The 116,921-nt window shown below is 52.1% G+C and overlaps 2 protein-coding genes and 1 long non-coding RNA gene across 3 annotated transcripts; all 3 read right to left on the bottom strand.

Annotated features, from left to right (window-relative positions):
* Window positions 1-12,151: 12,151 nt before the first annotated feature.
* On the bottom strand, window positions 12,152-56,265 carry LOC149427468 (fermitin family homolog 2-like). Its single transcript, XM_089667997.1, has 4 exons — window positions 55,857-56,265; window positions 47,355-47,521; window positions 12,696-12,929; window positions 12,152-12,381 (listed from the first exon to the last, which is right to left on the bottom strand). The coding sequence occupies exons 2-4, from the start codon at window positions 47,518-47,520 to the stop codon at window positions 12,152-12,154; spliced, it is 630 nt and encodes a 209-aa protein (XP_089524123.1). The 5' UTR covers window position 47,521; window positions 55,857-56,265.
* Window positions 56,266-90,193: 33,928 nt separating this feature from the next.
* On the bottom strand, window positions 90,194-95,099 carry LOC149427469 (uncharacterized). The gene is made up of 2 exons (XR_016311268.1): window positions 90,869-95,099; window positions 90,194-90,826 (listed from the first exon to the last, which is right to left on the bottom strand). It is a non-coding gene; the product is annotated as an uncharacterized LOC149427469 (long non-coding RNA).
* Window positions 95,100-99,497: 4,398 nt separating this feature from the next.
* On the bottom strand, window positions 99,498-113,891 carry LOC149427470 (phospholipase DDHD1-like; the record flags this gene model as incomplete). Its single annotated transcript, XM_089667998.1, has 4 exons — window positions 99,498-100,032; window positions 110,603-110,794; window positions 111,848-112,091; window positions 113,734-113,891. Coding segments are annotated over 4 exons (782 nt in total), but the record flags the coding sequence as incomplete, so codon positions are not given.
* Window positions 113,892-116,921: the final 3,030 nt, after the last annotated feature.

Below are 116,921 nucleotides of genomic sequence, written 5' to 3' on the forward strand. Positions count from 1 at the left end.
TTTACAATCTAAGAGGGAGGGGCTGATCCTGGGAGTTTACAATCTAAGAGGGAGGGGCTGATCCTGGGAGCTTACAATCTAAGAGGGAGGGGCTGATCCTGGGAGTTTACACTCTAAGAGGGAGGGGCTGATCCTGGGAGTTTACAATCTAAGAGGGAGGGGCTGATCCTGGGAGCTTACAATCTAAGAGGGAGGGGCTGATCCTGGGAGCTTACAATCTAAGAGGGAGGGGCTGATCCTGGGAGCTTACAATCTAAGAGGGAGGGCCTGATCCTGGGAGCTTACAATCTAAGAGGGAGGGCCTGATCCTGGGAGCTTACAATCTAAGAGGGAGGGGCTGATCCTGGGAGCTTACAATCTAAGAGGGAGGGCCTGATCCTGGGAGCTTACAGTCTAGGAGGGAGGGGCTGATCCTGGGAGCTTACAATCTAAGAGGGAGGGCCTGATCCTGGGAGCTTACAGTCTAGGAGGGAGGGGCTGATCCTGGGAGCTTACAGTTTAAGAGTCTAAGAGGGAGGGGCTAGTGGTAAATTACAGATACAATGGCTGAGGGATCACCAAACCTTCCGGCCAGAAACCTGAGAATCCTCCCCGGGGGGGTCCGGAACGATGAATGGAGACCCCCCCCCCTTCCTGGTGATGACCAATCTCAAACCGTAGAAATACAGAGAGAGACAGAAACCAGACAAAGAGTCCGCCATCGTTTTATTCCTAGATCGGTCAGATAAAAACAGCCAACGCGTTTTGGGGTAATAATATCCCCCCCCCCTCCATCAGGGCCCCTGTTCATCAGGGACCCCTCCCCCCGGGCCCCTCCCCCTTCATCAGGGCCCCCCGCTCATCAGGGGCCCATCCCCCCCCCGGGCCCTTCCCCCCTTCATCAGGGCTCAACAAAGGATAAACCTCACAGGACTCAGATATTCAACCAGAACGTCACTCAGAAAACTAAACCGATTTACGATCTTCCTCTGATGTCACCGCACACTGCGAGCTTCTCACAATGTGCATTAGAAGCTGCAGCCAGTCACATAGAGCTCCACCCCATTTCCTGGCTGGAGGACGCCCAGCATCATCTAGTTCTTTCCTCCCCAACCTGACTGTGCCTAGCCCTGCCCCTTTCATTCTTTGGAGCCCGCCTCATTTCTTGGCTGGAGGACATCCAGCAACATCTAGCTCTTTCTTCCCCAGCCGGATTGCCCCTGGCCCCACCCCTTTCATTCTTTCGAGCCCGCCTCATTTTTTAGTTGCGAATTTAACAATCAATTTGGGAAAGGATGGATGGATGGATGCATGGATGGACGGATGGATGGATGGATGGACTTCTGTTCTATCAAATGAGGAAAAAATTCCATTCGCCTTCCTTGATTTTCTTTGTTAAAAGAAGAAGATGGTCGAATTTGACCTCATCCACCAAAATTGACAGACGTTTAGAAAAGGCCCATTTTGGAATGGTTCCCCCCAATATGCGGCCGATGAGTTTTTCCTCATCTTTTTTTCCTTTCATGTTGGAGGGGAAGCCTTCCCACCCCCTGACCACACACTTGAGCTGGTTGCGGCTCCTCCATGTTGGGCGTCTTGGTATTCCAGACATCCAGATGAAAGTGTGGTAGAGCTACTGTTGTCCTACCGGGAAAGGTCAGTCAATAGAGCTGCCATTGTTCCCGCACAATCCTCGGTCTGTGAGAGCCACACATTCTTACCGTCCTCACCAAGAGGGGCCCCGTTCCGGCAACACAATGTCACCACTATGCCTCTGACCGGCCCCACCACCGTTCTACACAATTGCCTCCACTGAATCCAGCTCATTAAACACAAACCATTCAGAGGAGATCAATCGGTACAAGAGGGTCCCGAATCCTAATGAGGACGCACACAGACGCTGGATTTCACTTTTTATGATGACATTACGACCCTCGTCTTCTAATCCATACAGACAAAAGGAACGTCAAGAGAAAATCAATTGGCTCCATCCATGACCATCAATGATCTGGTTAGGAAGCACGTGTGTGCACACGCCCATCGGCAATACTCCGGCTGGGATCTGTCGCCTGAAAAAAAAGGGGCAAAGAACGGGCCCCAGAAATAGATCCCAGCAATACGTACGCCAAATACTCAGAATATGGGGGTCTTGGACCCAACCCTGCAAATAGGACACCCCAAAAAGAGGTGAAAATGGACCCCAGAAATAGATCCCAGTAATACGTATGCCAAATACTCAGAATATGGGGGTCTTGGACCCAACCCTGCAAACATGACACCCCGAAAAGAGGTGAAAATGGACCCCAGAAATAGATCCTGGTACTATACTCAGAATATGGGGGTCCTGGACCCAACCCTGCAAATAGGACACCCCGAAAAGAGGCAAAAATGGACCCCAGAAATAGATCCCAGCAATACGTATGCCAAATACTCAGAATATGGGGGTCTTGGACCCAACCCTGCAAATAGGACACCCCGAAAAGAGGTGAAAATGGACCCCAGAAATAGATCCTGGTTTTATACTCAGAATATGGGGGTCTTGGACCCAACCCTGCAAACATGACACCTCGAAAAGAGGCAAAAATGGACCCCAGAAATAGATCCTGGTACTATACTCAGAATATGGGGGTCTTGGACCCAACCCTGCAAATAGGACACCCCGAAAAGAGGCAAAAATGGACCCCAGAAATAGATCCCAGCAATACGTATGCCAAATACTCAGAATATGGGGGTCTTGGACCCAACCCTGCAAATAGGACACCCCGAAAAGAGGTGAAAATGGACCCCAGAAATAGATCCCAGCAATACGTATGCCAAATACTCAGAATATGGGGGTCTTGGACCCAACCCTGCAAACATGACACCCCGAAAAGAGGCAAAAATGGACCCCAGAAATAGATCCTGGTACTATACTCAGAATATGGGGGTCTTTGACCCAAACCTGCAAATAGGACACCCCAAAAAGAGGGAAAAACAGACCCCATAAATAGATCCTGGTACTATACTCAGAATATGGGAGTCTTGGACCCAAACAAGGTGAAAATAGACCCCAGAAGTAGATCCTGGTACTATACTCAGAAAATGGTGGTCTTGGACCCAAACCTGCAAATGGGACACCCCAAAAAGAGGGAAAAACAGACCCCATAAATAGATACTGGTACAATACTCAGATTATGGGGGTCTTGGACCCAACCCTGCAAATAGGACACCCCAAAAAGAGGTGAAAATGGACCCCAGATATAGTTCCTGGTACTAAGAATATGGGAGTCTTGGACCCAACCCTGCAAATAGGCCCCCCCCCAAAAAGAGGCAAAAATGAACCCCAGAAATAGATCCTGGTACCATACTCAGAATATAGGGGTCTTAGACCCAACCAGGAAAATATGATATCCTGAAAAGAGAAAAAAAAAATATGGGGGTCTTAGACCCAAACCTGCACACCCCGAAAAGAGATAAAAATGGACCCCAGAAATAGATCCTGGTACTACATTCATATTTGCAGGGTTGGGTCCAAGACTCCCATATTCTGACATCCCGAAAATAGTGAAAAACAGGCCCCAGAAATAGATCCTGGTACTACACTCAGCATATACGAGCCTTGGACCCAACCCTGCAAATACGACACCCTAAAAAAGAGGGGAAAATGGAACCCAGAAATAGATTCTGCAACTATACTCAGAATGTGGGGGTCTTGGACCCAACGCTGCAAATAAGACACCCCGAAAAGAGGTGGAAATGGAACCCAAAAATAGATCTTGGTACTATACTCATATTTGTAGGGTTGGGTCCAAAACTCCCATATTTTGACATCCCGAAAAGAGGGAAAACCAGGCCCCAGAAATAGATCCCAGCAATACGTACACCAAATATTCAGAGTATGGGGGTCTTGGACCCAGCCCTGCAAATAGGACACCCCGAAAAGAGGTGAAAATGGACCCCAGAAATAGATCCTGGTACTATACTCAGAATATGGGGGTCTTGGACCCAAACCTGCAAAGAGGACACCCCGAAAAGAGGTGAAAATGGACCCCAGAAATAGACCCTGGTACTATACTCAGAATATGGGGGTCTTGGACCCAAACCTGCAAAGAGGACACCCCGAAAAGAGATGAAAATGGACCCCAGAAATAGACCCTGGTACTATACTCATATTTGCAGGGTTGGGTCCAAGACTCCCATATTTTGAGTATAATACCGGGATTTCTGGGGCCTGTTTTTCCCTCTTTTCGGGGTGTCATATTTGCAGGATTGGGTCCAAAACTTCCATATATTGACATCACAAAGAGGGAAAAACAGGCCCCAGAAATAGATCCTGGTACTACACTCAGAATATGGGGGTCTTGGACACAAATCTGCCAGATGTGTTGAAACCTACTGTGTCCAAACCAGAGATGTTCTGGACCGGCTGTGCAGCGCTGGACTTGGACCTTCTGTTGGTCAAACAAGAGCTGCTTGTTGGCATGGAGTCCTCGGCAGTTCTACCACAAAGCAGCAGCCCTGCCAAAGGGTGACGGCCTTCAAAATTGAGAAACCAAACTTGAGTCAACAAAAAGGCACCAGACGGTCATCCTAAAGTGGTTGTAACCCTCAGACAAGAAATATGAGCAAAGCATATCCCTCTATACCAGGGGTGTCAGACTGGCGGCACTCCAGCTGTTGTGAAACTACAAGTCCCATCATGCCTTAGGGAGTCATGCTTGTAACTGTCAATCTTGCAATGCCTCATGGGACTTTTAGTTTGGCAACAGCTGGAGGGACGCCAGTTTGACACCCGTGCTCTATAGTGTCCACTGTCTCAATCTAGAGCACTAAGTGTCAATTCCGTCTGCTGCCTCCTTCTTCTGCCATCTGCAGGAGTCACATCTAACAAGTTTTCCTGACACCAAGAGAAAAATGGTGACGGGGGATGGAGCTCCAGCACACAGCCTGTGATTGACAGCCTCAACACTTTTCCTGTGTGAAGGGGGTGTGCCCCTTTCTTCCAACCAGCTCTCATCGAGCTCTACAGAGTAGCTTGAGCTCCCCGCCCCCTGCTTTCTGGAAGCTCAGGCAGGTTGTATAAATTCTGCAGTTTTAACAGATGTAGAGAAGACAGCAGATAAACAGGTACAACTTATGGAGGAGGATGTGTTTCATCCCTGTGCATCACCTGAGGCCGGGCACTTCACTGGATATATGGAAGGGTTTACCACTTTAGAAGTCCATAATAATTTATAGATTGCATTGGGACAACAGGAGAAAAAGGTTATCCAATGGAAGTATCTAAAGGTCTCCAACACGATTCGGGGGCTGAAAATCCCCCATCAGGGCGAAGATGAAAAGGACAATGCCATGGCACTGAGGAGTGGACTGAATCATGCAAAGAACATGGAAAGTGGCGCTTGTGTTAGACGTGTTCTCATGTTTCGGGGAGTCTCATAGCAAGCACGCTCCTTTTCATCTTCAGCCCTGATGAAGGGGGATTTTCACCCCTGAAAAGCGTCGGCACTTTGTCATCTACAATCTGGAGCCTTTCAAAAAGAGGAGACAGTTCAAGATCTGTACCCGTGCCCACATCTAAAACTCCACTTTTATTTAAGGTTTCCCCATGAAATTGGGTAGGGAGGTTGTCCTTTCCCTACACTCAGGTCTCAGATTACACTCAGCAGCCTGCTCCATGATGCGCAGTGTGTGACATCAGATCTCACCCCGTCTGCCGGAGCTCAGAAGTAGTCTTTGATTTGTGTGTTTTAGAAGACTGTAGAGGAGAGATGCAAGAGGCAGAAGTGCAGAAGTACTGACCACCAAGCCACTGTGCTGTAGTGAAGTATTCTAGAACCAGCACTGATGACAATAATAACACCAACCCCCACCCCGACTCCAACACCACATCCCCCCAACTCCACCACCACATCCACCCAACTCCACCACTCCCTTCCCCCCACCCCAACTCCACCACCCCCCAACTCCACCACCACCACCCCCCAACTCCACCACCACATCCCCACCACCAACCAAACTCCACCACCAACCAAACTCCACCACTCCTTTCCCTCCCACCACCACCCCCCTCCACCACTCCCCACCCAAACTCAACCACCATGCCCACCCCAACTCATCCACCACTCCTTTCCCCCCCCCCCCAACTCCATCACCAACCCAACTCCACCACTCCCTTCCCCCCCCCCCCACCTCCAGCACAACCATCCCCCTCCACTACTCCCCACCCCAACACCACCACTCCCTTCTCCCCCACCCCAACTCCACCACCACCCCCCCCCCAACTCCACCACTCCCCACCCCAACTCCACCACTCCCTTCCCCCCCCCCCACCTCCAGCACAACCATCCCCCTCCACTACTCCCCACCCCAACACCACCACTCCCTTCTCCCCCACCCCAACTCCACCACCACCCCCCCAACTCCACCACCACCCCCCCAACTCCACCACTCCCTTCCCCCCCCCCACCCCAACTCCACCCCCCCCCCAACTCCACCACTCCCTTCCCCCCCCACCCCAACTCCACCACTCCCCACCCCAACTCCACCACTCCCTTCCCCCCCCCACCCCAACTCCACCACCACCCCCCCCAACTCCACCACTCCCCACCCCAACTCCACCACTCCCTTCCCCCCCACCCCAACTCCACCACCACCCCCCCAACTCCACCACCACCCCCCCAACTCCACCACTCCCCACCCCAACTCCACCACTCCCTTCCCCCCCACCCCAACTCCACCACCACCCCCCCAACTCCACCACTCCCCACCCCAACTCCACCACTCCCCACCCCAACTCCACCACTCCCTTCCCCCCCCCCCACCTCCACCACTCCCCACTGCATCTCCCTGGGTCACCACTTTGAGATCCAGCACCAGTTCTCTTCTATGCTGAAGAACACTCAGCTACATTCAACCTATTTCCATTGGATTCGGCTAAAGTGGTTGTAAACCCTCCATATCGCCAGTAACATGACCGACCTCAGGTGATACACAGAGATTAAACAAATCCTCCCACATAAGTTGTACCTGTTTATCTGCAATATCCTCTACAGCCATTCAAAGTGCTGAATTTATAAGTGTCCGGTCATACTGGTGCGATTTGGGAATTTAAATCACACCTAGAATCGCATCTAATGAATGCGAATGTCAGGGTCTTAACGTGCGATTTCTAAAGTAGTCCTTGCGTGACTTTTTCTGCAGTTTTGTTGCGAGGAACTGCAAATTGCAAGAAATCTTTGAAAATCTTCACAAGTCACAATAAAGTCTTCAGAAATCGCAGCGATGTGACTTAAGCTCGTTAGAATTCAGAAAAAAGGGAGCTGAAATTACACTCTGCAGAGCTCAGTGAGGAGAGCTCCGAGATCTGATTGGAGGGAAAAGACACATCCACCCTCCACACAGCAACAGAGCTGAAGCTGTCAATCACAGGCTGTGTGCTGGAGCTCCCTCCCGTCACTTTATCTCAGTGTCAGGAAACTTCTCAGAAGTGATTCATGCTGATAGCAGAGGAAGGAGGCAGCAGACAGAAATGACACTCAGTGCTCTGGACTGAGACAAGTACACACTATAGGGGGGGTGTGCTTTATCCGCCCCCCCGGACCCCGCATTCACTATATCCGCTCTCCCCCGGACCCCGCATTCACTACATCCGCTCTCCCGGGACCCCGCATTCACTACATCCGCCCTCCCGGACCCCGCATTCACTACATCCGCCCTCCCGGGACCCGCATTCACTACATCCCCTCTCCCCGGACCCCGCATTCACTGTATCCCCTCTCCCCGGACCCCGCATTCACTGTATCCGCTCTCCCCGGACCCAGCATTCACTACATCCGCACTCCCCGGACCCCGCATTCACTGTATCCGCTCTCCCCGGACCCAGCATTCACTATATCCGCTCTCCCCGGACCCAGCATTCACTATATCCGCCCTCCCCGGACCCCGCATTCACTGTATCCGCTCTCCCCGGACCCCGCATTCACTATATCCGCTCTCCCCGGACCCCGCATTCACTATATCCGTTCTCCCCGGACCCCGCATTCACTATATCCGCTCTCCCCGGACCCCGCATTCGCTGTATCCGCTCTCCCCGGACCCAGCATTCGCTATATCCGCTCTCCCCGGACCCCGCATTCGCTATATCCGCTCTCCCCGGACCCCGCATTCACTATATCCGCTCTCCATGGACCCCGCATTCACTATATCCGCTCTCCCCGGACCCCGCATTCACTATATCCCCTCTCCCCGGACCCCGCATTCACTGTATCCCCTCTCCCCGGACCCCGCATTCACTGTATCCGCTCTCCCCGGACCCCGCATTCACTATATCCGCTCTCCCCGGACCCAGCATTCACTATATCCGCTCTCCCCGGACCCCGCATTCACTATATCCGCCCTCCCCGGACCCCGCATTCACTATATCCGCTCTCCCCGGACCCCGCATTCACTATATCCGCTCTCCCCGGACCCCGCATTCACTATATCCACTCTCCTCGGACCCCGCATTCACTGTATCCGCTCTCCCCGGACCCCGCATTCACTGTATCCGCTCTCCCCGGACCCCGCATTCACTGTATCCGCTCTCCCCGGACCCCGCATTCACTGTATCCGCTCTCCCCGGACCCCGCATTCACTGTATCCGCTCTCCCCGGACCCCGCATTCACTGTATCCGCTCTCCCCGGACCCCGCATTCACTGTATCCGCTCTCCCCGGACCCCACATTCACTGTATCCGCTCTCCCCGGACCCCACATTCACTGTATCCGCTCTCCCCGGACCCCGCATTCACTGTATCCGCTCTCCCCGGACCCCGCATTCACTGTATCCGCTCTCCCCGGACCCCGCATTCACTATATCCGCTCTCCCCGGACCCCGCATTCACTATATCCGCTCTCCCACAGTACACACAACATGGAAATGCAATTATTTTAGTAAATATAAACTGCTAAATCCCTTTTCCCATGAGAAGTATATAGCAGTCTTGTGACTTCTATCAGTGTCCAACAAAGCACTAGTTAAAGCTTGTAGTAGGAGTTTACATTCTGCTCTAGGAGAATGCAGAACCCCTGACATCTGTCTGATTGGCCCTGTGCTGTTTACATGCACTTTCCAAAGAAAAAAAAACCCTCTAGCATTACACACCAAATGGAGCATGTGCCTCCACACGATAAGTCTTATAAGTCCGCAGGCGACAGCCTCCAGACCCCGCAGGCGACAGCCTCCAGACCCCGCAGGCGACAGCCTCCAGACCCCGCAGGCGACAGCCTCCAGACCCCGCAGGCGACAGCCTCCAGACCCCGCAGGCGACAGCCTCCAGACCCCGCAGGCGACAGCCTCCAGACCCCGCAGGCGACAGCCTCCAGACCCCGCAGGCGACAGCCTCCAGACCCCGCAGGCGACAGCCTCCAGACCCCGCAGGCGACAGCCTCCAGACACCTGAGTGCGCACAACAGTGTCACTTTACAGATCCCCAGAGTTGTAATGTTCCTTCTGTCCTATGGGGCTCTTTCTTGCTATTGCACATCTGCCCGGACATGGAGCATCTTGGGATTACTGGGAGAGGGGGAGGGGACAGAGGTAAGGGACACTTAGGGCCGGTTCACATTATAGAAACGCATTCCGGATGCGTTTCTGCATGCCTGTTTTTGGACGCGTTCCGGTGCATTTTTGACGTGCTCCAGTGCGTTTTTTATGCATTCCAGTTCATTTCCCCCCCCCCTCTCTTTTTCTTCAATTTTAATAGGGACATGTGCATTTTGGAGCGTTCTGGTGCGTTTTACTGCGTTCCAGTGCAGTTCTGTGCAGGAAAAATACAACCTGTTCTTTTTCTGCCACCGGAACGCACCGGAACTGCAAGCGCTGATGTGAACTATGACACTGACAACCCTATCACCGACTTCCTGTGCGTTTTGGATGCAGAAAAGAAAGCAGCAGAAACGCATGGAGTGTGAACTCGCCCTTCAAGCCCCGGTTATCGGTCACAGGACCTCAGAGTACAGAATGTAAACCAAGGCGTTCAGATACAACCGATCGGGGATAGCCCAAGTCTCCAACAATTCACAATATAGACAGAAGTGGGTGTCACCTGCTACCCCCTAATTTCCTGCACCGCAGGCACTGGAAGGAGCTGCCAACGACCCTGGCCTTGTGACAACAGTTGCTCAAAGTACAATGGCTTATTTTTGGATCCACCCCAGGCCATGCAGAGTACCAGCAGATTTCTGCCCTAATATGGGAGACGGGGAATATAGACATGGCACCTGCAGAGCGTTACCTCCCTGTATATAAATGGTACGGACAGAATTTATTTTCATCACTGGAATGCTTTCTGAATCTGCTCCCCCCCAGGCTATGCCATGCTTCAGTTTCCGGCCAGCACACATTCTTCACCTGGATTTGGGTTGATGTTCCATATTTTATTTATCATATTTCATATAAAGATTTGCGCATGCTCCCTCTAGTGGCTGTCTGCCGATCACAGGCACCATTCCTGCGGTCAGAAGTTACATTTCTGTTCCGTAGTTTTGCGTCCAACTAGACCTGATGAAGGGAGATTTTTGACCCTCGAGACGCGTTGATGTCTTTTGTTCTCGTTAGTCGTGATATTATAAGGAATTTGGATTCGTGAGACAATGCTTTGGCACCCTTTAGGTTGGCCATAAATGCTTCGGATTTCTCTCGGTTTGCTTCCACACTGAGCAACGTGAACAGAGGAATGTCAGCTGCCAGCGGCTGATGAAGATCTGAACAGTGCTTACATCCAGGGCTGCCGTTAGAAACCGTGGGGCCTCATACAGCCAACCTGACTCCCCCCCCCAAAAAAAACCAAAACAAAACACATTTTACTATGCTTCAGGTATGAATGAACACAGTAAACGATCTGTACCGATCACTCGTTGTGTTCATTCGGGAAAGAAAAGGGGCTGGTAAATGTGACATTTACCAGATCCCTCCCCCAATCTCCATCCTAATGGATCCTATTGTGGGCTTGCAGCTGCCGGTGGGAAGGAGAGGAGGGAAGCTGGCATTGTGGGGGAACGCGGGGGGCCTGGGCAGCAGGGGGATATGTATGAAGATGGGTGCGGTGGGGGGGCAATTACTGGAACCAATATCCTGTATGGCTCCCTCTGCAGCAGCTGAAAGCCAGCGGGAGGGAGAGGAGAAGAAGCCGGCTTTCAGCTGCTGCAGAGAGAGCCATACAGGGGATCAGTTCCAGTAATTGCCCCCCGCCATGCCAATCACCCTCCCTGCCCACATCTGATTCATCTGGGGCCCCCTGCTGTCCTGGGCCCCATACAGGAGGACTGGTGGTGCCCCCTTATCCACGGCCCTGCTCACATCTGATTGGATACAAGCTTTGTTCAGCTGAGAATTTTCAGAGCGGCTTCTTCAACAAAAGTCAACTTTCGTTGAGCAGAGAGTTGCCAGCAGAGCCACCCATAGCTAGCATTGGAGCAGTGCATGGTCGGCTTAATGCTTGGGTTCTTCAGTTGCGTGGCACCATTTTGTGGAGAGCTGCTGAACCCAAGCCAATAGTCTCAACCAGTGACTCCTCCTTACGGGTTAGAGATCTGTACCCAGCACTTCCTCCTCCTCTAAACCTTTGTTTTGCCGAGACAGAAAGTGGGAGGATGGTTTACATTTTTCATTTGTCACCAAGCAGGAGGACATCTTACATGGGGATACCTGTTTGAGGGCCAAGATGACATTTCCTCCCACTTCCTTGTGTTTTTTGGAGGACAGGAAACAGACAGCAACTAATAATAACAACCCAACAGGGGCTCTAACCATTGCCTATTGTTTACAAGAGAAGAAAAAGATAGATAAGTGTTTATTACAAGTCCTATGATTGGACAAGGATCCAATCTATGTGGCACTCACGGATGGACACCACTGACTGGTCACTACCTGTCTTCATCAGACATGTCAGAAAGCCAATTACCTCTATGGCCAATTTTAAGATTGTGTGGTTATCAGCCAACCACACCCTTCTCTTCTCTATACTCCCTCTCGGTCAGACCCAACGGTTGATCACAGTCAGGAAAACTCATGATCCAACAAAACCAATTCCCTTCAAAGTTCTTGGCCAAGACTGCTCGTTTCGTTCACACCAATCACATTCTCACTTTCTCTCTCCCTGCTCCCAGGACAACCCAATGCCGGATCACTGCCAAGAACAACTCACGATCAATCAAAAGTCAAGTTCCCTCCAACGCCTGCGGACATATTTAGACTTTCCATGTTGCTCATGCTCGCTGATCACATACTTCCTGGCTACCAGGCAAACCCGCTGGATGGCCATTACTTGGAACAACTCATGACCTGACAGGTCAAAAACCAAACTACCTTCACAGTCTACAACCACCTTTGAACTGTCTGTGGTGTTCATGCTGGCCAATGATATCCCTTTTTTTTCTTCCACTGCAACATTGAAAAAGGAAAAAACAAGCCGATTTACTTCTATAATGCCATATGAACAGCCAAAGAAGACTCTTTCCTGAGGCCTTTGGATAAAGAGGACCCAATATAGTTCAGTTATAAACAGGAAACCGGTTTGGCCCACACCAATGTGAGATATTTGCCAACTCAGCGTTATTTGGTCTCCTCGCTCTTGTTGACACAGAACAGCCTATAAACATCACTTTGTTAACCGAATACATCAAAATGTAAGAGTGGCCCATCGTGGCATCGTGCCTCAGAGGAGATGCCCATTTCCCCCTTCCGGTTCTACTTACTGAAAGTCTTGCAGATGTCAGAGACGGCTTTGAAGACTCGGTCAGAGAAATTCACTTTCACCTTCACGTATTTCATGTTGGGCAGCTGTAGCCGAAGCAGTTTGTGCTGTGGGGTGAACTGGAGCTTTGCGTCGGCCTGGATACCATACTTGTCTAGGGTCCAGTGCGTCTTCAGGAGCCACGTCTTCTTCTTCTCCCACCATAACGCGTGGTCAGACCAGTCTTTCTTTACATCTGAAAAGAAATAAAGAAAAAACAAATGAGCACATTCTCAATTTTGTCAGGTTTCATTATATTGCCCATATTACAGTTTAATTAGCCCGGTTCTAAGAGAACACTAAAGACAGATTTCTGGTGTTTACCATATTACAAGTATAGGTCTACAGAACGTCCCATCTCAGACTGAAGCATTGGGGCACATGTGCCCAGCTTTCTGGAGAATTTCCAGCATATCTAAACAGAAGAAATACATTGGCTGTGTATTAACCCCAGGTGAACGCCACAACAAACGTACTGGAACTTGCAGCCCCAACTGACTTTCTTAACATGGAGGTTGTCCATACGAGTGGTCAGTGGAGAAATGTTCCCTTACAATGATGGCCTGTGAAGAAGGCCCCTTACGTTGGCGGCGGTCAGAGGGAGGAAGGCCCCTTACGTTGGCGGCGGTCAGAGGGAAGAAGGCCCCTTACGTTGGCGGCGGTCAGAGGGAGGAAGGCCCCTTACGTTGGCGGCGGTCAGAGGGAGGAAGGCCCCTTACGTTGGCGGCGGTCAGAGGGAGGAAGGCCCCTTACGTTGGCGGCGGTCAGAGGGAGGAAGGCCCCTTACGTTGGCGGCGGTCAGAGGGAGGAAGGCCCCTTACGTTGGCGGCGGGAAGAAGGCCCCTTATGTTGGTGGTGGTCAGTGGGAAGAATGCTCCTTACATTGCTGGTCGATGGGAAGAACTCCCCCTTACAAAAGATCATTGGTATCTGTGGTTTCCAGTTTCTCATTGTAAAAGGAACCCCTAGCAACCTCTGGAAGAAGCCTAGCGTTCCTCAGAACCCTGGTTGAGAAAGGATGGTCTGAGTGAAGGGAAAAGCATAGTAAGGCTCAGAAACCTAAAAGTCATCATTCATTGAAGTGAAAAACAAGCCGAATGGAATCTATTACATCTCTTAGAACATGTTAAATACTTGTCACTGCCTAGAAGTGAAATTGAACAGAATACAGATATAGAGAGTGCTCAGCTGTAGCCTGGAAGGGGAAACCACCGACAAAAGGAGAAGGCAAACAAGTATCAATCCCAGAATCTTTGACTGCATGTTAAATCAAGTTACCCTTTTTCAAGCATCAGAATATTCCCCAACTGAAGGATATTTAATTCATGTCTACATGTGTGGTAGTAATGGCTGCATGGTATTTATCAGGGTGGGTTTCCTGGTGGTGACAACACTGGACCAGGTTTCCATAATGTGCGTTGAAATGGTCACTTTCAATCTCCGAGGCCTGTGGGTCAAGGTGACAATGTGGCGACAGGGACAATAATGTCACCCTATGACAAAAATACTTGAACAAAGAACTTCATGGCCGGATCTGCAGGGATTTTAATAAAAATTGCAAATGTAAGAATACAACAAATTACTTTCTGAACATATTAAAGCTTCCACGAGGCGACTTCAGTCAATGCGTTTACATAAAGGCCAACAAATCCTATCATTTCTCAAATTCCCCCATTTACACGGCCAATTCCCTCGAGGACGGAGGACGCCACACGTATGCCTCTGTGCAAGGAGAGAGACGTTAATTTCATTTACTGGGCCGCTTACCCGCTGTGCATTTCAATCATTCCTTGTCCCTCGATATCGACCCCAACAAGTGGAATCATCTACTTCTTATGCATCGGGCGATGCCGCCAAGAACATGCCAGCTGGAATTTATCAGCTAATGACATAGATGTAATTCATGGCGGAGACTCCTGATGTCAAGAACGACTCAAGGACGCCAACCTGGTTACCGAGAAATATGGAAGAAAACATTTCTGTTCTCTGAGCTGCACCATGTTCATTCAGAGTGTATCCCTTCCCACCGCCATCACCATATTTAATCAGAGCACATCCCGTCCCATCACCACGTTCAGAGCGTATCCTCTCCCACCACCTCCACCACGTCCAGAGCGTATCCTCTCCCACCAACTCCACGTTCAGAGCGTATCCTCTCCCACCAACTCCACGTTCAGAGCGTATCCTCTCCCACCAACTCCACGTTCAGAGCGTATCCTCTCCCACCAACTCCACGTTCAGAGCGTATCCTCTCCCACCAACTCCACGTTCAGAGCGTATCCTCTCCCACCAACTCCACGTTCAGAGCGTATCCTCTCCCACCAACTCCACGTTCAGAGCGTATCCTGTCCCACCACCACCACGTTCAGAGCGTATCCTCTCCCACCAACTCCACGTTCAGAGCGTATCCTCTCCCACCAACTCCACGTTCAGAGCGTATCCTGTCCCACCACCACCACGTTCAGAGCGTATCCTCTCCCACCAACTCCACGTTCAGAGCGTATCCTCTCCCACCAACTCCACGTTCAGAGCGTATCCTCTCCCACCACCACCACGTTCAGAGCGTATCCTCTCCCACCACCACCACGTTCAGAGCGTATCCTCTCCCACCACCACCACGTTCAGAGCGTATCCTCTCCCACCACCACCACGTTCAGAGCGTATCCTCTCCCACCAACTCCACGTTCAGAGCGTATCCTCTCCCACCAACTCCACGTTCAGAGCGTATCCTCTCCCACCACCACCACGTTCAGAGCGTATCCTGTCCCACCACCACCACGTTCAGAGCGTATCCTCTCCCACCACCTCCACGTTCAGAGCGTATCCTCTCCCACCACCTCCACGTTCACAGCGTATCCTCTCCCACCACCTCCACGTTCAGAGCGTATCCTCTCCCACCACCTCCACGTTCAGAGCGTATCCTCTCCCACCACCTCCACGTTCAGAGCGTATCCTCTCCCACCATCTCCACGTCCAGAGCGTATCCTCTCCCACCACCACCACGTTCAGAGCGTATCCTCTCCCACCACCACCACGTTCAGAGCGTATCCTCTCCCACCACCTCCACGTTCACAGCGTATCCTCTCCCACCACCTCCACGTTCAGAGCGTATCCTCTCCCACCACCTCCACGTTCAGAGCGTATCCTCTCCCACCATCTCCACGTTCAGAGCGTATCCTCTCCCACCACCACCACGTTCAGAGCGTATCCTCTCCCACCACCACCACGTTCAGAGCGTATCCTGTCCCACCACCACCACGTTCAGAGCGTATCCTCTCCCACCACCACCACGTTCAGAGCGTATCCTGTCCCACCACCAACAAGTTCGGAGCTTATCATGTCCCAACCACCACCATGTTCAGAGCATATCCTGTCCCACCACAACCACCACCACATTCAATCAGACCTTATCCCGTCCAAGCACCATCACAACATTGAATCAGAGCATATTCTGTACCACCACCACATTCAATCAGAGCATACCCTGTCCCACAACCGTCCCCACATACAATCAGAGCGTATTCTGTCCCACCATCATCTCCATGTTAAATCAGAGCGTGTTCTGTACCACCACCACGTTCAGAGAGTATCCCTGTCCCACCACCACCACAATGTTCACAGCATATTCTGTCCCACCACCATCACCCTGTTCAATCAGAGCGCATCCCATCCCATTGCCAGGACCATGTTCAATCAGAGCGCATCCCATCCCACCACCACCATGATGTTCAATAAGAGCATATCCTGTGTGACTACCACCACGTTCAGAGCGTATCCCGTCCCACCACCATCACCATATTCAATCAGAACATATCCCGTCCCACCACCATCACCACATTCAATCAGAACATATCCCGTCCCACCACCATCACCACATTCAATCAGAACATATCCCGTCCCACCACCATCACCACATTCAATCAGAACATATCCCGTCCCACCACCATTACCACATTCAATCAGAGCGTATCCCGTCCCACCACCACCACCATTGTCCACTTACATGAGAACCAAATTTCTCATTGCTCAAAGGAACCCCTAACAAGCTCTGGAGGATCCCCAGATGAGAAAAGCTGGTTTAGACCTTCAGGAGCCTTTAGTTTTCACCAAACTCTGAATCACAAGTTAGGAATATTGGTTTTCCATTGTGTAATGGAAGCATCTTGAGAAGAGGTATGACATCACGTCTATGTAGCTTCTTGAGTGATTGGGTCCACAGGAGGAGTCCTGGCCAGGGGTCACAGCTGCAGAATCAGAAACCTTTCCTTAGCCAATTTCATATTTTACTAGTCTGAGCTGCCGATCAGCCTGACCTGAGCAGAAGACTTCAGAATGTACTTGTCCTGAGGTCAGGGCCTTGTAGTAATAAAGCCAAGGGACCGGCGTAAGGGCTCCTTTACACTAGCATCATCCACGATGGATTGCTTTTTACATGGCGTTCAACAGGCGGCGAGGAGGTGTTAGGTCTCCTCCTCACCTCCTGTTTTCCCTTAAAAAAAAAAAACCCACACATCATGCCGTAGCCCTATACAGTTGAATGGGGAGTGTTCCCTCGGTGGTACTGCCCGCTGAATGCAACAGGGAATTTATTTCTTGCTGCAGCTGTGAAGGGAAGCATTACCGTAGCGGCATTTGCACTTCCCTGCCTTTTCAGCTTAAGGAGTTGGGAGGCGGTAAAACGTAGTTCAATAGCGTGTTTTTACCACCCCCTCCAACTGCAAGTGTAAATGAGGCATAGCACCAAGGCAATTTGCATTTTCAGAGGTAGGTTGGCAAGTGCAGGTTCCACATTTCGCTTTAAAAAAGGTACATTTTGGCGGCCAAATATCATTAAGACCTGAACTATGATCGTCTGCACCCCCAAGCTATCCTATTCTTAATACTCCCCCTAGCCCACCCCTCCACCTATCTTTCTATCACTTTCTGTCCCCTTCGAAGAGATTTCTCATCACATCCTGTGCCTGTTGAAGGCTTTAAAATCTACTCTTGCAAGAGTCCTCTGTCAGGATCAAGACCAAAATTTAATCACTGCAAACTCAATTTTCCATGCACCCCCTCCTGCGATATTGACTTTTTTTTTGTAAGATTTGGAAAATAAAAGTTCAGAAAGGGAATGCTGAGCAAACATTCCGACTACTCCACATTCCGACTACTCCACATTCTTCATACGATGGAACTGTGGGGCTCAGTATGGCCATGTGCCCGGCAGAGGGTTGAACTACTGGGTTCAGTATGGCCATGTGCCCGGCAGAGGGTTGAACTACGGTGTCCAGTATGGCCATGTGCCCGGCAGAGGGTTGAACTACGGTGTCCAGTATGGACATGTGCCCGGCAGAGGGTTGAACTACGGGGTCCAGTATGGACATGTGCCCGGCAGAGGGTTGAACTACGGGGTCCAGTATGGACATGTGCCCGGCAGAGGGTTGAACTACGGGGTCCAGTATGGACATGTGCCCGGCAGAGGGTTGAACTACGGGGTCCAGTATGGACATGTGCCCGGCAGAGGGTTGAACTACGGGGTCCAGTATGGACATGTGCCCGGCAGAGGGTTGAACTACGGGGTCCAGTATGGACATGTGCCCGGCAGAGGGTTGAACTACGGGGTCCAGTATGGACATGTGCCCGGCAGAGGGTTGAACTACGGGGTCCAGTATGGACATGTGCCCGGCAGAGGGTTGAACTACGGGGTCCAGTATGGACATGTGCCCGGCAGAGGGTTGAACTACGGGGTCCAGTATGGACATGTGCCCGGCAGAGGGTTGAACTACGGGGTCCAGTATGGACATGTGCCCGGCAGAGGGTTGAACTACGGGGTCCAGTATGGACATGTGCCCGGCAGAGGGTTGAACTACGGGGTCCAGTATGGACATGTGCCCGGCAGAGGGTTGAACTACGGGGTCCAGTATGGACATGTGCCCGGCAGAGGGTTGAACTACGGGGTCCAGTATGGACATGTGCCCGGCAGAGGGTTGAACTACGGGGTCCAGTATGGACATGTGCCCGGCAGAGGGTTGAACTACGGGGTCCAGTATGGACATGTGCCCGGCAGAGGGTTGAACTACGGGGTCCAGTATGGACATGTGCCCGGCAGAGGGTTGAACTACGGGGTCCAGTATGGACATGTGCCCGGCAGAGGGTTGAACTACGGGGTCCAGTATGGACATGTGCCCGGCAGAGGGTTGAACTACGGGGTCCAGTATGGACATGTGCCCGGCAGAGGGTTGAACTACGGGGTCCAGTATGGACATGTGCCCGGCAGAGGGTTGAACTACGGGGTCCAGTATGGACATGTGCCCGGCAGAGGGTTGAACTACGGGGTCCAGTATGGACATGTGCCCGGCAGAGGGTTGAACTACGGGGTTCAGTATGGACATGTGCCCGGCAGAGGGTTGAACTACGGGGTTCAGTATGGACATGTGCCCGGCAGAGGGTTGAACTATGGGGTTCAGTATGGACATGTGCCCGACAGAGGGTTGAACTATGGGGTTCAGTATGGACATGTGCCCGGCAGAGGGTTGAACTATGGGGCTCAGTATGGACATGTGCCTGGCAGAGGGTTGAACTATGGGGTTCAGTATGGACATAAAACACAGGCCATGGCTATACAAAATAGACATCCATATAAACCTACCAACATATCCATATGGACAACTCTGTATGATCACCCCACGCCTAGGTGAGCTGCCATCCAGACACATACGGATATGATCCCCAGTTTCCTTAGAAGCGGAGCTGTCCAAAACCATGAGGGGACCATTTGACCGATGACAGCAGTTACGGCTACAATCTATTCATGTGAAATGTAGGGATGAGAGCACCAAGCCATTGGGATCAGTCCAGATAGCATTTTTGATTAGGAGTAGACAGTCCACTTTTTAGGGAGCTCTATACTAGTCCCTTTCATCGGGGCTTAGGTTCACTGGACCAAGTGGATAATCCTTGGGTTTCATTCTTAAAAGGTTCAGTCAGGCCGACTCTTCCGCTGCATTCACAGTTGAGCGTTTTGTAGCTTGAAGCTCAAACCTAAAATATCAATTGTTCTCTATAGAATCTGTTCACACCTGATCATGCGAACGGGAACCATAGAGAACTGATTTTTTTTTTTTAAGTTTGAGCGTTTTTGGAGCTTCAAGCTACATAACACTGAAGTGTGAATAGAGGCGTATACTGCGACATCCGATCCAGTCAATACAGATTGGTGCTTCCATCTCCTTTGTTATCATAGACAGACTCTCCCGGGGCTCCTGTAAAGAGTTCCACAGGTTAGCAATCATCTTATTCATTTGGAACCTCCACTAAGCTTGGAGTCCAGCACTCCACCACCAGAACACTTATTGTGACATATAAAAATACAACCAGGCCATTCAATATGGCTTGGCACTCATCGGTTTCTATCATATATGCCGATTCTCCTAGGAACCATGAAAGGAGTCCCACGTGATTCATCCAAAACCTCTACCAAGCTTGGAGTCCAGCACCCCACCACCCTGACTCTGGAAAGTTCTTGCAATATAGGACATCAGCCAGTTCAACTGCTTACCACTTGGATAGTCTCTCCATCTTGGCCTGTGTGTGTTAGTGATGTACAGACGGTAAAATTATAGATCCTTTTTCTCAACAAGAAAACGATTCAATTGGCTGCATCACTCAGTAAGTCGGGACATCGATGTGATAGGCAGGACTTCCCACCCCATACAGAAGTCCCTTGGACAATCTCCTGCTAGTGTCACCCAAGTGTTCATGGAAGCTTCACCAAAGTCCTCATGTCAATGTGTGTTAGTGACAACATATGGTGGAATCTTGAATTATTTTTCTCCACAGGAAAGGAATAATTGGCTCCCTCACTCAACAAGCTGGGACATCAATGTGAATATTCCCACCGCAGAGGAGTTCCTTAGACAATTGTCCACTAGCCATATGTACATCACTAATACACGAGCACAAAACACCGGGGCCGAGCTCCCGCCAAACACCGGGGCCAAGCTCCCGCCAAACACCGGGGCCAAGCTCCCGCCAAACACCGGGGCCAAGCTCCCGCCAAACACCGGGGCCAAGCTCCCGCCAAACACCGGGGCCAAGCTCCCGTCAAACACCGGGGCCAAGCTCCCGCCAAACACCGGGGCCAAGCTCCCGCCAAACACCGGGGCCGAGCTCCCGCCAAACACCGGGGCCGAGCTCCCGCCAAACACCGGGGCCGAGCTCCCGCCAAACACCGGGGCCGAGCTCCCGCCAAACACCGGGGCCGAGCTCCCGCCAAACACCGGGGCCGAGCTCCCGCCAAACACCGGGGCCGAGCTCCCGCCAAACACCGAGGCCGAGCTCCCGCCAAACACCGGGGCCAAGCTCCCGCCAAACACCGGGGCCAAGCTCCCGCCAAACACCGGGGCCAAGCTCCCGTCAAACACCGGGGCCAAGCTCTTGTTTAAAGTAGAACTATAGGCAAAACCCCCCCCCCCCCCAATTTTGGATAGAGTAAAGGAGGGTTATAGTACATTCACATCAGTCCCCGCCCCCGAGGAGCGTACAATCTAAGGTCTCTAACTCACATTCATATATAAGGGCCAATTTAGACATGATCCAATTAACCTACCAGCATGTCTTTGGAGGGTGGGAGGAAACCGGAGTACCCAGAGGAAACCCACGCAGGCACAGGGAGAACATGCAAACTCCAGGCAGGAGGTGCCGTGGCTGGGATTCGAACCAACGCCCCGAGGACTGCCAGGCGGAAGCGCTAACCATTTAGCCACTATACCCACACTTCTGGTCCCATAGACAAAACAGCAAGTGAGAAAATCTCTGCAAATGAAGGGAATTCTTTGGGAACCCCCAGGTCACCAGAACTAGTGTCCCCATTGGAAGATTTTCCCACCACTACTTTTCTGAGGACAGCCAAACATTTGGGGGTCTCTTTTACTTTCAAATATATTGGTAAACAGGACAGAGTGTGAATCTCCCTAAAAGGGACACAGACAGAATAAAAACCAAACAGGGGGTCCAATGCCTCTCCGCTGTACCCAAAAGTTTCATCTTTAGTTATACTTTAACATGAAGGAAACGGAGGATGGAAGATCCATAAAAGAAAAAGGATTTTGTTTTAAACCGATCAGATTAAATATTCACTCTTCCAGCATCCATCCCGGAGACATCACTTTGACCCGAAGATTGAGAGCTGTGGTGGATTCTAACTGAAAAAGGCGGGTTTTGGAGACTATTGTGATGTTTGTGGTCAGTTTAACGGAAATGATTTGGATAGAACATCTCTGGTCACCATCACAACGCTTATCAGATGCCAAAAAAGCACTTCCCCCTCCCCACCATAAAACCAGATAATTCACTATCTCCAGGACGCCATCCAAGCTACAAATCTCAGTACAAAGAGGGTATTGAAGTATTGATCTCCTGTCCTCAACTTCACAGCTGATAGGGAAAGCTCCAGGATCAGAGACTCTTCAGAAGATGTAGCCACAAATAAACAAAAAGGAGATAAGGAGAAGCAAAGAACCAGCAAAGAACCAGCAAAGAACCAGCAAAGAACCAGCAAAGAACCAGCAAAGAACCAGCACTCATCAACCGGCCAACAAGGAAGAGCAGAAAGTGGACTCCACCACTTAGATAACCCAGGCCTGCAGAAGGCTGAACTCCATCCAAAGCAGATGCTTTAGTTCTCCCCCCCCCCCCCACCGGAGTCACAAATTGATGCAAACCCATATGAGGTGCAGCCGTCAGCTGGATGTAATTCCTGGACGATGCATTAGATTTGATCTTCTCGTACAATCCATCATGGAGATGGAAAAAGCAGAAAGCTTGGCAGGGCAGCCATCAATAATCTGGGGGCTTTCGGCAAGAAATATGTGCATGGATCCAGGCGCAAGGCCCCTCGTAGGATTGCTTGGCAGGCAAAGCTTGGACAGTCAATAAACCAGCATGTTACTGAAGTCCGTCTGTAGAAATTCTTTCCAGCGCTCTAGAGATAATATAACATGTGAGTTTTATCACGCTGAACAAAGTCACGGCAACATTCCCTCATCGAGGATCTGCAGAGCTTGCTGGCCCATGATGGAGGCCGGAGGCCTTTCCAGCCAATAACGGAAAATAAGACTTCGCTGCCTTTTCCATAGGGGATGAGTGACACCTTGAAGCTCCAAAATTTCTTCTGTAGAGGACACACCCTGCCACACCCCCCCATCAATCCAGTGAACCCCTTTATTAGCCCGCTTAACTGAGCACCATATTTATCCTGGTGCACTGGGGATCTGTAGGAAACATCTGCTCATTCGATTCTGGTCCATTCTGCTCATTGCTCTTTCAGTCTGTAAACCCTTTTAATGGTCTTCTCTTTATGGCTGGATTGATGGGGGGGTGTGGCAGGGTGTGTCCTTTACAGAAGAAATTTTGGAGCTACAAGGTGTCACACATCCCCTATGGATAAGGTAGAGAAGTCTTCTCAGTTGAGTGACACCTTGTAGCTCCAAAATTTCTTCTGGAGGACACACCCTGCCACACCCCCCCCCCCATCAATCCAGCCATACAGAGAAGACCATTAAAAAGGTTTACAGACTGAAAGAGCAATGAGCAGAACGGACCAGAATCCAATGAGCAGATGTTTCCTACAGATCCCCAATGCACCAGGATAAATATGGTGCTCAGTTAAGCGGGCTAATAAAGGGGTTCACTGGATTGATGGGGGGGTGTGGCAGGGTGTGTCCTCTATGGAAGAGATTTTGGAGCTACAAGGTGTCACTCATCCCCTATGGAGAACATAGAGAAGTCTTATTTTCAGTTATTGGCTGGAAAGGCCTCCATCATGGGCCAGCAAGCTTTGCAGATCCTTGATGAGGAAATGCTGCTGAGACTTTGTTCAGTGTGATAAAACTGGACCCCTAAAATGCATCCAGAACACAAATGTTAGCAGGACATGGACAACACTGGACCACAATGCCAAGTCCCTTGTAATATGAACACAGCTGGGACACCAAGCAGGGAGGAACCCCCAAGACTCTCAGGAGGGCAGGAGCAGAGTCAGGAGCTATATCAGGGAGATGTCAGTACTGAACCAGTCATGACAGAAGAAGTCAGGAGGTGGGCACAGCCCACCCCCACTACTAAAATATCACTTTTGGGTGGGCTGATCCTTCAAATAGCAAAATGTACTTTGACAGAAACTGGGGAGGAAAGAGGAACAGTTTATCTGTAATAGATGGAGGAGTTCGGTTTTATCCGAGAGTGAACCCTTCGATGATAAAATCTATAGACCTTTGCCAAACCAATGAGAGAAGTTCTATGTGGGTCGGCGCTGCCCAATCTGAGATCAGTTTTGTTTGGTTGCTATCATGCTGTGTTAGGCTTCTGTCTCTGAACTCCAACGAGAAGATCTCCACTCCACCCAAAGGGTGCAGCCATTACAAAGCCAACTTTGCCGTAATTCTCCCCCAAGTGGGTTCTCCATAGTAGGAATTAGACAAAAACCTGTGGACTCTGCGCCCTTGTTAAAGCCTGGGGGGGGGGGAGGGGGATAGATTCACCAACCACTAAAGAAAAGAAAAATCTTATCAGAGATGTTGGAGAACTCCGTCCACCACGGTCTGTCCAACAGTGAGATCAGTTTTCAGTAGAGTTGACCTTCAACAGCGTAGGTGGAAAAACCTTAACACCATATGCCCCATATCACCCCCACCATTCTTGCCAGTAACATACACTATATTGCCCCCCTTCAAATCATGTGATTCAGGCGTTCCAATCCCCTCCATATCATGTGATTCAGGTGTTCCAATCCCCTCCATATCATGTGATTCAGGTGTTCCAATCCCCTCCATATCATGTGATTCAGGTGCTCCAATCCCCCCCATATCATGTGATTCAGGTGCTCCAATCCCCTCCATGGACATAGGTGTATACAATCAAGCCCCTAGGCATGCAGACGGCTTCTACAAACATTGGTGAAAGAATGGGTCGCTCTCAGGAGCTCAGTGACTCCAAGCGTGGTCCCGTGATAGGTGGCCACCTGGGCAATAAGTCCATCCGTGACATTTCCTGGCTACTAAATATTCCACGCTCAACTGTTAGTGGGATTATAACAAAGTGGAAGCCACTGGGAACAACAGCCACTCAGCCACCAAGTGGTAGGCCACGTCACATGACAGGGCGGGGTCAGCGCATGCTGAAGCGCACAGTGCGCAGAAGTCACCAACTGTCTGCAGAGTCAATAGCTAAAGACCTCCAAACTTGGTGTGGCCTTCAGATGAGCCCAACAACAGTGTGTAGAGAGCTTCATGGAATGGGTTTCCATGGCCGAGCAGCTGCATCCAAGCCTTCCATCACCAAGTGCAATGCAAAGCGTCGGATGCCGTGGTGTAAAGCACGCTGCCACTGGACTCTAGAGCAGGGGAGACGTGTTCTCTGGAGTGACCAATCACGCTTCTCTGTTTGGCAATCCCATGGACGTGTCTGGGTTTGGCGGTGGCCAGGAGAACGGTACTTGCCTGACTGCATTGTGCCAAGTGTAAAGTTTGGTGGAGGGGGGATTATGGTGTGGGGGTGTTTTGCAGGGGTTGGGCTTGGCCCCCTAGTTCCAGTGAAGGGAACTCTTAAGGCGACATTTTGGACAATTTCATGCTCCCAACTTTGTGGGAAGAGTTTGGGGATGGCCCCTTCCTGTTCCAACATGACTGCGCACCAGTGCACAAAGCAAGGTCCATAAAGACAAAGAGAAGCCAGTTTGGGGTGGAGGAACTTGACTGTCCTGCACAGAGTCCTGACCTCAACCCCATAGAACACCTTTGGGATGAATTAGAGCGGAGACTGTGAGCCAGGCCTCCTCCCCCGACATCAGTGCCTGACCTGACAAATGTGCTTCTGGAAGAATGGTCCAACCTTCCCATAGACACCCTCCTAAACCTTGTGGACGGCCTTCCCAGAAGAGTTGGAGCTGTTATAGCTGCAAAGGGCGGGGCCAACTCAATATTGAACCCTACGGACTAAGACTGGGGGGCCATTAAAATTCATGTGTGTGGAAAGGGTGGTGCCAACTCAATATTGAACCCTACGGACTAAGGCTGGGAGGCCATTAAAGGTCATGTGCGTGGAAAGGTCGGCCGCCCGATACTTGGGGCAATATAGTGTGTATACAGGGGGGGCAGGGACAATACTTGGGGCAATATAGTGTGCATTCAATATCACCCTCACCATCCTTACCAATAACGAAGGATTCCCCCATATGGCCTCCATCATACTTTCCAGTAACAAGAGACCCTACACTATAGTTGCGGCTTTTATCACACTTCCATGGGTTGTCTCCAGTGGAGTCCAGCCGCGGTCACATTATTATTAGAATGCAGGATTTCTATAGCAATAACAGCTTGCGAAGTGCTTCACGTACAAGGAAGATTTCACAGAATCATGTGACAAGAGGCTGCAGTCCCACCTAAAACCCCCAGTAAGACCTGTGACCAATCTGGCTGCGTTGGACGGCGTTGGATTTGCCAAAACTCACAAATGAATCCGTTACACAAACGGAAGTTTCTAATTTTAGAACACAAACCGTCTTGGCTGTTTACCGGGCGGGGGCCGGGGGGCCCGGGCCGCGCCCCTAATTCTCTCCGCATGCCTCCCTCACTTTCCCTTATTTGACTGGAACACGGAGATCCGGCTGGAACAAAACGTTTCGGGAATTTGCAGGACTAAATCCGTGCAGCGCGCTGCGAGTGCCAAGCGAGACAATCCGAGATCGCCCGCCACGGACAGAACTTCGATTAGATGGAGACGCCGGGAGAGGTAACCCTTTATAGTCAGGACATCTCTATACAGGAGGCCCCATAATGTGATCGCACACAATGCACAGCACCTCGGTGAGAAGCCTCTGATGGGAGCGGACATTCTATGACTTCCTGCTGCCACGCTTCGTTCTGGGGAAGTTCCTGGTCACTGCAGGTGGACCAATCCGCTCACAGCACCCTGAAGAGTGAATGAAGGGGATCACCTTGCACCAGGACCAGAGAATAGGTGCGGCTACTCCTCCTTTCAAGTCACCCCTTGTCTCCGCCCCCTACCTACCTCTGAGCACCGTCCCTTGGTTCCACCCCCCTATCCACCTCCCAATACCGCCCCTGCTGAGTCACCCCTTGTCTCTGCCCCCTACCCACCTCTGAGCACCGTCCCTTGGTTCCACCCCCCTATCCACCTCCCAGTACCGCCCCTGCTGAGTCACCCCTTGTCTCCGCCCCCTACCCACCTCTGAGCACCGTCCCTTGGTTCCACCCCCCTATCCACCTTCCAGTACCACCCATGCCGAGTCACCCCTTGTGTCTGCCCCCAACCCACCTCTAAATACCGTCCCTTGGTTCCACCCCCCTATCCACCTCCCAGTACCGCCCCTGCTGAGTCACCCCTTGTCTCCACCCCCTACCCACCTCTAAGCATCGTCCCTTGATTCCACCCCCCTATCCACCTTCCAGTACCACCCATGCTGAGTCACCCCTTGTGTCTGCCCCCCACCCACCTCTAAATACTGTCCCTTGGTTCCATCCCCGACTCCACCTCCCAGTACCGCCCATGCGGAGTCACCCCTTGTGTCCGCCCCCTACCCACCTCTGAGCACCGTCCCTTGGTTCCATCCCCCTTCCAACTCCCAGTACCGCCCCTGCTGAGTCACCCCTTGTGTCTGCCCCCTACCCACCTCTGAGCACCGTCCCTTGGTTCCACCCCCCTATCCACCTCCCAGTACCGCCCCTGCTGAGTCACCCCTTGTCTCCACCCCCTACCCACCTCTAAGCACCGTCCCTTGGTTCCACCCCCCTATCCACCTCCCAGTACCGCCCCTGCTGAGTCACCCCTTGTCTCCGCCCCCTACCCACCTCTGAGCACCGTCCCTTGGTTTCACCCCCCTATCCACCTTCCAGTACCACCCATGCTGAGTCACCCCTTGTGTCTGCCCCCAACCCACCTCTAAATACCGTCCCTTGGTTCCACCCCCCTATCCACCTCCCAGTACCGCCCCTGCTGAGTCACCCCTTGTCTCCACCCCCTACCCACCTCTAAGCATCGTCCCTTGATTCCACCCCCCTATCCACCTTCCAGTACCACCCATGCTGAGTCACCCCTTGTGTCTGCCCCCCACCCACCTCTAAATACTGTCCCTTGGTTCCATCCCCGACTCCACCTCCCAGTACCGCCCATGCGGAGTCACCCCTTGTGTCCGCCCCCTACCCACCTCTGAGCACCGTCCCTTGGTTCCATCCCCCTTCCAACTCCCAGTACCGCCCCTGCTGAGTCACCCCTTGTGTCCGCCCCCTACCCACCTCTGAGCACCGTCCCTTGGTTCCATCCCCATCTCCACCTCCCAGTACCTCTCCTTTTAGAGAGCACAGAACCAAGTATCATTTTGTGGTGTAATTTGTGGGAAATTTTTAAATGATAAAAAGAAAAGCAGCAAAATGGATTCCCCCCAGGAACAATAGACCCCCCAGGAACAATAAACTCCCCAACGACAATCAATCCTCGCAGCAACAACAGACCCCCCACAACAAAATAAGCCACCAGCAACAACAGACCCCCTGGCAACAACAGACCCCGCAAGCAACAATAGATCTCCCTGGCAACAATAAATCCACCACAGTAACAGTAGATCCTTCCAGAAACAATAGATCTCACAATAGACACTTCCTGTGACAATAGCGCACCCACCACTCCTAGTCATTACATACATTCAGGTTCCTGTGTCCCTACTTGAAAAAAAGCTTCTCCTTGCCTGTCATAGGCCCCTTATCCTCTGCGAGTGTCTAATTACTGTCCGTGCTGGCCCAGCTCCTCCCTCCTTGCACGTCATAGCTCTCTCCTCCTCTGGGAGTGTCTAATTACTGTCCGTGCTGGCCCAGCTCCTCCACCCATTCCCTAACCCCTCTACACAATGGTTTATGTTGCTGGTGGGGGAGGAGTGAAGAGGAATACTATGAGGGTCATTTGAGTGATGGCTCTGAGCCTGCTGACATCACATCCAAGATGGCGGAACCCAGCAGAAGTCTCAGGGCTTTGGGAAGTCTATGGGGGAGGGGGGGGGGGGTAATACCACGACTAAAATACTATAATGCACATACAGTCCTATGGGGAGTGTCATGGATACAGTCGCATGGAGTATGCACATCGCGGATCATACAGAAAGAAAAGAATCAGATTCCTGACCACCCCCTTTATAAAGTTTGGGCTGTACAACTACACCCCCCCCCCCAGTCAGTGGCATGAGACATTTTCTGACAGAGGCATTCTGAAAGCTCTGCTTAACCTTGCAGAAGGATGATTCTATAAAAACACAAAAGCAGTTTCAAGCCTTGGAGAAATAAAACAAAAAACCTCTTCAAACAGCCCCCCCCCCCCCCACTCCGGAGACCCGTGTGAAGAGCGTACCCCCCCATTCTCCGGAGACCCGTGTGAAGAGCATTACCCCCCCCCTTCTCCGGAGACCCGTGTGATGAGCGTACCCCCCCCCCACTCCGGAGACTCATGTAAGGAGCGTACCCCCCCCCCCAAAAAAAAAACCCCCCTCAGAGATGGGTCAGGACAGGTTCCAGCTCTCGCGGGCAAGTGGCCCTAAGTGACCTGTCAGAAGGGGGTCCCAGGATGTGAGCAGCTGTCCCGGGCCGAGGACACAAAAGCCACAATACAGACAAACACGGGGAGGGGGAATGCAGAGGGGTGAGGGGTCCCAACAGGTGCCGGGGCCCATCACCAGGAGAGGACCAGCCACAATACAGACAAACACGGGGAGGGGGAATGCAGAGGGTTGAGGGGTCCCAACAGGTGCCGGGGCCCATCACCAGGAGAGGCACTCCACTTTTAAAGGGGCACTCCACTTTTAAAGGGGCACTCCACTTTTAAAGGGGCACTCCACTTTTAAAGGGGCACTCCACTTTTAAAGGGGCACTCCACTTTACAGACGTGGCTTTGGGAATGTGCTGCCAGGACAACAGGGGGGGGGGGGGGTGTCAGTATAGACACTGCAGACCCTGAAACTCCTATGGGGCCCCGGAGATTTCCATATGGAACGATCCAGGATAATCAGAATTTCCAGTGTGCGGGATCCCACACAGGACTGCGATGGAGGACATTCAGATCGCTAGTCAGATGGAAACCAGAGAAGGAGGAGGGGGCCCCATAATGGTGTGATATGGGGCCCCATTACCCATAGGTATGGAATCCGTAATGATGAGCGCAGGGCTGACCTGATTACCTCAAAATAAAAAAAATTAAAAAAAGGTTTTGGAAATGTGAATTGCGCTCCGTCCCCTCTAGAGATTCACAAGGCTCAGTCACCAGTCTTCCCAAATACCATCAACAAGCCGATTCAAGGAGTGGACCCCGCATCAGAAATATTTATGCCGGGTCAATGCATGCCAAGTATTCCAAATGTGACACTTCCAGGTATATAAAACCTCCCACAGAGTTCACAGAATTCCCCCAAAGGACGGCGCCATCTCTATTCGGCCATCATCCAGGTTCACCATCTACTTCCTAGACCAAGATGCCGGCTCAGTGTTCACAGATGTCTGACACAGATCCTCCTACAGAAGGCTGCCGGGGGGGGGGGGGGGGGGGGGGGGGGGATCATGTTGCTAGTGACAGATTTGCATTGCAGTGGAGTTGGACTTTAGCGCGGCTGCAGGGTTTCCTGGACTGACTCGGTTCATTGGTGGACGTGCCACTTTACATTCTGATGGAAATATCTTCGGATGGAGTCATTGAGGAACTCATCGCTGCGTCCAGCAACACTCAGCACTAATATTAGAGATTGTTTCATTCTCAGGCATTTCCCCTCCGATACGCAACTGCCCCCCCCCACCCCCAACCCTTCCCTCAGTCGCTGCGGCCAACGTGATGAAAAATTCATGGAAATTCACCGCACAGCACTTCCTCCTCGTCTCCTGGGAGGGAGGGGATCAGCGCGCTGGAAAGTGAAAGCTGTGGGGAGGTCAGTGCAGGAAATCAGATATAGTGCGGAGGATTTCCTAAAGGTGTCCGGAGTCCTTACTCCGAAAATCGGGGGATTGTCACTTCCATCATCCAATCACGGTAAAAGCAATGATCTTACTCGTTACATCTGCACCTGATTGGTTCCCAACGTGAACAGGGATCTCATTGGATGATGGAAGTGAATATTCATACAATATATTGAGTAAAGATTCTCAACTCCTTTAGTAAATTCGTCTCAATGTGTCCAACAGGATCGTATGAGGGGAATTGATCAGAACTGAAGCAGCTGTGCATGTCCAACCGGACAGAGGGGCCGCCGATGCAACGCGTCCAACCGGACAGAGGGGCCGCCGATGCAACGCGTCCAAGCGGACAGAGGGGCCGCCGATGCAACGCGTCCAAGCGGACAGAGGGGCCGCCGATGCAACGCGTCCAAGCGGACAGAGGGGCCGCCGATGCAACGCGTCCAAGCGGACAGAGGGGCCGCCGATGCAACGCGTCCAACCGGACAGAGGGGCCGCCGATGCAACGCGTCCAACCGGACAGAGGGGCCGCCGATGCAACGCGTCCAACCGGACAGAGGGGCCGCCGATGCAACGCGTCCAACCGGACAGAGGGGACGCCGATGCAACGCGTCCAACGGGAGAGGGGTGCAGATGCAACGCATCCAACGGGAGAGGGGCGCAGATGCAACGCATCCAACGGGAGAGGGGCGCAGATGCAACGCATCCAACGGGAGAGGGGCGCAGATACAACGCATCCAACGGGAGAGGGGCGCAGATACAACGCATCCAACGGGAGAGGGGCGCAGATGCAACGCATCCAACGGGAGAGGGGCGCAGATACAACGCATCCAACAGGAGAGGGGCGCAGATACAACGCATCCAACGGGAGAGGGGCGCAGATACAACGCATCCAACGGGAGAGGGGCGCAGATACAACGCATCCAACGGGAGAGGGGCGCAGATGCAACGCATCCAACGAGAGAGGGGCGCAGATGCAACGCATCCAACGGGAGAGGGGCGCAGATACAACGCATCCAACGGGAGAGGGGCGCAGATACAACGCATCCAACGGGAGAGGGGCGCAGATACAACGCATCCAATAGGTGAGAAGCACAGATACGTATCCAAAAAAAAAAAAATATCACAAGGAACCTTTGGAGAAATGCACAAAGGGCCAAGTTTAGTCAAAACAGCCAACCAGCCATGAAACCTTAGAGGACACGCCCACACAAATGCAAACAGCCTATCCCTCCAAAAACTAATAAAATATATCTACAGCCAAGGATGACCTGGGCTCAGCGGAAGTGGATGGAATGATGTTGGCCATTAGACTGAGGACATCTAGTGGCAGAAAAGAAATACTGCAGGATAAATCTCTGGAATTAATGAAAATTCACAAAAACAGTTTTAGTAAAAGAGAAGTATGGCTTTTAAAAGAAAAAAAGAAAAAAAAAAATCATCATACTCACCTAGATGGCTGCATCCCCAATCCCAGACGCGTCTGTCCCCCTGCCCCCTCTAACACGGAGAACTGAGCGATCAAACACCACTGATAAGGCTTGCCTGGGGTGCGCCATTTCCCGCATGTCGCCCATTCATTTCATTGGGTCGCCCTACGCTTGAATACCGCAGGAAACGAGTCCCTGATCTGTTTCCAAGAACGCACCGTTGGCCCGCAGAAGCTCACATTTAGCGACGCATGGCGGCAGCATTAACAATTCATGGCACCCCTGAACATTAGCTAAAGTGCAGCGCATTTCTCTGCGTCAGAAATCCGCATGATTTCACGTGTTCCCAACATGCATCGGGTGTGAGCCTAAAGAAAATCTTCGTCATTTCCCAAAGGAATTCCCGACTTGCAGCTCAGTGATTGGATGCGTCAGCGACCGACGTCCGCCGCTACGGGGTGACCTATAAACTGCTGAAGGAGAGCGCAGCAACCCGGAAATGGAGCACTACGGTCAAAACGCACAAAAAAAAAAAAAAAATGTTCGCTACAATCTAAAAATTCTAATGTTATAAAAGCACAAAATCTAAAAATATGGCGCTTCAGCGATCTGTAGCCGCGATCTTCGCTGACAAAACCTCGCGTGACAAATGACCGCCACCCCTCACCGCGCTGTATGTGGCAGGAGGAGCGTCTGCCAATGTTTGCTTCTCCCGTTGCTCCTCATCGGTCATCGAAAGAAAATAAATTTCAATTCTAAATTTTGATTCAAACTTTTCGCTGCGCCAATTTTTTTTTTTTTTTTTATGGTATTCTGAAAAAGTCCCGTCCAGAGCAGGCAGATCCCGACACAGATGTTTGCATCGTTTTCCTGCACTTCCTCAGGAAGCAACTTCCACGGCTCGGCCTGTTCCTGCGGCTGAACTCCGGAGGTTTCCCATGTCGTGGGGGGGGGGGGGGGCACTCTAAGAACCAGTTAAAGGCGCAGTCCAGCCCCACACATGATCTTCAGTATTTCCGGACACAGAGATCTCTTCACCTGACGTGTTCTATGTCATATTCTGATTGGTTGACGGTGAGCTTTGTATCTCATCGCTCCTCAATCTGCCCATCATTACCCAGCCAGGCTGAAACAAGACAAGTCCATGTAGATCCACCAACAGAAAACCTCCATACACTATACAATCGTGTACCTACAGAAGACGGCCAAATCTCAGCCTTCACAAGAACGAAATCTTCGAGACCTGCCTCTCTCATCCAGAATTCCTTTCAGGAAGTCAACTCCCCAATGTAAGGGACATTCTTCCCCCCCCACTGACCCCCCAACGTAAGGGACATTCTTCCCCCCCACTGACCCCCCAATGTAAGGGACATTCTTCCCCCCCACTGACCCCCAATGTAAGGGACATTCTTCCCCCCACTGACCCCCAATGTAAGGGACATTCTTCCCCCCCACTGACCCCCCAATGTAAGGGACATTCTTCCCCCCCACTGACCCCCCAATGCAAGGGACATTCTTCCCACTGACCCCCAATGCAAGGGACATTCTTCCCCCCACTGACCCCCCAATGCAAGGGACATTCTTCCCACTGACCCCCAATGCAAGGGACATTCTTCCCACTGACCCCCAATGCAAGGGACATTCTTCCCCCCCACTGACCCCCAATGTAAGGGACATTCTTCCCACCGACCCCCAATGTAAGGGGCATTCTTCCCACTGACCCCCCAATGTAAGGGGCATTCTTCCCACTGACCCCCCAATGTAAGGGACATTCTTCCCACTGACCACCAATGTAAGGGACATTCTTCCCACTGACCCCCAATGTAAGGGACATTCTTCCCACTGACCCCCAATGTAAGGGACATTCTTCCCACTGACCCCCCAATGTAAGGGACATTCTTCCCACTGACCCCCCAATGTAAGGGACATTCTTCCACCTGACCCCCCAATGTAAGGGACATTCTTCCCACTGACCCCCCAATGTAAGGGACATTCTTCCCACTGACCCCCCAATGTAAGGGACATTCTTCCCACTGACCTCAATGTAAGGGACATTCTTCCCACTGACCCCCCAATGTAAGGGACATTCTTCCCACTGACCCCCCAATGTAAGGGACATTCTTCCCACTGACCCCCCAATGTAAGGGACATTCTTCCACTGACCCTCAATGTAAGGGACATTCTTCCCACTGACCCCCAATGTAAGGGACATTCTTCCCAGAGACCCCCCAATGTAAGGGACATTCTTCCCACTGACCTCCAATGTAAGGGACGTTCTTCCCACTGACCCCCCAATGTAAGGGACGTTCTTCCCACTGACCACCAATGTTAGGGACGTTCTTCCCACTGACCCCCCAATGTAAGGGACATTCTTCCCACTGACCCCCAATGTAAGGGACATTCTTCCCAGAGACCCCCCAATGTAAGGGACATTCTTCCCACTGACCTCCAATGTAAGGGACGTTCTTCCCACTGACCCCCCAATGTAAGGGACGTTCTTCCCACTGACCACCAATGTTAGGGACGTTCTTCCCACTGACCCCCAATGTAAGGGACATTCTTCCCACTGACCCCCAATGTAAGGGACGTTCTTCCCACTGACCACCAATGTTAGGGACGTTCTTCCCACTGACCCCCAATGTAAGGGACATTCTTCCCACTGACCTCCAATGTAAGGGACATTCTTCCCAGAGACCCCCCAATGTAAGGGACGTTCTTCCCACTGACCCCCAATGTAAGGGACATTCTTCCCACTGACCTCCAATGTAAGGGACATTCTTCCCAGAGACCCCCCAATGTAAGGGACGTTCTTCCCACTGACCTCCAATGTAAGGGACATTCTTCCCAGAGACCCCCCAATGTAAGGGACGTTCTTCCCACTGACCACCAATGTTAGGGACGTTCTTCCCACTGACCCCCAATGTAAGGGACATTCTTCCCACTGACCCCCCAATGTAAGGGACATTCTTCCCACTGACCCCCAATGTAAGGGACATTCTTCCCAGAGACCCCCCAATGTAAGGGACATTCTTCCCACTGACCTCCAATGTAAGGGACGTTCTTCCCACTGACCCCCCAATGTAAGGGACGTTCTTCCCACTGACCACCAATGTTAGGGACGTTCTTCCCACTGACCCCCAATGTAAGGGACATTCTTCCCACTGACCTCCAATGTAAGGGACGTTCTTCCCACTGACCCCCCAATGTAAGGGACGTTCTTCCCACTGACCACCAATGTAAGGGACGTTCTTCCCACTGACCACCAATGTTAGGGGCATTCTTCCCACTGACCCCCAATGTAAGGGGCATTCCCTCCACTGATCTCTTTACTCCCTGCAACATCACCAGGCTTGTGAAAATGCAGCAACTGGGAGGTCAGTTCCTATAGAAATAGACACCCCCCCAAAACTACGTCTCCCAAGAGCCCCTTTTCTGCACAGGGTGGGGAGTCATGGTCGGAGCATTGTTTTGCTGGGAGAAAAAAAATCAATAGAAGCATGTAGAAGGGGGTGGGGTGGGGAGGGGATGGAGAGGGGTGGGGATAGGCGGAGCTCTGTAGTCAAGCAGGGCTGACAACACTGGTCGGGAATTCAATGCAGGTGGTCATGGATTTCTGGCAGATCAATCAGCACTTTATCGCAGAGATGTACCAAAACAAGATGTTTTTTCCCCATTTGCCCCAACATTCATTTATTTATTTTTTGGCGGGGGAGGGGTGCTTTAAGATAACAGTAACAATGATCCAACGGGCGCTCATGCTCTTTCCGGATCTGCTGCGCCCGGCTTCAGGGATCAGCTCCGGCTGAATTGACAGGACGCTGGAAGTATTGGACTGACGATGAATAACGATTGTATTGTTGGGAGATGACCCAGATATTGTAGAAAGGACGCGGCGATCTGAGCGCGGAGATCACACGGCGTACCGAGGCGTTCAGCCATCATTTACACAATCAATAAACGGCTCCGTGATATATTCATCCCGCGACCCGGACACTAGAGATATTACTGGAGGATGGAGGGGAGGCGCTCCCCTGAACGCCAATTATTGTCTGCGCCGAGAATCCGCATCCAGGAAACAAGAAATGACACCGACCTCCATAGAACGGGGGAGCCTGCTCAGAACTGCACCGATTGGGGAAAGAAACTGCATTCCAAAAGTGTTACTAAACCCGGACCCCGCGTTCACTGTACCCGCTCCCCCCGGACCCCGCGTTCACTGTACCCGCTCCCCCGGACCCCGCGTTCACTGTACCCGCTCCCCCCGGACCCCGCGTTCACTGTACCCGCTCCCCCCGGACCCCGCGTTCACTGTACCCGCTCCCCCCGGACCCCGCGTTCACTAGATCCGCTCCCCCGGACCCCGCGTTCACTGTACCCGCTCCCCCCGGACCCCGCGTTCACTAGATCCGCTCCCCCCGGACCCCGCGTTCACTAGATCCGCTCCCCCGGACCCCGCGTTCACTAGATCCGGCTCCCCCCGGACCCCGGTTCACTAGATCCGCTCCCCCCGGACCCCGCGTTCACTAGATCCGCTCCCCCCGGACCCCGCGTTCACTAGATCCGCTCCCCCCGGACCCCGCGTTCACTAGATCCGCTCTCCCCCGGACCCCGCGTTCACTATATCCGCTCTCCCCGGACCCCGCGTTCACTATATCCGCTCTCCCCGGACCCCGCGTTCACTATATCCGCTCTCCCAGACCCCGCGTTCACTATATCCGCTCTCCCCGGACCCGCGTTCACTATATCCGCTCTCCCCGGACCCCGCGTTCACTATATCCGCTCTCCCCGGACCCCGCGTTCACTATATCCGCTCTCCCCGGACCCCGCGTTCACTATATCCGCTCTCCCCGGACCCCGCGTTCACTATATCCGCTCTCCCCGGACCCCGCGTTCACTACATCCGCTCTCCCCGGACCCCGCGTTCACTATATCCGCTCTCCCCAGACCCCGCATTCACTATATCCGCTCTCCCCGGACCCCGCATTCACTATATCCGCTCTCCCCGGACCCCGCATTCACTATATCCGCTCTCCCCGGACCCCGCATTCACTATATGCAGTCTCCCCGGACCCCGCATTCACTATATGCAGTCTCCCCGGACCCCGCATTCACTATATCCGCTCATATTCCATGAAAAGCTTCTTGCAATATCTGTTCATTACATGTTAAAAGTACCTGCTGATCCTGCCAGAAATCGTGTGCTGAAAGCAGATGTCAGAGAGTCCGCAGTGTGCACAGAAAGTGCCTTGCAAACCCAGATATTACCTTGTAAAAGTCGCAGTGACATCATCACTGGGCTGTACGTAGCCTGAGAAGAGAGCACAGCTGTGGGAGGAGCCCAGAAGGATCCACCTACTACAGAATGCTACAACGGGGCGGAGACGAGAGCAGTAAATCTGCAAATAACATAGCAGAGCTGTGGGAGGGGCCAAGCAGGCTCCACCTACTACAGAACGCTACAAGGGGGCGGAGACAGGAGCAGTAAATCTGCAAAAAGGACATAGCAGAGCTGTGGGAGGGGCCCAGCAGGCTCCACCTAATATGGGGCGGAGACAAGACCAGTCGCCCTGCACAAGGAGAGATAGCAGCAGTGAGCGGTCTTTATTCCAGGAAGTCTCACCCTGGATGACGGCCCAGATCTGGGAGAAGGTTCCGGAGGTCACATGACCGATGGATTTATTATCTCGGAGTTCAGATTTAATGAGAAGAGGAAATAAAGAATTTGTGTCCCAATTTACACCCCGAGACTCGGCTATGGGGACACCGGCCACCTATAGTCCTGTGTACAATCTTTTCCCTTCACTCTGGGATTGTACACTTTATATCGCCGTGTGTGCCGCCATACCGATTGTACAATGAAATCGCAGAACACGATTGGAGGACAGGATTGGACGTGTGTATGCAATGCAGGAAGATCACACAAAGACGGCTCTCCTTATTCCGGGGAATGTTTATCCGTAAAGAATTCACTCACATCCGCACTTCCTCGTATTCCCGGGAGGTCACATCCGCCACCAGCTGCTCGCTGACATGTGGGATCATCTGACACCGGATACCATTCCACACACTGCGCCACGCCCGGCTTCCCTCCCGGCACCCAACATGGAGAACATGGATCAGATCCATCACCAGGCCTCACATGCCATGGACTAGGTCAGCATCACTGATGGGGTGCTATGGAGCCGCTGAGGCCACAGGAAATGTTCCATGGTCAATGAAAAGAGACTGACCAGCTAAAAGCACAGGAAACATCTGGCCCCTCCCACCAGCCCTGCACAGGTGAGCCGGCTCCGCCCCGCCGGCCCTGCGCAGGTGAGCCGGCTCCGCCCCGCCGGCCCTGCGCAGGTGAGCCGGCTCCGCCCCTTTCATTCATTGGATTACAGCCCTATCAATCATGGAGGCTCAGCATCACATGTGGGCGTTACCTATGTAACTCAGCCTGCCTAGAAACACCCACTCCTCCAGATTGACACCCACCTATCAAGACATTCTGATATTTGCATAACTCCTCCCCCTGCTTGCATCAAGGCTGAGGGCTCTTGAGGAGTACTGAGGCAGGGGGCTGGGATGTTTTCAGGAAGTTAGGTACAACACCCTGCTGGCTCCTCCCACCAGTCATGATCTGCTTGACTTGCATAGAAAAGACAGAGACCCAGTGATAAAGTCAGCAGGTGTAAAACATGGTATATAATGAACACAGAAGGTTTAATTTAACAAATGTTAGAATGTTGATGAGGGAGGAGAGGAAAGGCAAAAGATCAGCAGATGAAACTTCAGCTGATGTAGGAGGTGAATCTCCCCAGCGGGGACACAGCCAGCAACAAAGACCCGACAGAGGCTCCAACTCCCCTCAAAACTTCATTTTTAGGGCGGATTTCTCAGCCCTCGTGTTTCTTGAAAATAAAAAGTCCTCTATGTAGAAAACAGAGACCCATTCATCAGTTTAACAACTTTGCAGAAAAAAAGAAAAAAAATTCAACTGCAAAAAAAAAAAAAAGAAAAAAGAATAAAATCAATAAGTGAGTGTGGAGGTCTGCGGCCGCTTCCCCCAGTTCCAGAGACTAATTGCTTTATTTTGAGCACTTAACAGTCTGCAGGAGTCACCTGAGCGGCTGAGCGCGGCCTCGGTGTAAAATAACTGCTCAGTGTGAGGCCGGGCCCTTCCGAAGATCCTATGGAGGCCCCGAGACTGGCCCGTCTTCTCCCCATTGAGGGCCCGTCTTCTCCCCCTCCAGCCAGGCCCCGAGCCGGGCCCGCCTTCTCCCCCTCCAGCCAGGCCCCGAGCCGGGCCCGCCTTCTCCCTCTCGAGGACACCTAGCCGGGCCCGCATTCTCCCTCTCGAGAGCCCCAACTTCTCCCTCTCGAGGGCCCCCAGCCGGGCCCGCCTTCTCCCCCTCGAGGGCCCCCAGCCGGGCCCGCCTTCTCCCTCTCGGGGGGCCCCCAGCCAGGCCCGCCTTCTCCCTCTCGGGGGCCCCCAGCCGGGCCCATTTTCTCCCTCTTGAGAGCCCCAACTTCTCCCTCTCAAGGGCCCCCCAGCCGGGCCCGCCTTCTCCCTCTCGGGGCCCCCAGCCGGGCCCATTTTCTCCTCTCGGGGCCCCCAGCCGGGCCCATTTTCTCCCTCTCGGGGGCCCGCCTTCTCCCTTTTGAGGGCCCCCAGCCGGGCCCGCTTCTCCCTCTCGGGGCCCCCAGCCGGGCCCATTTTCTCCCTCTCGGGGGCCCGCCTTCTCCCTCTCGAGGGCCCCCAGCCGGGCCCGCCTTCTCCCTCTCGAGGGCCCCCAGCCGGGCCCGCCTTCTCCCTCTCGAGGGCCCCAGCCGGGCCCGCCTTCTCCCTCTCCGAGGGCCCCCAGCCGGGCCCGCCTTCTCCCTCTCGAGGGCCCCCCAGCCGGGCCCGCCTTCTCCCTCTCGAGGGCCCCCAGCCGGGCCCGCCTTCTCCCTCTCGAGGGCCCCCAGCCGGGCCCGCCTTCTCCCTCTCGAGGGCCCCCAGCCGGCCCGCCTTCTCCCTCTCAAGGGCCCCCAGCCGGGCCGCCTTCTCCCTCTCGAGGGCCCCCAGCCGGGCCCGCCTTCTCCCTCTCGAGGGCCCCCAGCCAAGCAGTCTTCTTCTTGAGGCCTCGGAGCGGAGATGGATTACGGCATTTGAAGATGTAAGCTTCCTAGGCCGGCGTTTATCCAATAAAACATGAGTCGCGTCCAATCTGAGGAGCGCCGCCCCGCCAACGGAATGGGAGGCGGTAATAGAACAAAGCTGGAGAGGGCCGAGTGTCCCTGGGCTGCGGGAAACGATGGCCAACTTCATTTTAATGGATCAACTTCTGTATTCCCTCTTCAGGTCTGAGAAACGGAGATAAGGAATCGGCACAAAGCAAGAGAAACGCCGAGCGATAGAAGGAACCGCCAAACTTCCAAAAATTGGGGATTTACCTAAATTCTGTGCATTGCATTTCCATCCATATGAAAGAAACCCAACAAACCTCACAATGTGTGACGTCCTGATACTCCTAATACACAGATGGAGATCTCCGAATCATCAGCCTGTCTACAGGGGTACAAAAATATCCAACAAATGTCCTGAGAATGGGTGAGCAGCTGTCAGTCAATACAGACCGGTGACATCACCGAGAACGCAGCCTATCCAATCACTAGAGAGCGATGACATCACTGAGAATGCAGCCTATCCAATCACTAGAGAGCGATGACATCACTGAGAATGCAGCCTATCCATTCACTAGAGAGCGATGACATCACCGAGAATGCAGCCTATCCAATCACTAGAGAGCGATGACATCACAGAGAATGCAGCCTATCCATTCACTAGAGAGCGATGACATCACTGAGAATGCAGCCTATCCAATCACTAGAGAGCGATGACATCACTGAGAATGCAGCCTATCCAATCACTAGAGAGCGATGACATCACTGAGAATGCAGCCTATCCAATCACTAGAGAGCGATGACATCACTGAGAATGCAGCCTATCCATTCACTAGAGAGCGGTGACATCACTGAGAATTCAGCCTATCCATTCACTAGAGAGTGGTGACATCACTGAGAATGCAGCCTATCCAATCACTAGAGAGCGATGACATCACTGAGAATGCAGCCTATCCAATCACTAGAGAGCGATGACATCACTGAGAATGCAGCCTATCCATTCACTAGAGAGCGATGACATCACTGAGAATGCAGCCTATCCAATCACTAGAGAGCGGTGACCTCACTGAGAATGCAGCCTATCCATTCACTAGAGAGTGGTGACATCACTGAGAATGCAGCCTATCCAATCACTAGAGAGCGATGACATCACTGAGAATGCAGCCTATCCAATCACTAGAGAGCGATGACATCACTGAGAATGCAGCCTATCCAATCACTAGAGAGCGATGACATCACTGAGAATGCAGCCTATCCAATCACTAGAGAGCGATGACATCACTGAGAATGCAGCCTATCCATTCACTAGAGAGCGGTGACATCACTGAGAATTCAGCCTATCCATTCACTAGAGAGTGGTGACATCACTGAGAATGCAGCCTATCCAATCACTAGAGAGCGATGACATCACTGAGAATGCAGCCTATCCAATCACTAGAGAGCGATGACATCACTGAGAATGCAGCCTATCCAATCACTAGAGAGCGATGACATCACTGAGAATGCAGCCTATCCATTCACTAGAGAGCGATGACATCACTGAGAATGCAGCCTATCCATTCACTAGAGAGCGGTGACCTCACTGAGAATGCAGCCTATCCATTCACTAGAGAGTGGTGACATCACTGAGAATGCAGCCTATCCAATCACTAGAGAGCGATGACATCACTGAGAATGCAGCCTATCCAATCACTAGAGAGCGATGACATCACTGAGAATGCAGCCTATCCAATCACTAGAGAGCGATGACATCACTGAGAATGCAGCCTATCCAATCACTAGAGAGCGATGACATCACTGAGAATGCAGCCTATCCATTCACTAGAGAGCGGTGACATCACTGAGAATTCAGCCTATCCATTCACTAGAGAGTGGTGACATCACTGAGAATGCAGCCTATCCAATCACTAGAGAGCGATGACATCACTGAGAATGCAGCCTATCCAATCACTAGAGAGCGATGACATCACTGAGAATGCAGCCTATCCATTCACTAGAGAGCGATGACATCACTGAGAATGCAGGCCTATCCAATCACTAGAGAGCGGTGACCTCACTGAGAATGCAGCCTATCCATTCACTAGAGAGTGGTGACATCACTGAGAATGCAGCCTATCCAATCACTAGAGAGCGATGACATCACTGAGAATGCAGCCTATCCATTCACTAGAGAGCGATGACCTCACTGAGAATGCAGCCTATCCATTCACTAGAGAGTGGTGACATCACTGAGAATTCAGCCTATCCAATCACTAGAGAGCGATGACATCACTGAGATAAGTGCAAAATACCTGTTGATCCCACCAGAAATCCAGTAAGTTTGAAATCATAAGCAGTGGTTTCAGCCTTGTCCAGTTCACCTCTGAACTACGGAACACCTCCCCTCTGTAATAAAGGAAAATGATGGGGGGGGGGGGTCTTAGTCACTTCCTGTCCCAGGGTGACAACAGACAACACAATGAGATAACACAGTGAAGAAGCGTTGTCACCCTAGGACAGGAGTGTGTCCTGCAGAGTTAAATTCTAATTTTTGAGGTGCCAAGAAAAAAAAAATTGTTTTACTTCCAGTATCTTGCCCCCCCCTCCCCCAGGCTCCTCCTCTCCATGCGTCCAGCCCCCTGTCCGTCGGTTACATCACTACGTACAATGCAGGACCAGGATCCCTGCATTGTAAGTCAGGACGCTGAGGACCCACCTATACCCCGGAGCATGACAGGGAAGAGGATGATGCAGCTGTCGGGGGAAGCGAGGATACGGCAAGTGAGGGTAAGTTCACACTATTTTTTCTTTTTTAGGAACTAGAATGTCGCAAACATGAGCCAATCATGTGCTCTGCTGTTGCAGCATGGCCCCCACTGTGATGAATGAGGGGTCTGACAGGTGGCATAGCCGGTCAACCAGAGGGAGAGAGAGAGGGAGGGGGGGGGGGAGAGAGAGAGGGGAGGGGGGGAGAGAGAGAGAGAGGGGAGGGGGGGAGAGAGAGAGAGAGGGGAGGGGGGGAGAGAGAGAGAGAGGGGAGGGGGGGAGAGAGAGAGAGGGGAGGGGGGAGAGAGAGAGGGGGGAGGGGGGGAGAGAGAGAGAGGGGAGGGGGGGAGAGAGAGAGAGAGAGGGGGGAAGAGAGGGGGGAAGAGAGGGGGGGAGAGAGAGGGGGGGGGAGAGAGAGAGGGGAGGGGGGGAGAGAGAGAGAGGGGAGGGGGGGAGAGAGAGAGGGGAGGGGGGGAGAGAGAGAGAGGGGAGGGGGGGAGAGAGAGAGAGGGGAGGGGGGGGAGAGAGAGAGAGGGGGGGGAGGGGGAGAAGAGAGAGAGGGGGGGGGAGGGGGGAAGAGAGAGAGAGGGGGGGAGGGGGGAGAGAGAGAGGGGGAGAGAGAGAGGGGGGAGAGAGAGAGGGGGGAGAGAGAGAGGGGGGAGAGAGAGAGGGGGAGAGAGAGAGGGGGGAGAGAGAGAGGGGGGAGAGAGAGGGGGGAGAGAGAGAGGGGGAGAGAGAGAGGGGAGAGAGAGAGGGGGGGAGAGAGAGGGGGGGGGAGAGAGGGGGGAGAGAGAGGGGGGGAGAGAGAGGGGGGAGAGAGAGAGGGGGGAGAGAGAGAGGGGGGGGGAGAGAGGGGGGGGGAGACTTCCAGCTAAAGATCATAACTCAAACATAAAATGGTTTTCTCTGAAGATTCAGCCTTGTTTCTTTTTAATGTAAACAAAGATAACGGCGCTCAGAAATCATTAACCGCCTTGTTTGGAAGTAGCGGACGCGCGGGGGGGGGGGGGGGGGGGGGGATGGTTGTGGAGGGAACACATGGGGTAGGGAGTAGAGGGGAGCGGTAAATCGTGCGGCTCTGACACCCAGTACAGGTAAACAGCCGGGGACGATCCGACTATAAAACAAATGCTCCCCACATGCGGCAGTCAGGGGTTCCCCCAGCTCACCGGGATGTTCCTGTCACCTCTACAACACACCAGTCGGTGGAGGGATCTTGTTGTCACCCTTCACTGCACACCAACCAGATATCACAGATGAGGTTTTCCTCTCCCGGCCGACAACTTACAATACAGATAAAGGACCAATTTTTGCTGCATTTTATTTCCTTCCACAAATTATTTTAAATGTGCTTTTCAATTGACTGGAAATGTGACTTTTTTTTGCAAAGGGTCAATTTCCCAGCATGGCCCCTCCCTTCTTACATCTCATAGACCTCTCCTCTTCTGGGAGTGTCTAATGACTGCCAATGCTGGCCCAGCTCCTCCCTCCCTGTACAACAAAGCCTTCTTCTCTTCTGGGAGTGTCTAATTACTGTCTGTGTTGACAACTCCTGCCACTTTGCACTTCATAACTCCCTCCTCTCCTGGGAGTAGCTAATTACTGTCTGTGCTGGCCCAGCTCCTCCACCATTTTGTGTAGGTGCCAAGGGTGGAGTGAAGGAGAATACTAGAGAACTGCAGTCTTCCTTCCCCCCTGGTTACAGAATGCTTAACCCCCCACAGTGCCTCCCAGCTTCCATAGTGCCCCCCCAACCTCCCATAGTGGCCCACAGTGCTCCCAAGCCCCCTGCAAGCCCTCAACCTCCACAGTGCCCCCCATCCTTCTTCAAAGCCTCAAGCTCTCCATAGTGCCCCCAACAGTGTCCTACAGTGCCCCCATGTCCCCCGAGAGCCCTCACCCTCCACAGTGCAGCACGGCCTCCCATAGTGCCCCCCAGCCTTCAGCTCTCAATAGTACCTCCAACAGTGTTCCATAGTGCCCCCATGGCCCCTGAGAGCCCTCACCCTCCACAGGGCAGCCCAGCCTCCAGCTCTCTATAGTGCCCCCAACAACCAACAGTGTTCCACAGTGCCCCCATGTCCCCCGAGAGCCCTCATCCTCTACAGTGCCGCCCAACCTCCCATTTTACCTCCCAGCTCACCATAGTGCCCCCAACCTCCAAAAGTGTCCCCACGTCCCCCGAGAGCCCTCACCCTCCACAGTGCAGAATGGTCTCCCATAGTGCCCCCCAGCCTTCAGCTCTCAATAGTACCCCCAACCTCCAACAGTTTTCCATAGTGCCCCCACTTCCCTCGAGAGCCCTCAACCTTTACAGTGCCGGCCAGCCTCCCATGGAACCTCCCAGCCACCAGCTCTCCATAGTACCCCCAACCTCCAACAGTGTGCCATAGTGCCCCCACTTCCCTCGAGCGCCCTCAACCTTTACAGTGCCGGCCAGCCTCCCATGGAACCTCCCAGCCACCAGCTCTCCATAGTACCCCCAACCTCCAACAGTGTGCCATAGTGCCCCACGTCCCCCGAGAGCCCTCAACCTCCACAGTGCCGCCCAGCCTCCAATAGTGTCACACATTGCACCTTACACAGAGACTCACTCCCAGCCCTCTTTAGAAACCTCATTCCCCATAGGGCCACCAAGTCTTTTACCGAGTCCCTCGACCCACTTCACCTCCCCCCATAGTGACACCCAGCCCCATCCGTAGCCTTCCAACATACTTTTGTTGTACAAGTACAAACTTTTTTGAGGGGGGGGGGGGGGGGAGGTTTTGGAAGATTTTGGGAGAAGTTATGAGGCTCCGGTGTCAAGAAGGTTGAGAACCTTGCTGGTTTTGGAGCTGCTGATGTCACATCCAAGATGGCGGCACCCAGCAGCATTCTCAGGGCTTTTGAAGGCCTACACAAGGGAGGATTCTATAGGTACAGAACATGAATAAAATACACCTAGAAACCTATGAGAAGATTGCTCCTGAAAAGGTCTGGTGGCAAGGACTCAAAGGCAACCCATTGACAGACCATGGCTTGAAGGAAGGCAACCCATTGACAGACCATGGCTTGAAGGAAGGCAACCCATTGACAGACCATGGCTTGAAGGAAGGCAACCCATTGACAGACCATGGCTTGAAGGAAGGCAACCCATTGACAGACCATGGCTTGAAGGAAGGCAACCCATTGACAGACCATGGCTTGAAGGAAGGCAACCCATTGACAGACCATGGCTTGAAGGAAGGCAACCCATTGACAGACCATGGCTTGAAGGAAGGCAACCCATTGACAGACCATGGCTTGAAGGAAGGCAACCCATTGACAGACCATGGCTTGAAGGAAGGCAACCCATTGACAGACCATGGCTTGAAGGAAGGCAACCCATTGACAGACCATGGCTTGAAGGAAGGCAACCCATTGACAGACCATGGCTTGAAGGAAGGCAACCCATTGACAGACCATGGCTTGAAGGAAGGCAACCCATTGACAGACCATGGCTTGAAGGAAGGCAACCCATTGACAGACCATGGCTTGAAGGAAGGCAACCCATTGACAGACCATGGCTTGAAGGAAGGCAACCCATTGACAGACCATGGCTTGAAGGAAGGCAATCCTGTTGAACCAATTGGTCTGGTGACAAGGTCTCTTTAAAGAGAATCCACAAATGACTGAAATACGACAGCTGTTCCTGACTGGTCAGTCTTCTCCGTCTACCCGGTGAGTCACCTACCTGGCACCAGTATGTGCACACCAACAGTTCCAACACGCTGACTGGAGGACATCCTTCTGATTCCAGGAGGTCCAGAAGAAGTGGACGTGTTTTTCAAGGTTTAGATCTGGTAAAGGAAGGTCCAACATTCCCATCCAGAGCGCCTCCCTTCAAGAAGGGCACACAAAGAGGCCAAAATCTAAACTCTTGCACATGCACCTGGCAGTTGGAGGCACGCAGACCCAGGAAGGTGTATATGGAGACAAAGGGCCGCGGTGTATCTACGGTGAACAGAAGGCCAACTTCTGTGTCTTCTATACACAGCGCCACCCAGAGTTCTTCTTTAAGGGAAACACCAAGTCGGAGTGGAAACTTGGCGCCTTTCAAAGCCAAAACATGAATGACTCCGAGGCAGAAAATTTCATAGAAGTGGAACGCTGAACAAAGAACAAGGTGTTAGGTGAACCCAGAACAAAAACTCATTCACGGTGAACAAAAAACTCCCCCCCAAAACGAGGGCGAGGAAGCAGTAAAATGGGGCCATTCTTCTGCAATTGGCCACAGGGGATGGGAAGCAGCCAATGGCTGTAAAGCGGCCGCGCCTTCTGCGCACACACGCAACTTACCGAGCTTCTCCACCAGCTTCAGCATCACCCCTCCGATGTGCACTTCACCGGTGACCCTCAGCGTCACGTCCCGGTTCAGGTCCGTCACCAGGATATTTAACTCCCAGGTGCCATCGGCGTAGCAGCCGTCCGGCATACGTATTCCGTCCAGAGCCATCATGGTCATCCTGCGGAGAAAGGTAAAGACGGTCCCGTTAGCCACTGGCTCCTAACATCACATACACAGGTTTATAGAGAGAAGTGAGATATGGGGGCTCCGGTATTTCAACCCATTATGTACACTTAGAGGCCGGGAGAATGCGCGTCAGATCAGTCAGTTATGGGAATCAATGGGACAAGGGGCAGCGTTCACATGGTGCGTCGTTATTCTGGAGTAAAAAAAAAAAAGTGATTTAAAGACCCTTACACTAGATCACATGACCTCTGGCAAGCTTGAGCATTGTGGGTGTTTCACATCATTAGAGACTGCATAGAATCAAGGTTTAGGTCTTGTATAAAAAAAAGACAGGACTATATCTGTTCCAGGTTCTCTAGTTCTTTTTTTGTTGTTGCGAGGAGGCACCCAGCGGGGCTCCCTATACCCAGTTGCTGGGGGGGCTTCTCCAAATTTGCACATGGGGTTCTAGAAAGTCAGGCTGGGGGGTGTCAAGCAGCCGAATTCTACACTCCCAGCCCTGAGGTCACCTTTCCCATTGCAGGACATCGCCGGCTTCCAAGCCTATACCCTGCACATGAGGCTGCTGCACAGTCCAGTTGGCTAGAACTGGGAACACCTCCTGGGGGGTGGGGACACCTGGATGTCTGGCGACTTAACAACCCGCATTTGTATTGGCTGTCACCAGTCAGAAAGTTATGACCCTGAACAGAATTCTGGGTAATGCCAGGTGAATCAAGAGCAAAGTTAAAGGCCATTAAAAGAGAGAGAAAAAAAAAAAAAAATTATATATATATATATATATATATATATATATATATATATATAAATTTTTTTTTTTTTTTTATTAAATATCACACATATATACATATTACATACATATACACACACACATATATATATATATATATATATATACACACACACACACACACACATACACACATACATCTCTCCAAAGCTTTTTTGTCTACACTTCTCTTCTGGGTGACTGGAGTAGAATTACTTTTGTCCTCCTGTGACCATGAGTCAGCCTATAGTAGGCTCCCGCCCTCTATCATCTGATGAAGAAGAGCTACTTCGGGCTCTGGAAGGATCCTGACAATATTGTCAGGATCCACCCAGCTGCCTGACTGACAGCTGGCTCTGCCTATTGGCATTTGGCTGAGTGCCAGAGCAAGCCGCTCCTGCCCCTTCCCCAGCCCGGCGCTCCAGTGAGTGCAGAAGGGGCAGAGTAGAGAGTGGTGACTGACCATCACTGCTCTCCATTTAGAGCAGACTGAGAACTGAGTGATCAGGAGTCATGTGACCACTCTGGTCCTAGAGGTGACATGGGACATGAAGAGGAATATGGATGTTGATTATTTTTTCTTAACCCTTTAAAGGTTATTTCTTGCTTTTCCCCATTGGGGAGAACTTCCTTCACTTCCCGTCCTGGAGAAGCAACAGGAAGCAGGAGGAAATCCATGCAAAAATGAAGACAATTCCCCTCAACGTTGATGGATTAGGTGTCCCCACTGGAAGATTTCCTCTCGCCTGTTCGGGTGACAGCTAAAATCTTGGATTTCCCATCACTTTCTATGGCCACCATGACAGAGGAAATCTCCCCAATGGTGACGACAAAACCCTGACGGGGGTTCTAGGGGCCCATCCACACCAGCATGGCCCGCTGCTACATGTGTTAGAGCATTCAAAGGGTCTGGGACCCCAGTGGGAGAAAGGGCACTAAGCCACAACACCTCATTTGTAATGCACGTGGCCTCATGGGCTGGGCTTTTTGGCAATTTATTTTTTACCTGGCCGCAATACCTAGACATGGCACATGCAGTGACCCCTTTTTAATTTCCTCTGGGGTGTGCAGTCCTTCCCTCGTGGAGGGTGTGGGCTCGGCGGCCCTTCCCCTGCGGAGTGGACGGTGTGGGCCCGGCGGCCCTTCCCCTGCGGAGTGGAGGGTGTGGGCCCGGCGGCCCTTCCCCTGCGGAGTGGAGGGTGTGGGCCCGGCGGCCCTTCCCCTGCGGAGTGGAGGGTGTGGGCCCGGCGGCCCTTCCCCTGCGGAGTGGAGGGTGTGGGCCCGGCGGCCCTTCCCCTGCGGAGTGGAGGGTGTGGGCTCGGCGGCCCTTAGGTTGCTTCCTCCCCTTCCTCAGCACTTGATGGATCAGCTTCTGCTGATCATGAAGATCGGGATCTGCTTGGCCATTTGGCTGGGTGGACCTGTGTGAGCCTTACCCGACAGAAGTCTTGCACCCAAAAGGGGTCAGGGAAGGGTCCATCCTCTTTGGTAGGGGACCATATGACACACCCCAAGTGCAATGTTTTCTGTGTGGTCACATACATTTTTTTGGTTCACTTTTGGCATTTTGTTTTTGCCACACTAAAGGCTCATAAAAATCCTTCGTTGTGTTGGGAAGTCGTTCTCCGCCAGGGTTCCTCTAGTGGTTGCTGAGGGTTCCGCGAGCTCTGACTCATGGACCTTCCATCGGGCGGTGCCTGCATAGTTCCAGGTCCAGCGCCACTCGGCAGAGCCAGCTGAATGACACCAATTATCTTTTTAGTGGTCTGTAAGGGTGGGATTCTGACCACCGCTGTGGGCGGGGCATCTTTCTCACTGGCCAACAACATAACGGCATGCTTCTCACTGAACCCCCCCATGTAGTGACTTTACAGGGGTTCCCCAAGATCTGAGAATTTTTTCCAGGAGTTCATCCGTGGCAAGAAGGGTTGTGATAGGACATTCGGTTATACGGGCAGCACAACGCACCAAAAATCACGCATACAACATGTAACATGCTTGGCACATTTCACCGCAAACCAATAGCATGACTGGTCCCCAATCCCCCCCCCCAAAAACAAAACAAAAAAAAAAAAAAACCAAGAAATCAGTTTCAGGTAGAAATACATTGTAAATAATAATCTCATCTTTACTCAGCTGCACAAATATTGATCAATATTGATACATTGGAGCAAAAACAGATACAGATTGATAAACAGTAACATGGACCTCTATCTGCTGAAGAGACAAAAACTCCATTAACCCTTCACTGACCTCAACGTCACAAATGTGAGGATGGCAGAAAAAAGGGATTCCCATGACTGTTCAGACCCGGCCCATTGCCCACCCCCAGCCCATGGCCCACACCCAGCACCGCAGACCCGGCCCATGGCCCCCACACCCAGCACCGCAGACCCGGCCCATGGCCCCCACACCCAGCACCGCAGACCCGGCCCATGGCCCCCACACCCAGCACCGCAGACCCGGCCCATTGCCCACCCCCGGCCCATGGCCCCCACACCCAGCACCGCAGACCCGGCCCATGGCCCCCACACCCAGCACCGCAGACCCGGCCCATGGCCCCCACACCCAGCACCGCAGACCCGGCCCATGGCCCCCACACCCAGCACCGCAGACCCGGCCCATGGCCCCCACACCCAGCACCGCAGACCCGGCCCATGGCCCCCACACCCAGCACCGCAGACCCGGCCCATGGCCCCCACACCCAGCACCGCAGACCCGGCCCATGGCCCCCACACCCAGCACCGCAGACCCGGCCCATGGCCCCCACACCCAGCACCGCAGACCCGGCCCATGGCCCCCACACCCAGCACCGCAGACCCGGCCCATGGCCCCCACACCCAGCACCGCAGACCCGGCCCATGGCCCCCACACCCAGCACCGCAGACCCGGCCCATGGCCCACCCCCGGCCATTGCCCACCCCCGGCCCATGGCCCACACCCAGCCCCGCAGACCCGGCCCATGGCCCACACCCAGCCCCGCAGACCCGGCCCATGGCCCACCCCCGGCCCCGCAGACCCGGCCCATTGCCCACCCCCGGCCCATGGCCCACACCCAGCACCGCAGACCCGGCCCATGGCCCCCACACCCAGCACCGCAGACCCGGCCCATGGCCCCCACACCCAGCACCGCAGACCCGGCCCATGGCCCCCACACCCAGCACCGCAGACCCGGCCCATGGCCCCCACACCCAGCACCGCAGACCCGGCCCATGGCCCCCACACCCAGCACCGCAGACCCGGCCCATGGCCCCCACACCCAGCACCGCAGACCCGGCCCATGGCCCCCACACCCAGCACCGCAGACCCGGCCCATGGCCCCCACACCCAGCCCCGCAGACCCGGCCCATCGCCCATCCCGGCATCAGCTGCTAACAAACCCATTCAGCATTTAAAGTTGTGAACAACAAAAACCGCAAATCAGGAAATTTATCGTTTCCCCAGAAAAGGGGAAGAAAACAAATCCAATGAATCATACGACTCCATAGAAATACACACAAACACTCACAAGTCGCATGGCCTGTCACCGGTCACCGAGACCAGGCAGTACCCAGAGTGACAGCAGCCAATCCGCTCGCAGCTTCTGTCAATTCCTGGGAGGCAGAACCCAGAAAAATGAACGCTGATTGGCTGCGGTGGGGTACACCACCTTGGCCTTAAAGAGACCCTGTTACCAATTTTAAACAATTGCAGGTAGAAGCACAGAAAAAAAAATAAAATAAAATAAATCGCGTCAATGTATTTTTGCACCATTTTTTTTCCATCCTATAAATTTTTTTTTAATTATTGATTTGCAATGAGATTCTGAACTTGCCGGAGAACTCACACCCTAAAAAGTATAGATCCCCTAGCTCAGCCCCCTCCCTCCTTGCATGTCGCAGCCCTCCCTTCTTCTGCAAATGTCTAATTACTGTCTGTGCTGAGCCAGCTCCCTTGCCCCTCCCCCAATCCAGCAAAGGAGAATGTATAGAATGTCATTTGAGTGACAGCTCCGAGACTGCTGTCTTCACATGCAAAATGGCGGCACCCAGCAGCAGTCTCAGAGGTTTTGGATGGGTACGTGAGGGAGGATGAAAGGGAAATAAGATGCATTAGATGCTCATATAATCTATTGGGAAGAGGGGGCAGCACAGCGGCTAAATGGTTAGCACTTCTGCCTCGCAATACGCGGGTTCAAATCCCAACCATGGCACCACCTGCCTGGAGCTTGCATGTTCTCCCTGTGCCTGCGTGGGTTCCCTCTGGGTACTCCAGTCTCCTCCCACACGCCAAAGACATGCTGGGAGGATAACTGGCTCCTGTCTAAATTGTCCCTAGTATATGAATGTGCATTAGGGACCTCAGATTGTACGCTCCTTGGGGGCGGGGACTGTCAATGTACAATAAATATGTAAAGCGCTGCGAAAATTGATGGCGCTAAGTACCTGAAATAAATAAAATGAAGGCTCTGGTGATGGCCTCTTTACGTGCCTCATTTTGGTAACGTGGGCCGATGGGAAGCAAAAACCAGTCCATCAAAAAACAAAAACACGCTACGGTATTATATCTAAAGGTACGTGACCAATGGTGGCCAGAGCAGTCAGTCCAAGTCATTGTATCGCGGTATATGGGCGCCGGCGAACCAAAGTCATTGTATGGCGGTACACGGGCGCCGGCGAACCAAAGTCATTGTATGGCGGTACACGGGCGCCGGCGAACCAAAGTTATTGTATGGCGGTACACGGGCGCCGGCGAACCAAAGTCATTGTATCGCGGTACACGGGCGCCGGCGAACCAAAGTCATTGTATCGCGGTACACGGGCGCCGGCGAACCAAAGTCATTGTATCGCGGTACACGGGCGCCGGCGAACCAAAGTCATTGTATCGCGGTATACGGGCGCCGGCGAACCAAAGTCATTGTAACGCGGTATATGGGCGCTGGCGAACCATAGTCATTGTATCGCGGTATACGGGCGCTGGCGAACCAAAGTCATTGTATCGCGGTATACGGGCGCCGGCGAACCAAAGTCATTGTATCGCGGTATACGGGTGCTGGTGAACCAAAGTCATTGTATCGCGGTATACGGGTGCTGGTGAACCAAAGTCATTGTATCGCGGTATACGGGCGCTGGTGAACCAAAGTCATTGTATCGCGGTATACGGGCGCTGGTGAACCAAAGTCATTGTATCGCGGTATACGGGCGCCGGTGAAACAAAGTCATAGTATCGCGGTATACGGGCTCTGGTGAACCAAAGTCATTGCATCGCGGTATACGGGCGCCGGCGAACCAAAGTCATTGTATCGCGGTATACGGGCGCTGGTGAACCAAAGTCATTGTATCGCGGTATACGGGCGCCGGCGAACCAAAGTCATTGTATCGAGGTATACGGGCGCCGGTGAACCAAAGTCATTGTATCGAGGTATACGGGCGCCGGCGAACCAAAGTCATTGCGTCGCGGTATACGGGCGCCGGCGAACCAATGTCATTGCATCGCGGTATACGGGCGCCGGCGAACCAAAGTCATTGTATCGAGGTATACGGGCGCCGGCGAACCAAAGTCATTGTATCGAGGTATACGGGCGCCGGTGAACCATAGTCATTGTATCGCGGTATACGGGCGCCGGTGAACCAAAGTCATTGCGTCGCGGTATACGGGCGCCGGCGAACCAAAGTCATTGCATCGCGGTATACGGGCGCTGGTGAACCAAAGTCATTGCATCGCGGTATACGGGCGCTGGTGAACAATGAACTCTTATGAAATGACAGTAAAAGGTCAGCAGAGAAAAGGGCATTTTGGGGCGTGCGTCTGGGGCGTGCGTCTTCAGCCAAAACTTTATTGATCGGTTCCCTTTAATATTTGCTGAACGGAGCCCGGCACAGCTGACTGGTGATTTGGTTCTTCTACACCGGCATTAGAGACCCCCCCATACAAGTCAATGTGAACGCATGACAACCCCCCCTTTCCCCACCACCACCCATGTGCACTGCAGCCAGGTCCATGGTCACTATTAAAGGACAGGTCCACGGTAACCCCAATGAAGCCCGGGCAGCACTAAACCTGAAGGCCTCAAGGTCCATTTGTAGCAAGCGACTGCAGAATGACTGTCGCCTAAATTCAAATTATTAAAAACATTTAAAATGAAAATAAATAAAATAAAAATGTTTAAAAAATAAAATGTTTTCTGTAAATCAGATTTAGCGACTTAAGCTGCCCATACACGTATAGATTTTCGTTCAAGAATATTCGTTGGATTTTCTAATCGTTCCTTGGGGGGGGGGGGGGGTCAAATTGATGTTCATGTTTGCTGGCAGTGATGGTAAAAATTTGAAGGGGCAGGAAGGAAAACATTTCTTCAAACGAATTTTCAGCCAGTGTATGTGGTGATCGTTCAGAAATGACATTCATTTTAAAGTCGAATGTTAAAAGCAAAAGACAGTTTTCGGACGACATTCATCCATTCATTGAATATGCAAAGAATTTTTCGTACGACTTTTCTTAGGAATATTCTCATTTGAAAATGTACACGTGTATGGCCGGCTTTACGCCCCGGTCCCCGACTCACACCGGGCCCCGACTCACACCGGCCCCCGACTCACACCGGCCCCCGACTCACACCGGCCCCCGACTCACACCGGCCCCCGACTTTGAAACTGTGCGGATTGCAGTGAAGTCGCACGATTTCAAAGTCGAATGATGTGCCGATTTGAGGTGCGATTTGTAAGATATCCGACGCAGATGTCTATGCAAAATCGCACCAAAAGCAGCGCATGTACTACTGTAGAAATCGGTGCGGCTCCGACCGACGCACCGATAGGACCGCGTAATTGCGGACAACAGGGTGCGACTTGCCAATGCGATTTGAAAGTCGTATGGGATGCAAATCGCACCAAAAGCAGCGCATGTACTACTGTAGTAATCGGTGCGGCTCCGACCGACCGCACCGATAGGACGGCGTAATTGCGGACAACAGGGTGCGACTTGCCAATGCGATTCAGAAGCCGTAGGGGACACAAATTGCATGGCAAGTCGCACCCGGTGTGACCGGGGACTCAGTGCTCTGTCCTGGGGTTCGGCTCCCCTTTCAAACAACTCGACTTCACCAAACGAGGCTGAACATACATACAGATGAGCGACGGGAAGTTTAGAGCGCAAGCTCCTCTTCCCACTTGCTCAGACTGCGCCCTATAAAACGCCTACAAATGAGTCTGTGAGCAGCTGGAGGGGTGCTGTGGGACTACAACTCCCATCCGGCGGAGCATGCCGAGCTCCCTGGATGAAGTTGGCGCTGGCTGGACTGTGCAGCCCCTCCTAGCTCAGGGCAGCTTCCTCCCCCTCCAAGCCCAGGATGGCTCCCTCTCCTCTCCGCAGCCAGGTCATCCATTGTGCTGCTCACACATCCTCCTCTGTGCGGGGAATCCGCTCTTCACCTGTTTGTAATCCCAACCTAACAAAACCGGTCTGGCTGCTCGCTGGCTGCAATTGAAGTTTTCATAGAGAGGGATGGGGGGGCATGAGGCTGGCATGGGGAAAGGGGGGGGTGGTAATAAATGCATGCAGGGGCCACACACACACTTACCTCTCTGCTTGCACACTGCTCACCCAGGCTGGTCAGAGAGGGACTGGAGGGTCCACAATGAAGAGGACAGGGCAGGCTGAGAATGGAGTCCCCCAGGCTGAGCTCTCCAGGCTGGGATCACGTCACTGCTGCTCAATCTGCTGCAGTCACTCCCCCCTCCTCTCTCTCCTCTCTCCTCCTCTCTCTCCTCTCTCTCTCTTTTCCTTTATCTCTGCCCAGAACTCACAACTGTTAACTGAGCAGCAGCCTGGAGGAGGGGGAGGGGGCAGCAAGGCTCAGGGGGGAGCACAGGAGGGGGAAAAAAGAAAAAAAAGTTTTCAGGGTCCAGCAAAGTGAGGAAAGTTCGGAGGAGTCTTCAGGCTCTGCCCTTTTATGGAAGTGAATAAAAAGCCAGGATTGGAGCCAACATCCGGGCCTCTCAGTGCAGGGATGGGGGGAGGCTCTCTGCTCTCCCCTTCTCCCTCTAGGAAGGAAGCAATGCTCTCTCTCTCCAGACTGCTAAACCAGCCACACTCCTTCCTGCCCCCGTCCAATCACAGGACGCGGAGGATGCAAGTCGCCGACTTTGGCAGCGCAGCTCAGCTGTCAATCATCGGCGGTGACGTCAGCCGCTCCGCTCCGCGGGGATTCTTCGCATATATTATGACCCGCGTCATATAATGTATGGCTCATATAAATATGTATCAATAATGTATCCTATGATGTAAAATATGTATAAATAATGTATCCTATAATGTAAAATATGTATAAATAATGTATCCTATGATGTAAAATATGTATTATATAAATAATAGATCATGTAATAGATGTGTCATATATGTATCATATGTAGAATGGATGTATGATATAAATAATGTATCATATGATGTAAAATATGTATAAATAATGTATCCTATGATGTAAAATATGTATAAATAATGTATCCTATGATATAAAATATGTATCAATAATGTATCCTATGATATAAAATAAGTATAAATAATGTTCCTATAATGTAAAATATGTATTATATAAATAATGGATCATATAAATAATAGATCATGTAATAGATGTGTCATATATGTATCATATGTAGAATGGATGTATGATATAAATAATGTATCATATGATGTAAAATATGTATAAATAATGTATCCTATGATGTAAAATATGTATAAATAATGTATCCTATAATGTAAAATATGTATTATATAAATAATGGATCATATAAATAATAGATCATGTAATAGATGTGTCATATATGTATCATATGATGTAAAATATGTATAAATAATGTATCATATGATGTAAAATATGTATAAATAATGTATCATATGATGTAAAATATTTATTATATAACTAATGGATCATATAATAGATGTGTAATATAATAAATGTATAATATAAATAATAGATCGTGTAACAGATGTGTCATATATGTATCATATGTAGAATGGATGTATGATATAAATAATGTATCATGTAATAGACGTATCATATGTATAATAAATGTATCATATAAATAATAGCTGGATCATATAACTGGTGTCATATATTATTATTATACAGGATTTATGGCGCCAACAGTTTGCTCAGCGCTGTACAATATAACGGGAGACAATACAGATCAATACAGATCAACACAAGAGGAATAGGAGGCCCTGATCCTGGGAGCTTACAATCTAAGAGGGAGGGGCTGATCCTGGGAGCTTACAATCTAAGAGGGAGGGGCTGATCCTGGGAGTTTACAATCTAGGAGGGAGGGGCTGATCCTGGGAGTTTACAATCTAGGAGGGAGGGGCTGATCCTGGGAGTTTACAATCTAAGAGGGAGGGGCTGATCCTGGGAGTTTACAATCTAAGAGGGAGGGGCTGATCCTGGGAGTTTACAATCTAGGAGGGAGGGGCTGATCCTGGGAGTTTACAATCTAAGAGGGAGGGGCTGATCCTGGGAGTTTACAATCTTGGAGGGAGGGGCTGATCCTGGGAGTTTACAATCTAGGAGGGAAGGGCTGATCCTGGGAGCTTACAATCTAAGAGGGAGGGGCTGATCCTTGGAGCTTACAATCTAGGAGGGAGGGGATGATCCTGGGAGTTTACAATCTAAGAGGGGGAGGGGCTGATCCTGGGAGTTTACAATCTAGGAGGGAGGGGCTGATCCTGGGAGTTTACAATCTAGGAGGGAGGGGCTGATCCTGGGACCTTACAATCTAAGAGGGAGGGGCTGATTCTGCGAGTTTACAATCTAAGAGGGAGGGGATGATCCCGGGAGCTTACAATCTAGGAGGGAGGGGCTGATCATGGGAGTTTACAATCTAAGAGATATGTATCATATGTAGAAAGGATGTATCATATAAATAATGTATCCTGTAATAGATGTATCATATACAAGATGTATAATATGTATATAAATGTATCCTATATTAGATGTATAAAAGATGGATCATATAATGGATGTGTCATATATATATCATATGTAGAATCAGGGCAGACTGACAACTCATGGGGCCCCCGTGCAATAGGGGTTCATGGGGCCCCTGTGTCCTCGCCCACACTCAAAAAAAGCTTATAAAAAGGTACCAGGGCCATTTCATGGGGCCCCCTACTGACCCCGGGCCCTCGGGCAGTGCCCGAGTGCTCGAATGGTCAGTCCGCCCCTGTGTAGAATGCATATATCATATAAATAATGTATCATGTAATATATGTATCATATGAAAGATGTATAATATGTATAAATAATGTATCCTGTAATAGATGGATCATATAATAGATGTGCAATACAATAGAGGTATAATATGTATACGGTAATAGATGTATTATATATGTATAATATGTAGAAATGATGTATCCCATAATAGATGTATAATAAAAGTATCATATAATAAATAAAGATGTATATTATACATAATAGATGTGTGTTATGTATTATAGATGCATCATATGTGTAATAAATGTGTCATAAAAATAATAGATGTATCATAAATTAGCTGTATCCTATGATTATTATTATACAGTATTTATAAAGCGCCGATAGTTGGCTCAGCGCTGTACATTACAAAGGGGGACAGAACATGTGACAGAACAATACAATGCAAAACATGAGGGGATTGAGGGCCCTGCTCTTTCGAGTTTACAATCTAGGAGGATGTATTCTTTAGATAAATGTATGATATAAATAATAGATGTATCATATCACAGATGTCTAATAGAATTATTATATACAAATGTATCCTATAATAGAAGTATAATATTATAGATGTATATTATGTATAATAGAAGTATCATACTATATGTATATTAGATGTATCCATCCTATAACAAATGTATTATATGATAGATGTATTCATTACATAAATGTATCCTATAAATAATAGATGTATAATAAATGTGTCCTATAATGGATGTCTCATATCACTGATGTATCCTATAATACAAGTATCATATTATGATTGTATAATATATATATAAAATAGATGTATATTATGTATAATAGATGAATCCTATAATAACTGTATCATATGAGATGTATAATATGTATATAGAGGAGGACTGGAAATACAAGCTGTATAGGAGAGAGGTGTTCATTCTTTCCTCACCCTAAACTAGGTGCCAAATTGCCCCGCCCCCTCCATGAAATTATTTTTTTTCTTAATTTAAGTTTTTTTTTTTGCGCTGCTAATCAGCACTTCTACATTTAGAAAGATTTATGTGTTGCCCCCCCCCCCCCGGATTCTGCACATGTGCAGATGTATCCGAAGCCTTCCGGTCCCAAGTGATCCCTGCGGCACATATGAGCATGCGTAAAAACAACTATTACAAAAGTCCCCAACTTTCGCATGTTTTGCACATGCGTGGGAAATCTTGTACATGTGCACAGATGTGCCAATGGGGTCTGCTAGGACCGAAAGGTAGGGCAGAACTCTTTGGCACGTCTGCACATGCTCCATAATGGTGGCGCTGGAGTGGGCGGAGCCACAAAAGTGGGATAATGAAGTCAAACTAAAGGAGAAACTATTTTTCCTCGTTTTGGATGGAGTAAGGGAGGGTTACACCCCCCTATCGGATTGTTTTTTGCAATCTGTGTCAAATAGGGAAGATTCCCCTTCACTTCTAGTCCCATTCCTCAACAGGAAGTGAGGGAATCCCTGGATGTCACTAGAACTAGTGTTCCCATTGGAGGATATCCCCGCTATCCTGTTCTGGTGACAACCTAAAATGTGGGATCTTCTTTGACTTTTTCAGTGATAATGTTCAACAGGACAAACAGAGAGGGGGAATCTCCCTAACGGGGACACAGACAACAATAAACACCTTACAGGGGGTCTGATCCCTCCCCACTCCATTCAACAGTAAAAAAAAAAAAAGTTTTGCCTTTAGTTATACTTGAAAGTGCATCTCTAAGCAAAACTTCTTTTTTTTTTTTTTTATGTTAGAGTGGGAAAGGGGTTAGACTCTCTGTCAGATGCTACTCACTGTCTGTGTCCCCCATTTGTGACCATGATTGGTACCCAGAGCAGGAATACAGAGGGAATCTTCCAATAGGGGACACCTCTTCCGGTGACAACTGGCAAAGAGCAGAATTCCTCTCACTTCCTGTTGTGTCTCCAGACAGGAAGTGAAAGGAAATTTCCCCAATGTGACATGAACAGCAAAGGAACAGCCGGCGGGGGTTCTAACCCTTCCCTACTCTGTATAAAATGAAATAGACAGTTTTGGTTGGAGTGAAGCTTGGATATAGTATTGGATTTATATCAAAGATGTTTTGATGATATCATTTATGTCGGGAAAGGATCGGGAAGATATTATCCAATCACAGACGACTTCCTGCCCTATGATCACAACGTCATCAGCAGCTGAATTCAGAGCACAAAGCGTAGAAATTGTCTTTAGGTCGGAGTATAGCCACAGCCTGGCTCCCATTGACTTTAAAGCACCACCTCTGGGCTCAGGCCCCACCCCCTCAGCATTTTTTTTCTTACATTTACCTTTTCCAAAGTCCTTATGCCGGTCACGTGATGCTCAGGGTCCTCTCTGGTTCTTCTCCAGCAATGGGTGATCCTCAGTGATGCAAAAGCATCAAGCTCCGCTCTCTACCTTATAATAACATGAGTTCAGGACGCCATAGTGACGCAGTGGGTGGGCCCATGACACCCTGCACTCACAATACATCCTTGGCCTTATGGGTGAAGGATGACTGGTGTCATTCAGTCTGGAAAAACTGAGGACATCTAGTGGCAGAATGGGATTACAGCAGGAGAGAAGACAAGGATTACAGCCCGGGTTGTTCGTATTATTTTTCTATACAGAAAATAATGATTTGAACCCCCTGCAGATTTAGTACCTTTGCCCCCCTACAGAGCAACGAAGGGTCTGTAATTTTTATCATTGGTGTATTTTAAATGACAGAATATCAACCAAAACAAAAAACACGATACAAATGTTATAAATGGAGTTGCAGTTCAGTGAGTAAAATAAGTATTTGATCCCCCACCAACCAACAATGATTCTGGCTCCCACAGACTGGCCATGTGCTCATGTGGTACACAGATCAGTCCTGTCAATGGAAGAAGGCGCTCCTAATGACAACTCGTTATGTGTATAATAGACCCGTCCACAGAATCTCTTTCTTCCATCCAAACCTCACCACCACCATGGGCAAGACCAAAGAGCTGTCAGAGGACATCAAGGACAATATGGTAGACCTGCACAAGGCTGGAATGGGCTACAAGACCATCTGCAAGAAGCTTGGTGAGAAGGAGACAACTGTTGGAGCGATTATTCGCCAAAGGAAGAAATACAAAATACACATCAATCGCCCTCCTCGTTCTGGAGCTCCATGAAGGATTTCATCTCATGGGGTCAGGATGATCATGACAAAAGTGAGGGATCAGCCCAGAACTACACGGGAGGAGCTTGTGAATGATCTCAAGGCAGTTGGGACCACAGTCACCAAACCAACCATTGGTAACAGAATACACCACCATGGATTGAAATCCTGCAGTGCCTGCAAGGTCCCCCTCCTCAGGAAGGCACATGTACAGCCCATCTGAAGTTTGACAATGAACATCTAAATGATTCGGAGAAGGACTTGGAGAAAGTGCTGTGGTCAGAGGAGATCAAAATTGAGCTCTTTGTCATTAACTCGACTCGCTGTGTTTGGAGGAAGAGAAATGCTGACTATGACCTTAAGAACACCATCCCTACAGTCCAGCACGGAGGTGGAAACATTCTGCTTTGGGCCTGTTTCTCTGCTAAAGGTACAGGCCGACTTTGCCGCATTGAGGGGCCAATGGAAGGGGCCATGTATTGTAAAATCTTGGATGGGAACCTTCTTCCCTCAGCCAGAACACTGAAGAACGGTCGTGGATGGGTCTTCCAACATGACAATGACCCAAAACATACCGCCAAGGCAACAAAGGAGAGGCTCAAGAAGAAGCACATGAGGGTCTTGGAGTGGCCTAGCCGGTCTGCAGACCTTAATCCTATAGAAAATGTATGGATGGAGCTGAAACTTCGAGTTGCCAAGCAACGGCCAAGAAACACTAAGGATTTAGAGAAGATCTATAAAGAAGAGTGGACCAAAATCCCTCTTGAGATGTCTGCAAACCTGGGAACCAACTACAAGAAACGTCGCACCTCTGTGCTCGCCAACAAGGGTTCCTCCACAAGCTACAAGGAACGTCTCACCTCTGTGCTCGCAACAAGGGTTTCTCCACCAACTACAATGAACGTCTCACCTCTGTGCTCGCCAACAAGGGTTCCTCCACCAACTACAAGGAACGTCTCACCTCTGTGCTCGCCAACAAGGGTTCCTCCACCATCTACAGGAAACGTCTCACCTCTGTGCTCGCCAACAAGGGTTCCTCCACCAACTACAAGGAACGTCTCACCTCTGTGCTCACCAACAAGGGTTCCTCCACCAACTACAAGGAACGTCTCACCTCTGTGCTCGCCAACAAGGGTTCCCCCACCAACTACAAGAAACGTCTCACCTCTGTGCTCACCAACAAGGGTTCCTCCACCAAGTACAGAAAAAAGTCTCACGTCTGTGCTCGCCAACAAGGGTTCCTCCACCAACTGCAAGGAACATCTCACCTCTGTGCTCGCCAACAAGGGTTTCTCTACCAACTACAAGACACATCTCACCTCTGTGCTCGCCAACAAGGGTTCCTCCACCAACTACAAGAGACGTCTCACCTCTGTGCTCACCAACAAGGGTCCCTCCACCAATTACAAGGAATGTCTCACCTCTGTGCTCGCCAACAAGTGTTCCTCCACCAACTGCAAGGAACGTCTCACCTCTGTGCTCGCCAACAAGGGTTCCTCCACCATCTACAGGAAACGTCTCACCTCTGTGCTCGCCAACAAGTGTTCCTCCACCAACTACAAGGAAAGTCTCACCTCTGTGCTCGCCAACAAGGGTTCCTCCACCATCTACAGGAAACGTCTCACCTCTGTGCTCACCAACAAGAGTCCCTCCACCAACTACAAGGAACGTCTCACCTCTGTGCTTGCCAACAAGGGTTCCTCCACCAACTACAAGAAATGTCTTACCTCTGTGCTCACCAACAAGGGTCCCTCCACCAACTACAAGAAACGTCTCACCTCTGTGTTCACCAACAAGGGTTCCTCCACTAACTACAAGGAACGTCTCACCTCTGTGCTCGCCAACAAGGGTTCCTCCCCCAACTACAAGGAACGTCTCACCTCTGCGCTCGCCAACAAGGGTTCCTCCACCAACTACAAGGAACGTCTCACCTCTGTGCTCGCCAACAAGGGTTCCTCCACCAACTACAAGGAACGTCTCACCTCTGTGCTCACCAACAAGGGTTCCTCCACCAACTTCAAGGAACGTCTCACCTCTGTGCTCACCAACAAGGGTTCCTCCACCAACTACAAGGAACGTCTCACCATGATTATAATGGGACTTCTTCGCTGTTCTGTTTTTTTAATGATTGTATTCCATACATAGATTTTCAGATTCTCCCTCTAGTGGACAGTTGTAGGTTAGGCAGTACAGTCAGCACTCCTGCTGAACAATTGCTGAGATAGCATTGATAAGCTGTATGGAGAGTCTGTTGTATATTAGTTTTTGGAGAAAATGAAGAGACTTGGGCCGCTGTCATGCGGGTGATTCTGCTGCAGGTGACACATCCCCAGGAGGGGCTCCCCTGCTTGGCTGGAATGGTGTGGAATCTCCTTCTCTAAGGGGGTGACATCACTCCTGTGACACGGCACCAATTCTGAGGCTCCCTTCAAACCTTGCAGAGTACGCCCCTTTTTGCAGGTATTGACGTGTTCCCGCACCTCATGTTTAGGCAGCCCGTCCATTTCAAAGGGCCGCCCTACGTGTGAGAAACGTGCCAGTGAAGGGCCCGGCCCATTGTAAAACACTGAGCTGCACCAAAACGCATGACAGAGCGGTGCCTTGCTTCCTGGCACATGCAAATGCCATGTGTTAGCAGGATACATAGGGGGCGCCATTAGGAATGAGACATGAATGGCACCGCAACATGGCAGCGCGTTCAGTGCATTGCAGAAAAGCGCATTATTTTGCATGCGTTCCCACAACTCACACATGTGACCGAATCTTGAGAGCAGGAAGCAGAGACTGCACATGGAATTGGGGGGGGCACTGCATGGGGGAGGGGGAGGGCACTGCATGGGGGAGGGGGGCACTGCATGGAGAGTTCCTACCTACAAGCTGGAAGGTGTAGTGACAGCAGCTTCAGAGCAACAAACATTTGTGCCGGGGATGAGAGGATTTGTACTGGGAGGGGGATGGGAGAGAGGATTTGTACTGGGAGGGGGATTGGGGGAGAGAGGATTTTTACTGGGAGGGGGATTGGGGAGAGAGAAGATTTGTACTGGGAGGGGGGTGGGGGGGAGAGGATTTGTACTAGGATTGGGATTGGGGGGAGAGAGGATTTGTACTGGGAGGGGGGTGGGGGGAGAGGATTTGTACTGGCAGTGGGATTGGGGGAGAGAGGATTTGTACTGGAAGGGGGATTGGGGGGGAGAGAGGATTTGTACTGGGAGGGGGGTGGGGGGAGAGGATTTGTACTGGCAGTGGGATTGGGGGAGAGAGGATTTGTACTGGAAGGGGGATTGGGGGGGAGAGAGGATTTGTACTGGGAGGGTGGTAGGGGGGGTCCTGACAAATGCCATACAGCCATCGCTGGGGTGTATGGAGACAGGAAGCGGCTGCAAAGAGGCCCAATTCCAGAAAACTGAATGACACCCATCTGGGGTCCAGATCTCAGCCGTGTCCCTAAAGACGACTTTTTTGTGTTCTTTTTATTTATTAATTTTCATGTGTGTCTCATTTGGGAGATTTTTCCTCCACCTCCTGTCCCAGAGACACAACAGGAAGTAAGGAGAAATCTTCACCAAGTGAAGGAAATCCCCTCTTATACAAGTGTCCCCCATTGGAAGATTTCCCCTCTACTGCTGTTCTGGTGACACCAGAAGGAGTGGCAAGGGTGAATCCCCTCAGTGGGGACACCGAGAGCAATAAAAACCTGACAGAGGTTCTAGAGTCCTATTGCAGTATGATGGGTCAGGGGGGATTCCCCCTTTAAGTCATATTGCAGTATGATAGGTTGGAAGGGGAGTCTGCCTTTAAGTCATATTGCAGTATGATAGGTTTGGGGGAGTTCCCCTTTAAGTCATAGTCATATTGCAGTATGACAGGTCTGGGGGTGTCCCCCTTTAAGTTATATTGCTGTATGATAGGTTGGGGGGAGTCCCCCTTTAAGTCATATTGCAGTATGATAGGTTGGGGGAAGTCCCCCTTTAAGTCATATTGCAGTATGATAGGTTGGGGGGAGTCCCCCTTTAAGTCATATTGCACTATGATAGGTTTGGGGGAGTTCCCCTTTAAGTCAGTCATACTGCAGTATGACAGGTTGGGGGGTGTCCCCCTTTAAGTTATATTGCTGTATGATAGGTCGGGGGGTCCCCCTTTAAGTCATATTGCAGTATGATAGGTTGGGGGGAGTCCCCCTTTAAGTCATATTGTAGTATGATAGGTCGGGGGGTCCCCCTTTAAGTCATATTGCAGTATGATAGGTTGGGGGGAGTCCCCCTTTAAGTCATATTGCAGTATGATAGGTTGGGGGGGTCCCCCTTTAAGTCATATTGCAGTACGATAGGTTGGGGGGGTCCCCCTTTAAGTCATATTGTAGTATGATAGGTCGGGGGGAGTCCCCCTTTAAGTCATATTGCAGTACGATAGGTTGGGGGGAGTCCCCCTTTAAGTCATATTGCAGTACGATAGGTTGGGGGGGTCTCCCTTTAAGTCATATTGTAGTATGATAGGTCGGGGGAAGTCCCCCTTTAAGTCATATTACAGTATGATAGGTTGGGGGGTGTCCCCCTTTAAGTCATATTGCAGTACGATAGGTTGGGGGGGGTCCCCCTTTAAGTCATATTGCAGTACGATAGGTTGGGGGGGGGTCCCTGCCGTGGTCCTGCAATGCTCTGCTTGTTGTTGTCACGGATGGGAGGAGGAGGACAATGGTGCTGGTTGGAGGATGAGCCGAGTATACTATATAAAGTCTTCTCGTGGTACGGGGGGGGGGTGTTGGGCGTGGCCCTGACATCGGCCCCCTCCAGCAGTAATGGATGAGGTTGGGCTGTAGGTGACACGGCGTGCGGATCCAAACCCTGTCGCTTGGGATCCTTATTAGGATATTAGTGCGGTGCAGGCCAGGCCGCTCTCCAACACTCACACCACAGATCCTTCCAGCTGCTGAACGTGATGCAATATGTCCCCCCCCCAATTCCCTGAAAGTCCCAAACTCCATCTTTTATTGTCCGATAAATCTCCCCCCCCCAGAGAAGGGAAGGAATCCCAGTCCTGGGAGAGGAACTTATGAAGCTTCTTCTTTGTAGGATCTGGTGAGGGTCCACCAAGACCACCAAGTCCATGGCAGCCCCACCAGCACAACATTCTCGGGGGCTCCTTTACTCCCCCCCGGCTCAGAAACGTCACGCCCTGCTTCTGTGATTGGCTGATTTTCCCAGCAGTCCAGAGATACAAGTCAGATATTGGGCATCCCCTGCAACACAAATGTCATGTGTGGCTGAGATACTTCCAGGGAGAGATCACGTCCAAGGCTCGGGTCACACCTCTGCGCTTTGCGTTTGATCCGCTTCTGCGGTGCTTTTTGAGATGCGTTTTCCATTTTTGCACATTTGTTTTTGATGCGTTTTATGTTTTTTTTTCAACTTGTTGCTGAGCAGATTAAAACGCAAAACGCATCACAAACACTCCACATGCTTTTCTGCGGCGTCTCCATTGAAGTCTATAGAACCAAAAACGCAACATTTTACGTTTAAAAAAGTCCCCGTCCCTTTCCAAAAACCGCACCGGGGTGAAAATGCGGAGATGAGAACGTGTCCCATAGGACATCATGTTACATGGACTGCTGTGCGTTTCTGCAAAACGCAACAGAAAACGCTTAGATGTGAGTGAAGGGATGCAGACCCCGCCGCTTCCCTCATTACAGCCCAGCTGATGGATGATGATGAAGTCGCTCCCAGTCCCTCTGCACAGGACACAGAGACACAAACAGAGACTTCTTCAGGATACAACCGGAATCTCCTCCGTTTATTACGATCCCTGCGATGCGCAGAGATCCCCCGGAGGGGGCGGGGCTTATTTTCAGTAAAAGTGGAGTTGCACTTTAATTTCACTTTCCCCCAAGGGTGACAATTCACTGACACCGTCCAATGGGAAGTCACGGGGGTTCATCTCTTCTGGGGAGGATATTTCCCATTGTGGAGTCCCGGAATGCTCCGCCCACTTGGTTGGATCCATGCGTCCCTGCTGGGATGGATGTGTTGCGTGTTGTACAGAACACGTCCCGTTGCTGGCTGTTGTATGTTTGCATTTCATTACCCCCCCCCCCCCCTCTCCTGCTCACTCGGCTCTGCAGAGTCATTCATTTACAGGCCGCTTGGCAGCGAGTCCCAGTAACCTTTTAGGAGGGGAGGAGGCGGCGGCGGCATGCAAAGCACACATCAGGTCGCAATGAGCGCCCAACGGCTTCACTTCCATAAAATACACGCAAGACATGCGAGGAAAATAGAGCCCAAAGCAAAACCAGTGCAGGAAAAAAGGAGAAAATTAAAAGGAAAAGTAGCAAATGTTATTGCAATTCTCTTCTTCAGTCTGGAGCTCCCCTCCCCCCCCTCCCCCCGCAGTGTTACCTTCCTGCCACTAGATGTCCTTAGTTCTGGGTTGAGTGACAGCCAGCATCATACAACTCACTTCCTCTGAGCCCAGGTTGTCATGGATCCGCCCCCAATCTGTGACTGGACAGTGAAAAGAGAAGCAGCACAGTGATGTCACTCTGCCCTCCCCTTCTATCAGCATGCTCCTTGTCAGCACTGCATGGAGAGTTCCTACCTAAAAGCTGGAGGGTGTAGTGACAGCAGCTTCAGAGCAATAAACATTTGTGCCGGGGATGAGAGGATTTGTACTGGGAGGGGGATGGGATATGTATTGGGAGGGGGACGGGGGAGTGGGATTTGTACTGGGAGGGGGATGGGGGAGTGGGATTTGTACTGGGAAGAGGATTGGGGGGGAGAGGATTTGCAGTGGGAGGGGGATTGAGGGGATTTGTACTGGGGGGGATTGGGGAGAGAGGATTTGTACTGGGAAGGGGATTGGGGGGGGATTTGTACTGGGAGGGGGATTGGGGGGGATTTGTACTGGGAGGGGGATGGGGGGGAGAGGATTTGTACTGGGAGGGTGATTTGTACTGGGAGGGGGATGGGGGGGGAGAGGATTTGTACTGGGAGGGGGATTGGGGGGGGAGAGGATTTGTACTGGGAGGGGGATTGGGGGGGGATTTGTACTGGGAGGGGGATGGGGGGGAGAGGATTTGTACTGGGGGGGGGGATGGGGGGGATTTGTACTGGGAGGGGGATGGGGGGGAGAGGATTTGTACTGGGAGGGGGATGGGGGGGGATTTGTACTGGGAGGGGGATGGGGGGGAGAGGATTTGTACTGGGAGGGGGATGGGGGGGAGAGGATTTGTACTGGGAGGGGGATTGGGGAGGAATTGTACTGGGAGGGGGATGGGGGGGGAGGATTTGTACTGGGAGGGGGATTGGGGAGGAATTGTACTGGGAGGGGGATTGGGGAGGAATTGTACTGGGAGGGGGATTGGGGGAGAGGATTTGTACTGGGAGGGGGATTGGGGGGGGGATTTGTACTGGGAGGGGGATTGGGGGGGGATTTATACTGGGAGGGGGATTGGGGGGGGATTTGTACTGGGAGGGGGATTGGGGAGGAGAGGATAGTTTCAAATCACATGACAAGTCGCGCCCCTTGTCCGCCAGTGAAGCGGTCATATCGGTGCGATTCGATGAAGTCACATGACGTCTTGCATGTTCACACACATGAAGTCGAACGATTTCAAAGTCTAACTGCCACTGACATCGCTGGTGACACTAATACAGGAATAACACGTCACACTGACACTGGACTGACACCGGCTGGGGAGGGGTAACATCACGCAGCAATCATGGGGTTCACTGTGTGCCGACCAATGTATGATGTCTGTACGAGGCGTTGCTTTTCTTTCTGATCCGCCGGTTTCTTTTCACTGCTTTTCAGGAAGAAGAAACAGACGACCGACGTTCCCTGCGCAGTGTTTGTAAACACAGAACTTTGTGATTGGACACAGCTGGTCAGCAGGACTTACCATTGGCTGAAATCTGCTGCCAAACTCATGCCGTGTCCAATCACAGCACGGGTCAGCAGGGGCCACCCCAAACCTGGAAGAAGGCCGATTCCATACATGTATGTGATTGTTCACGGTGGTGGCAGGTACAGGCACAGCCAGCGAGTGCAAATCACACGTGATGTACCGCACTGCATGTATGTGAACACGGGCTCAAAGCAACCACGGACCGCGCAGAGCCCCCCAAAACCTCCAATGTGTCTGGGGGTCTGTACAGCTGCAGGGGCTCTCCGTGTTTCTGGACGATGTATGGTGGATGAAGCCATGGTGGGGTAGATCGGTGGAGCAGATCGGTGGAGCACGTCGGTGGGGCAGGTCGGTGGGGCAGATCGGTGGGGCAGATCAGTGGGGCAGATCAGTGGGGCCTCCATCTCTGGACGATGTATGGTGGATGAAGCCATGGTGGGGCAGATCGGTGGATGAAGCCATGGTGGAGCAGATCAGTGGAGCAGGTCGGTAGGGCAGATCGGTGGAGCACATCGGTGGATGAAGCCATGGTGGGGTAGATCGGTGGGGAAGATCAGTGGAGCACATCGGTGGGGCAGGTCGGTGGGGAAGATCGGTGGGGCAGATCAGTGGGGCCTCCATCTCTGGACGATGTATGGTGGATGAAGCCATGGTGGGGCAGATCGGTGGATGAAGCCATGGTGGAGCAGATCAGTGGAGCAGGTCGGTGGGGCAGATCGGTGGAGCACATCGGTGGATGAAGCCATGGTGGAGCAGATCAGTGGAGCAGGTTGGTGGGGCAGGTCGGTGGAGCAGGTCGGGGGAGCAGGTCGGTGGGGCTTGTCGGTGGGGCAGATCGGTGGGGCAGATCGGTGGGGCCTCAATCTCTGGACGATGTATGGTGGATGAAGCCATGGTGGGGCAGATCGGTGGGGCAGGTCGGTGGGGCCTCAATCTCTGGACGATGTATGGTGGATGAAGCCATGGTGGGGCAGATCGGTGGATGAAGCCATGGTGGAGCAGATCAGTGGAGCAGGTTGGTGGGGCAGGTCGGGGGAGCAGGTCGGTGGGGCCTCAATCTCTGGACGATGTATGGTGGATGAAGCCATGGTGGGGCAGATCGGTGGGGCAGGTCGGTGGGGCAGGTCGGTGGGGCCTCCATCTCTGGACCTACGAGAGGGCGATGGAGCCTACGGCACAAAGCCTCAAGGCTTGGAGGGGAGAGGTATTTGATGCCGGGCGGTCGGTGTTGATGACACGTCTCTCTGTACGGCTCAGATAGAAACCAGCTGTGTAAATGGCTGTGCATTCCTCACTACTGGTATGTGTGTGGGGGGGTGGGGGGTGGTAAATGTAAAGCTTTCTCTGTATGTATCCATCTACTAGGATCTGCAGCCTCATGAGTGAGGAGTGAAGCCAAACCTACTAAAATGTTTATAAAAGAGCCGAGAAATGTGACATCCAGAAGTCTCCCACTAATTGCAGAAATGTGTACACAGTGCGCCCTCCACGCCATCCTAGGATCGCCGCCGCGTTATTACCGCTCTTTCAGGCTGCCATCTCATGCGATACGAACGTCCAGCGGAATATAGAATTATCCAATCAAACCCTCTGCTTACATGAAATAAATACATTCCGTGTGCATCAAGATGGGTTCCATGTCTTACCGCCCATTTCCGTTCTGAAGAAGCCCCTGCCAGCAGCTGCAGAGATGGAGCCGTGTGGCCTGTGTGGAAGCAGTGGTCTCAATGCAGAGATCTGACACCCGTCCATCCGTCTCTCCATCCATCCCTCCCTCCATCCATCCATCCATCCCTCCCTCCATCCATCCATCCATGTCTCCATCCATCCCTCCCTCCATCCATCCATCCATGTCTCCATCCATCCCTCCCTCCATCTATCCGTTTCTCCAACCATCTCTCCCTCCCTCCCTCCAACCATGTCTCCATCCATCCCTCCAACCATGTTTCCATCCATCCATGTCTCCATCCATCCCTCCAACCATGTCTCCATCCATCCATGTCTCCATCCATCCCTCCAACCATGTCTCTATCCATCTCTCCCTCCATCCATGTCTCCATCCAACCATCCATATCTCCATCCATCCCTCCAACCATGTCTCCATCCATATCTCCATCCAACCATGTCTCTATCCAACCATCCATGTCTCCATTCATCCATGTCTCCATCCAACCATGTCTCCATCCATCCCTCCAACCATGTCTCCATCCAACCATCTCTCCCTCCCTCCAACCATGTCTCCATCCTACCATGTCTCCATCCATCCATGTCTCCATCCATCCCTCCAACCATGTCTCCATCCATCCCTCCAACCATGTCTCCATCCATATCTCCATCCAACCATGTCTCTATCCAACCATCCATGTCTCCATTCATCCATGTCTCCATCCAACCATGTCTCCATCCATCCCTCCAACCATGTCTCCATCCAACCATCTCTCCCTCCCTCCAACCATGTCTCCATCCATCCCTCCAACCATGTCTCCATCCTACCATGTCTCCATCCATCCATGTCTCCATCCATCCCTCCAACCATGTCTCCATCCATCTCTCCCTCCAACCATGTCTCCATCCAACCATCCATGTCTCCATCCAACCATCCATGTCTCCATCCATCCATGTCTCCATCCATCCCTCCAACCATGTCTCCATCCATCACTCCCTCCAACCATGTCTCCATCCAACCATCCATGTCTCCATCCATCCATGTCTCCATCCAACCATCCATGTCTCCATCCATCCATGTCTCCATCCAACCATGTTTCCATCCAACCATGTCTCCATCCATCCCTCCAACCATGTCTCCATCCATGTCTCCATCCATCCCTCCAACCATGTCTCCATCCATCCCTCCAACCATGTCTTCATCCATCTCTCCATCCAACCATGTCTCCATCCAACCATCCATGTCTCCATCCAAACATCCATGTCTCCATCCAACCATGTCTCCATCCATCCCTCCAACCATGTCTTCATCCATCTCTCCATCCAACCATGTCTCCATCCAACCATCCATGTCTCCATCCAACCATCCATGTCTCCATCCATCCATGTCTCCATCCATCCCTCCAACCATGTCTCCATCCATCACTCCCTCCAACCATGTCTCCATCCAACCATCCATGTCTCCATCCATCCATGTCTCCATCCAACCATCCATGTCTCCATCCATCCATGTCTCCATCCAACCATGTTTCCATCCAACCATGTCTCCATCCATCCCTCCAACCATGTCTCCATCCATGTCTCCATCCATCCCTCCAACCATGTCTCCATCCATCCCTCCAACCATGTCTTCATCCATCTCTCCATCCAACCATGTCTCCATCCAACCATCCATGTCTCCATCCAAACATCCATGTCTCCATCCAACCATGTCTCCATCCATCCCTCCAACCATGTCTTCATCCATCTCTCCATCCAACCATGTCTCCATCCAACCATCCATGTCTCCATCCAACCATCCATGTCTCCATTCATCCATGTCTCCATCCATCCCTCCAACCATGTCTCCATCCATCACTCCCTCCAACCATGTCTCCATCCAACCATCCATGTCTCCATCCATCCATGTCTCCATCCAACCATCCATGTCTCCATCCATCCATGTCTCCATCCAACCATGTCTCCATCCAACCATGTCTCCATCCAACCATGTCTCCATCCATCCCTCCAACCATGTCTCCATCTATGTCTCCATCCATCCCTCCAACCATGTCTCCATCCATCCCTCCAACCATGTCTTCATCCATCTCTCCATCCAACCATGTCTCCATCCAACCATCCATGTCTCCATCCAAACATCCATGTCTCCATCCAACCATGTCTCCATCCATCCCTCCAACCATGTCTCCATCTCTCCCTCCAACCATGTCTCCATCTCTCCCTCCAACCATGTCTCCATCTCTCCCTCCAACCATGTCTCCATCCATCCCTCCAACCATGTCTCCATCCATCCCTCCAACCATGTCTCCATCCATCCATTCATCTCTCCATCCATCCCTCCCTCCAACCAACCATGTCTCCATCAATCCCTCCATCCATCCATGCCTCCATCCATCCATCCCTCCATCCATCAATCCCTCCAACCATCCATGTCTCCATCCATCCATCCATCCATCCATGTCTCCATGCTTTATTTTGCTGAGAAATCACTTTGAAAAACACTCTCCTAACATTTCTGGCAGTAGCCATCTTGAGTAAGGGCAGACGATTCTTGCAGCATTTACTTCCTGGAATCCATCTGCCCTTAGCTTAGGCATGCAGGCAGGAGGTTGTGCTAAGCTAAAAAAATCCCTCCTCAAGACTCCTGGGATGTGTGACATCATTTGCCTAGGCCAGAAACCAGGAAGTAACTGAAAAAAATATATATATAAAGTTGAAAACAAGTAAATCTGATCTCCTTTCTATGTATTTACTAAGAGCAGCAGAAAGATTTCTCATCGTCCGTGTTATAGAGAGAAGTTCTACCAAATACAGAACGGCCTTCATTTCAATATCTCTGTTACCTGCCCAGAGTTCAGCTTCAATCGTTCACCTGTGTGCAAGGTTCAGCTTCAATCGTTCACCTGTGTGCAAAGTTCAGCTTCAATCGTTCACCTGTGTGCAAAGTTCAGCTTCAATCGTTCACCTGTGTGCAAAGTTCAGCTTCAATCGTTCACCTGTGTGCAAAGTTCAGCTTCAGTCGTTCACCTGTGTGCAAAGTTCAGCTTCAATCGTTCACCTGTGTGCAAAGTTCAGCTTCAATCGTTCACCTGTGTGCAAAGTTCATCTTCAATCGTTCACCTGTGTGCAAGGTTCAGCTTCTATCGTTCACCTGTGTGCAAGGTTCAGCTTCAATCGTTCACCTGTGTGCAAAGTTCAGCTTCAATCGTTCACCTGTGTGCAAAGTTCAGCTTCAATCGTTCACCTGTGTGCAAGGTTCAGCTTCAGTCGTTCACCTGTGTGCAAGGTTCAGCTTCAATCGTTCACCTGTGTGCAAAGTTCAGCTTCAATCGTTCACCTGTGTGCAAGGTTCAGCTTCAGTCGTTCACCTGTGTGCAAAGTTCAGCTTCTATCGTTCACCTGTGTGCAAGGTTCAGCTTCAATCGTTCACCTGTGTGCAAAGTTCAGCTTCTATCGTTCACCTGTGTGCAAGGTTCAGCTTCAATCGTTCACCTGTGTGCAAAGTTCAGCTTCAGTCGTTCACCTGTGTGCAAAGTTCAGCTTCAATCGTTCACCTGTGTGCAAAGTTCAGCTTCTATTGTTCACCTGTGTGCAAAGTTCAGCTTCAATCGTTCACCTGTGTGCAAGGTTCAGCTTCAATCGTTCACCTGTGTGCAAGGTTCAGCTTCAATCGCTCACCTGTGTGCAAAGTTCAGCTTCTATCGTTCACCTGTGTGCAAAGTTCAGCTTCAATCGTTCACCTGTGTGCAAGGTTCAGCTTCAATCGTTCACCTGTGTGCAAGGTTCAGCTTCAATCGCTCACCTGTGTGCAAAGTTCAGCTTCAATCGTTCACCTGTGTGCAAAGTTCAGCTTCTATTGTTCACCTGTGTGCAAAGTTCAGCTTCAATCGTTCACCTGTGTGCAAGGTTCAGCTTCAATCGTTCACCTGTGTGCAAGGTTCAGCTTCAATCGTTCACCTGTGTGCAAGGTTCAGCTTCAATCGTTCACCTGTGTGCAAAGTTCAGCTTCTATCGTTCACCTGTGTGCAAAGTTCAGCTTCAATCGTTCACCTGTGTGCAAAGTTCAGCTTCTATCGTTCACCTGTGTGCAAAGTTCAGCTTCTATCGTTCACCTGTGTGCAAGGTTCAGCTTCAATCGTTCACCTGTGTGCAAGGTTCAGCTTCAATCGTTCACCTGTGTGCAAAGTTCAGCTTCAATCCTTCACCTGTGTGCAAAGTTCAGCTGACACTCTGCATAGGACAAGCATGACAAAAAGGAGGTGACAGCTCCACCTGCTGGGCGGATATGGAAATACAAAATAATAATTATATATATATTTACCTGATTTGTTTCTTTTTCCCCGACCACATTAGATAATGAGAACACAGTCCTGGCCCAAAATCTCCCCCCCAACCCCCCCCCCCCCCCGCATTTCTGTCAGATACGCCCTCTGCACCCAGAAAATTGCTGCCATGACAAATGTTTATTTCTTTGGTTTGTATCGGTGACACAAAAAAGTGGAAAAACAAAAAGCCAAATCTGACCCATTCCACGCAGAACCCCAAAATGGACAAAATTATTGGCACCCTCCATGTAATATTTGGTAGCACACCCCTTGGAGAAATACCTGAAATCAGTGGCTTTCTGTCACCATCAATGAGTTTCCTCCACCTCTCTACTGGAATTTTGGATCGCTCTTCTTCCCCAACTGCTCCGGGTCCCTCAGATTGGAAGGTTCCTTTCCCCAACTGCTCCAGGTCTCTCAGATTGGAAGGTTCCTTTCCCCAACTGCTCCGGGTCCCTCAGATTGGAAGGTTCCTTTCCCCAACTGCTCCAGGTCTCTCAGATTGGAAGGTTCCTTTCCCCAACTGCTCCGGGTCCCTCAGATTGGAAGGTTCCTTTCCCCAACTGCTGGTCTGAGATCTGTCCACAGGAGCTCTATGGGATGGAGATCTGGAATCATTGCTGGCCAGTTCAGTCCTCTCCAGCGCTTTGTCTGACACCATCTCTGGGGGCTTTGTGACGTGTGTTTGGGTCATTGTCCTGCTGGAAGACCCATGACCTCTGATGGAGACCCAACTTTCTGACACCGGGCTCTACATTGCACCCCAGAATTCTTTGGTGGTCTTCAGATTTCATAATGCCATGCACACGGCCAAGACATCCAGTGCCTGAAGCAGCAAAGCAACCCCCAAACCATCAGTGACCCCCCACCATGTGTGACTGGAGGGACTGTGACCCCCCCCACCATGTGTGACTGGAGGGACTGTGACCCCCCTACCATGTGTGACTGGAGGGACTGGATTCTCCTCTTTAGGCCTCATTGCTGTTTCTGATAACGGTAGAATGATGGAATTACCAAAAAGCTGCCATTTTGTTCCGTCTGCCCCCAGAACATCTCCCAGAAGGATTTTGTCAAACTCCAATCTGGCTTCCAATATGCTTTTATGTCAGCAGTGGGGTCCTCCTGGGTCTCCTCCCATATTTCTGTGTCAGCGGTGGGGTCCTCCTGGGTCTCCTCCCATAGTTCTGTGTCAGCAGTGGGGTCCTCCTGGGTCTCCACCCATATTTCTGTGTCAGCGGTGGGGTCCTCCTGGGTCTCCTCCCATATTTCTGTGCCAGCGGTGGGGTCCTCCTGGGTCTCCTCCCATATTTCTGTGTCAGCAGTGGGGTCCTCCTGGGTCTCCTCCCATATTTCTGTGCCAGCGGTGGGGTCCTCCTGGGTCTCCTCCCATATTTCTGTGTCAGCGGTGGGGTCCTCCTGGGTCTCCTCCCATATTTCTGTGTCAGCAGTGGGGTCCTCCTGGGTCTCCTCCCATATTTCTGTGTCAGCGGTGGGGTCCTCCTGGGTCTCCCCTCCCATATTTCTGTGTCAGCAGTGGGGTCCTCCTGGGTCTCCTCCCATATTTCTGTGTCAGCGGTGGGGTCCTCCTGGGTCTCCTCCATATTTCTGTGTCAGCGGTGGGGTCCTCCTGGGTCTCCTCCCATATTTCTGTGCCAGCGGTGGGGTCCTCCTGGGTCTCCTCCCATATTTCTGTGTCAGCGGTGGGGTCCTCCTGGGTCTCCCCTCCCATATTTCTGTGTCAGCGGTGGGGTCCTCCTGGGTCTCCTCCCATATTTCTGTGTCAGCGGTGGGGTCCTCCTGGGTCTCCTCCCATATTTCTGTGTCAGCGGTGGGGTCCTCCTGGGTCTCCTCCCATATTTCTGTGTCAGCGGTGGGGTCCTCCTGGGTCTCCTCCCATATTTCTGTGTCAGCGGTGGGGTCCTCCTGGGTCTCCTCCCATATTTCTGTGTCAGCGGTGGGGTCCTCCTGGGTCTCCCCTCCCATATTTCTGTGTCAGCGGTGGGGTCCTCCTGGGTCTCCTCCCATATTTCTGTGTCAGCGGTGGGGTCCTCCTGGGTCTCCTCCCATATTTCTGTGTCAGCGGTGGGGTCCTCCTGGGTCTCCTCCCATATTTCTGTGTCAGCGGTGGGGTCCTCCTGGGTCTCCTCCCATATTTCTGTGTCAGCGGTGGGGTCCTCCTGGGTCTCCTCCCATATTTCTGTGTCAGCGGTGGGGTCCTCCTGGGTCTCCTCCCATATTTCTGTGTCAGCGGTGGGGTCCTCCTGGGTCTCCTCCCATATTTCTGTGTCAGATTTTTGGCCACGTCTGTGTGTATATATACACGGCTACAAAAAGTGAAAGTAAGACTCTGAGAACCCATCAGATCCCAATGGGGAGGAATCTCCTGCTGGATCTCTATCCTGACATGGACGGGGGATGGGTGAGGAATGTAAGGACGCCCCATCATTGGATGGAAATGATCGACCTACAGAGGACTGAATTCACAGACACCCCGAAAATCAAAGTGAAGAAATGATGCAGCAGGCGAGTCCATGTTGGTGAAATGTCATTGCAGGAACTCAGAATGGTCCTCAGTAGTCTGTGTGGCCCCCACATGCTTGTATGCATGCCTGACAATGTCGGGGGAGGGGCCTAATGAGACCACAGATGGTGTCCGTTCCAACATAACTACGCTCCAGTGCACAAAGCAAGGTCTATAAAGACATGGAGGAGCCAGTTTGGGGTGGAGGAACTTGACTGTCCTGCACAGAGTCCTGACCTCAACCCCATAGAACACCTTTGGGATGAATTAGAGCGGAGACTGCGAGCCAGGCCTCCTCCCCCGACATCAGTGCCTGACCTGACAAATGTGCTTCTGGAAGAATGGTCCAACCTTCCCATAGACACCCTCCTAAACCTTGTGGGGGGCCTTCCCAGAAGAGTTGAAGCTGTTATAGCTGCAAAGGGCGGGGCCAACTCAATATTGAACCCTACGCACTAAGACTGGGAGGCCATTAAAGGTCACGTGTGTGGAAAGGGCGGGGCCAACTCAATATTGAACCCTACAGACTAAGACTGGGGGGCCATTAAAGGTCATGTGTGTGGAAAGGGCGGGGCCAACTCAATATTGAACCCTACGGACTAAGACTGGGAGGCCATTAAAGGTTGTGTGTGTGGAAAGGGCGGGGCCAACTCAATATTGAACCCTACGCACTAAGACTGGGAGGCCATTAAAGGTCACGTGTGTGGAAAGGGCGGGGTCAACTCAATATTGAACCCTACGGACGAAGACTGGGAGGGCCATTAAAGGTCATGTGCGTGGAAAGGGCGGGGCCAACTCAATATTGAACCCTACGGACTAAGACTGGGAGGCCATTAAAGGTCACGTGCCTGGAAAGGGCGGAGCCAACTCAATATTGAACCCTACGGACTAAGACTGGGGGGCCATGAAAGGTCATGTGTCTGGAAAGGGCGGGGCCAACTCAATATTGAACCCTACGGACTAAGACTGGGAGGCCATTAAAGGTCACGTGCCTGGAAAGGCCAGCGGCCCAATAATTGGGGCAATATAGTGTATATATGGGGGGGCGGGGACAATACTCGGGGCAATATAGTGTATATACGGGGGGCGGGGACAATACTCGGGGCAATATAGTGTATATACGGGGGGGTGGGGACAATATAGTGTATATATACGGGGGGGGTGGGGACAATATAGTGTATATACGGGGGGGCGGGGACAATACTCGGGGCAATATAGTGTATATACGGGGGGGGGGGGGGTGGGGACAATATAGTGTATATACGGGGGGGGGTGGGGACAATATAGTGTATATACGGGGGGGCGGGGACAATACTTGGGGCAATATAGTGTATATACGGGGGGGCGGGTACAATACTTGGGGCAATATAGTGTATATACGGGGGGAGGGGACAATACTTGGGGCAATATAGTGTATATACGGGGGGGCGGGGACAATACTTGGGGCAATATAGTGTATATACGGGGGGGCGGGGACAATACTTGGGGCAATATAGTGTATATACGGGGGGGCGGGTACAATACTTGGGGCAATATAGTGTATATACGGGGGGGGTGGGGACAATATAGTGTATATACGGGGGGGGCGGGGACAATATAGTGTATATACGGGGGGGGCGGGGACAATATAGTGTATATACGGGGGGGGGGGTGGGGACAATATAGTGTATATACGGGGGGGCGGGGACAATACTTGGGGCAATATAGTGTATATACGGGGGGGGTGGGGACAATATAGTGTATATACGGGGGGGCGGGGACAATACTTGGGACAATATAGTGTATATACGGGGGGGGGGGGGGGTGGGGACAATATAGTGTATATACGGGGGGCGGGGACAATACTCGGGGCAATATAGTGTATATACGGGGGGGCGGGGACAATATAGTGTATATACGGGGGGGTGGGGACAATATAGTGTATATACGGGGGGGCGGGGACAATACTTGGGACAATATAGTGTATATACGGGGGGGCGGGGACAATACTTGGGACAATATAGTGTATATACGGGGGGGCGGGGACAATACTTGGGACAATATAGTGTATATACGGGGGGGCGGGGACAATACTTGGGGCAATATAGTGTATATACGGGGGGGCGGGGACAATACTTGGGGCAATATAGTGTATATACGGGGGGGCGGGGACAATACTCGGGGCAATATAGTGTATATACGGGGGGGCGGGGACAATACTCGGGGCAATATAGTGTATATACGGGGGGGCGGGGACAATACTTGGGGCAATATAGTGTATATACGGGGGGGCGGGGACAATACTCGGGGCAATATAGTGTATATATACGGGGGGGGGGGGTGGGGACAATATAGTGTATATACGGGGGGGATGGGGACAATATAGTGTATATACGGGGGGGGGGTGGGGACAATATAGTGTATATACGGGGGGGTGGGGACAATATAGTGTATATACGGGGGGGGGGGGGGGGGACAATATAGTGTATATACGGGGGGCGGGGACAATACTTGGGGCAATATAGTGTATATAGGGGGGGCGGGGACAATATAGTGTATATACGGGGGGGGTGGGGACAATATAGTGTATATACGGGGGGGCGGGGACAATATAGTGTATATACGGGGGGGCGGGGACAATACTTGGGGCAATATAGTGTATATACGGGGGGGGTGGGGACAATATAGTGTATATACGGGGGGGCGGGGACAATACTTGGGGCAATATAGTGTATATACGGGGGGGTGGGGACAATATAGTGTATATACGGGGGGGCGGGGACAATACTCGGGGCAATATAGTGTATATACGGGGGGGGTGGGGACAATATAGTGTATATACGGGGGGGCGGGGACAATACTTGGGGCAATATAGTGTATATACGGGGGGGGGGGTGGGGACAATATAGTGTATATACGGGGGGGCGGGGACAATATAGTGTATATACGGGGGGGCGGGGACAATACTTGGGGCAATATAGTGTATATACGGGGGGGGTGGGGACAATATAGTGTATATACGGGGGGGGTGGGGACAATATAGTGTATATACGGGGGGGGTGGGGACAATATAGTGTATATACGGGGGGGCGGGGGACAATACTTGGGGCAATATAGTGTATATACGGGGGGGGTGGGGACAATATAGTGTATATACGGGGGGGCGGGGACAATATAGTGTATATACGGGGGGGCGGGGACAATACTTGGGGCAATATAGTGTATATACGGGGGGGGTGGGGACAATATAGTGTATATACGGGGGGGGTGGGGACAATATAGTGTATATACGGGGGGGCGGGGACAATACTCGGGGCAATATAGTGTATATACGGGGGGGGTGGGGACAATATAGTGTATATACGGGGGGGCGGGGACAATACTTGGGGCAATATAGTGTATATACGGGGGGGGGGGGGGTGGGGACAATATAGTGTATATACGGGGGGGCGGGGACAATACTTGGGGCAATATAGTGTATATACGGGGGGGGTGGGGACAATATAGTGTATATACGGGGGGGGTGGGGACAATATAGTGTATATACGGGGGGGGTGGGGACAATATAGTGTATATACGGGGGGGCGGGGACAATACTTGGGGCAATATAGTGTATATACGGGGGGGGTGGGGACAATATAGTGTATATACGGGGGGGCGGGGACAATATAGTGTATATACGGGGGGGCGGGGACAATACTTGGGGCAATATAGTGTATATACGGGGGGGGTGGGGACAATATAGTGTATATACGGGGGGGGTGGGGACAATATAGTGTATATACGGGGGGGGGTGGGGACAATATAGTGTATATACGGGGGGGCGGGGACAATACTTGGGGCAATATAGTGTATATACGGGGGGCGGGGACAATACTTGGGGCAATATAGTGTATATACGGGGGGGGCGGGGACAATATAGTGTATATACGGGGGGGCGGGGACAATACTTGGGGCAATATAGTGTGTATATATATATATAAAACCATTATAAAGCCTTCTCTGTGTCTCTGCTCAGATCTGCCGGAAGCGATCTCATGTGGGAGGAGTCAACCCAAAACTGTTTAAACATTTATAGCGAGCTGAGAAATGCGAGAGATTTGCGCTAATTGTAAGAAATGTGGAAACAGAGCGATGAATTCCAATGGAATCTGAAGCACACTCCATGCAATACGCTTTAATGGTGGATTATGCGATCGCTCCGATTATTGGCACATCATACTCATCCTCGGTGGATCCGATGCGGATTGACATATTGATACAAAATATGACATAATAAAATACAGAATGTGATGCAGAAGGTCGTCTATATAGTTCACGGATCCGCATCGATTCCTGGGGCCGCTCTTCTGATCGATGTAAAGTGTAAATCTGAATGTTTTATACACATAATTATACAATGTATCTCTTTGTGTTTATCTGGCAAACAGTAGTTCTAGAAAAACATCGACTTACTAATAGGAGCCAAGAAATCGTCCATCAGAGTTCAGAGACGTCAGGAATGTCCTCGGCTATAATGACTACATCTGCCTTTAATTTGTCCCATATGGAAGGATGAGAGCAACCACCAATGCCGGCCATTCGGCGAGATCTCGATGTACACCCCGAAATGCACAGCCACTGAAATCGCTCCCAGAGGGAGAGGCGGGAACACGATTGTGTGAGAAATGCAAAGTTTACCCTACAGGCCATCACCGGGGAAAACCAGACGTCACTGTTCATAATACAATGTGGGGGTCTTAGGACTAAATGGCATTAAATTTGGGTTTACCTGATAATTATGTAAAAAGAAAGTCTATAGCACTATCCCTCCCACTGACACCAATGATGGGGCACTATTCCCCCCACTGACACCAATGATGGGGCACTATTCCTCCCACTGACACCAATGATGGGGCACTATTCCTCCCACTGACACCAATGATGGGGCACTATTCCTCCCACTGATACCAATGATGGGGCGCTATTCCTCCCACTGACACCAATGATGGGGCGCTATTCCTCCCACTGACACCAATGATGGGGCACTATTCCTCCCACTGACACCAATGATGGGGCACTATTCCTCCCACTGACACCAATGATGGGGCGCTATTCCCCCCTCTGACAACAATGATGGGGCGCTATTCCTCCCACTGACATCAATGATGGGGCGCTATTCCCCCCACTGACACCAATGATGGGGCGCTATTCCTCCCACTGACACCAATGATGGGGCGCTATTCCTCCCACTGACACCAATGATGGGGCGCTATTCCTCCCACTGACACCAATGATGGGGCGCTATTCCTCCCAATGACACCAATGATGGGACGCTATTCCTCCCAATGACACCAATGATGGGGCACTAGTCCTCCCACTGACACCAATGATGGGACACTATTCCTCCCAATGACACCAATGATGGGGCACTAGTCCTCCCACTGACACCAATGATGGGGCACTATTCCTCCCACTGACACCAATGATGGGACACTATTCCTCCCACTGACACCAATGATGGGGCACTATTCCTCCAACTGACACCAATGATGAGGCACTATTCCTCCCACTGACACCAATGATGGGGCACTATTCCTTCCACTGACACCAATGATGGGGCACTATTCCTTCCACTGACACCAATGATGGGGCACTATTCCTCCCACTGACACCAATGATGGGGCACTATTCCTCCCACTGACACCAATGATGGGGGCACTATTCCTCCCACTGATACCAATGATGGGGCACTATTCCTCCCACTGACACCAATCATGGGGCACTATTCCTCCCACTGACACCAATGATGAGGCACTATTCCTCCCACTGACACCAATGATGGGGCACTATTACTCCCACTGACACCAATGATGGGGCACTATTACTCCCACTGACCACAATGATGGGGCACTATTCCTCCCACTGACACCAACGATGGGGGCACTATTCCTCCCACTGACACCAATGATGGGGCACTATTCCTCCCACTGACACCAAGGATGGGGCACTATTCCTCCCACTGACACCAATGATGGGGCTCTATTCCTCCCACTGACACCAATGATGGGGAACTATTCCTTCCACTGACACCAATGATGGGGCTCTATTCCTCCCACTGACACCAATGATGGGGCACTATTCCTACCACTGACACCAATGATGGGGCACTATTCCTCTCACTGACACCAATGATGGGGCTCTATTCCTCCCACTGACACCAATGATGGGGCACTATTCCTACCACTGACACCAATGATGGGGCACTATTCCTCTCACTGACACCAATGATGGGGCACTATTCCTCCCACTGACACCAATGATGGGGCAATATTCCTCCCACTGACACCAATGATGGGGCACTATTCCTCCACTGACACCAATGATGGGACACTATTCCTCCACTGACACCAATGATGGGGCACTATTCCTCCCACTGACACCAATGATGGGGCACTATTCCTCCCACTGACACCAATGATGGGGCAATATTCCTCCCACTGATACCAATGATGGGGCACTATTCCTCCCACTGACACCAATGATGGGGCACTATTCTTCCCACTGACATCCTGCTCACGGGGACTCAGCGGGGTTTTGGCTGTGGGGTCTAAACTCAGCACAGCCCCCACACAGCTCTCTAGGGACAACAGCAGGCCCATGGACAGTCCAGGCAGGACAAAGTAGGGGGGGGGGGGAAGTCCACAAACAGTCCAGGCAGGGGTGATATGGGCACACAATAGGGACAGTTCCACACTGCGCTGCATGCGGCTTGTAGGGGCACTCACGGCAGGTAATTTCCTGGGGCATTCAGCAGACAATGTGCAGGAACACAGGAACACTCAAGGTTTCAGGGACGGCAGCAGTCAGTAGACAGGGACCCTCACAGCGGTCAGCTTTCCAGGGACAACCAGCAGGCCTACAGGGACTCAGCAGGGGTCCTGGCTGTGGGGTCTGGCATCAGCTCAGACCCCACACAGTGCTTCTCTCAAGAGCAGGGGACCAACAGGGAGGTCAGCTTGCCAGGTACACAGTAGGCTCGCAGGGACTCGGCAGGATCTCGGCTGTGGGGTCTGACCTCAGCTCAGACCCCACACAGCACCCTGACCCGAGCGGGGAACGAGCACACACACCCACCTGGGTCCCGCGGTGGCCTTCTTAAGCCGGTGCAGGACTCTTCCCGGTTGCTCCGGCAACAGCCGGCCCAGTGTCAGGTTGCCGATGCAACAAGGCACACCCCCTGACTCTGGCCGCGCTTTCGGGAGCGCGACCTTTGTCTCCAGGCCGGCGCAAAGCTAACTTCAAAGGCTGCAACAGGATGAGAAGAGGGTGAGGGGACACAGGGGAGAGACAGGCACCAGGGGGGGTGGGAGGTGTCAGAAGAGGAGCAGCCACTCCATGACAGATATATTCTCTTTATAGATGGAATTCACTTTAACAATCTTCTCATAAGATTGTATGCAAATGTAATTCATGTTATTTATCAGTAAAATCATTTATCCACCAATCCTTCGTTGCAATCTTTGATCGATTATTCTCTTTTGTCCAGGGAGATTAGCTCCAGTGTCATGGGTTGGAAACTTCCTGACAATGTTGTGCACAGTGGACACAGGAACATGAAGATCTCTGGAGATGGACTTGTCACCTTGAGGTTGTCCATCATTTTTGTTCTCCAATCCTCAGACGATTCTTTGTTGCTCTTCCTCTCCTCCATGTGGCCCACAGAGACACCCACCAGGAAGGTGGAGGCCATTTGTCACCATTGTCCCCTGTTTTCGATGTGATTTCTATGTTGTCAGCGCCTGGTCATGGATACGGGGAGATTAATGACAAATTACAGGAACATCACAGACGTGGAATGTAATTATTTCTTACAATTTGGAGAAGGTGCCAATAATTTTGTCCATTTTGGGGATTCTGCGTGGAAAATGGCAGATTTGGCTTTTTGTTTCTCTACTTTTTTGAGTCACCGAAACAAACACAAGAAATAAACACGAGAATGCCGAGACATTTGTCATTGGGTGAAGTGATGCATTATATGACAGAAATGCGGAGGGGGGGGGGGGGGTAAGATTTTTGGCCATGCCTGTATTTGTTGCTGTTGCAGGCCTTGTCTTGTTGCACATTACCTGTTGAGGGATTAGGAACTCCGATGTACGCTGTATGGACTGTGGTTGGGCCCTTTTTATGATGTGTTTTGTATATTATATATACAGTTGTGTTGAAAATACTAGCCGTCAGACATCACTAACCGGATCAATCGCTGTTTTTGGTGGAAATGATATTTCTACATGGCAAATCATTTCCTAGCAGGTGTAGTAGAGTCATAGAAATCCAACAGACCCAACAGTCATGACATGCATGCTGCTGATTCTGTGTCATTGAATCACTCATTGAAAGGGGCGTGTTCACAATAATAGCCGTGTGGAATTCTATTAGTGACGTCATTCATTCTTTGATAAACAGGTGGCAATTATTGCCCTTATTTAAGGAAGGAAGGCAGCAAATGTTGGACATGCTGGTTACAGTGCATTTCTCTCTGAAATTCTGAGGAAAATGGGTGGTTCCAGACATTGTTCAGAAGAACAGCGTACCTTGATTAAAAAGTTGATTGGAGAGGGGAAAACATAGAAAGAAGTGCAGAAAATGATCGGCTGCTCAGCTAAAATGATCCCAAATGCTTTAAAATGGCAACCAAAACCTGAAAGACGAGGAAGAAAGCGAAAAACTACCATTGGAATGGATAGAAGAATAGCCAAAATGGGGCGGACTCATCCAACAATCAGCTCCAGGAAGATGAAAGAAGGTGTGACGTTCCCTGTGAGGACTCAGCCAACAATCAGCTCCAGGAAGATGAAAGAAGGTGTGACGTTCCCTGTGAGGACTGTTACAATTAGAAGACGCCTATGTGAAGCCAAGCTATCTGCAAGAAGCCCCCGCAAAGTCCCACTGTTGGGAAAAAGACGTGTGCTGAAGAGGTTACAATCTGCCAAAGAGCACATTGACCGGCCTAAAGAGAAATGGCGCAACATTTTGTGGACTGATGGAAGTAAGATTGTTCTTTTTGGGTCTAGTGGGCGGAGACAGTTTGTCAGACGACTCCCAAACACTGAATTCAAGCCACAGTACACTGTGAAGACCGTGAAGCATGGTGGTGCAAGCATCATGATATGGGGATGTTTCTCATACTACGGTGTTGGGCCTATTTATCGCATACCAGGGATCATGGATCAGTCTGAATCCATCAGAATACTTGAAGAGGTCATGCTGCCTTATGCTGAAGAGGAAATGCCCTTGAAATGGGTGTTCCAACGAGACAACAACCCCAAACACACCAGTAAACGGGCGACATCTTGGTTCCAGACCAACAAGATGGACGTTATGGAGTGGCCAGCCCAATCCCCGGATCTTCATCCAATAGAAAACTTGTGGGGTGACATCAAAAATGCCGTTTCTGAGGCCAAACCAAGAAATAGAGAAGAAGTGTGGAATGTGGTCCAATCATCCTGGGCTGGAATACCTGATCACAGGGGCCAGAAGTTGGGGGACTCCATGCAACACAGATGTACAGCAGTTCTCAGAAACAGTGCGACTACAACCAAATATTCATGAAGTCATTCAAAGGAAAGCAAAATCTTCAAACATTTCTCAGTTTATATAGTGAATGTTGGAGTTTGTAAAGAAGAATACAAACACGGCCATTTTTTTTGAACCGTCTAATATTCACTTTTCTTCCATTTTTTTAGAGGAACAACACAAATTTGATGTATTTTTCTTCCTGTTGTGATTTGGAATAGAATGTGTCGTGTTCCCAATGCATTTGTGTGGATGGAAATAAAAGGATTAGAAGGATTTGCAGCTTTAGTCACTTTTTTCATCACACGGATATTATTCTGAACACAACTGTATGAAAGTGTAAATCCTTACCTACACAGGGGTGTCAAACTGGCGGCCCTTCAGCTGTTGCAAAACTACAAGTCCCATCATGCCTTTTGGAGTCATGCTTGTAACTGTTAATCTTTCAATGTCTCATGGGACTTGTAGTTTGGCCATCAGTTTGACACCCGTGCGCTATGGCAAATGAGTGACAGCTACACTGCTGGTTCCTGTGCCCTTGCTCATCCTTTCACATGTATACCGATTTCCGTGTGCACCATTATGAATTCAGTATAATGGAGTTCTTGGACAGAGGGTTTGGGAGTTCATGGTTAGAGGGTTTGGGAGTTCATGGTTAGAGGGTTGGGAGTTCATGGACAGGGTTGGGGAGTTCATGGACAGAGGGTTGGGAGTTCATGGTTAGAGGGTTGGGAGTTCATGGACAGGGTTGGGAGTTCATGGTTAGAGGGTTGGGGAGTTCATGGACAGGGTTGGGAGTTCATGGTTAGAGGGTTTGGGAGTTCATGGACAGGGTTGGGGAGTTCATGGTTAGAGGGTTGGGGAGTTCATGGACAGGGTTGGGAGTTCATGGTTAGAGGGTTGGGGAGTTCATGGACAGGGTTGGGAGTTCATGGTTAGAGGGTTTGGGAGTTCATGGACAGGGTTGGGAGTTCATGGTTAGAGGGTTTGGGAGTTCATGGACAGGGTTGGGGAGTTCATGGACAGAGGGTTGGGAGTTCATGGTTAGAGGGTTGGGGAGTTCATGGACAGGGTTGGGAGTTCATGGTTAGAGGGTTTGGGAGTTCATGGACAGGGTTGGGAGTTCATGGTTAGAGGGTTTGGGAGTTCATGGACAGGGTTGGGAGTTCATGGTTAGAGGGTTTGGGAGTTCATGGACAGAGGGTTGGGAGTTCATGGTTAGAGGGTTGGGAGTTCATGGACAGAGGGTTGGGAGTTCATGGACAGAAGGTCGGGAGTTCACGGACCGGGGGTCGGGAGTTCACGGACCGGGGGTCGGGAGTTCACGGACAGAGGGTCGGGAGTTCACGGACAGAGGGTCGGGTGTTCACGGACAGAGGGTCGGGTGTTCACGGACCGAGGGTCGGGAGTTCACGGACCGAGGGTCGGGTGTTCACGGACAGAGGGTCGGGAGTTCACGGACCGAGGGTCGGGTGTTCACGAACAGAGGGTCGGGAGTTCACGGACCGAGGGTCGGGTGTTCACGGACAGAGGGTCGGGTGTTCACGGACAGAGGGTCGGGAGTTCACGGACAGAGGGTCGGGAGTTCACGGACAGAGGGTCGGGAGTTCACGGACAGAGGGTCGGGTGTTCACGGACAGAGGGTTGGGAGTTCACCAACAGAGGGTCGGGAGTTCATCTGGATGTTGACGTTTTTGTATTTATGTTTTCATCTTATCCAGAGGCACCTAAAAAGCTCCCGCAGTCCCTAGTCGTGAAATGCGTTGAGCCAAGTCTCTGGGTTGTGGAACCTCCATACTCTTCATACGCATACCGATGACCCCACATACCACGCATTAGGAATTTGAGTTTTAGCGATACTCTAACGCAAGGGTCTGCAAACTATGGTCCTCCAGCTGTTGAGGAACTGCAAGTCCCATGAGGCATTGCAAGACTCTGACAGCCTCAGGCAAGACTCCCAGAGGCATGATGAGACTTGTAGTACTGCAACAGCTGGAGGGCCATAGTTTGCACCCCGAGGGTTAGGGCAAGGGTCTCCAATGTTCTTTTATGTGTTACATTTTTTCCCTCAATAATTTGTTAAAAACTTAAAATGATGTGAAAAAGTTATGGATCTATTTTAAACTTTCAGCAAATGTGCCTAAAGTCCAGAATTCTTCCAAGATTTCCATGTTTATGCTCCAATTCCATGGGCTGCCTTACACACCAGAAACGCAGAGAAGTCCACGGTTCTTTTCCAAAAACACGGTGCACCCACATGTGGAGGTTCCATTAAGGGCAGTGTGATTTGCGGATCAATTTTGTGTGTTCCTAACACACAGTAGTGTGAATCTAACCTCACAGATCTCGATCAGTAAGCCCTTTTGGGCGAAACGCGTTAGTTGTGAGCTCATAGGGGTTGAGCCTGTTGCAGTATTTGTCGGCTTCAAAAAACCGGAACCTGTGTGAAGTCATCGGTAGGCAGAGAGTTCCCTTTTTCAGACTCTTGTACAAAGCTACATTGTTGCTTCCCAACCAACCCAGACATCCAGAAATCAGTTTTTGTTTTTTTTGCCCCAAAATTTATTTTTAGAATAATTGAGCGGAGACATTTTCTGTGAATCCATGAGGATCACTTTATTTTTTTTTTTGTAATGAAAATATCATTGACAGGGACCCAGTGTCCACAGGAATTTAGTACAAAGATATGTTATCTGGGAAATGTAAAAAATGGACGTCTCCTGGACTAAAAAGAAACGCGTAGAAAACAAAAACTTCTCAAATGGATTAATAATGTTGAGAATGAAGATTTTATTAGTTAACTGATGTTAGTTTGCAGCTTCTCATTTCCCTTTGTGATGGATCAACAATGTATAGAAGGTGCCTCTCCCCCCACTGCCCCCCTTTTATACCAATCGGCAACATGGCCGCCTCTTTCTGCCAGATCTAAAAATCACCGAAAAAGAAATGAGTACAAAACAGAAAGTTCTTGGAAATGGATTAGTAACATTGAAGATGAAGATGAAGATTTACTGGAATTAATTGCCGTTAGTCTGCAGCTTCTTCTTTCCCTTTCTGATGGATCTTCAATGAATGTATTTAAGGTGCGTCACTCACACCGCCCCTTCTACCATCACCGATCAGAAACATGGCCGCCCCCCCCTTCTTCTACCACCATCACTGATTGGAAACATGGCTGCCCCTTCAACTACCACCATCATCGATCGGAAACATGGCCGCCCCCCTTCTTCTACCACCATCACCGATCGGAAACATGGCCGGCCACCCTTCTTCCATCATCACGGATCAGGAACATGGCCGCCGCCGCCCCCCCCCCTTCTTCTACCACCATTGTTGATCGGAAACATGGCCGGCCCCCCTTCTTCTACCACCATCACTGATCGGAAACATGGCTGCCCCCCCCTTCTTCTACCATCACCGATCGGAAACATGGCCGCCGCCCCTTCTTCTACCACCATCACTGATCAGAAACATGGCCGCCTCCCCTTCTACCACCATCACTGATCGGAAACATGGCCGCCTCCCCTTCTTCTACCATCACTGATCGGAAACATGGTCGCCCCCCCTTCTTCTACCACCATCACCGATCGGAAACATGGCCGCCCCTTCAGCTACCACCATCACCGATCGGAAACATGGCCGCCCCCCTTCTACCACCATCACCGATAGGAAACATGGCCGCCGCCCCCCCCCCTTCTTCTATCACCGATCAGAAACATGGCCGGCCACCCTTCTTCCATCATCACCGATCAGAAACATGGCCGCCGCCCCCCCCCCCTTCTTCTACCATCACCGATCAGAAACATGGCCACCCCCTTCTTCTACCATCACCGATTGGAAACATGGCCGCCCCCCCCTTCTTCTACCACCATCACCGATCGGAAACATGGCCGTCCCTTCTTCTACCATCACCGATCAGCAGCATGACCCCCGCCCCTTATACCTTCACTGATCGATAACGCAGCCGTCCCTTCCTGTACCATCACCGATCGGCAACGCAGCCGTCCCTTCCTGTACCATCACCGATCGGCAACGCAGCCGTCCCTTCCTGTACCATCACCGATCGGCAACGCAGCCGTCCCTTCCTGTACCATCACCGATCGGCAACGCAGCCGTCCCTTCCTGTACCATCACCGATCGGCAACGCAGCCGTCCCTTCCTGTACCATCACAGATCGGTAACGCAGCCGTCCCTTCCTGTACCATCACCGATCGGCAACGCAGCCGTCCCTTCCTGTACCATCACCGATCGGCAACGCAGCCGTCCCTTCCTGTACCATCACCGATCGGCAACGCAGCCGTCCCTTCCTGTACCATCACAGATCGGCAACGCAGCCGTCCCTTCCTGTACCATCACAGATCGGCAACGCAGCCGTCCCTTCCTGTACCATCACCGATCGGTAACTCAGAGGTCCCTTCCTGTACCATCACCGATCGGTAACGCAGCCGTCCCTTCCTGTACCATCACCGATCGGTAACGCAGCCGTCCCTTCCTGTACCATCACCGATCGGTAACGCAGCCGTCCCTTCCTATACCATCACCGATCGGCAACTCAGCCGTCCCTTCCTGTACCATCACCGATCGGCAACGCAGCCGTCCCTTCCTATACCATCACCGATCGGTAACTCAGAGGTCCCTTCCTATACCATCACCGGTCAGCAACGCAGCCATCCCTTCCTATACCATCACCGATCGGCAACGCAGCCGTGCCTTCCTATACCATCACCGATCGGCAACACAGCCGTCCCTTCCTGTACCATCACCGATCGGCAACACAGCCGTCCCTAACTATACCATCACCGATCGGCAACACAGCCGTCCCTTCCTATACCATCACCGATCGGCAACACAGCCGTCCCTTCCTATACCATCACCGATCGGTAACGCAGCCGTCCCTTCCTGTACCATCACCGATCGGCAACTCAGCCGTCCCTTCCTATACCATCACCGATCGGCAACGCAGCCGTGCCTTCCTATACCATCACCGATCGGCAACTCAGCCGTCCCTTCCTATACCATCACCGATCGGCAACTCAGCCGTCCCTTCCTGTACCATCACCGATCGGTAACTCAGAGGTCCCTTCCTGTACCATCACCGATCGGTAACTCAGAGGTCCCTTCCTATACCATCACCGATCGGCAACGCAGCCGTCCCTTCCTATACCATCACCGATCGGCAACTCAGCCGTCCCTTCCTATACCATCACCGATCGGCAACGCAGCCGTCCCTTCCTATACCATCACCGATCGGCAACGCAGCCGTCCCTTCCTATACCATCACCGATCGGCAACGCAGCCGTCCCTTCCTATACCATCACCGATCGGCAACGCAGCCGTCCCTTCCTATACCATCACCGATCGGCAACTCAGCCGTCCCTTCCTATACCATCACCGATCGGCAACGCAGCCGTCCCTTCCTATACCATCACCGATCGGCAACGCAGCCGTCCCTTCCTATACCATCACCGATCGGCAACGCAGCCGTCCCTTCCTATACCATCACCGATCGGCAACGCAGCCGTCCCTTCCTATACCATCACCAATCGGCAACTCAGCCGTCCCTTCCTATACCATCACCGATCGGCAACGCAGCCGTCCCTTCCTATACCATCACCGATCGGCAACGCAGCCGTCCCTTCCTATACCATCACCGATCGGCAACGCAGCCGTCCCTTCCTATACCATCACCAATCGGCAACTCAGCCGTCCCTTACTATACCATCACCGATCGGCAACGCAGCCGTCCCTTCCTGCTGGGTCATCTATAAAGGACGTTGATGTTAGGCGCACACACACGCAATGACGCTCATCAACGACTCAACATATTCTGTAATCTGCTTATTGGATGGATACAAATAACTTCCTCTAACATTTATTACTCGTCCCTTTTCGCGTGTGGAGTGTAGCGCCCCCTCTGGTTGTATATATTCGGTGTATAAGGGCTCCTTCCCACCATAGGGTTCCAAAACAAAAACCACACGAAGCTAAACGCCCCCCAAAAAGGCGCCGGAGCTTCTTTGGGTCATTTGCTGCCAATAGGGAGACTTAGGCAAAGGAATGGGCTGCTCTGTGCATGTTGCGTGTGAATGAGGCCTAGGGGGCTCCCGGGCACGTGCGTGGTATTTCCTGCAGTCTATGTCCCGGTGACCAATCTCACCAAACATGGAAGAAATCGTCCAATGGGGACACTGGCTCCAGGAACAACCAGGGCGGCATTTCCACCACTTTGGAAAGACTCTCTCTCATTTCCCGTTGGGTCAATGGACAGGAAGTGAAGAAAATCTCCCCCCAAAACTCGACAATTTAACCATTTCTTACTTTATTCAGGGAAAAAGTTTTGGATTTAGAAACAGGTTGGCTCCCACAGGCTACTTCCAGTAGGAAATGCTAGTTTTCTGGCAGTCTCGCTGGTCTGATTGAAAGTTTCCTCCATACCTGGCAGGTGAAGGCAAGCTCAAAACATTATTGTACATCACAGGGCAGTGTGGAGGCTGAGCTCTGTTGCCTCCAGAATATGACATGCATGGAGTTTGTATGTTCCCGCCCTGATCATAAAGGCATCGAGTTCAATGAGCCGACTTTCACCCGTCCCGGCACTACCGCCTGCAGGAGAGACATCGATAGGATCCTTCCAGGCACAACACACAGGATACTGCACATGGGACAGGGCTCTAGGCGGCCATTATTGTCTCTGAAAATGCTGGTTGCCTGACTATCAACGATTGTTTGGCTTCCAAAATGTAGAAGACGATCCAGAAACTTGCACACAGACGAAGAATTTGGATGTTTTTTTCTCCAGTTTGCTGAATGCTCGTGTCCGGTCAATGACGTGAGTGGTGGGAGTTGGACACAACCGACAGAGGCCAACGATGGGATCTCCCGCATTTCTCATGACAGGTGCACTTTACAGCCATGCCGGAAATGGCCGGAGCCATAGAGGTTGCCCTGAGCTCACCTTTAATATTCTGGCAGAGCAAAGGCCAACCCATACCGGTCACCGAGTTCTGATTGGTTAATGTGAGAGGCCGCACTTTGCATTATCCTATGAGATCTGACCTTCTCTACAAGGCAGCCTATGATAGGTTGGCAGATCTGTGACCTCACAAAGCTGGCCATAGACTTGTATCGGTATTCACCCCCCCCCCCCGCCAAAAAAGCCTGCAACTTCACTATAGGCTGGGGGTTGGGAGTGGACCAGCGGGACTTCACGAAGGCTTTACATGTCCAATTCCGAGGGGCTCCAATCTTCTAAATCGGTTATTGGATGCGGCGGGCCAGAAAGTTTTGTCCCGAAATATTCCTTCCACTTTATAAAGGAGAACTCGGGACCAACCACAAGGGGGAAGAAAATAATAAAGACCCAAATGATAAGGGTCCCTTTTTTTGGCAGAAGAGCTCACGCTCCACATCGGTTTCAGCCAACTTTATCTACAAAGGCTTGAGGCTCCGTTCACACTTCAGCGATCTTAAATGTTACTAAACCCCGGACCCCGCATTCGCCACCTCCGCTCTCCCCGGACCCCGCACTCGCCTAGTCCGCTCTCCCCGGACCCCGCACTCGCCTAGTCCGCTCTCCCCGGACCCCGCACTCGCCTAGTCCGCTCTCCCGGGACCCCGCACTCGCCACATCCGCTCTCCCGGGACCCCGCACTCGCCTAGTCCGCTCTCCCGGGACCCCGCACTCGCCTAGTCCGCTCTCCCGGGACCCCGCACTCGCCTAGTCCGCTCTCCCCGGACCCCGCATTCACCTAGTCCGCTCTCCCCGGGCCCCGCACTCGCCACCTCCGCTCTCCCCGGACCCCGCATTCACCTAGTCTGCTCTCCCCGGGCCCCGCACTCGCCACGTCCGCTCTCCCCGGACCCCGCATTCACCTAGTCCGCTCTCCCCGGGCCCCGCACTCGCCACCTCCGCTCTCCCCGGACCCCGCATTCACCTAGTCTGCTCTCCCCGGGCCCCGCACTCGCCACGTCCGCTCTCCCCGGACCCCGCATTCACTATATCCGCTCTCCCCAGACCCCGCATTCACTATATCCGCTCTCCCCGGACCCCGCATTCACTATATCCGGTCTCCCCGGACCCCGCACTCACTACATCCGCTCTCCCCGGACCCCGCACTCACTACATCCGCTCTCCCCGGACCCCGCACTCACTACATCCGCTCTCCCCGGACCCCGCACTCACTACATCCGCTCTCCCCGGACCCCGCACTCACTACATCCGCTCTCCCCGGACCCCGCATTCACTACATCCCCTCCCCCCGGACCCCGCATTCACTACATCCCCTCCCCCCGGACCCCGCATTCACTACATTCGCTCCCCCCGGACCCCGCATTCACTACATTCGCTCCCCCCGGACCCCGCATTCACTACATCCGCTCTCCCCGGACCCCGCATTCACTACATCCGCTCTCCCCGGACCCCGCATTCACTACATCCGCTCTCCCCGGACCCAGCATTCACTACATCCGCTCTCCCCGGACCCCGCATTCACTATATCCGCTCTTCCCGGACCCCGCATTCACTATATCCGCTCTCCCCGGACCCCGCATTCACTATATCCGCTCTCCCCGGACCCCGCATTCACTATATCCCCTCTCCCCGGACCCCGCATTCACTATATCCCCTCCCCCCGGACCCCGCATTCACTATATCCGCTCTCCCTGGAGACAGCTCTCATTGACTGACATGGGATTGGACGTGTCATGTGACTTGGGGGGTCTCAGAAGTCGCGGCAGCGTGAACTGAGCCCAAGTAAGACACGAGGGTCCCTGTGCACATTCCGCCCCAAGCCTCTGCAGACTACGTGATCCGAGTCAAAAGTCAACTCCAGTCGAAGGTGATCCGGTGAAATGCCGGTCTCTCCGTATCTCCAGAGCTCCGGCCACCCTGGTGCTCCGATATTCAAACTCTGACCTCAGAAGAGGTGACCCTAAAGCCGGCTTCATCTGCTAAGGGCTCCTTCACACTAGCAGTTGGGGGGGCATTTAAACCCAGGGGCTGAGCCACATTTTTCCTGCCCCCATTAGATGCAGGTGAGGTGTACACATGCCGTGGCCACAAAGCTTTGCGTCACAGCTGCAGCGGGAGTTATACCGCCCCCCCCAATTGCTTTCAGCAGGTGTAGCACCCACTGAACATGGTCCATGCAGGTGACCGGGGCCTCTGCAAGCCCCCCGAACCCTTGTATAATGCATGTGGCTGCAGCGATTGGGGCAGGAGTTCAGGGGCTAAAGCAGGGCAACGCCTTCTCATCACTTATCAAATGCTCTCTGAAGAGAAATCTGCATTCATATTGCTCTTCAGAGAAAAAGCAAATGTAAAGGAGCCCTTAGCTTCCCTCCCTGAGGGTAGGAGTGGGCGGACCCAAGCTTGACTCGGCCAAAGTCAGCATTTGCATAATACACCCCCCCCCTTCCCGAGCTCTGAGGATTACGTGCGGGCACGGTGCGCTGGGTGCAGTACAGGTCACCTTTAAGTATCCATTGTTGTCAATGTCAGAGTGGGAGGAGACAAATCAGCTACTTGCCTGGCCCTGAGCCAATCACAATCCACCATTATGAAGCCCAACCCCCAACCTGTCCTCCTGTACACTTAATGCGCCAATCTAACAAAAGTAAAGAATATTGAAACATTTCTCCCGCTAACCGTGTTCTGGGTAGAACTCCGCCCCTAACCGCATATCTGGATAAAACCGCAGCCTTGCCCCGCCCCCTAAGACATGGAAGCTCGTCTATGCCAACAACGCACTGCAGACTGACCCCCCCCCCCCCCCCCGGGCAGAACTAGAACATTCTGCATTAGCCACAGTGGATACTTCAAGAGCCTGTACAGACTGCATGGAACACCACAGGTGGGGTACACCGCAGCCGCAGGCAGAGCGATTCGGGTGGCGCCGGTCCGGAGTCGCGTTTTGTTGATTTCTTTGAATTCAGGAAAATAAATAAAAATTTGCAGTCAAGATGCAAAAAAAAAAAAAAAAAAAGTCTACATTTCAGTTTTATTCCTGCAAAGCCAGTTATTACCAGAAACAAGGTATTGGGGTGTGGGGTCACCCCATGTGTGTGTATGCTGGGGCGTGGGGGGGGGGGAATCACCCATGTGTGTATGCTCGGGCACAGGGGGTCACCCCGTGTATACTGGGGCACGGGGGGGGGGGGGTCACACCATGTGTGTATGCTCGGGCACAGGGGGTCACCCCGTGTATACTGGGGCACGGGGGGGGGGGGGTTACACCATGTGTGTATATTGGGGCACAGGGGGTCGACCCATGTGTATGCACTGCTGCATCCTGTGATTGTATGCTGGGGCATGGGGGGGGTCATCCTGTGTGTGTGTACTGGGGTACAGTGGAGTCATCCCATGTGTATTTACAGGGGCGTGGGGGTCACCCCATGTGTGTATACTGGTGCGCAGGGGGGTCACCCCCTGTGTATACAGGGGCGCAGGGGGGGTCACCCCCTGTATACAGGGGTGCAGGGAGGAGTTACCCCATGTGTGTATACTGGGGCACAGGGGTGGGGGGGTCACCCCATGTGTATACAGGGGCGCAGGGCAATCACCCCGTGTGTATATTAGGGCGCAGGGGGTCACCCCATGTGTGTATATTGGGGCACAGGGGGGTCACCCCATGTGTGTATATTGGGGCACAGGGGGTCACCCCACCCTCCAGAGGGCAAAGCCTCAGTCCTTGTAGCCAACTTTCCAGCCTCAAAGCTGAGCTCCAGGCAGATAGAAGAGACACAAATACGACATGAAGGCTCCACCCCCACTAGAGCGGCTCCAAAGTCACATGATTCAGAGTGCAGCTTCGTCCGGATCACAGCAGTGCAGGCACGGATTGTAAGTCGCACCGATTGGAAGGGGCGCCATTGACATCAATGCTCTGTGACTTGTCATTGCAAACAGTCTAAGTACCTGAATGTGACCCGGTATCAGCTCCATGCAGTCCCTGTACAGCACAGCTCAGACTGGGGGAGGGAGAAGATCTACCAATTTATGTACTGCCCCCCTTTAGTCTGTAAAGTGCTGGGCAAACTGTTGGTGCTACACATCCTGTATAATAGTAAAGTACTGCCATGGAGCATGCTGATAGGAGGAGAGAGCAGAGTGACAGCTGAGCTCACCACTGTAGTGCTTCTCACTGTCCAATTACAGGCTGGGGGGGCGGGCCAATGACAGCCTGGGTTCTCAGGAAGTGAGCTGAATAATGATGGATGTCAGTAAACCCATAAGACTGAGGACATCTACTGGCAGGAACAGATACTGCAGGGGACAGCTCCAGATTAAAGGAGAGCACTGCAGGAAAATCTACTTTATCTTTTTAAAAATATATTTTTACAGCAGTTTTGCTTTGGGTTCCATTTTCTTTTTGTGCGTATTTTATGGTATCAAAGCCAGTGGGATCGGATGTGTCCTCTCTGAAAAGACTGGGACTCCCCTCCTCCAACGAATGACTTCGCAATGCAGAGTGAACAGAGATCGGAGAGTCTTGTAGGCCCTGTACAGCAGCACTCAGACTGAGAAAAGGAAAGGCAGTCAAGGGAGATGCTGATTGGAAGAGAGAGCAGAAAGATGACCTCATAAGTCATCTGCTGCTCTTTCTACTGGCCGGCGGTGGAGGAAGGACACCAATATATTTCTTCTACAATAGAGGAAGTGCTAAGTAACAGAGCAGTATAGATTTCAGAACTGGATGGACAGAAATCCAATGCTCCTTCATAGGTATTTGATCTCTGGATCTCAATCTGCCTGCAGTTCAGCTTTAGGGACCCCGGACCCCCCCCCTTGCTGCAGGAAGCTGATAAATATTCTTCAATTGTCGCGGATTCGCCGCCATCTTACCAGCGCCATACAGACGTTACATAAAGAACAAATAACTAATCTCAGCTGCACATTAAAACTTGTGGAAACCTTTTATATTTTTGCTCCTCGCAGAGGACGGCTCCACTTTTCACACCAACAAAACGTGACGCGTGACCGGCGCCCACCGCGCCTGCGTACAACGCCGCTCCTTTTCATGGTCCCGCCTCGGCGTGCTGCATATGTCAGGATGGGGGTGTTGCCCTTTAAGGATCTACTGCTGGAATAAGATGGAGGATGAGAAGGCGGAGCGACACACGGAATCGGCTGGTCATCAACGGCGCGCTGCGAAAACGGAACAACATCCACACACGCACGAATCACGGCCATGTTCCCCAACGGGCTCCGTTCTCTCAGCAGCTCCGGCGCTCAGTGACACCTCTACACCTCCTCTACCCCCAGCTTGTCTTCTTCCTCCAACTGGGCTTCTTTGTACAAGAATGTCAGAAGGAAAAGTGCAACGTCCATGGAGGACCAGTACGCGGTGTGCGACGTCATGGCCGACCAGTATCTGCTCTCCACCAATCCCTCTCGCAGCTCAAAATCGATCCGGTTCTCCAACTCCACCGCTGAAAGAATGAAAAGTAACAGGATTACAATATCGCTCTTCATACCGCTAAGGACAGGCGGGGAGGGGGGGACAGAGGAGTTTAGGTCATTTAGAGGGTCTAACCCCAAAACCAAAAATAGATTATATTGCAGCTTACCACCCACCCTTCCCACCCAGTGATTCCCACCAGTACTACACTTCCTGTCCTAGGGTGACAACACTCACTCACTGTACTGTATGTACAGAGCAGTGGTCTCTAAGCTGTGGCCCTTTGGGCACCGTTCCTCCCACCGACACCCACGAAGGGGGGCACCATTCCTCCCACCGACACCCACAAAGGGGGTCACCATTCCTCCCACCGACACCCACAAAGGGGGTCACCATTCCTCCCACCGACACCCACAAAGGGGGGAAGCACCATTCCTCCCACCGACACCCACAAAGGGGGGAAGCACCATTCCTCCCACCGACACCCACAAAGGGGGGAAGCACCATTCCTCCCACCGACACCCACAAAGGGGGGAAGCACCATTCCTCCCACCGACACCCACAAAGGGGGGAAGCACCATTCCTCCCACCGACACCCACAAAGGGGGGAAGCACCATTCCTCCCACCGACACCCACAAAGGGGGGAAGCACCATTCCTCCCACCGACACCCACAAAGGGGGGAAGCACCATTCCTCCCACCGACACCCACAAAGGGGGGAAGCACCATTCCTCCCACCGACACCCACAAAGGGGGGAAGCACCATTCCTCCCACCGACACCCACAAAGGGGGGAAGCACCATTCCTCCCACCGACACCCACAAAGGGGGGGAAGCACCATTCCTCCCACCGACACCCACAAAGGGGGGAAGCACCATTCCTCCCACCGACACCCACAAAGGGGGGAAGCACCATTCCTCCCACCGACACCCACAAAGGGGGGAAGCACCATTCCTCCCACCGACACCCACAAAGGGGGGAAGCACCATTCCTCCCACCGACACCCACAAAGGGGGGAAGCACCATTCCTCCCACCGACACCCACAAAGGGGGGAAGCACCATTCCTCCCACCGACACCCACAAAGGGGGGAAGCACCATTCCTCCCACCGACACCCACAAAGGGGGGAAGCACCATTCCTCCCACCGACACCCACAAAGGGGGAAGCACCATTCCTCCCACCGACACCCACAAAGGGGGGAGGCACCATTCCTCCCACCGACACCCACAAAGGGGGGGGGGGCACCATTCCTCCCACCGACACTCACAAAGGAGGGCACCATTCCTCCCACCGACACCCACAAAGGGGGGGGCACCATTCCTCCCACCGACACCCACAAAGGGGGGGGGCACCATTCCTCCCACCGACACTCACAAAGGGGGGCACCATTCCTCCCACCGACACTCACAAAGGGGGCACCATTCCTCCCACCGACACCCACAAAGGGGGTCACCATTCCTCCCACCGACACCCACAAAGGGGGTCACCATTCCTCCCACCGACACCCACAAAGGGGGTCACCATTCCTCCACCGACACCCACAAAGGGGGTCACCATTCCTCCCACCGACACCCACAAAGGGGGCACCATTCCTCCCACCGACACCCACAAAGGGGGGCACATTCCTCCCACCGATACCCACAAAGGGGGGCACCATTCCTCCCACCGACACCCACAAAGGGGGAAGCACCATTCCTCCCACCGACACCCACAAAGGGGGGAAGCACCATTCCTCCCACCGACACCCACAAAGGGGGGAAGCACCATTCCTCCCACCGACACCCACAAAGGGGGGAAGCACCATTCCTCCCACCGACACCCACAAAGGGGGGAAGCACCATTCCTCCCACCGACACTCACAAAGGGGGGGGGCACCATTCCTCCCACCGACACTCACAAAGGGGGGCACCATTCCTCCCACCGACACTCACAAAGGGGGCACCATTCCTCCCACCGACACTCACAAAGGGGGGCACCATTCCTCCCACCGACACCCACAAAGGGGGGGGGGCACCATTCCTCCCACCGACACCCACAAAGGGGGGGGCACCATTCCTCCCACCGACACCCACAAAGGGGGGGGCACCATTCCTCCCACCGACACCCACAAAGGGGGGCACCATTCCTCCCACCGACACCCACAAAGGGGGGGGCACCATTCCTCCCACCGACACCCACAAAGGGGGGGCACCATTCCTCCCACCGACACCCACAAAGGGGGGGGCACCATACCTCCCACCGACACCCACAAAGGGGGGGCACCATTCCTCCCACCGACACCCACAAAGGGGGGGGGCAGGATTCCTCCCACCGACACCCACAAAGGGGCACAAATAATTCCCCTAATACCAAAGATGAGATGTATACTCCCACTGCTACCAGGACATTTGGTCCCCCCATTGGCCACAGTCCAGGCCCCCTAAAGTATGAAGCACAGTCAACTGGCCCTTTGTTTAGAAAGCTTGGAGACCCCTGGCATAGAAGACCAGTGTTGTCACCCTACTCCACCCTCTAATTTGGACTAAAATCCATTTCCTCCCTCTAATACAGCCTCGCTCAGCCTTTTTTTATTCAGAGGAACCCCTAAAATAATTTTCAGGTCTTGGGGAATCCTTACCAAAAATCAATTCATTAGGTGTCAATGGCTAGAATGCCCGTATGCTGGTTGCCAATAATAAAAATGCCCCATTATAGTGGTGGTAAATGCCACCCTTACAGACAGCTAAAAAGACCGTTGGTTGTCTCTCTTTCGCCAAGTGGTGTTGGTCCTGGAACCTTGCGGGCACCATTGGCTGGTCAATCACAACCAGCTCAAGGAACCCCTATCAATCTCTGCAGGAACCTTGGATGAGAATGGCTGCTCTAATACGTAGGTAGGTGTTCTTTTGTAGCTCATAAAAGAGAACTAGGAAAACCGATGACATTATTTCAGTGCACTGGAAGTGACAAAGACACAAATTCTGGTCAATTCAATTTCTGTAATGACTGAAAACGTTCCTAGCCTGAAAAAAACTGCGGCTATCACAATTAAGGATTGGTCCAAATAATTGGTGGGAAACAGCAAACTAATACCAACAGACTCAAAAAGAAAAAAACAAAAACAAAAACAAAAAAAAAAAAAACAGTCCTGGGGGCTACCTGCATCTCAAAGGGCAGCCTGGGAGATCTGGGACACAATTGCTTGATGCTAAAAAAGCACAAGAACTCACAGATCTAGTAGAGTGAGCCTTTCCAGGAGAGGCTGGAACCAGATCCTTGAGCCTACAATGATGGTCTGTCTGAGCCTCCCAATGATGGAAGCCAGAAAACTCTTTCATGGCCCATTCAGTACTTCTGAAAAGAGCAGTGCACCTTGTCCCTACGCAAAACTAGAAATGGTTTCTTGCAGGACAAGGTCACCGGCTCTGATTCTTGCCCGCAGAGGTGATATCTACAAGAATTACCACCTGTAGGTGAGAGTAGAAGGAGCCAAGTTTTGAATGGGTCAAAAGAGCATTTCTGAAGGCCAGAGAGAATCAGATCCCATGGTGTCACAGGGGAATGGCAGTGGAGTGCTTCATGGGAGACCTCAGTACAAAAGCTCAATCCTGGTAAGAGGTCCGCAGTTTTCGAAAGAGAATAGAAAGGGCAGTAGCCTGACTCACCACAAGTGAAGTATGCCTTCAATGTCAGATGAGAGTCCTTGCAGAAAGGAGACTTCCTAGCCATTAGCATAGAAGAAAATCACAAACTGCAAGGTGACCATGTCCCTTAGAACCTGGGCTTCAAAAGTCAAGACCATTGAATCTAGCATCCATGAAGCAGGATGGCAAATCAGCCCTTGGGATAGAAGATCCTGAAAATCTGGACGTGTCCATGAAGAGTTCAGTAGAGTTTAACCAGGTCAGCGTACAACATCCACCAGGACCTGCCCAGGGCAACAAGGGTAACAGGAATGTCCTACATTTATTTTCCAACTCCCTGAGATAGACGAAGAAGATGTTTCAATGAAGGAACGGCATAGATCAGGATGTATGGATCTCACAGCGCCACCAGAGAAATCAAATGCTTCCTCTGGATGATCCCTGTACCAGGAGAAAAACCTATCCAGATTGGATGTGGACCTCATGGTCTCCAGGTTCACCTGCAATTGCCCCCTACATCCAGAAATGTTCCAGAACCTCTCTGACAGGTCCTTCTTAAAGAAGATTACCATAAGGCCCAAGACTCTCACGTAAAAGCAAAAAGTCACGTGACTTCAGATCCAAGACCTGTGAGCCTGAAGTTACTCCTGTGGAAGGAACACTCTGGCCTAAGCTGTGTCCAGGACGAGACCCAGAAACTCCAAAACAGGAGTTATATTCCAGTGACAATTTCTGAAGACTCAGAATCTATCTAAAATTCTGTAATGTCTAGATGGTCAAAGACACATTGTTCTAAAGAGTCATATTGACTGTTCTTTCTGGGGGTGACAAAAGCCTGGAACACCACTTCTTGCACACAAGTATCTGAGTTGCGGAAACGTGTAAAAGCCTAAAATGAGGAAAGTGAGGGCGCACCTCCATTTGTTGGGAGGCATTTATGGGGACTCAGCAGACTTGGGGTGCAAGATCATGTAGGGTGGACTGGGAGCCAATCTTGGGGGGTCCCAAGATCAAGGTCAAGGGAGTGAAGAAATGAAAGACATGTCTAACAGTCAAAGCAAGATAGACATTGCAGTCTCCTCCTTAGGCTTCTTCTACTGAGGATGGTGGGTGCTCTTGCCTCCAGTAGCACCCCTGATATTATCAAGAGATAGTCCAAGGAGACATTGTACCTCGAGGATCAGGCATGCAAGAACTTTTTTCCTACAAGAGCTTCTGCAGTCCACATGTACCAACATGAGGAACATACAGGAAATGAGACGAGGGTTTCCAGCTGAAGGTTTAACTCTATATCCATCTGCTCCCCATGGTCATAAAGCAAGAGATCAACTGCAGCAGTAGTTTGATCTCAACATGGTCAGGTATTAAAGTCACAGCTGGATTGGATGAAGGGCGGGACCCGCCAGGAAGAATAGTACTCTGGAAAGGACTTTCCTACCCTTTTACGGCTGGGTCCTTGAAGACAGGCATGTCCTCTACTGGAATAGCAGGACATGGCTAGATCCACAGTGGGAATGACCCACTCCTGTACAAAATCCTCACCAGATACAGTACAAAGGTAATAATAAGCACTTGGGGGGGGTGCACATAACTTACTCTGCATACAGCAGGGGTCTCCAAACAAAGGGACAGAGTCCGGACCTCCCTAAACTTTGAAGGACAGTAGTCAGTGGGAAAAGAAAGTGTCCTGGCGGCAGTGGGAGGCCATAGCGCCCCCTTCGTTTGCGCCAGTGGGAGGCCATAGCGCCCCCTTCGTTGGCGCCAGTGGGAGGCCATAGCGCCCCCTTCGTTGGCGCCAGTGGGAGGCCATAGCGCCTCATTATTGGTGTCTGAGATGGCTAGTGCCCCATTGTTGGTGTCATTGGCAGGAACTATGCCGCACGGTTCCTGACAGTGGGGAGAATCATGCCCCAAGGGCCAGATTAAAAGAAACAAAGGGCCACATCTGGCCTCCAAGTCGCAGTTTGGAACCCCTGTCATAGAAGAAATTGTTGGAAAAGTAAGTGCAAAGGGAAAGTCTTTGTGGCCTCAGAAGAGAATGATCCAGGGATGGAGACCACACAGCTAGAGGCATCAGGATGAACCTCTAGTCAAAGAGGCCTTGGAGATCTGGGACACCATTTCTTGATGCTAAAAAAGCACAAGAACTCACAGATCTAGCAAAGTGAGCCTTGACAGGAGAGGTTGGAACCAGATCCTTGAGACCATGAGCTTATAATGATGGTCTGTCTGAGCCTCCCAATGATGGAAGCCAGAAAACTATCTCATGGCCCATTCAGTACTTCTGAAAAGAGCAGTGCACCTTGTCCCTACACAAAACTAGAAATGGTTTCTTGCAGGACAAGGTCACCGGATCCGACTCTTGCCTGCAGAGGTGATGGCTACAAGAAATACCACCTGTAGGTAAGAGCAGGAGGAAAGTTTTGAATGGGTCAAAGAGCATTTCTGAAGGCCAGAGAGAATCAGATCCCATGGTGTCACAGGAGAATGGCAACAACGTCAGAGAAATCGATGAAAAAGCGAGTGCAAAGGGAAAGTCTTTGTGGCCTTAGAAGAGAATGATCCAGGGATGGAGACCACACAGCTAGAGGCATCAGGATGAACCTCTAGTCAAAGAATGAGGTTCACGGCAACCAAAAAAGCTGAAAATCTCTCCTTTAATTTGGATGTAATAGCAGTAGACTGCGGCTCTTTGGGCGGTAAATTCATCAGCCAACGCCTGGAGCGACTCTGAATCAGAAGCAAAGGCTGTCGGCAAATGACAACTGGATCTGCGGGAGCGGAAGAAGTCCAGCATGACTCTGGAGAAGAACTCAGCTGAGGGGACGGAGGATGCAGACAAACCCAATAAATTCCATTAAAAGTATTTGTTGCTGGAGTTGCTCTTTAAGATCGCCTAAAATTAATGTCTGAAGCTTTGATTCCACGCTCGGTCATTGGAGGAAGACCCTTCGTCTGTAGGACGACTTTCCCAGCGAGGACGACTTTCCCAGCGAGGACGACTTTCCCAGCGAGGATGACCGCGCACAACGCTCTGAACGGTGACTTGCACATCTGATGAGAATCTTAACGAAGAGACAATACTGGGCCGAGTCCAAACACTGAGATCATTTCCTCGGCTACTGGGACCGGCCCAGAACAACCACCGATACGTTACATACAGATGTTATCAGACGCAGGCTCATCAGTGCAGGTTCATCATCAGACGCAGGCTCATCAGTCGCAGGCTCATCAGACGCAGGCTCATCAGACGCAGGCTCATCAGACGCAGGCTCATCAGACGCAGGCTCATCAGGGCAGGCTCATCAGACGCAGGCTCATCAGGGCAGGCTCATCAGACGCAGGCTCATCAGACGCAGGCTCATCAGACGCAGGCTCATCAGGGCAGGCTCATCAGACGCAGGCTCATCAGACGCAGGCTCATCAGACGCAGGCTCATCAGACGCAGGCTCATCAGACGCAGGCTCATCAGACGCAGGCTCATCAGGGCAGGCTCATCAGACGCAGGCTCATCAGGGCAGGCTCATCAGACGCAGGCTCATCAGGGCAGGCTCATCAGACGCAGGCTCATCAGGGCAGGATCATCAGTCGCAGGCTCATCAGTCGCAGGCTCATCAGACGCAGGCTCATCAGACGCAGGCTCTTCAGACGCAGGCTCATCAGACGCAGGCTCTTCAGGGCAGGCTCATCAGACGCAGGCTCATCAGACGCAGGCTCATCAGACGCAGGCTCATCAGTGCAGGATCATCAGAGGCAGGCTCATCAGTGCAGGATCATCAGACGCAGGCTCATCAGTGCAGGCTCATCAGACGCAGGCTCATCAGACGCAGGCTCATCAGTGCAGGATCATCAGATGCAGGCTCATCAGTGCAGGCTGCAGAACTGCCAGGAGGTTTTATGAGCTTCTATGAGAGCCAAATGACATTCATACAACACGACAGAGACATGGGCAGCACAGGAAACATTTAACACTTTCCTACCAGAGCCATTTTTTGCTTTTTTTCTTTGCACACATTTTCAATTTTTTTTAATTTTTAGGCCTGAATATTACAACCCCCCCCCCCCCCACCCTTACCCCCCAACATTACATATTTTCTGAAAGCAGGCACCCTAGAGAATAAAATAGTGGCAGTTCCAATTTTTTTTTCTTTCATGTCACATGAGATTTGTGCAACATTGCGACATTTTCAGCAAAAAATACATTTCATTTTGTTAACTTTAAATCTGTGTGCGCCCGCAAAACACCACCTATGTTCAGTGCCCTATAGGTGTCACAGACTTAAAGAGCCCCATCAGGGCCCCATACTGTTCCATCAGTGCAGAGATAGATCAAACCTTCTTCTTCTGAATGCAGAATAGTCTCCTTCAGGAGAGGAAAGTTTTGGCCAAAAACTGCTAACCATGGCAAAAACGCGAGTAAACAGACGTGCACAGAGGTCCTCCCAAAACTGCATGACCGCCCCGTAGCCGTCTTTTGGCTTTAATGGTTAAACTTTCACTATTTTATCTCACGGGACGAAAAATACATTTTATTTTTTAAAGACAGGTTCTCTTTAATAAGACATTCCAGGGTCTTTTGAGCCGCTAAGGTGTCACCCGCCTTCCATTGAAGCTAATAGAGAACAAATCTCACTCCATTAGCTTCTTCCAGAAGTGTGTGTAGCCCCTCCCACTGACACCACTGCAAGCCTGATGGCGATGGCGGTAGAAGGGGTAACGGATATGTAGCTCATCCTAATGTGTACCCCTGAACTTTACTTGTCCAGGACAGGCAGGATTACTTTACTGGTGACCCCAATACCAGCACATGGTCCCTTCGCTCTCCCACCGCTCCATTCAGCTGCCAGGAGCATACAATACCAAATATAAGTATGAACTCCGCCCCCCACAGTGGCAGTGTATACGCTTTTTCCAGTCAGGCGCGGGGACAGGGGGAGGGGCAGGGGGGTGGTGTATACTCATTGGCCGGTCAGGAAAGCGGGGCAGCGTATACTCACTGGGCGGTCAGGGAGGCGGGGCAGCGTTTACTCACTGGGCGGTCAGGGAGGCGGGGCAGCGTTTACTCACTGGGCAGTCAGGGAGGCGGGGCAGCGTTTACTCACTGGGCGGTCAGGGAGGCGGGGCAGCGTTTACTCACTGGGCGGTCAGGGAGGCGGGGCAGCGTTTACTCCTTGGCCGGTCAGGGAGGCGGGGCAGCGTTTACTCCTTGGCCGGTCAGTGAGGCGGGGCAGCGTTTACTCCTTGGCCGGTCAGGGAGGCGGGGCAGCGTTTACTCCTTGGCCGGTCAGGGAGGCGGGGCAGCGTTTACTCCTTGGCCGGTCAGCGTTTACTCCTTGGCCGGTCAGGGAGGCCGGTCAGCGTTTACTCCTTGGCCGGTCAGGGAGGCGGGGCAGCGTTTACTCCTTGGCCGGTCAGGGAGGCGGGGCAGCGTTTACTCCTTGGCCGGTCAGGGAGGCGGGGCAGCGTTTACTCCTTGGCCGGTCAGGGAGGCGGGGCAGCGTTTACTCCTTGGCCGGTCAGGGAGGCGGGGCAGCGTTTACTCCTTGGCCGGTCAGGGAGGCGGGGCAGCGTTTACTCCTTGGCCGGTCAGGGAGGCGGGGCAGCGTTTACTCCTTGGCCGGTCAGGGAGGCGGGGCAGCGTTTACTCCTTGGCCGGTCAGGGAGGCGGGGCAGCGTTTACTCCTTGGCCGGTCAGCGTTTACTCCTTGGCCGGTCAGGGAGGCGGGGCAGCGTTTACTCCTTGGCCGGTCAGGGAGGCGGGGCAGCGTTTACTCCTTGGCCGGTCAGGGAGGCGGGGCAGCGTTTACTCCTTGGCCGGTCAGGGAGGCGGGGCAGCGTTTACTCCTTGGCCGGTCAGGGAGGCGGGGCAGCGTTTACTCCTTGGCCGGTCAGGGAGGCGGGGCAGCGTTTACTCCTTGGCCGGTCAGGGAGGCGGGGCAGCGTTTACTCCTTGGCCGGTCAGGGAGGCGGGGCAGCGTTTACTCCTTGGCCGGTCAGGGAGGCGGGGCAGCGTTTACTCCTTGGCCGGTCAGGGAGGCGGGGCAGCGTTTACTCCTTGGCCGGTCAGGGAGGCGGGGCAGCGTTTACTCCTTGGCCGGTCAGGGAGGCGGGGCAGCGTTTACTCCTTGGCCGGTCAGGGAGGCGGGGCAGCGTTTACTCCTTGGCCGGTCAGGGAGGCGGGGCAGCGTTTACTCCTTGGCCGGTCAGGGAGGCGGGGCAGCGTTTACTCCTTGGCCGGTCAGGGAGGCGGGGCAGCGTTTACTCCTTGGCCGGTCAGGGAGGCGGGGCAGCGTTTACTCCTTGGCCGGTCAGGGAGGCGGGGCAGCGTTTACTCCTTGGCCGGTCAGGGAGGCGGGGCAGCGTTTACTCCTTGGCCGGTCAGGGAGGCGGGGCAGCGTTTACTCCTTGGCCGGTCAGGGAGGCGGGGCAGCGTTTACTCCTTGGCCGGTCAGGGAGGCGGGGCAGCGTTTACTCCTTGGCCGGTCAGGGAGGCGGGGCAGCGTTTACTCCTTGGCCGGTCAGGGAGGCGGGGCAGCGTTTACTCCTTGGCCGGTCAGGGAGGCGGGGCAGCGTTTACTCCTTGGCCGGTCAGGGAGGCGGGGCAGCGTTTACTCCTTGGCCGGTCAGGGAGGCGGGGCAGCGTTTACTCCTTGGCCGGTCAGGGAGGCGGGGCAGCGTTTACTCATTGGCCGGTCAGGGAGGCGGGGCAGCGTTTACTCATTGGCCGGTCAGGGAGGCGGGGCAGCGTTTACTCATTGGCCGGTCAGGGAGGCGGGACAGTGTTTACTCATTGGCCGGTCAGGGAGGCGGGACATTGTTTACTCATTGGCCGGTAAGCCAGGTGGGGTGGGGAGAAGGTCCTCAGCTCTATAAGCGTACACCCAGCTTCGTCTTGTTGCCCCCCCGGCCCCCATGGGGGAGAGAAGGGAGGGGGCGCTCTCCCTGCACCATCTACAGTGGATGACACTAAAACCAACCTGCGGAGTCCAGAGATCCGGAGACGCTGTGCGGAAGCGTCTGGGTCGTCGCCGTCGTGGTGGTGCTCTGGCTTTGTAATGGTTTTTTGTCCTCCCCTTCGGCAGTTTCTTTTACTTCATAGTTGGCTGCACTAGAACGTGCAAATCTTGAGAAGAGCATTCCCCCCAGACCCTTCCCGATGCTGGCGGCCCCTGCAGGAAGAGACACGCAATGACACACAGGCACGGACCGCCATCTAGTGGCAGGAAAAGATTATGCAGGATGTCTCATTCACGGTCTATGCAATCCCCTCAATCGGCCTTCCAGGATGTTTGCCGTCACGCGGGCGATTCTGCCGGTAACAGCACTTCCCATGACAGGCCGACAACACTAAGCCACTGATTTTCATTTAGTCGCAGAGTTGCCAGCCTGCCATGTGAGCTCCAATGCAAACTGAAGGAGAACTAAACGAAAAAAAGGCAACATTGTTATTTTTTTTTTTTTCTAAGGTTTGCATATTCTTTACAGCAGGGGCTCCAAAACGGCTTCCCAAGGGCCAAATCCAACTCACTGCAAGATTTTATGCAGCCCTCTGGGGAGGGGGGAATGCTGGTGGTAGTGGTGGGGGGAGACACGCCCTCATGCAAGGCGGTACCCTTTTGTGTAAGAGGGAGGGAATCCCGTGTACGGAGGGGACCCTGGGGGAGGGAATCCCGTGTACGGAGGGGACCCTGGGGGAGGGAATCCCGTGTACGGAGGGGACCCTGGGGGAGGGAATCCCGTGTACGGAGGGGACCCTGGGGGAGGGAATCCCGTGTACGGAGGGGACCCTGGGGGAGGGAATCCCGTGTACGGAGGGGACCCTGGGGGAGGGAATCCCGTGTACGGAGGGGACCCTGGGGGAGGGAATCCCGTGTACGGAGGGGACCCTGGGGGAGGGAATCCCGTGTACGGAGGGGACCCTGGGGGAGGGAATCCCGTGTACGGAGGGGACCCTGGGGAGGGAATCCCGTGTACGGACGGACCCTGGGGAGGGAATCCCGTGTACGGACGGACCCTGGGGAGGGAATCCCGTGTACGGACGGACCCTGGGGAGGGAATCTTGTGTACGGACGGACCCTGGCAGAAGAATCCCGTGTACGGAGGGACCACAAAACGTTTTGCTGGCATTGGGTTGACATGGACTTTTCCCGCTAATACTCTTATCTGATAATAGAGCACCAATCCCCACACAATGCATCCTGGGAGTCATCGCAAACACTCACCTAATATACTGGCTTTGCCGATGTTAGTTATGGACTCTCCGTAGTGCCGTCGAGGCAGAACCGGCGATGTGCTGGGACTCGGTATGCTTTCGGTGTCGGACACTGAGGTAGTATCTTTGGATGGGTTGATGAGAACCGGTCTCATCTGTTTGTAAGGGACGGGGTTGGTGGTGTTGGAGGAGTGGATCTGGACTGGTGAGATGTTGTTGTAGTGCTTCAGTATTAATGGTTCCAATCTGTAGGCCTGGGGAGAACCACAGAGGTCAGGAGGAGTTCAGACCGATTATCCATACCTACAAATTGATGCCACATTAGTCGCTCTATAACACTCTATGATGATGCGTCCAATAATAGGAATTTTGTACTTACCATAAAATCCTTTTCCTGGAGTCCATTGAGAGACACAGGAAGTAATATACTGTACTTTTGGGTTATACTGCCACCTATGGGAGGATTTGGACACTGGCAAACAAAAAGTCTAGGCTAGCTCATAACTGTTCCTCCTCCCAGCAAGTCAGGTTTGAATGGTGGGACTTGTGGCCCTCAATGGAATCGAAGGGATTTTAAGGGGATTACAAAATTCCACTTTCCTTTCTGTCGATTGAAAGGCGCAGGAGTCATATACTGTGGGGATGTCCAAAAGCAGCTCAATCTGCAACAGAATAAAATACCCAACAAATCAGAACTAGTGACTGCTTGAAGCCCAAAAGCCACCTGAATGAGGAGCACCTGAAACTGGCACCAGAAGAGGCAGAATCCCCTTCCCGATAGGGACACCTGTCAAGAAACCAGAGGGAGGTTACGGAGCATCAATCTGATGCCCAAGACCAAGAAAAAACAGTCATGCACCGCAGAGTAAGGACTCAACACTGAGAGAAGCACTGAACTATAGGCCAAGCAAGAAGCTGGACAACCTGGACCCACCAAGAGGTGTAACAATAGTTACATTCCCAATTGGGAGGGAAAAACAATCAACACCAGTAACATGGAATGGAACAAGTTACTGGTGGAAACAGGTACCAGGCAAGGGAGCTGGGAAGAAGGTCCTTGTAGGACGAGACCTGTTGGTCTAAACCCTTACTCGAGTGACAGTCCATATCAGGAGACCTAGTCAAGGTGAAGAATCACGACTGAAGGGGTAGGTGTATCACTCCAACAAGTACGAGCAGGAAAGAAAAGGAGTCTAACCATAACCTGGTGAGATGGGTTTCATCCCTGATGATGGAGGTAGGAATAAGCTAGACACTCACCAGTGAGGCATCACCAAAGGAAGTTCTAGAAGACCCTACTGAAACGGACCTTGACTAACCCTGATACAAAGAATCACAGGGCAAAGAATGCTCCAGACTGCTGAAATCTACTCAAGCACTAGGAATCATGAAACATGGATGGGAGCCTTATCAGGACAGCAAAGAAAACTTGCCTGAGTAAATCCAGGGCAGGGACTGGTGCAAGAAAGGCCTCCAGGTATCTGCAGATCCACCAAACGGAGATGTTTGGATGGGTTCAATTGAGTTGCATGTTCCCAATGGATGATACCTGCAGCAGAAGGCTATTCTGTTCTGCCCAGAGAAAGCCCAGGGAGACAGAGGGCCCACCTCCGACATCCCTCACATGAGTCTGAGATGTAGGTAAGAGAACCTTACACTCCCATGTCCAGAAGCCATGTCCAGAATATGGAAAGAACTGGTTTCTAGGGGGTATCAATGTGGAAAGGACTGAAACCCATAATACTATCCACAAACAGAACTAGGCTAATCTCCTGACATAGGAAGGACTCCTTTGGCTTCCATAAGGAGAAGACCCAGCAGATGGTGTCCCAAGTTGTCCAAGCCAGGAGAACTACCTAGAGCAGAATCCCACAAAGAAGCAGGAACCATCATTACCTGGATATCAGAATCCTGCCCCAAAGAAAACAATTCAATGAAAAGAATCTCCTGGAAATGAGGAGAGAAGTTCGTAACAGCCACCACAGTAGACAGCTGGGTGAGCCTATGAGGAACTATGTGGTCCTCAGAGACAGACACCTTGGACTGAACCTGAACTAGACCCACAATAACAGGGGAAGTAGCTGAGGTGGATTGAGATAAGGTGAAAAAAAGGAGATGCCTCCATGCTAAACCCTGGCAAGGTCAAATCTGGATATTACATTAAACCCTTTGGGAGGATTATGCCCACTAGGGCCCACAGCAACTGCTCAAGACCTGGGGGGGGGGGGGGGTCTAAGGGGCAATGCTTTCTAAATGATGGGAAAGATTCCACACTCCATATGACATCAGCATCCTGCGTTATCCTCTTTGGTGGTGAAACTGGAGGTAGAAAAATTCCAAAAGCTCCCTAACGGTGCAAACAAGGTCGGTCCCTGAGTTCAGTCCAATCAGGCGGGTCAGAGTCAGGGCACTGCCTTGGCCTTGGAAAACCCTCTGCAGCTTTTACCCGTATTGGTGTCTGAAAAGCGGCACAACATGAACCCAAGATCACTTCCAGGCTAGCCCTGTAATGTCCGGAAGCGGTACTCCAAAAGCCAAGCTAGGATGACCGCACTGAAGAGCAGCAGTAAAAAAAGGACAAAACTCTAGCAGAGATGTAGAGAGGGGTCTTGACTGAGAAAAAAAAAAAAAGGAAAACGTTCTAGAAAAAAAATAGTCTAACACAGCAGAGCTGAAGAAGAGACGTCCATCCTCCTAGGACACTAGCAATATAACGAGGCAGGCTGGTAGGGGGAGGGGTTATCCTGGGCCCGCCTGCAGTCTTGTTTGCTAGTGTCTAATCCTCCTGTAGGCGGCAGTATAACCCAAAAGATGAAACATTTCCTGTGTTGTAAATCTGCTCCGGATAAATCTTCTATACAGTATAAGACTGTTCCGTGTCCTCTGCTGGATCCCAGAAAAGGTGGATATGGATCCTATGGAGACCTTGTAACCTTGGCCATGGCAGTGAATGGGCAGGTGACCGGTCCTCTTTAAAAAGAACCTGTGCTTCACCCATGCAAAGCAACCCGTTACCAACTCCCCCCCTCCCAGTTCTTACATTTAGTCCTCCTGTATGAGAAAATGGAAAGTGTCGTTTAGAGTTACGAGATTCAGGACCTTCCCAGCCCCCATATGACCATGTTGGTGATTGGCTGCTCATATAAGTGTTGTCCAGGTGACTGTATGCAAGATCACCCGCTGTCCCCAACCACCACTGGAGCCGGAGGAATGACCTGGGGCCTCCGGGGGTATGCGACACTCCCCCACAATCCAGCTCTCAATGCCAGGCATGGGGCCATGACATGGGAGGAAGGATTCTCTGAGCATGGCACATACCAAGGCTACACCTCTGCAAGACCGATGCGGGGTTGCTGGGAAGGGACGTTTAGTCAACCTTATGCTGCTTGCTTTGCACCAAACTTCCTCTGCCGTTCCTCCAATCTGACCGCTCATGCTCCATGCCTGGGCTCGCTGGCGGTTTGACACTTGCCACCCCCTTCACTTGGCTGACACAACATACTGTTTTCCCAGCTTTTGGGTGTGCATAACATTTTATAAGGCAATGACACCGCAGCCAATCACAGGAAATGGAGGTATATAGGGCAGAATATACACCGATCAGCCACAGCATTCCGACTGCTGATAGATAACGGGAAAACAATGATGTCATTACAACGATATCTGAACGTGGGTGGGATATATTAGGCAGCAAGTGAACAGGCTGTCCCCTGAAGTTGATGTGTTGAAAGAAGAAAAAACGTGGACAAAATGGAGGATTGGAGGGACTTCGACATGAACCAAACTAATGTCTAGGGGTCTCCAAACTATGGCCCTCCAGGTGCTGAGGAACTTCAAGGCTCATTGATGGGGGGCGGGAGGGAGAGAGGACTCACTGATGGGGGGGCGAGAGGACTCACTGATGGGGGGAGGGGCGAGAGGGAGAGAGGACCCACTGATGGGGGGGGCGGCGAGAGGGAGAGAGGACTCACTGATGGGGGGGGGGGGGGGCGAGAGGGAGAGAGGACTGATGGGGGGGGGGAGAGAGGAGAGAGGACTGATGGGGGGGGCGCGAGAGGACTCACTGATGGGGGGGAGGGGCGAGAGGGAGAGAGGACTCACTGATGGGGGGGGGCGAGAGGGAGAGAGGACTGATGGGGGGGGGGGGAGAGGGAGAGAGGGACTGATGGGGGGGGGGGGGAGAGGGAGAGAGGACTGATGGGGGGGGGGGAGAGAGGACTCACTGATGGGGGGGCGAGAGGACTCACTTATGGGGAGGGGGGGCGAGAGGGAGAGAGGACTCACTGATGGGGGGGCGAGAGGACTCACTGATGGGGGCGGGGGCGAGAGGACTCACTGATGGGGGGGGGGCAGAGGACTCACCGATGGGGGGGGGCGAGAGGACTCACCGATGGGGGGGGGGGCGAGGGGGAGAGAGGACTCACCGATGGGGGGGGGGGCGAGGGGAGAGAGGACTCACCGAGGGGGGGGGGCGGGGGAGAGAGGACTCACCGATGGGGGGGGGGAGGGAGGGGAGAGGACTCACCGATGGGGGGGTGAGAGGGAGAGAGGACTCACTGATGGGGGGGTGAGAGGGAGAGAGGACTCACTGATGGGGGGTGAGAGGGAGAGAGGACTCACTGATGGGGGGCGAGAGGGAGAGAGGACTCACTGATGGGGGGCGAGAGGGAGAGAGAGGACTCACTGATGGGGGGGCGAGAGGGAGAGAGGACTCACTGATGGGGGGGCGAGAGGGAGAGAGGACTCACTGATGGGGGGCGAGAGGGAGAGAGGACTCACTGATGGGGGGGCGAGAGGGAGAGAGGACTCACTGATGGGGGGCGAGAGGGAGAGAGGACACTGATGGGGGGCGAGAGGGGAGAGAGGACTCACTGATGGGGGGCGAGAGGGAGAGGACTCACTGATGGGGGGCGAGAGGGAGAGAGGACTCACTGATGGGGGGGCGAGAGGGAGAGAGGACTCACTGATGGGGGGGCGAGATGGAGAGAGGACTCACTGATGGGGGGGCGAGAGGGAGAGAGGACTCACTGATGGGGGGGCGAGAGGGAGAGAGGACTCACTGATGGGGGGCGAGAGGGAGAGAG

Source organism: Staurois parvus, unplaced genomic scaffold (genome assembly GCF_062004578.1).
Source record: "Staurois parvus isolate SC_StPar_1 unplaced genomic scaffold, SC_StPar_1.0 ptg003733l, whole genome shotgun sequence".
Taxonomy (NCBI): domain Eukaryota; kingdom Metazoa; phylum Chordata; class Amphibia; order Anura; family Ranidae; genus Staurois; species Staurois parvus.

Coding starts and splice junctions, on each gene's coding strand:
- LOC149427468 (XM_089667997.1), bottom strand. CDS start 47,520: ATGACCATGATGGCTCTGGACGGAATACGTATGCCGGACGGCTGCTAC. Junction 12,930..47,354: donor GAAGCTGGTGGAGAAGCTCG/GTAAGTTGCGTG, acceptor ATTTCTTTTCAG/ATGTAAAGAAAGACTGGTCT. Junction 12,382..12,695: donor TGACATCTGCAAGACTTTCA/GTAAGTAGAACC, acceptor TCAATGTTGCAG/TGGAAGAAAAAAAAGGGATA.